Source organism: Acomys russatus, chromosome 26 (assembly GCF_903995435.1).
Source record: "Acomys russatus chromosome 26, mAcoRus1.1, whole genome shotgun sequence".
Lineage (NCBI taxonomy): Eukaryota > Metazoa > Chordata > Mammalia > Rodentia > Muridae > Acomys > Acomys russatus.
This window is the reverse complement of record NC_067162.1, coordinates 48,843,991-48,986,856: the sequence shown is the minus strand read 5'-3', so window position 1 is coordinate 48,986,856 and position 142,866 is coordinate 48,843,991. Positions and strand designations below refer to the sequence as shown.

The window sequence follows — 142,866 nt, the reverse complement described above, 5'->3', positions numbered from 1 at the left end:
GAATTCTACCACCTGGGGGTGAATGGAGGAGGATCGCAAGTTCAAAGTCATCTTCAGCTACATGGGGAGTTCAAGGCCAGTCTAGGCTACATGAAACCCTGTTTAAAAATATAATAATAAACCAAAATAAAACTGCAGAGCTGTAAGTACACATAGCAATACATGCTGTCCATGTTGAATGTACATCCAATATGTGGGCTAGGAATTTGCACATGTAAGAACTTGTCTGTTTCCAGAAGCCACCAGGAGCCCATAAGCACCAAATGAATAGATAAGAGTGACAGGAGCCAGGGCACAGAGACCAGAGTGCTGTACCCAGTGGGGCCGGGTCTGCTACGGGTCTGTTAGAGGAGGGTCGCTCAGATGGAACAATGGGGATGGGGAAGGTGTTGCCTAGTGTCTAGCCCGGGGTCAACACAGCATCCACAGGCCATGGGCAGCTGTGACTGAACAGGTAGCTGGGAGTCTGCAAAACATCTTAGGGCCTGAAGGTGCCGGGGCCAAGTAAACTGGGACCTGCCATCGGTCACAAGCTGTAGCCTCATTTCCAAGATATTGGAATATGGAGAGGAAATGTGTGGCTGGTACCCAGGAGAACCTCAGAGGTTGTGTGCCCTCGTAGCAGTGCCTGGCACGATGCCGTCCACGTTGGGTGTGGCAGACAATAGGTCACTTCAAGTTCAAGACTCTGCTTAAAGGACAGTGTGCTGCTGCCTTCTCAGTCCCTCCCCAGTGTGTGTGTGTGTGTGTGTGTGTGTGCGCGTGCGTGTGCGTGTGCGTGTGTGTGTGTGATGCCTTTAATTCCAGCCTTAGGGAGGCAGAGGCCAGCCTGGTCTACAGAGCTAGTTCCAGGACAGCCAAGGCTACACAAGAAACTCTGTCCAAACAACAAAACCTTTTTACTATAAAAGAGTATGTGTAGACCAATGTGTACTTCCAGGATTGTAGCAGTTCTAAGTGGGATGTGGCCCCGGAGCCCTGCCAGACACTAAGATCAATTAGCTTTATTGACAAACAGAAGGTAACCATGGTGACTTGGGACCCAGGGGTTAGGCGATCATCATGGGTGATCACCCATCCCAAGGAGGCTTTAACTCCCATGAGTTTGTTTCCTGAGTCCTCAATTGACATTTACCCAGTAAAGACACTATGTTCCACATGTGGGTCATGAGTATATGTGTTACCTACAGCGGTGTAACAAATTACCTTAGAGCTTAGGGACTTAAAGTCATGAACTATTCTCACTGTTTGTAAAGGTTGCACACCAGCAGGAAGCAGGGGTACCCAACCTTCTGACGTCATGACACGGTCTTGTCATGGACAAGTGTGTGGCCTGCATTTTGTGGCTCCCCTGAGACTCACAGATCGGAGACATCTGCAACGTCGGCCTCACCATGCGAGTGGGAGGCTGAGTAGAACCTGTGAGGGACGTGGTTCACTTCCAATGCAGGAATGTCGTTGGACAAAGCAGATCTCATCCTGTCTTCCGGCTGCTCTCCCAGCTCAGGGTGGGCACGGTCTCGCCTCACCTCACGCAGTGTCTGCGTCATCTCGTTTCTTCCCATCAGCCCTGCTCTCTTGTAAGAGTTTCTATGACAGCACTCTAGAATCTTCGTGGGCCAGTACAAAGGGAACTGAGATGAGAGTTAAGAGGGCTGGGCTGAAGGACGGGTGAGGACGAGGCAAAGACATTTGAGGAAGGAGTTTGGGCCTCTGCCAGAGCACTGAGCAGCTATGGATCTGTTTGGGCAAACAGCGCCCTTGCTGTCTGTGTGGTGTGCAGGGCCCTCATCATGGTCTGGCTCAGTCTTGCTAACAACAGGCAGCCTGTGAAAAAGGCCTGGTCTCCATCTTGGCTGCCCGGGCCTGGCTAGTGGAACCTGGTATTTACCTCTTTGCTTCTCTTGAAGGATGGAGCCTGGGGTGGGGGTGGGAGTGTGGGGGTGGGGGGGGGGGTGGGGTGGGGTAGTGGAGGGAGTGTGGATTACCTCATGACTCTTTGGAAAAAGAGATTCTCAGTGAAGTGCTTTGTTCCCTTTTAGATAAAGGAATTTTGTCTTTTCACCTGTACTGAACTACCTTGTGACGTGTGCACACGTGAGGACCAAAGGCCAGCCTTAGGTGCCTCAGACTCTCCTTCTTTTACCTGAATCTCAGTCTTTACCCTAGGCCATCAGGCTAGCAAGCTTCAGAGGTCCTCCGTGCCTCTGCTTCCCCGAGCTGTAAGAGCAGGTGGATCTCTGTGAGTTCGAAGCCAGCCTGGTCTACAAAGGGAGGATTGTTACACAGAGAAACTGTGTCTCAAAAAAACAAACAAAACTAAACCAAACCAACCAAACAAGCAAGCACTCACCACTGTGCCCAGCTCTTCTGTGTAGGTTCTGGGTTTTCAAACTGATGCTCTGTAGCAAACCCTTTACCGCCCTCCCCTCAAAAAATACCCAGTTGGAGAGAAGGGAACCCCTGCTCAATTTAGCCCACTTCAGATGTATATAGTTGGGAGCTGGCGGGCGGGCGAGCGCTCTATTTTTATGAGGCTGAGGCGGGGTGTGGAGGACGGGAGCTGTTTATTCAGGGTTGTTTGTTCCTGCGCCTGTTTGACAGGCGTGACTGCCTTTTCCCTGGGCTGCCCCAGTTCTAAGCGGGAGAGCCCTTCCGCCATCCGCATCCTTCTTCCCTGACTCCTTCAGAAAGTCACATCAGTGACCTGCGACCTGCCACATTCCGCACCTCCTGAGAAGAAAGCAAAACCCCTTTGGGGCATATGGACATAAAGTGATTGACGGACCTGTTTATGAGATGAATTGCAGACTGCTATTTACCAACCTGTGCGTTTTATTAATATCATTTTCTTCCCTTTATGTTTTGCAAAAACAAGCCCTGCAGGGTTTGCTTCCTGGCAATATGGCAATCTAATTACCCAGATCCCTCTTCCTGGTGAAAATAACTGAAAGGCTGAAAAATCAAAGCCGCCTTAAGGCTTCAGTGAGCAGGCAAGAAACCAAGAAACACACAGGGGAAAGCCAGGGGCAAAGGGGCTGAGGGAAGTGAGCAGTCAGCTTACCGCCTGGGGAACATGCCAAATCCTGTGCTCTGGTTCTCACTTCCCTGAGAGCTCTGGCTATGAAACAAAGCTGGAATACATACCCAGTCAGATGTGCCCATGAGGATCATGGGTATGTGCAGGATAGCTCTGAGGGATGTCCAGGAGACAAGGCACAGCGGAGTCAAGGAAAATGTGCGGAAACTCAGTGCCTCTGCCACTGAGTCGCCACACTAGCAAACCTCCCCTAGAGCAAGCATAGCCTGGAGATACACCCAGTGTCACCCACCACCGCACCACACCGCACCACACCACACCGCACTGTACCGCACTGCACCACACCACATTGCACCGCACCGCACCGCACCGCACCGCTCCGCACCGCACCGCACCGCACCGCACCGCACCGCACCGCACCGCTCTGCACCGCACCGCACCGCTCCGCACCGTACTGCACCACATTGCACCGCATCGCACCGCATCGCTCCGCACCGCACCGCATCTCACCGCTCCGCTCCGCACCGCACCGTACTGCACCACACCGCACCGCACCGCACCGCACCGCACCGCACCACACCACATCGCACCGCACCGCTCCGCACCGCACCACACCACACCGCACCGCACCGCACTGCACTGCTTCGCACCGCACTGCACCACACCACACCACATCGCACCGCACTGCTCCGCACCGCACCCCACCATACCGCACCACAGTACTGCAGGGGAAATAGCGGAGCTCCTTAGAGGGGACCGAAAGGCAAACTCACCCACATCAAGCTGGCACCACAGCCAGTCCTTATATACAGACTCACAAATGTGTGAAACAGGGCGATTGGTGAGTTTCACCGACACCAGACTAGACATGACATTTCACGCCCCCTACACCAGACTGGACATGACATTTCACGCCCCCGACACCAGACTAGACATGACATTTCACGCCCCCTACACCAGACTGGACATGACATTTCACGCCCCCCAGTAGAAGTGAGGGTGGGTCTTCTAGGAAGGAATGTGCCTTGACTTCAGAAATTGATTTCATTCAATAAGCTTTTTAGGCAAACAATTAACTCACAGGATGACATAACACAAGTTACAGGAAACATTTTTTGTTTTTTAATACCACGAGTGAGAGACAATGGGAACAGCAAACCACAGAGAAGGCCTTGTGGGGCCCTTAGTGTCGGAATTACACATTAAAAGATTTTGTGTTAAAATGTTGAGAAACTTTAATTAACGAGGAGTTCTGAAAAAGGATGGAGTTGGATGTGTAAAAATAAATGTAATAAATCTCAGACATGGTATGGATGGTTTTCATGGCCTGTTTTAGACACAGCTGAAGAGAGGCTTGGTTAGGAGGAAGACAGCTCTTATATAAAATCTTGCTTAGACAGAGGAAAGAAGAAAGTTGAAAGCAAAGTTATGAGGCCAGGGAAGCACAGGAAGAGCATTTACCCTGGAAGCAAAGGCGTGGCTCGGGGCTTGTTTAGCTTGTGTGGGGCTTTGGGTTTGATACCCAGCCCCTCATGCTCTACCAAGGAGTGGACAGCTAACTCGGGCCAAACAAGACTCTGGGGAGCGAGGAAGAGGATGTGAGGAAGCAGAGCTACAACCGACAAGACAGTGGCTGGCATTTTGGAGCTCTCAAGATGCAAACCTTTATATTACAAAGTCCCCCAGCAGACCCAAGGACAGAACAGCGAAGGCATCAGAAGGAATGAGAGAGAGAGAAGTGTCGGTGCTTTGAAGGAGCAGGGTTAGGCCTGTGAGCCTCAGCAGAGGCCCTTGGCTGCCGTGTGCCTAGTGTTCCATCCACCAAAGACAAAATTCTCAGCAACAATAGAAGTTAAGTGACAATGAATGACTTTCAGATGAGCTAAGGAAAATAGGTGCATCTATGCACTCTACCCCAGCTTTTAAAAAGCGCAATACTGTGAGTCATAGTAAAAAGCAGATATTTTGGTCTTTGCTTCTAGTTCCCGGAACAAATCTTCGTGATTCTTTGAGTGCTCAGCACACCAGGAGCATCCTTTATTGTATTTGATCCTGAGAACTGAGCTGGATGCAACAAGCCCAGGCAGGTGGTGGTGGATCATAGAACAGAATGCACTGTGGGTTATACTGCCAGGGGCTGGGGGCCTCTCGTAGATCCTTCGCTTGACCTGTAGCTGTTGCACTAAACACTATCCAACATCTTCTCTGTGTAGCCTTGGCTGTCCTGGACTCGCTTTGTAGACCAGGCTGGTCTTGAACTCACAACGATCCACCTGCCTCTGCCTCCTGCTGAGTGCTAGGATTAAAGGTGTGCACCACCATGCCTGGCTACTGTCCAACATCTTTAATGAGAAGGCTTTATTTTATTTTATTTAGCAGTTAATCTTTCCATTTATATACATTCCTGTTCTCTGCTCTCAGCCTTCTAAAGCTAGAGAGACAGTTCAACAGCCCTGCGAGTCCCTGGCCAGCTTGGTACCCTGCTTTGTCTACTACAATTCTTACCTCCACTTATCATTTTCCTCCAAATTACATCATGGAACATCATGGAATACTTGATGTCTTCAAAGCACATATGTATAGTAGCACATTGTAGATGCTGCATTTGAGAAACACGGGATGTATTGGGGGTACAAACAAGGTCACATGCAAATTTCTTAAACAGCGCCATCATCTGGGTGTGGGGGCGCACACTTGTAATCCAGCCCCGAGGAAGTAGAGGCAGGAGAGTCAGCAGCTCAAAGTTGTCCTAAGCTTCCTGGTGAGTCTGAGAGTGCCCTGGGCCACATGAGACCCTGACTCAAAACAAACGAAAGTTGTGAATCACGTAAGTTATTCATTCATTAAAGAGATTTGGGAGTAGTACCTGTCTTGGTTACTTTTCTCCTGCTGTGAAGAGACACCGTGACCAAAGCAACTTATAAAAGGAAGCACTTGATTTGAGAGCGCTCGGGTTCCAGAGAGTTCATGCCCGTGACCACCATAGCGAGGAGCAGGGCTGTAGCCAGGCAGGCTCAATACTGCAGCTGTAGCCGAGAGCTCGCGTCTGATCTGTAAGCAGGAGGCAGAATAAAGGGCTGACTGGGAAACAGACAGTGGCACGGGCTTTTGAAATCTCAAAGCCCACTCCCAGGGACACACTTGTCCCAACAAGGCCACACCTCCTCGTCCTCTCAAACGGTTCCACCAGAGGGGACCAAGCATTCGAATATATGAGTCTACTGGGCCTGTTCTCATCCAAACTCCTGCAGTGCTGAAAAAGAATTCCTACTAATGTAAGCAGCATTAAAAAAAAATCACTAGGAAGTTTTAAAATACATGTAAAAGTATTTTAGCTTCCTTTTAACTGCTGTGGGTAGGATGTGGTTTGCCTACCACAGAGGAACATGCACTGAAAACATGGAGAGGTGGTGGGAACCATTAAGGAGAGGAACTTAGGCAAAGGTGATTAAGTCCTGGGGGGATAGTGAGCAGGCTGTCAGGAAGGGGTGGGTGTCACCCCTGAATCTCTCTGACCTCTGACTTTGCATGTGATCTCTCTCTCTCTCTCTCTCTCTCTCTCTCTCTCTCTCTCTCTCTCTCTCTCATATGCTCCTACCATGACACCTCAGGTGTGAGCCCCTCAATGGGACTGCCCGATGTTCAACATTGCATAGCAGCCATATTATTTTCCAGGCGTAAATTGATTTAGCCTCCACGTTATGAGTTAAATAACCTCTTTCTTTTTATCTTAAAATCTCCACAAGGTCTCTCGTAATTCAAAGCAGAATAACTCACTACCTCATTCACATCCAGCTCTTAGAAACAGCCTCTACTATTAGCAAAGATTTTAAAAAAGATTCATTTAAAAATTTATGTATGTTATCTGTGTCTGTGTGAGTATATGCCATCTGTGTGCAGGTGCCTGTGGAGTCCAGGAGAGGGCGTCATATGGCCGCATAGATCAGAAAGCTGCTAAGTCTCTGGGTAGAGTGTCTAGGCAGTGGGGGTTAGTGACAGAAAAACTCTCTTGTCTGTCCACCTTCACTCACTGGCCTGCAGCGCTAGCCAGCCCGCAGTGGTCAAGCTGAAACCCCTGCAGTTCTGGCCAAGTGAAGATTCTAAAGCATCTGCTTGCCCTGGGTAAAAGGCAAGTTATAAATAACCTCATTGTGTAGGCAAATTGTATAATTGGCATGGTATTGAAATGACTAGTGGGTGTTTTCAGAACGAGAAGCACAATCATGCACTGTGGTGCCTGAGCGAGGGACCTGAGGTCCTGAGGTCTGCAGAGGGGAGGAGCCTGGGCCGTGAGCCTGCCCATCCATCCAGGAACTCGCTGCTCTGGGGACGCTGCCTTTATTGGCCTGCACCAATTTCAAGGCTCGGGAGTTGTAATGAGTTCTAGGATATCAGAACAAAATAATCCTACTTGACAATTTTATTACTAATTAAATCTACAAGAGTAGCACAGGAGTTCTATTATAAGGAGCAGGGCTAGGAGGCTGGGGGCAGGAGGCACGGCACGGCACGGGGCTAAAATCCACCAGTGAGGGGCTGAGGGCGTGGAACAATAGTAAAGCACGTGAGTGGCAGTTACAAGACCCTAATTTCCATCCGCAGCACTGCCAAAAAGGGCGGGGGAGGCATGGTGGAGAGATGGCTGCGGGCCTAAGACTACTTGCTGCTCTTGTAGAGTTCAAGTTCCGGCACCTATTCTGGGCAGCTCACAGTCACCTGTGACTCTAGCTCCAGGGAATCTGGTACCCTCTTCTGGCCCCGACAGACAGACAGACAGACACACACACACACACACACACACACACACACACACACACACACATTAATACATACATGATAATAGCCATGTTATTATAGACTCATAAAAAATTATTAAAAAATTACTTAGAGTGGCCAGACATTGTGATACATGACTTTAATCCTAGCACTTGGATGGCAGAGGCAGGTGGATCTTTGTGAGTTCAAGCCAGTCTGGTCTATGTAATAAGTTCCAGGATAGTCAGGCTATGTAATAGGACCCTCTTAGGAAAAAAAAAAAAAGTGGCTTTCAGGTGCTTTCTTACAGGTAAAAAGAGTCACCAGGATTGGCACTGGACACCAGCAGGAAGGATGTGGGTGACTCCATGCTCATGCAGCTGGGTAGGGCTGGCTGGAACCCCAGGTCCTGGCAGGCAAAGCAAGCAGGGTGAGCCTGGGAGGCAGCAAGGGGGAAAGTCTGGCTGCAGACTGGAAGACGCCCCTGAGAGCAGAACCTAGGATACAGGTGCGTGTTTTCCATGAGAGATTCTGATGGGAAGCAGCCAGGCTGGGCTGTCGTGCGCTGGGAGTCACCTGGGTGTAGAAACTGAATTGAAAAAGAAAAAGAAAAAAAAGAAAAGAAAAGAAAGCAAATAACATTTACTGGACATATCTTACAGGCACCTGACACCACGGGAAACAAGAACACGGGAAACAATGCACACATGTGGAGTTACACGCTGCCCAGTGAAACTGTAAGATCCACAGAGCTTTGAGACAGGCCCTGCAGCAAACTTGACCTGACATGAAGCTACTATGGCTTCTTGCTGGTGGAGTGTCTGCATTTTGTAGCTTTTAAATAAAAAATGAGAGGCCCATTGGCTGGAAAGGAAATTAGGAACTGTTCCTCGGAGCAGAAATGGAAAGCCACCTATGTCCGGCTACCCAGCTGCGAACCTACTGGTGCGTAGCGCCTGCCTGCCTCGGTATCTATATCTCTGCCTTTGCATGTGGCTGCCATCCTCCTGCCTGCGATACTGGACATGTATGCACACTGACATAATACAGGCCTATCTCCTTTATAAGGGGGAGATTATATTATATTGTACTTTCCCTTCTGTATATGTGTATGTGTGTGTGCAAAAGTACATATGTGTATCTGTGTGTATGTGTGCATATATTCATGCGTGTGCATTCACGTGTGTATGTGTGATAATCTGTATGTGTGTGAGTGTGTGTATGTGCGTACATTCCTGTGTGTGTGTTGTCTGTGAATGTGTAAGTGTATGTGTGTGAGTGTGTGTTCATGTTCACATGTGAGTGTTCATAGGCGTGAATGTGGGGGCCAGAGGTTGACGTTAGAAACCGTCCTCAACCACCCCTTCACCATCTTCTTTTTGAGACTCAGAACTCACCAACGCAGTTAGCCTCACCAGCCAGTTTGCTCCAAGGATTCCCCGTCTTCCCCTCTGAGGCTGGACTTACAGGCAGGCTACCATGGGTACCCAGCCACCTTGTGGGCTCTGGGATCCACACTGTGGTCCTTGCCTTTCAAGTCAAGAGTTTTAACATCTGGGCCACATCCTCAGACCCTGGATTGTATTTTGTAGGCAGCATTTTCTGTCTTTAGTTGATCACAACAGCTCTTTAACAACTGTACTATATGCTTTCTCATTTTAATGTGAGTATATTTGTAAGACTATGCCTTATTTATGCATCCAATACTAATTTGTGTCGTTTAATTTTTTCAGACACCTCACTGTCAAAACACCCCTGGGACGAGTATGCTAATAGCTAAATCTGTGCAGATGAGTGTAATTGTTTTCTTAGTATTAGTTTCCAAGTAGCTCTCTAAAAAGTTTGAACCAATATGTGATCACCTGCCAGCATGTCACCAACAATATGACAAAGTGCTCATTTCCCATACTCGTGACACCAAACAACAAAGCTAAACATTGTTGTCACCCAGCCAGGTGCAAGATGGTAGCTGATTTTTTTATTTTAAGATTTATTTATTACGTATACAATGTATAGACTGCATGTATGCCTGCCTGCCAGAAGAGGGCACCAGATCTCATCGTAGATGGTCCTGAGCCACCATATAGTTGCTGGGAATTGAACTCAGGACCTCTGGAAGAACAGATAGTGCTCTTAACCTCTGAGCCATCTGTCCAGCCCCAGTAGCTGATCATTTCTACATCACTGGTTAGTAGTGAGGTTAAACACTTTCTCATAAATTATCAAGTTGTAGTTCTTCAAAGTTTTTAAATTTTATTTATGTGCATGTGCGTGTGCCTGTGTGAGTTTAGGTACACCATGTTCACACAGGTGCTGGAAAAGACCAGAAAGTATTGGGTCCTCTGAAATTAGAGTTTATAGGTGCTTGTAAACCACCTGACGTGGGTGCTGGGGCCCAAACCTCGGCCCCTCTGCAAGAGCATCAACTCCTCTTAACCGCTGAGCCAGCTGTCTAGCCCCAGCAAGCTTTATTTTTAATAAGCTCATTTATTAGAAAAGACACAGGTTAAAGGAAAACAAGCAACATTCGGAAGAGATTTGGAAGGAGAAGATGTGCAGGAAAGCAAGCACACCTGGTGATACAGGAGACAGCAGAAAATGGCTGGCTTCCTGGAAGTCATCTCTGTGCTCCTTTCAGGCTGTGGTACCCAAATAGGAGGGTGGAATTTCTGCATAAAAGACCCTTCACTTATCAAGTCTTGACTTCCAGCTTCTCAACTTTAGAATGAAAGTGACGCCACGTTCTGATAGACGGTGTCCTTCGAATCTTGAGTGTGAAGCTCTTTCTGAGCCAGCAGTGTGAAATGTGACCCTTTCTCGCTATTCTGGGCAGTGCACTGCCTCCCCTGTCTGCCCCACAATCACTGGAGGACCGACTGATGTGACGCTGTGTGGTATGCCTGCTAGACTGGCTGGTCAGTGAGCTCCAGAACTTCCTGTCCCCACTGTTTGGGCGCTGGGGTTTCAGACTCAGGCTGCCATTGGTTTGGAGAATCTGAACTTAGCTCCCTCTGCTCACACAACAGGTATTTCCTCCACTGAGCCATTTCCCCAGCCACCCCGACTTAGGTCTTAAGTCTTTTGCTCGTTTTAAAGATTGATTTATTTATTACGTATACAGCGCACACTAGATCACATTATAGATGGTTGTGAGCCACCATGTGGTTGCTGGGAATTGAACTCAGGACCTCTGGAAGATCAGACAGTGCTTTTAACCGTTGAGCCATCTCTCCAGCCTGCTTGTTATTTTTTGTATTGAATTATTTGAGCTTTACTTTTGATATTCTAGAATTTGGAGTGTGGGTGCAGGTGCGGGTGTGTGTGCGGGTGTGTGCGTGTGCGGGTGTGCGTGCGGGTGTGTGCGTGTGCGGGTGTGCGTGTGGGTGTGTGTGTGTGCGGGTGTGTGTGTGTGCGGGTGTGTGTGCGGGTGTGTGTGCGGGTGTGTGTGCGGGTGTGTGTGTGGGTGTGTGTGCGTGCGGGTGTGTGTGCGGGTGTGTGTGTGTGCGGGTGTGTGTGCGGGTGTGTGTGTGTGTACGGGTGTGTGTGCGGGTGTGTGTGCGGGTGTGTGTGCGGGTGTGTGTGCGGGTGTGGGCGCATCCTCTACCTAAGCATTTTTATCAAATACAAATATCAAAATTTTCTCTACGTTGTGTCTTATGTTTTTTATCCTTTTCATTATCTTCCATCAGCATATGTTCATCTTAATGTGATGTGACTGTCAATCTTTCTCTTCATGATGGCACTTAGTAGTAGACCTCACTTAACTCGTCTTTCTGAGCTCCTCTCCTGTGTTATCATGTGGACGTCTTTTCTTACTTTTCAAACCTACGCTCTACATGGGCTTGGTTTTTGCACACAGCACAGTTTGTTTATTTATTTATTTATTTTACCGTGTACATATATATGCTAGGTGTCTTAGTTTGAGTCTCTATTGCTGAGAAGTGACACCGTGACCGCAGCAACTCTTAAAAGGAAAGCATTTAATTCAGGCTGGCTTACAGGTTCAGACGCTGAGTCTGTTGTCATCATAGCAGGAAGCAATGGCTTCACACAGGCAGACATGGCGCTGGAGAAGGAGGCGAGAGTTCTAGATCTGGATCAGCAAGCAGGAGGAAGAGAGACACACTAGGCCCGGCTTGAGCATTTAAAACTTCAAAGCCCACCCTTAGTGACACAGTTCCTCCAACAAGGCCACACCTTCTGATGGCACCATTCCCTGTGAGCCTGTGGGGGCCATTGTCATGCACACGGATGATTAGAGAAGCCACTCCTCCCCCCGTTTAGAAACTTTTACACAGGGCTAGAGAGATGGCTCAGCAGTTAAAAGCACCGGCTGCTCTTCCAGAGGAACTTTGATTCCCAGCACCCTCATGGGAGCTCACAACCATCTGCATCTCCAGTCCCAGGGTAATCCAACGCCCTCTTCTGGCCTCCAAGAGCACTGTACACACATGATGCACACACACGTACATGCATGCGGGCAAAACGCCCATACACATACATTAAGAGAAATGCTTCAGAGTGTTTGTGTGAATGCATGCATGCACACACGCTTGAATAAATGTAGGTGTGAGGGAGCACCTGTAGAGGACAGACTGCATGCATCAGCTTTCTTTTTGTGCTGTGTGGCTTCCAAAGATCAAAGCTAGATGATCAGACTTGGCAGGAAATAAATACCCTTACCCACTGAGCGGCCTTGCCTGCCACCTTGCTTCAGTCTTTTCCTCCTTGTTTTTGTTTGTTTTGCTTTACAGCCCAAACTAGCCTCGAACTGATGGTCATAATTCCTGCTTCCATCTCTTGGATTTCAGGCACGCACCATTCCACCTGCCTTTCTTGTATCATTGTTTGTGTACAAGACACTGAGTATTAATATATATAGTGAGAGGCAGGGCTTGAAAGATGCCTCATCAGTTAAGGGCACTTCTCAAAGTGGGTGGAGCAGATGACACTGCTGCGGGGGCAGAGCTGAGCGGAAGCCAGGCACTTCGAGCCCCTGTGTGAGGAGCTTATATTATCAGTTTGTCCTTCTGTCAAATGCTTTTTGGGTCCCAAACACATGCCTGGGGGCCCATTGTGCCTTCTCTCCTTGGAGGGTTCTAGCATGTTCCTATCTTTAGCCTCTTCCCCCAGTCTGAACCAGGCTGTCTTACTTTCCACCTCTCAGCCTTTTGCTGCTTTTCCTTTGGCTTCTCGGCCCGGTAGGTACAGCGCTGGCCTCAGCAGATGGCTCCTGGGAGAAGCGGTGCCAAATGACGTCTCTCACAGTGCAGCCCTGTAGTCCTCCTCACAGCAGAGGCCAGGGGACAGCAAGGGGAGCCTCACTCCACCTCTGTTGCTGTGTTAGAACCAAAAGCAACTCAGGAGGGGGTGCCTCCGGTCACTGAGGGAAGGTCAAGCGGGAACTGTAACTGCTGGTCCTGGGTCCTGTCCACGGTCGCAGAGACAGACCAGCCGCCCCGCCCCCCACCCCCTGCCCCATCCCCACCCCCACCCCCCACCCCCGCTTCGATTGCCTACTTGCTCATGCGCAGGACACTTTGTTCATTCTCAGGCAAGTTTAGGGCCTTGCTGAGAAACTGTGCCTTCCACATTCGTGGTGGCAGGTGGGGCTTGTAGTCTCCATTAACAATCGAGGCAACCGTCACAGACACACCTGTAGGCCAACAGTCTAGACAATTCCTCAGCTGAGAGGCTCTTCCTAGGTAATTCTGGTTGTGTCAAGCTGAGAGTTAAAACTAAGAGAAGGCTGGGGTCTTGTTGTTGTGTGGTTCTGGACTGAGTGAGTCTGCAAGGGAGCGAGATTCTGTATTCTTGACCGTTTGGATGGAGCTGATGGAATGGCCTGTGTCGTTCTCTGAGTGGCAAGCATCCAAGTCACTGTAGCTTATGCTATTTGAGCCATACCATCCACCACTTAAAAAAAAAAAAAAAAAAAAAAAAAAAAAAAAAAAAAACCATGATGCTTTGGCTAGCACTGGCAAGGACCAAGATCCCCTCTGCCTGGCCTGTTGCTTTGAAAGGCTGCCGACTGAGTAAGCAGTAAGCCCTCTAACCCTCGCCCCCTCCTCTTATGACAGGAGAGGCATCTGGAGGGAGCTTATGACCCCATGGCATCTTCACAAAGGCCATCCATCAAGGAGAAAGCAGAAGGGTGTGTGGGAACCCCACAGTTGTGTCAGAAGTGAGAGCTGGCTGGCTGGCTAAGACCTACAACTTACAAGGATCTCTTACTGGGATGGGGTTGCCGGATGGGTAGGTCTGGAAAACCTGGGACCTGACAATTCCCTTTGCCTGGTTACAGACTGGATAATAAGATATGTATTAGACGCTGTTTACAATTAAGTGGTCGCCGGTTTAATCAATACCCGAACGGTATTGATTGTGGAAGGTGTCCAGGCCGCGTGTGCCACTGTTGCCTGCTCAGCCCTGGATTGGAATGAACTCAGATGTCAGCGCTCTCCACCAAGTAGCCGAAGGAGCCACCCTCAGAAAAGCAGAACGTCCAGAGTCAAGTGGTCCAGGCAGCTTCTCAAACTGACCTCTGTCCCCTTCCACTATCAAAGCCTCGGTGACAACAAGGTGTTAGAAAATTATGTACTGGGACGACAAGGGGACCAAAGGAGTTCCATCCACATGATAGGAAAAACTTCACAGCCAAGTCTTGACTGTGACTTGGGACGTGGTGACATCTCCATATCAGGGGTTCAGTGTAGACACTGAGAGTGGGCCTACTGGAGCCAGAATACCCCAGGTCCAACCAAGTATGGCTCCACTTAGGGCTGAGTGGCCCCGTGTTTCTTATGTCTCTGGCTGAGGCCTTGGTTGCCATGGTAGGCTGGTCACTAGCGTCTACCCTAGCACCCAGTACACTGTGTGTCTAGTTTTGTTTCTAGTACAGTGATAGAATTCCACGAGACATGCAGCTTTAAAGGGGAGAGTTTATTTGGCTTACTGTTAAGGGCCAGGCTGGGCTGGAGCTTTGTCCTGAGGCCCAGATATTTAGAGATGGAACATAGTTCTTTGTTTACCAGGAACTTGCTTGGCAGGGCTAATGATAATCGGTGGCCAGGCTCTTGGGCTGGGCGTTGGGGGCGGGGCTGCAGCTTCAATCCTGCGAGTACACTCCCCCCCCACGTGAAGGTGCGGGATCACATGACTGTGATGGGGATCACATGACTGTAGTGGGGAGTCAGGTGTCTGTGGTGGGGTCACGTGACTGTGGTTATCACTCCCTAGGCTGCTTAAGCACTTGATCACATTGGAGCTACCCCGTGTCTCCTCTGTACAGCATTGCCCTGCTGTATGACAGTTGTCTGTCTGTCCAGTCTCCCCCTGCCAATTGTACATGACGCTGTGAATACTAGAGTTGCCTGAGAGAAGCTGCCCTGGCCTGAACGGCTTGTCTTCTTTATTTTCTCATCCCCAGCCGCTCCTCCCACTCACGACCCTGTCACTGAAGAACAACCTGCTGGTCTAGGTCAGCTTGCAATTCCTGCCTACTGTCCATCTCTACAGGGAAGTCCAGACAGGAGCTTAAAGCGGCTAGTCACACACTCAGCAGGTGCCGCCCATTTAGTCTTCTTCTTCTTCTTCTTCTTCTTCTTTCTTCTTCTTCTTCTTCTTCTTCTTCTTCTTCTTCTTCTTTTCTTCTTCTTTCTTCTTCTTCTTCTTCTTCTTCTTCTTCTTCTTCTTCCTCTTCCTCTTCCTCGTCTTCCTCTTCTTCCTCTTCTTCTTCTTCTTATTGGTTTTTTGAGACAGGGTTTCTCTGTGTAGCCCTGGCTGTCCTGGACTCACTTTGTAGACCAGGCTGGCCTCAAACTTGCAGTGATCCTCCTGCCTCTGCCTCCCGAGTGCTGGGATTAAAGGCGTGCGCCATCACTTCTTGGCCCCATTTAGTCTTCTGAAGTGAGCAGGCTCCTCCCATCACCATAGCCTGGAGTGCTTTTCTCCTTATGGCCTTAAAGATGGGAAAGCAGACCCGTGGGTGTGCCTGAGTGTTGACTTGAGTCTGAGTGGCTGCTCTTCCTTGGGATTCTGCATCAGAACAGAGCACATAGGCCCCTCCTTCTCATGTCTGTGTGGACGCCTGTGATTTACCTCAGAGTTTGAATGTCTTCCTCTTCTTCCCCTACACCCGGAAGCCTGAGAATCTGTAATAATTTATTCGATGTAAGTTTTACAGGGCAGGAGACCTTTCCTAATGACAGGGTGCGTGGAGTTACAAGTCACAGCAGTAATGATGAAAGAACCAAGGGGACTGGCGGAGTCTGAGGAGGAGGCACAGTGTCTGTCTAGGGTCCTAAAGGAGAGTGTGAGCTGATTGGGGAAATCGTGAGGTATCTTGAAGCAGTAAGAGCATCAAGGTTCTGAGTGGGAGTGGCTCAGGATGGGACCAGCTCCACAGGACCTCTGAGGACAAGTTGAATTTTGTCATAAGGCCATGGGAAGCCACTGAGGATCTTGAGTTGGGGGAAACACTGAGCACCTTTTGGGCTCCCTGAAACATGAAGACCAGGGACATGCATGAATGTGGTATTCAGTTCAGCCTGGGTGACTTATAAAGAAAACAGGTTTTTGTTTGTTTGTTTGTTTGTTTGTTTGTTTTTTGGTTTTTCGAGACAGGGTTTCTCTGTGTAGCCTTGGCCATTCTGGACTCACTTTGTAGAACAGATGGCCTCGAATTCACAGCGATCTGCCTGCCTCTGCCTCCCGAGTGCTGGGATTAAAGGTGTGTGCCACCACGCCCGGCAAGAAAACAGGTTTATTCTTGCTTGTACCCAGAGGTCAAAGCCAAGGGAGGGGCTGCACCTGGCGGTGGCTTCTTGCTGGCAGAGGTGGCACAAGGTGTGGTCACGTGATGGGACATAATCAACATCCCCGTGAAAAGAGAAGCAGTTGAATAAATAATGGAGCCCAATGTGTCATGACTGTTTAAGAAAAGGATCAGGCTAAGTATCCTGCAAAGACGTACGTTGGATATGTTCTTCGGCCAGGAAGCAGGGTGGAAGATACTGCACATGGCAGGACCCACTGAGGCAGTCCTGTGCTGTTAGTTAGCGTGTTCTCTGTCGCTTTGTGCTTTGCCCTCTGTTCTTTGTTCATCTTGTTCCCCACGAGACCCAGGTCTATAATTTTCCTGTGAGAGATGGTTGCTGCAGCACTTAATTGCTTCTCTAATTTCTCTCCAAGTTTGAGCAGATGACCAAATCAGAAGGCAAGAGAACACGGGGACAGAAAATGCGCGTGTGGAAGGAACACTATGACAGTGTGACAAACACAGAGTGGCTCTGGGGTGGGTCCCTGCAGTTCTGCAGCTCCTGGCGTGCTCTCAGCAGCCTGAGTTCCATATGCCTCACACTTAGCTCAGGAACAAGTTTTACAGTGGGCACTGTGGTGCAAACCAGTGATCCCAGCATTTGGGGATCTGGGGCATGTGGGACCACAAGTTCCAGATCAGCCTGTCTCAGAAAAAAAAAAAAAAGCTAGAAAACACAAAAGCCCACCAAAATATTCTAGAGAGAGGGGAGAGGAAAAAGAAAGAGAAAAGAGAGAGAAGGAGGGGGTGAGAGAGAGAAAAGCAGAAAGAAGAGAGAGAGGAAGAGGAGACAGAAGGGGAAGAAAGAGAAGGAAAGGAAAAGGGGGCAGGGAGGAGAGGGGGAGGGGAGGCAGAGGGCATTCAAGGTTGAGTCCCTTACAATGTGTCAGGTGCAGGGCTGGGTCCCAAGATGCAGTGAGAACACGGGCAGTGGGGTCCCAGGGTGCAGTGTGAGCACTGGCAGTGAGTCCCAGGGTGCAGTGTGAGAACTGGCAGTGGGTCACAGGATGCAGTGTGAGCACTGGCAGTGGGTCCCAGGATACAGTGTGAGCGCTGGCAGTGGGTCCCAGGATGCAGTGTGAGTGCTGGTAGTGGGTCCCAGGATGCAGTGTGAGCACTGGCAGTGGGTCACAGGATGCAGTGTGAGCACTGGCAGTGGGTCACAGGATGCAGTGTGAGCGCTAGCAGTGGGTCCCAGGATGCAGTGTGAGTGCTGGCAGTGGGTCCCAGGATACAGTGTGAGTGCTGGTAGTGGGTCCCAGGATGCAGTCTGAGTGCTGGCAGTGTATCCCAGGATGCAGTGTGAGCACTGGCAGTGGGTCCCAGGATGCAGTGCCCAGGATGCAGTGTGAGCACTGGCAGTGGGTAACAGGATGCAGTGTGAGCACTGGCAGTGGGTCCCAGGATGCAGTGCGAGCACTGGCAGTGGGTCACAGGATGCAGTGTGAGCACTGGCAGTGGGTCACAGGATGCAGTGCGAGCACTGGCAGTGGGTCACAGGATGCAGTGTGAGCACTGGCAGTGGGTCACAGGATGCAGTGTGAGCACTGGCAGTGGGTCACAGGATGCAGTGCGAGCACTGGCAGTGGGTCACAGGATGTAGTGTGAGCACTGGCAGTGGGTCCCAGGGCACGGCATGAGCACTGGCAGTGGATCCCAGGGCACGGCATGAGCACTGGCAGTGGGTCCCAGGATGCAGTGTGAGCACTGGCAGTGGGTCCCAGGGTGCAATGGGAGCACTGGCACTGTGCCACATGTGAGGTCACAATCTGTAGGCACAGATGAGGCTCTAGAGCACTGGCCATTTAAGTGTAGAGTGCGTGCATGGATGGTCTCTGCCCTTAGTCTCCAGTCTCCTCAAAGGTCGCACTTGGATGGCATGGCCTAAGGCAGCACCAAAACACACGGTTAACACAAACTCCTTGTTGTAGCCTGAAGCGCCAGAACACAAGCCTCTGCTCTGTGGGTGGCTATTCCAAGGCCTTGGAGCCTGTCTGTCTTCCTAGAACTGTCTCAGAATACATAGGGTCCACGCAACGCAGGCCTACAGCCCTGCCCCACATATGCTGTGGACGCCACTGTTGGCCAGGGTCCAGATATCTAACAGAAACAGCAGTCAGAAAAACAAGGAATTTTTTTTTATACCATCCTTTTCAAAGTTCTGCTTTGCCTGACGTCTTAATCCTGGCTTTTTGCAGCCTCTGGAAATTCTCCCACATCTGGAGAGGCAGGGGCAGTGGCGTTGTCACCTTCTGTGTCATGGATCACCTCCCAGAACTTGAGGGAAGGGACAGTCCAGCCTCTTTGATCAGTTCTGCTGCCTTCTCATTGTATTATGGTGTCACCGGGGGCTGGGCCAGCTCTGAAGGGACACATATGGCCATCTGTGGGCCGCCTCCAGGGCTCATCTCGGCACTCGCTGTTTAGTGCACAGATGGCGCTCCAGATTCTGCCCCTCCCCCCTTGCAGTTACTGCAGAATGAGGCGCCTCTCTTCCTGTCCCACAGTGTCCTCTCCCTCCCCAGTACCCCCGTCACCATCAAACAACTCTTATTTTAGCAATGTCTAGGGTTTCTTCATTAGCTCATGGGCCTCAGAGTTCTACCAAGCTGCTTCTTGATGGACCATCCTAAAGACACCCCGGGAGCGGGGGAGGAGGGCTGGAGAGATGCTGCAGAGGTAGCAAGGTGTGCTGGTCTCGCAGAGGACCTGAGCTTGGTTACCAGATGGCAATAACTCCAGCTCCAGGGGATTCAACACCTCTGGTGTTTTCACTCACCACATGTTCTCACACAAACACACACGCACACGTGCATACACATACACACAACTGAGAACAAAATTAAAACTAATCTGTTTGTTTATTTGTTTTTTGTTTTTCGAGACAGGGTTTCTCTGTGTAGCCTTGGCTGTCCTGGACTCACTTTGTAGACCAGGCTGGCCTCGAACTCACAGTGATCCACCTGCCTCTGCCTCTCGAGTGCTGGAATTAAAGGAGTGCGCCACCACGCCCGCCCAAAATAAATCTTAAAAAGATAACATGGCAGGGAATTTGAGTACTTTCTCTGTGAGTCTTTTAAATACATTTGAACAAACCAAATGGTTATTTGTCTGTCTATCTGCTTGCTGGCTTTGGGACAGGGTCTCAAGTAGCTCAGGCTGGCCTTCAGCTAGAGCAGCCACTGAAGCTGGCTCTCTCTGGGAGTCTTAGGGGACCCCAAGTAAGCCCCTTCACTCTGCTGACTCAGAATCTAGCACAGAATGGCTCAGGGGATGACTCGAAGGATGACCTTGAACTCCTGATATCCTCCTGCCTCCACTTCCTGAGCACTGGGACCACAGGCATGGGCCATCACATCCAACGTCAATGCATAGGGTTAACCGGAATCAAACTCAATGTCCACCAGTTGCCATAGCAACGAGCTGTCCAACCCGCCTCTCCTGCTGCAGGGGTCCACTTTGGGATGAGATCATTTTTTGGTCACCCCCAACATGCCAATAGCAACTACTCACTGCCTCAGCTCTTTTAGGGGAGATGGAGTACGGGTTCTGGAGACAGCTTCAGGTGGCAGTGGCTCTTGGTGAGGGCCTTTAGTCTCTGTGGCCTTCAGCAAGGCCACAGTGTCCTACGCTTGTGTTCTAACACTCACGTTGGTGCCGTGAACTATTTAACACCTTTTGGGCCCTTCCCATGCTGACTTGTCACTAAGAGCTTTGAAAGTGACAAAGCACTCCCGGTTATAGGCGCTCACCGGGAGGCCCTGAGCCATCCTGCGCTCAGTGGACAGATGCTAAGGTTCCAGGCTCAAAGTCAGCATGACGGAGGGCGTTCACTGGGGTGCCCTCAAACTCCCAGAGACAGCCAGGCTCAGGGGTCCCTGCAGTGTCTCTCATTCCTGACAGTCAACGCCATAGAGCTTTGCTTTGAGCCTGTGTTTACTGTACGTGAAGACAGGATACCCCGGGGCCCAGCAAGGTCCTCAAGCGTCTTCATGTGTGTGGGTCACTGCTTGTCAAGCTTGCCATCTCCGCTAAATTTCTTCCCACCAGGACTTTATATTTGGAGAGACAGGACTCACAGGGACCTATATATACTTCTGAGGGGCGGGGGCGGGGGGAGGCGGGGCGGGAATGGCCTCATGGCAGCCCTCCAACTCACTGTGCAGCACAGGGCATGGGGATCCACTCCCAAGGCTCTGGGATGTGATGGGTCAATAGACCTTTTGAGGAAGGCTTTCAGGGAGCTGGGAAAGCTAACACATCTCGTGACTGTGCCAGAGACCAGTGGTTTGCAGAACTACTCAATGTGATTGGCCTGAAAAACACACTCTGTGTGGTATGTAATGGATGTGTGTATGTGGCGTCGTATATGGTGTATCGTGTATGTATGAAAAAGAAACATGTGTGTCTTACGGGTCTGTGTGTAGTTTGTGCGTGGTATGCAAGGCATGTGACTGGTGTTGTAGGAGGGATGTGGTGGCCGTGTGTGTGCATACAGTGGCATATCTGGTGTGGCGTTGGTGTGTGTATTGTATGTAGCATGTGTGTATGAAGGAGAGAGTGTGTGTGTGTGAGTGTGGAGGGGTGGCGGGGAGGTCTAGCTCCTGGCCCTGCCCTTCGTTGTTGTTATAAAGTATGCAGCTAGATGAATTTCATCCTTGGTATGACCTATCTTAAAAACAGATCAAGATGTGGAACCGTCTGTTGCCTCAGAAAGCACCCTGCTGCACTCCCCGTGCACACTGGTCGATTGTCATCACAGACCAGTGTGCTGTTAGCGTCACACAGAGGACTCACACCCTTGAGATGGTGGGTCTGGCTTCCCTTGTTAACAAGCTCTGAGCATCACCCATGTTAAGAAGGCAATAGCGTTGAAACCATCTCTTGACCCCTCCTCATTACAGCCTCAACAGCAGGAAAGAGGTGCTGGGCAGATGGCTCGGTGGGTAAAGTGCTTGCTGTGCAAGCCTGAGGACCTGAGTTCAATGCCCAGCATATGCATTAAAAAGCCAGGTACACCTGTACTCTCCTGTAACTGGGGAGGAGAAGGCTTCCCCGAGATTCACCGACCTGCCAGTCTAACGGAAACACAGCAAGCTCTAGGTTTAGTGAGAGAACGTATCTCAAGGGAATAAATTGGAGAGTGACAGGGGAGGACACGTTACCTCCTGTGGCCTCTGCATGGGTATAGATGTCCCCACCCAAATGCACACCATGCATGTGCTGCTCCCCAAATGTACAGCGCATGTACGTCCCATGTAAATGCACTCTGCTCCCCACAAGTGCACTCTGCACATGCACACTGCACACACACAAATGCGCACTACACATGTACACCACCCCCACAAATGCACATTGCACACGCCCCCCACATAAATGCACACTGTGCATGCACCCCCCACAAATGCATATGCACACGCCCACACATACAAATGCACACTCACATGAACACACACACACACACACACACACACACACATTCACCATGTGCATGCACCCTCCCAACAAATGCACACTGCACATGAACATCTCCCACACACAAATGAGTATCTCACATGCACACCCACCCACACACTTCTACACAGAGCAGGATGGAGACAACGTTAGGAGCAGCTCTGTCAACATGTTCCTGCTCAGATGTAGCTTTCAGGATACATTTGTCTGTAAACAGCCACCAGGCTTTAGCGAGCTCGGTTCTGAGACAGACGAATCCAGTCCAGCCTCACCAACTTTGAAGCAAAGCTGGAGCCCTTTTCCATAAATATTTTAACACTTTTATTAGGTGTTTATTTTGGCATGTTCTTTCTTTGGAAGTCACTGTAACTGTGAAATCTTTGGGGTGTCTTTATAAAACTTGGAAAGTGCGCAGTCCTTGATCTCTCCACTGTGCTGGGGATCGGTGGGTGTGAGGCAGAGAGGCAAGCTCAAGGTCACTCACCACTTCTTGAACTACAAATTCTCCTCAGACATTGACTAACTGCTCGGTGGCTACTTGGTTAATTCTAGAGACAAATGGGACAGTGTGTGCTGAGCACTCTCCATGGGCTCAGGGGCAAAAGCACTCAGCCACCCCTTAACAGTGACGATACACTCTGAGGAACGTGTCCGAGGCTGTTTTTTATGATGTACTAAACGAAGCACTCTTACCCAAACCTAGGCGGTGCAGCTGACGCAACCCTTCCGCTCCATCACGCAGCCCATTGCAGCCCCTTGGCCACACGGTCCAGCCTTCCAGCCTCCTTGGTCCCGTGCTGCAGCTGTCAGCCCCTCAGGCCCACAGTGCAGCCTCTGGTTCGTTGGGTACAACCCTAGACAGCCTGTTGCTGTATGGAATCCTGCACCAACCTTATTACAGTGGCATGTGCAGGCGACAGACAGTAGAAATGCAGATCACAGGACTCTCTCAGCTCCATCATCCTTAGCAGAAACATCACTGTGTGGCACGGGGAGCAGTTTATACTGCCATCCTGTCCAGCGCTGTGTCTCACTCTGGGTTGTTCATAAGTAGCCCTGACTCCACAGTGCCTGTGCCTGGCCTCCAACAAGACCTGGGACAGTAGGGTCTGGGAGGGGCCGTAAAGAAGCTGCTAGCCAACATGTCTTTGTCAGCACAGTCCAAAATGCCTGCTTTTTCCAAAGAAGGAATTCTGCCAAAATTTGCTGAACTGATGAGTAATAGAAAAGACAGTAGAGTCCCAGTGCTGCTAGCTCAGTGAGGAGAGGCAGAATCTGGGACCTGCCTCTTTCCTCTCCTTCTTTTTCCTCCCTCTATCCCCTCCCCTTCGTCCACACAGCCTCTCCTCCCCTGTTTCCTGTGGTGCTGAGACAAAACCCATGGTGTGCTGTGTTCATCCTGTCTTCTTAGTAAATAGATGCAGCAGTCCCTTTGGGGACCAGGCTCTACGACTCGCAGTAGATGCCAAACCCATGGGTGCTGCATTGGCCAGTGAAGAGACTCCATGACCATGGCAACCCTTAGAAAAGGAAGCATTTCATTGAGTCTGGCTTACCGTCTAGAGGTTCAGGCCATCCTGCCCTTGGTCTGCTACATTCAGCCCGGGCTGTTTATAGCCGCTCTGAAAGGCTGCCATCACCTCATTGCCCAGGAAAGTGGAGCAGAAACATTAAAGAATATTTTCAAAGGAAAAGGTCCCCTCACATGATCATGAGGTCAATTCCTTCCTACGGGTCTGCCAAAAATAAGCCTCCCGAGTCCCCCGAGAAGCCCATCTCGCCTCTGCCTATATGCCACCCGCCAGGCTGAAGAGAGAAATCCACACGCCACTTTGTCAAGGACACAACAAGGCCAGTCCTAATTCTCCAATCCATGAAGACCCCAATATTGTTCACTGGAAAATGCTTCTGATAGAAGCAGACAGAACCAAGGGGGGTAGCTAGATGAAAAACAGACCCTCTTCAAGTGCCCACACTTAGTGGCCCTGGATACTCTAGGCAGCGACAAAGCCTTTCTTAGCGTTCTTCTACCTCTTTAACTAGACATGAAATTTGCCAGAAATTTCTCACAGAACACTGTGAGCACCACTGGGCCCCCGGGCCAGAGCTGAGGGGTGCAGTGGGCACATGCAGAGCAGAGCTGAGGGGTGCAGTCTGCAGGACTTCTGCTGGGTAACCGGGGTTCTTTTCCTCTGGGATCTGTGATGTTAGTCCCCAGTCCCTTCGCAAGGAATGGCTGCTGATTGTCATTTACCACTGGCATTGAGTACCGCAAGACGTGGCTCCGCAACCTACCAGATGCTGACTGGATCTGAGTCTGCAACCTCTATGTCACCTCTTCCTGAGGACCAGGCTCTACAGTCCCCATCTGGGCCACAAGTCTTTTCCATACCTTCTGTGTTAGTCCTAATTTAGTTTTTTGTTATGATAATGAAACAGTTGAGGTGTTTGTGCAGATCTATGCACAGATGAGGTTTATGTAGCTCTCCGTTCTGGGGGTTTTAAGGTGTGGTGCTGACGTGGTGGGGCTCTGCTGAGGAGCTCTTGGCAGATGGTGTCACATGGTGGGAGCGTGGGAAGCGGAGATCACACATGGAAAGAGGAAGCCTGAGAAAGACTCAAGGGTCACTCTCACTCTGGCCAGAGCTCAGGAGTCTCAGGCAGCTTTGCTAATCCCTGAGGACAGGCCCCAATGATCTGAAGACCTTCGCCCAGGCTCTGCCTCTTGCAGTTCTGCCACCTCTGGCTGCCTCTTGAACCCATGGGAGAAGCTACATCCAACTGAAGTGTCCATAGAGCTGATGCACTAGGGATGAGAAGCCTAACCTTGCAGAGTGACCTGTAGATGCCCTGGTAGGTAGGCCACACCCATTCGGATGATGAACACACGGGCCACGCCCATTCGGATGATGGACACACCTCTATAGAGTTGATGTAGGCAGCACAGGCTTCCTGGAAGAAGATGGCTACTTATGGTCTAAGATTCTTCACAAGGAACAATGTTGGGGCGCTAGCGACCCACAGGGGCTTATAATGCTCAGCTTCTTTGAGAAGCTGGTTCCTGGCTCTGCATATCTGCCACCTGCCAGGCAAAAGTGTAAAAGCTTTATGCCACTTTGTCACGGACCCAAAAAGATCAGCACTAATACTCCAAGCCTAGGAAATTCCAATATTGTTAGGTGGAAAATGTCCTGACAGAGGCGAGGGAAATGTCTAAATGACAAGTAATAAGGCCTTCTAGTGCCCGCAGCCACAGGACCTGTGGATGCCTGTGACTAAGGTCACGTGTCCTTTCCTACCCGGTGGCTTCCTGGGGTCCTAGTGACGTGTAATCTGCAGCCTCTACACGCAAGCGCCTCCTTCCGCTGTGCACGACTCTTCTGTGGGGCATCTTCACTGGGCATCGCGTTTCTGAGAGATGGTGCGTGTGGACGTAGCTCTTTCCTCAGGCATGTGAGAGGCCATTGTGGAAGCTCACTCGTCTGTCCATTAGCTCTCCCAGCCCTGCTCACACTTAACTGTGACCAGATGAGGGATCTCAAGAGAGCCTCTCAGGTGACGTGCCATTGAACGCCTGGGCAGCTCACCGCAGAGCCTTGGATAGGCAGAGCGGTGGTGGGGTTTCCCTACTGACCCTTTGCTTTCTCTGTGACACTCGGGGATAATGTACACTTTTAATTACCAACACAGTACATTCAAGAAAATCCCATTATGGCTTGTCTTATTTCTTGGGGCTGCTGTGAGAATTCAGTCTCTGCACTGTCATAATCACACCTCCCCCACGCCCACTCAGAATCGTCAGCGCAGGCGAGTCCTGCTGTGGTACAACTCTGAGGCTTTGTTCCCTGCTCTCTCCCCATCCCAGTCCCTCCCCTCCTCCCTTTTCCTGCCTGATGCTGAGGGTCCCAGACTTCCCTCCTCCTGCCGTTCAGTTCCCTTCCCCACACCTGCTTTTCCTTTTCTTAGTAAAAAGGGAGGGTGTCAGGGGTGGCAATGTGTGGCTTCCGAATAAAGTCACATTTCCTTCAAACACCTAAATTGGGTTGGCACAAGCCTTCTTTGTTCGTGTGGCAACAGCCACCTGCTCGAGATCCTGGGCGCGTATGTGTGGTTTGTTCAGTTGGAGCAAGTCCTGTGTTCTTCCTCTGAGATCTTCTCGTGCGGAACCTGTCACCCTGCAACATGTTCCTCTGGGAGACAGTACAGCCGAGGCAAGGCTACGCCTCCAGACTCCAGTGGCTTCAGAGCTGTGTGTGACACTGTCATCTCCCCTAGGGACCTGTATTTGTCACCCCAAAGAGGACTTGGGGAAGTGTGGCAGGCTCTGTGTTACCAAGCCTAATTGGTCTATATATATAAGCATTGACAAGGGCGACCCTACTACACCTTAGCTGAACTGCCTCTATAGCTAAATATGGCTGACTGGGTTTTCTTATTTATTTTTCCTGAGGGTTTAAGAACATTATGTGAGGGTATGGTGGTACACACCTTTAGTTGCAGCACTCAGGAGGCAGAGAGCTCTGAGAGTTTAAGGCCAGCCTTTTCAACATAACAAATTCCAGTCCACCCACAGCTGTATAGTAAACCCCTGCTTTAAATAAATTAAAGGAAAAAAAAAAAAAAGTCAACAAATACAGATTTGTGCATGTAAGTGCAGTAACTCATGCAGCCACAAGAGGGCATCATATTTTCCAGTAGCTAAAGGTCAGGGGCTTGTGAGCAGCCCAACATAGGTGCTAGGAACTAAATCAGGTCCTTTCAAAGATCTGTTTGCATTCTTAATTGCAGAGCCACCGCTCCAATTACTTTTTGTTTTATTTTGGTTTTTGGTTTTTGGTTTTTGGAGACAGGGTTTCTCTGTGTGGCCTGGGTTGTCCTGGACTAACTTTTTGTAGACCAGCCTGGCCTCAAACTCACAGTGATCCGCCTGCCTCTGCCTCCCGAGTACTGGGGTTAAAGGCGTGCGCCACCACGCCCGGCTTCCAACCACCTTTCTTAGTTTTTAAACCGTGTCTTTTAAAAGACTTTTTTTTTTTTTTTTTTAAATACCTATGTCTGGTTGAGAGTTTGCTTGACAAACACTAGGAGCCCTGGATGTGATCCCAGCACTACACAAACTAAACATAATAGCACAGATCTGAAAGCCGGTGTTCAGGATGTGCAGACAGGAATATCAGAAATTTACAGTCATCTTCAGCTATGAAGCAAGGCTAAGGGCATCCTGGGCTACATGACGCCTTGTCTCAAAAAATAGCTACTGAATTGTAATAGGTTTAGCGTGACGCGCACAAAACATTGTGCACAGCCAGACGTGATGGCGCACGCCTTTAATCCCAGCACTCAGGAGGCAGAGGCAGGCGGATCTCTGTGAGTTCGAGGCCAGCCCGGTCTACAAAGCGAGTCAGGACAGCCGAGGCTACACAGAGAGACCCTGTCTCGAAAAACCAAACCAAACAAAACATTGTACACAGTTTGACAAGTTTTATGGGCAGGTCCACTGGGGTAACCAAGTGCCCACATTGACAGTCAGATGCCGGCTGGCCCGGCCTTGTCAGTGGCTAGCAAGTGTGGCCTCTTGTGTGCCTGCTTCTCACACACAGGCGCTCACCTTTTTGGATTCTTCATGCAATCCCTGTGCGGCTTCTCACTCCCCATCACGATGTGCGATCAGCCATGCAGTGTCTGACAAAACCTTGCTTCTCACACTAGGTTTCTCCCACTGTGAGATCCAGTGTTGATGTACAGCTGAGCGGTTTCCAGGTCTTGGGTATGGTGGACACATTGCTCTGAGCTCTCTCACACACACGCATCTTGATGCACTTGGTTTGCATTTCTGTTGGGCCCACATCTGTAATGCAAACATTGCCAGTGTTCTGCTGTGGCCGTGCCAGTGCACTCATCAGCCAGCTTTGGGGGAGGGCCCTTACTCCCACCCTCACCGGGGGGCGGGGTCTGCCTGTGTTCCATCTGTCTCCAGATAGCCAACGACAGTTCTCTTTCACTGATCACAGACCCCACTAAGTGTCCCGTGATCTTGGCAAATCTGTGGGTCAGATTAGTAAATTAAGGATTGAACCCAAGGGAGGTCCTGGGAGCCCCAGACTTATAGCTGTTGGTGGGGTAAAGGTAGATTCCGAGGCTGGACCTGGGGTGGGAATGGTCTTACAGCAGAGGTCAGAGGAACCAATGGTATGGTCAGCACGCCTTTCCAAAGTCTTAGCAAGTGGGAGAGCTCCCTGGGAAAGGCTTCCTGAGTCTGACAGGAAGTGACTAGCCAGCATAGGGACCAGGAGTCTGGAAGCGTCTCAGAGCTTCTCCCCTTGGGTTTTGGACAGATGTCCTTTGTGTATTCCATTCACATTTCGCTGTGAGGTAGACCCAGTGGGTAGGAGGTCCTCAGGATTGCTGTTTGCTCCATCACCCTTTGCACCATGGTCACACAGGAAACTGGTGCTTTCAGAGCCTAAGCCCCAGTATAGAAAGGAAGGTAAGAGTGAGTGGGAGGAGTCCATTAATGGGTTTTTAAGTTTGTGTGCGCATGTGCACGTGCCATTCTTAAGCCCGCTGCCTGCCACCTTTGAGACAGGGTCTCTCATTGGCCTGGAGCTCACCTGCTAAGCTAGACTGGCTGGCCAGTGTGCCCCAGGGATCTTCCTGCCTCCATTTTTCTAGGGCTGGAATTACCTCGCCTGGCTTTTTACATGGCTTCTGGGCTTGGTCTCAAGTACTCAAGCTCCCAAGACAAGCACCTTACCAGTAGAGCCGTCTCCCAGCCCGGAGTCACTGCATCACACATAGAGAGGCCATGGGGAGCTACGGAAGAGAAGGAAGGGGCACACCAGGCAGGGCTGTGTGAAGATGGCCCCACCCCCAGCTCGGGGAGAGCAGCTGAGCATTTGGGAACAAAGGCACCCTAAATAGAGACAAAACTTCACACCTATGTGCTACAAATATAGAAGAAGTTCTAGAAAGAACTAGTCACCCTGTGTAGTCTTTCTGGAAGTGTTTTTCAAAGCCTGTTGGCTTGAACCCTGGGGCCTCTGATCTCTCAGCAGCTAGGTTCTCCCCAATCAAGAGGCATACGCCCCCGCCCCTGCATAGGAAGGCTGGGGCTTTGAGGAGTCCTAATGCTAACTCTGCCAACCGAGAATAAAACCACGACCACAATTTTTGAGCCAAATCTGGAGCAAGCTTTACTTAAATACTGACCAGGATGACGGGCTCTGGCCAGGACCATTCCGGGGTTCCCAGAAGATGGTGACAAGGCACGCTTTGCAGAGGCTTACAAAGGCAAGCACTTATGCATTTCCCGCCAGGTCCAATTAGGGGCAGTCAGTATTCTGACACACTTCCTGCCTGCATACTTCCCGCCGACATCCAATCAGGAGCAAGCATCCATCCTGACTTATTTTTTGCCTATGCACTTCTGCCTACATGTGATCCAGGACATCCGTGCACTTGGGTTGAATGAACTCTTTTAGAGGAGTGAAATATGTGGCTTTTTATCTTACATAAAGAGCCGCCAACATCTCAAGAAGTTTCTGTCCTTGGGCAAGGAGCTTCCAGGTTAGAGGCATTTTTGTTTCATGGACCTCTTGGGCACAGTAATTAAACTTAAAACAGCTTTGGCTTTCCTGCCTACTGCTGCTAATCACGGAAACAATTCTAAGCCTGTGATATATGGATGCCACCACACCTTGGAAAGCTGCAGCCAAACACCAAGTCATAAACAGGTTTTGCTTTGATAGATTGGGAGCTGGACACCTGGTTTTGTTTCTTACAAATACAGTCAGACACCATCATCATCTTAGACTTGAGTGTCACTATCTATATACTGAGGGATTGAGACACATGAGCCTTAAAGTCCACTTGACTTTAGAAGTCTAAGACTTCGTCAAGTGCTGGGCCTTGCGCTGGGTGAAGACCCTTTGCAATTCCAGCTTCCTAAACCGTGCTTCATGATCATACGGGGTCATGTACTTGAACATGGGCATCGTTGGCAACAGTGCAGCAAATTAAAATTAGCTCCAAATCAAACACACAATCCTAGCCGTGCTCTTCCGAGGCGCTCACCCGTGTCCTGCCACACAAATTCACTGCAGCTTTGGTTCTGAGCACAACACATGCGCACTGTGCGCCTTAGTTCTGAACATGGAAGTGCACTGTGCACCTTAGTGCGCCACACACATGGGCACTATGTATTGCATGCGCCATTGCACCACAAGGCAATAATGAGCACTTCTGGAAACACTCTGGCTCAGATTCAAGAATACTGTGTTTTTCGTGTGCATACATGTTTTCTGCTCCAATATAGAACGTGATGGTTTGGTTACAGACAACAAAACACCTTTAATACTTTTTCTACCGTCATTCCTCAGCATATGAGTTTCAAATTAGAGCACTGTCAGATTGTGCTGCACCAGGCTGCTTGCTGTTTAGAAGTGCAGATTCCCTGGTAGGCAGGCAAACAGCGAGAGGGGCCATGGATAGGTAATAAAGGTGGAAATTTTACGAGATGGCTGGCTTCTTCCTTGCTATCTCGACCAGAGGCAAAAGCTTGGCAGCTTAAAACACAGGCACTGAGGGTTTTTGTTTTGTTTTGCTTTGTTTTCTCCCACTAGCATGCTCCTGCGGCTGGACGGCTCAACAAGCTAGGCCAGATCAGGACATTGCACAGGACTGTGCACATAGCTTTCTTCAAACCGACCAGCCCTAAGCTAGGGGAGGAAAACTCTTTAGACATTTAGAAAACGCAGCCCACGAGAACAGACTTGAGTTTTCGGCTTCCCCGTCTTTGATTTTCGGAGGGTCTTTTCCTCTGGCATCTGCCGCCTGTGAGTGTTCGTGCCAGTAAACACCTTTCTTTAGCCAGGTCTGTCCACAGCTGTCCGCGGTGCTGAAATTTCTCTGCTGCCACCTGTTGTGCTGGGGATTTTTCCTGCCTTTTAACTCTTCAACTGGCAGAGAAAACGAACCCCACCAAGGCCACTAGCTGCTTTCATTTCAGGATTGGGGCAGAAATTCCAGTGATTTCTAAAATAGCCCCAAACATACATCTACCGCTTTGAATCATGTATTCCCACGAAATGGCATTGTCAGCACTGACGATTATAAAATCGAAATATTGGTCCACTGTGAAAAACACTGATAATGTTTCTCTGTCTTGTACATCAAATATTCAACCAAGACTTATGCAGGAATAAACAAGCACATACATCTCATAGGTGTAGCCTTCATCTTTAATAAATGGCAGAATTATATGTATTACCAAATATTATTTAAAATAACCATATGAGTTATTATATCAATAAATGTTTGGCTTGTATACTTGTTTTATGAACCTATATATCCAGGATCTTTAAAAAAGAAAACCTCTGGCAAGAGTGAGTCACTTGTAGAACAGTTTCAGAAGCCCTGCTCTAGAACATTCCTCATGCCTACCTAAACTCGAGCTTTATGCTTGACCCTCAGCCTTCCCAGCCTGAAGTGCAGCATTGGCAGAGTCGGCTCTACAACACAAACACGCACCCTCCTGCCACCCACCTCGCACCTTCTGGTCGTTGCTCATTCTGGGCGTGTAGCTAGGTGGGGGGGCCCAGCCTAGCACATGGTTCCAAATCCAGCACCAGGTGGGGGAGGTGTGGGGAAAGAGTGAGGGGGGGACACACAACAACAACAACAACAACAGAAACTCATAATGCTAAATGAAGGACACAGAGAAGAGAGCCCAGGGTATGATGCCATCTGTGCAAAATATAGCAGCTCAGGCAAATACAGAGATAGCTGAGCACAGCTGGGGGCGTGGAGGAGGCCAGGGCAAGAGGTGCAGGGCTTCTCTGTGGACAACAGAAACTCTCTTGGACTGGTTTTCTGACAGTCCTTCAACCCTGTAAACACACTAAAAGCCACTGAATTATAGACTTACTAAAAAGCTGTCCCGGAGCCTTCATTTGTGTCAAGCTCCCTGCCCCACCCCCACCCCTGCAAGTTTCCTGGAGGCAAGTGCAAAATAGGTCAGAGGGAGTGGCGTGCAACAGCCCTGCAGTTCTGTTCCTCCCTCTAGTCTCTTGTGGTGGCCCTTTCTGGTGACAAGTAGCAGGTGCCACACACAGGAGAAAAGAGAGGCAATTGGTGTGCACATTAAAGGACCCAGGGAGTTTGATTTTCCTCCATTGCTGGTGACCTAGAACACACAGATTCATAACCTGTTTGATCGTTGGTTCCAGTCAGATTTTATAGGTTTATATCATTCCAACCAAACATAGGCCTCTAAATTCAATCTGGCAAGGTCATTCTGAGAACGAAATTCCAGAAAATGGTTCCTCACTGAAGTGGCCCCGCCACAGGGCACAGGCATCGTCACACATGTGCCAGCATCATCACACATGTGCTGGCATCTCTGAGAGCAGCCTAGCAGCAGACTGTGCTCCTTTCCTCTCTGGCAGCATTGCCCACTCCTCTCTCCCTCCCTCAGCATCTTCTTCCTGGATGGGACGGGTGGAAGAGAGTTGAATGGTGCTGTGTCCATCCTCTCCTCATGGGATCTGAGTCTGGGTCCCCGCTCGCCACCTCTCCCTCTCTGCCCTCTGTTCTAACCAGCCCCACATGATCTCGCCCCCCTGGATCTGGAGATGCGAAGGGTCATCTAAGGTCCTAACCCTGGGCTGCTCCTCCAGGAAGTCCTGGGCCACTCACCTGACACCCTGAGCTGTGCCTTGCTGCTGTCTCGGGACTCCCTGCTTTCTGGCTGCTCCTGTTTGTCAAGATAACACAGACAAACAACCCTCTTCTGCACAGGAGTTCAACCCAGTCACGATAGTTCATCCATCACCTGCATTTTGAGTAAATATATTCTTCCAGGGCAAAAGCTTTATTAATATCCAGGCTTGTAGTCCATTCTGCTTTGATAACCACCTGGCTTATCATTTCATTTGGTTTATTTCCCTGAGACGTGGCACCACGAGCCTCCGCTTCACTCACATCCAGACCAAAGGTGATCAAGAACTTGGAGGAGGACTGAGTCTACCAGTTTCTCCAGTTCGTTCTTTCCAGATCTTGCTCCTCATCACCAGGAAGAGGCAACCTAGAAAGAAGAGACTATCAGAGCGAAACACAAGAGAACACAAACATGTACTCTGAACACCCCTGAGGGAAGCTATCCTAGACCCATAAAGTCAAGTTTACTGTGCTCTGGGCTAGTCCCTGTACTGGGGGCCTTGGCAACCAGGCCAGTAGGTTCACCATAACAAGCTTTCCAGGAGAGATGGTGAGAGTGACATGAGTGACAATGAAAGAAGATGATGATGATGGTGGTGGTGATGGTGATGATGGTGATGGTGATGATGGTGATGGTGATGACGATGATGATGGTGATGAAGATGATGGTGGTGATGATGATGGGGATGATGATGGTGATGATGATGATGATGGTGATGATGATGGTGGTGGTGATGGTGATGATGATGGTGATGGTGATGATGATGATGGTGATGATGATGATGGTGGTGATGATGATGGTGATGATGATGGGGATGGGGATGATGATGGTGATGATGATGATGATGGTGATGATGATGATGGTGGTGATGGTGATGATGATGGTGGTGGTGATGGTGATGATGATGGTGATGATGATGATGGTGGTGATGATGGTGGTGGTGATAGTGATGATAATGATGGTGATGATGATGGTAGTAGTGGTGACGATGATGATGATGGGGATGGGGATGATGATGGTGGTGATGATGATGGTGGTAGTAGTGGTGGTGATGATGATGATGGTGGTGATCAAGATGGAGATGGAGATGATGAGGGATAAGAGTGGTAGTAAAAGTGATGGCAGTGAGAGTGATGAAGTGTTAGTGATGGTGGTGACAGTGGTGGTGGTGACAGTGGTGGTGGTGGTGACAGTGGTGGTGGTGGTAGTGATGGTGGCAAAGATGATGGTGGTGGTGATGAGGATGAAGGTGGTTGATGGTGACAGTGCTGGTGCTGGTGCTGGCAGTGATGGTGATGGTAGAGGTGGTGATGGAGGTAGTGTTAGCGGCAGGAGTGATGGTAATGAGCATCATACACCTATTCTATTTAAATTAAAGAAATTATCTTTCCACATTCACCTTGACCAGAGTGGCACATCTTTCTCCCGGGCCCTGGGTGTGTCAACTTGAACTTTCTGAAGAATGTCCCTACACTGGCTGCTACCAGTGGGCAGTATAAAATCTTATGTTTCATATTCCACAGGAATACAGAGAGGTCACCATGGAGTCACCCTTTCCAGTCCCATTTAGGAGCAATAGGGGGAGAGCGCTGTTTCTGTTAAATGTGACACTCAGCTCCTCTCTCACTCCTAGAACATTCTGTCTCCCTCCATACGGGACATATCTGCCTCCCATCCAGTCTCCTCAGGAAATGGCTGCTGTTGGCGGCTGCTCAGCGAGAGCCATGCCTACTTTTTAGGTAAGTGTAGACAGGTGCAGGACTAGAGGTGCTGTGCTGATGGGCCTCAGCTCCGCCTTATCCCTGATGCTTGCAAGACCTGTAAGACCATGCACAGGACACGGACATCTGTCTGCCTTGCTGGACACTAAATGCCTCTCATTCAGAATATATGAAGGGCCATGAAGATGGAGAACTCTCTCTCCTGCATGTCACTGTCACACAGGCATTGTTGGTGCCCATCTCCATGCCTTTCAACAGTGAAAGATGGTTTTGTGGAAGCTGAGGGCACAGAGGGAAACTAAGAGGGGCCACAGGGACAGAAAGCAGAGCTGGGGCATGGGGGCCACAGGGCTCTGTGGACCTGGTGGCATCTCAGCCACAAGTGAGGTCTGAAGGATGCTCAGTGTGGCAAAATGAATCTGATCTCACTGGTTGGTACTGCAGGGTCACCTGTGTTTAAACCATAACCCAAGTGGGAGTAACTGGACTGGGCGTGGCAGAGCCTGAGGCTCCGCCCCACTGAGGTGTCTGCTTACCTGAGGACAGCATCTTCCACACCACACTGAGGAGCCCACCTAAGGGCAGTGTCTTCATCCTCTTGGCTGTGTCCTCATTACAGTATACCCGAGTCCTGTCCAATGTATGGGCTTTGTCTCTTGTGTGTGATCGGACACCAAAGACATGGGGGGTTGACAGGTCTAAACAACTGTCAAAGGCTCAGCTGGGCTAGCCTTGGCTTCCCTCTGCCCTACCCAGGAGGGGAAAGGCTAGACTAGCTTTGACCCCTGCAAAATGCACCCGGGTCAGTAGGGAATTGGAGATGCTGTTGGCCCCTCTGCCTTACAGTAAGAGATATTTCGGCTAACCTTGGAATGTGGTGGAGAAAGATGGATGTGTTTGCCTGGCAGTGCCATTTACTCCACCAGGTAGAAGGCAGAAGCGAAGGGAAGCCTCATCCTTCCTTCGCCCTCTGCTTCCAGAAAACCCTGAGAAGTGGCCAAAGGTGCCCTTCTGGTCACGAGGTGGGAAGTGGAACCTGGGTCTGAAGTGGGTCAGGGTGCAGCGGTACATCCCTGCCCTGGGTGTGAAGTGGGTCAGGGTGCAGCGGTTCATCCCTGCCCTGGGTGTGAAGTGGGTCAGGGTGCAGCGGTTCATCCCTGCCCTGGGTGTGAAGTGGGTCAGGGTGCAGCGGTTCATCCCTGCCCTGGGTGTGAAGTGGGTCAGGGTGCAGCGGTTCATCCCTGCCCTGGGTGTGAAGTGGGTCAGGGTGCAGCGGTTCATCCCTGCCCTGGGTGTGAAGTGGGTCAGGGTGCAGCGGTTCATCCCTGCCCTGCACTGGACCTGAGTGGGAAGCTGAGTTTAACAGCATCAGATTTAGGTCAAGGCCACTGAACAGAGAAGGTGGGGGTCGGGGAGCCTCAGCCCCAGCTATACCTCAGCTTGGCCAGCTGTACCCAGGCCTGCCTCCAAAGCTGAGGGAAATTTGGGACTCTTAGTGCCCCAAGGGAGGAAGCACATGGACCCGCCCAAGCTGGGGGACACAGAGATTTGCCAGACCTTGGTGATGTGCCTTGGGAAACCAGTGTCCCAGGTCTGTCCACACCACTCTCTGGCCCCTGGCACTTCCACTGTCTCCAGGGTGTCCCACCTGTCCCAGTGCACTCCTGCAGGCCCACTTGGCCTGCTGGTCTGCCTGCTAAGGCAGCAGGACCTCCCCCGCACACCCCCGTGGCAGGGCAGGGACACTGCAAAGGCACTATTTGTGCACAGAGAGAAAATGGCCCTGGGCTCTCAAGTGGACAGACCAGGTACAAAAGCCAGAGTGGCTTGTAAACTTTCCTGAACCCCCTACTCCCCACAACACACACAGACTTTCAAAAGTAGCAACCGACATTTAGCTGCCCAGAATGCAATTTCCCTGGCAACCGGAGTAAAGCTCTTCTCTCCTGTGGGGATGTTAAAAATAACGCAGCACGCTTGGACCACGCTTACTAACTCACATCTCCAATTACCTCCTTCACTGTCCCCTGGCTGCAGCAGACACCCAGCTCCCTTGTATCTCATCCATCACCAAGGCAGCCTTGTCAAGACTTGGGACACTCACCTGCATACATACCCTTGCTGAGACCATCTCACTGCCTGCAAGAAAAAAAAGCTGGAGTTTGGTCATTAATGGAGGGCCTGGCACACATTTGCATGTGTGTGTGTGTACATGTGCGCTTGTGTGTGTGCATGTGTGTGCGTGCATGTGCCTGTGTGTGTGCATGTGTGAGTGCATGTGCATGTGTGCCTCTGTGTGTATGTGAGCATGAGTGCACTTGTGCCTGTGTGTGCCTGTGTGTGTGAGCGAGCGTGTGTGTGTGTGTGTGTGTGTGTGTGTGTGTGTGTGTGTGTGTGTGTGTGTACTTCTTGAGTTCACATATCATCCCTGGCTTCAATCCAGCCTGTAGTAATCTTCCTTGCCTTTGCCTGTTTCATATTGGGACCTCCCTTCCATCATGAAAATCTCAGCTCCTTAAACAACACATTTCTGTTTTCCTGGGTCACACAAGCGCAAACTTGGGGCAGAACCCGGGCCCTCTCACATGCAAAGCATCTGCCGTGCCAGTCAGTTCCACTCAGGCCTCTCTCACCCCTTCCCCGTGTAGCACCATCTTCTTCCTCCCTTCATCCCTCCCTCTGTCCTGTCCCCTTTTCCTCTACTATGATTTTAAACAGTCAGCTCAGTGAGCTTTGACACTTGTATAAGCAGGGAAGAATATAGAACATGTACCATTCTCTCTAGAACATTCTCTCGTGCACTTTCCACCTTTCTTGAGGCAGATGCATTCCACATGGTGATGTCCTCAAACATCAAATTTCAAGTGTCTATGGGGCAAATCAAGGAGGTGAAAAATGACAGCCAGGCATGGTGACATGTGTCTATGATTCCAGAGTCTGGGAAGCTGAGGGAGGAGATGGGGAGTCCCTGGCCAGCCTGGGTACAGGGTAAGACCTGCCTCAAAAAGCAATAAGCCACCACCAACAACTAAGGCATTCATGGAACTAGAGAGATGGCTCAGGACTTGTTGATGGCTAAGAGCACTTGCTGCTCTTGCTCAGGACCTGGGTTCAATTCTCAGCGCCCACATGGTGGCTCAGAGACACCAATAACTCCCGTTTCAGGAAATCTAATGCACTCTTCTGACCTCTTTAAACACCAGAAACACGTGTGGTCCACAGACATATATTTACACAAAACACTCAGACACATAAAATAAAATACATCTTTTGTTAAAAAAAAAAAAGACCTTCATGGATAAGCCTTACTTTTCTGTTATTGTAAGCCACTTATTTAGTGGTTTAGAGCGTATTATCCTCTATTTTAATATTGTTAAAGACTACATCCTTCAGTGGTAACATTACAGCTTTTATACTAATAACAAACAAACGCATACCAAAGGTTTTATTTTGCACACTCTTTAATCTGAGAAACAATAAAAGGTCACAACTAATTAAAAGGAAAACTCCCGAGAGCAGACACATACAGGGGCAACCAGCAATGTCAGCACAAATTGCTTAATAAATGAAAAACGGGCTCCTTTTGTGCTGGCAAAGGAATCAATTATCCATCCCCTGGGGAAAATTCCACTGTCATGGTTAAACCTGTGTGTTTTAGATGTGGCAAGGGAGCTGCTCAGCTCACACCTGTGACCCCAGCACTGGGACGGCTGCGAGACACTGACGATTACCCTGAGTTCCAGATCAGCCCGGAAATGGCGTTTGATCTAGTGGCAACAAACCAGAGAACTTGAGGTAGGGCTGTGAGGTTTTTCTGATCCTGTGTCTTTGTTCAGATGAAGGTAATCCCTTTCTGGGGTACAGGGAAGGTGTCTCTTTAAGGGGACTATTATTCAGGGTTCTCTAGAAGTACAGAACTGAGAATGACCCTATGTTATAAGGGGATTTACCAGACTGGCTCACACAGTATGGGCTCGGTAGTTCAGTGATGGCTGGCTGCACGCAAGAAAGGCTGAGAAATCAGTTTGCTGCTCAGTCCACAGTGCTGGAGGCTTTAGCAGTTCCAATCTGTCCGTGGAGGCCTGGGGGAGAGGCTCTGGCAGAGCCACTGTCTGCAGCCCACGTTGGAGGGCCGAGAAGGCTGTGTTCTGACGTCAGGGAAAGAATCCATCAGGGAGATTCACCTGCAAGCAAGCGGAAAAGGTAGGCAAGCTTTTCCCACGTGATGGAAGGTGCTGCTTGCTCGGGGACCGGTCTTCCCGTTCCATTTCCTCCTGTCTGGAAACTGCCCCCAGGCCCGCACAGCACGCCTCTAGGTTTCTTCCAGATCCTATGAGCCTGACGGTGAACATGGTAACCGTTAACCATCTGGCCCTTCAAGGCCTCGATGCTCCGGTGTGGGCGTGGGTGGCAGGAAAGTGGCCATGACCTGCTTCTGCCTCCCCTCAGGTGCCCCTGTGCCATGTATTGGGGAAATGTATCTTAAAACACACTTCTTTTGTTGCTAATATCTTACATTAGTACAGTAATTTGCTACAACGGGTCAACCAATACCAATATATTATTATGGGCTAAAGCCTATAATGTATCCTGGTCTCCTGAGATTCTCCCTAAGGCCCTTTAACTGCTGAGGGAGCACCCTCCCTCCCGCCCCCCAGCCCAGGTAGGCCTCCTATCATCAAGGCGCTTATGTCGGCTTATTTCTACCATCAAGCAGTGTCCCTTTGTATCGTGGTCGGTTTTGCTTTACTTTGAGATTTATTTATTTTATTTTATGTACGTGGGTGTTTTGCCTACATGTATGTCTGTGCACCATGTTCGTACCTGGTGACCATGGAGACCAGAACAGTGCATCAATTACCCTGGAGCTGGGGTTACAGAGTGCTGTGAGCCACCACGTGTGTGCTGGGAATCGAACCCAGGTTCTTTGGAAGAGCAGTCAGCGCTCTTAACCGCTGAGCACTTTTGATTGGTTTTAACCTGCCGCAAATTAGAATCACGTGAATACGGAGCGTCACCTGAAGAAGAGTCCTGGTTGCCTAGATGGAGTGGGAAACCCCACCCTGGACGTGGGCGGTACCTTCTGCTAGCAGTCCTGATGAAAAGGAAGACCGCCTGGCTTCTGTGCCTGGCCTTCCCTTGGTCGGAGTCAATTTGCCCCGGTTGAAGCTGAGGCTGCTGTGGATTCCTTTGCTGACACCAGACGAAGTGTTTCCGCGCTTTCATAGCAGATGAGAGACACCAGCACTCCGGGAAACTTCTGAGCTTCCACACCAGATTGGGACTACTGGACAGCCATCCTCAAGGACCGTGTAACTAGTGAGGTATCCAGATGCTTTTCTGCTGTGTTGCGGGTCAATACGCAGACGTCACAATCAATTGTGTATTGTCAATGTCAAAAATCATTGCGCACGATGATTTTTATAACTAGGCGCGTTTGTTTCCCCCCCCCCCCCCCAACTCCCGATTGCTTGTTTACTGTGCTGGGGACTGAAGCCAGGGCCTCACGTGCTGAGCGAGCTCTGGGTGAGCTGCAGTCCCCGTCCTGGCTGCAACTGCTAATATGAGAAAGCCTTTTAGTTTCTCCTTTTCCACAGTCAGCCCTGTGACTTTCAGCCGGAAACGCCAGGCAAATCTTCCTGAAGATGTCAAGTTCAGTGTCTTTCCAGATCCATGAGTCAGTTGCCACCATTTGCAATAATGCACACACTGATATCACATTTCCTTCATGCTCAAAATTTCAGTCTTTCACAATACATTGGCAGAGCTCCTAGGGAGACTGGATTTCTGTGGCTGTATGTGAAAGGGGACACACAGGGAGACAGAATACGGAGGGAGCCAAGGATAGAACTCCACTCTAATAATGATGATGATGATGATAACAACAACTCTTCTTTCTAAAAAATAATAGTAATAATAATAATTCTACCTGCACTAGCAGTGGACTGAGGCCGTGTGACACTCTCAAGGTTGATATCCTGCTTGGTATCCACAATGGCCTCCGTGTCTCACCAGCAGGGCTGGCCATCCTCCTGCCCTCATTTCTAACTCTTTCCGCCGCTCATGCTGTCTTGTGTCCCAAACCTCAAGAGAGATTGTGACGGCTTTGATGGCCGCCATCTGCCAAGCTGGATGGAGGTGCTGGAGACCCCTGAATTGACAAAGCACAGGCCAGCCTATATCATGACAAGCACTGGGCACTGTGGAGACAATAGGCACATGTGCTCTATGCACCAAACAGGCCAGCTTGGGTGTTAGGATTCTGCTGCAGTCTGCCTACCTGTGATGTCATTGCTTACCTGTACAGAGGCGTGGCCCAGCCCAGGGCCAAGTATGGTGGGTGTGGTGGCGCACGCCTTTAATCCCAGCACTCAGGAGGCAGAGGCAGGTGGATCACTATGAGTTCGAGGCCAGCCTGGTCTACAAAAGCAAGTCCAGGACAGCCAAGGCTACACAGAGAGACCCTGTCTCAAAAAACCAAAAGCCAAAAGCCAAAAACAAAACAAAACAAAACAAAAGACAAACTGTCCAGGTGGTCTCTCTCTCTCTCTCTCTCTCTCTCTCTTTCTTCTTCTTCTTCTTCTTCTTCTTCTTCTTCTTCTTCTTCTTCTTCTTCCTCTTCCTCTTCCTGTCTCTCTCTCTGGGGTACCCCTCCCTCATGCTCATTTAATAAACTCCTCTACAACATAATATCTATCTATCATTATCCTATATAAATATATAAAATTGGGTTTCTCCTTGGCGCAGTGATCAGAGGCTTCTCCGCCTCCCGCCCCCGCCGCCCACTCCACAGGAGCACAGTAACGACTGAGTGGAGAGTGGAGGAGCATCTCAGTTAGAGCAAGTGTCTAGCCGAGAGCTTGCTCCTGCCTTAAGTGCCGCCACGCATTCCAGGGCCCACAACTCTGACCGCAGAGCAGACAGTCCGTGCTGCCTTCCCACCCTTTGCCATGGCGAGCATGGGTACAACCCACAGGAGCCCCCCAGTAGGATCAAGAGTGACAGAGGGAGACGGGGACATGGAGGGAGGGGGGACTGTGTTTCTTGGGGCCCATACACTCCAGGTGTGGACGTTCCACAATCCTACTTCCCATTGTAGGGTACACTTAATCATGGCAGATGGATGGAAAAGTATGCTGTATATGATAGATAATAGATGGATAGATCAAATATATGCGCAGTACATTGATAGCCATAGACAAGATGGGTGACAATATAGATGACAACTATAAAGACATGGTGGGGTGTGATGTGTATAGGTGACAGATATGTAGATCTTGCTGCACTCTGCTGCAGTCTGCCTGCCTGTGATGCCATTGCTTGCCTGCCTGCCACGGGGGCGTGGCCCTACCCGGGCCATATAAAAGGACAGTCCTATCTCGCCCCTCTCTTCCTCTCCCTCTCTCTCTCTCTCTCTCCCCCGCCTCTCCTCTCCTCCCTCTCTCCTCCCCCTCCTCTCTGTCTCTCCCTCTCCTTCCTCTCCTCTCTCCCTCTCATCTCTCGCTCGCTCTCTCTCTCTCCTCTCCCTCTCCTCTCCCCTCTCTTCCCCTCTCCTCTCTCTCCCGCCTCTCCTCTCCCTCCTCTCTCCCTCCCTCTCTCTCTCTCGTCTCTCTCCTCTCCTCTCCTCTTCTCTCTCTCTCCCTCCCCTCCTCTCTCTCCTCTCTCCTTCTCCCTCTCCCTCCCGCCCTCCCCTCTCCTCTCTCCCCTCTCGCCCTCTCTCCCCTCTCTCTTCTCCTCTCCTCTCTCTCCCTCTCCCCCTCTCTCTCTCCCCCCTCTCTTTCTCTCCCTCCTCTCTCCTCTCTCTCTCTCTCTCCTCTCTCCCCCTCTCTCTCTCTCCCTCTCCCCCCTCTCTCTCCGTCTCTCCCCTCTCTTCCTCCCCCCCTCTCCCCCCCCTCTCTCCCCTCCCTCTCTCCCCTCTCTTCTTCTCTCTCTTCTCTCTCTCTCTCCCTCTCTCCCTCCCTCTGTCCTTCCCTCTCTAGGGTACCCCTCCTCCCTTTCCATCTCCCCCCATGCTCACTTAATAAACCTCATATAATATAGTATCTGTTGCCTGGCATCTTACTATCTTATAATGTTATTTTTTAAATCATAACAGATTTATACACGGATGATAGATAAATTGATTCAGATAGACGATTGATTACATAAATAAATGATAGATGAGTGGCTGCTATGTAGATATACAACAGCTGCAGGTAGGCGACAGGTAGGGTAGATAGATGGGGAGTAGACGCCAGTGGAGCCTGATGCCTCGTGACCAAACAGCATCCATCCAGAGTCATTTTCACATGCACCTACTACTGCAGAGTGCAGGAAACTGACCAGAAAGGAAATCAGTGGTTTCTAAAATTTAAACTCCACGATTTGCACTGAGCCTTTCTACTGTGGTAAGAGATGTCGGGAGGGGGTCTCACTTCCTCTTTCCACATTGCCAGCAGCTGTTTTGTGAGTGAGAGACAAATAACCCCGGAGAAGCATGCAGTATGGCTGACAGTGTTTATGGCCTAATGATGGGATGGGGTGGGATGGTACTACATCACCCCCTGGGCACCCCCACATCACACCCTGGGTACCCCCACATCACACCCTGGGCGCCCCCACATCACACCCTGGGCACCCCCACATCACACCCTGGGCACCCCCACATCACACCCTGGGTGCCCCCACATCACACCCTGGGCACCCCCACATCACACCCTGGGCACCCCCACATCACACCCTGGGCACCCCCACATCACACCCTGGGCACCCCCACATCACACCCTGGGTACCCCCACATCACACCCTGGGCACCCCCACATCACACCCTGGGCACCCCCACATCACACCCTGGGCACCCCCACATCACACCCTGGGCACCCCCACATCACACTCTGGGCACCCCCACATCACACCCTGGGCACCCCCACATCACACCCTGGGTACCCCCACATCACACCCTGGGCACCCCCACATCACACCCTGGGTACCACCTTTGGATACATTATCTTTCCCAGCTGGGAGATGTTGCTGTGTTGCTGGGTAAATGTTTTTTTCTTGAGCAGAGCTGCGCCCGTGCCCTTCAGGGGCACTCAGCAGTGTCCTGTCATCTTTTGAAGGAGACGCTGTGTCCAAATGGCTTTCATCTCCTGTCACCCCTCCATCTGCAGGACGATGAATGGACCTTGGCATCTCTCAAAGGGGAGAAGAAAGCAAATGTGATGTCAGGGAAAGCTCTGTCTCTGTCTCTCTCAGATATGTAGGTGTCAAAACTCACCCCACTGTGCTATTTCACTGCCGTTGTGACCCAGGTATTTCTGGGCTCCTTTTGATGCTGGGGCCTTCATGGCCTGATTCACATGTATGTGGGACATTGTGACTTGGTGACACGCACTTCCCATGAGCTGGGCCTGAGGGTTCTCAGTCTAAGGCATGAATAGCTGCAGTACGGGGCCTCAGGAGGCAGGTGATGCTGCCCTCAGATGCCTGGAGCTATTCTTGGCAGCCTCTCTGTTGCAGAGAGCTCATTATAACCCTGGATGCTATTCTCTCTGGGAAGGTTTGAAAATGGCCCTGCGAAGTTCCTCTGGCAGCCAGAGGAGCTTCATCCAGCTATCATACCTCCACACGAGAGCCATCTGATCTGACCTTAGGAGAATCACTTAGAAATATCTGTCCTCTAGGACGCCTGGGGGCTCCTGGTGAGAGCCAGTTTAGCTTATGGGCGACCTTCAGGCTCCAGATCCTGTCTCAAAAAGTAAGAGAGAGACTTGTTTGAGGAAGACACTTGACATCAATGCTGATCTCTGGCTTACACACACACACACACACACACACACACACACACACACTGGCAACTTAAAAAATGTTCCATCCCTGTCCTCTCTGTACCTGCTATCACAGAAATTCCACTGTCTTAGTAAGGGTTTCTATTGCTATGAAGAGACGCGATGACCATGGCAACTCTTATAAAGGAAAACATTTAAATTGGAGGCTGGCTTACAGTTCAGAGGTTTAGTCCATCACCGTCATGGTGAAAAACATGGCAGTGTGTGGGCAGACGTGGTGCTGAAGAGACAGCTGAGAGTTCTCCACCTCGGTCCTCAGGCAGCAAGAAGGAAGAGTGAGCCACTGGGCTGAGGTTGAGCTTATGAGGCCTCAAAGCCTACCCTGAGGGAGACACACTTCTTCCAACAAGGCCACACTTTCTAATAGTGCCTCTCCCTGAGCCTACGGAGGCTGTGTTCATTCAAACCACCACAGCCACCACCGTAACTCAGGACATTTGGCCTGTTTGCTAGTTTGGTTTAGTCTAATAACCTGTCACAGAGCAGAGTCCTGGTTTGCAGAGCTTCTGTGGCTGCTGTGGGGCTAAGTTTTATCATTGAATCCCCAAAGCCTGTAACAGGCCCCCAAACCTTAGCACAACTGACTCCATGATGGAAGTGCCATGCAGGCTGTGAAACTCAGCACGTAGACAGTACCACCTGCCAAAACTAAAACAAAGGCCTAATCCATCAACATCCACAGCTCTGGGAAAACCTCTTGATGCGCTAACCTTGCTTTTTAGCTTCTATAGTTCTGTGGTTCTGCTTCCGGCTAACTGTTCATGTTGACTGAAGTGTGTCAGCCCAGAGCATGGTAGTCGCCGGCCAGCTAAGAAAGACTTTCCATTGGCTTAAACCCACATCCCAGCAGTCTTCGCTGGATGACACCCATAGCAAGCCCTTCTGTCAAATTCAGAGCTGAACTCTTGTTGTTGGGACAAAGTCCCCTGTGTGGACAAGGAACCTGCAGTCCTCCTGGTTCAGCCTTCCTAGTGCTGGGGTCACAGGCACACATCACCCCGGCCAGCAGAGCAGCTCTTGTTCCAGTCTGTAGGAGGCCAGCACACCCTGAGCAGCCATAGTAACGGGAAAAGCTACACAGCCGAGTAAATACTAGATGCTTCCTTTTCGCCCAGAAGGGAACCAACGCAGAGCCCATAGCTGTCAAGATGTAGTTGTGAAATGTTCCCCAGAAGCTCTTGTTTTGTACTTTGTCTCCAGTTGGCTGGGGTGGCCGGGGGCCTGCCTAGCTGGGATAGACAACCAAGTAGAAGGGTAGGCCTTTGAGGCTATAGCATCATGCTGCTTTGGAGCCCATTTCCTCTGCTTCCTGCTCTGCCTTCCAAGCGAGAGGCATCAGCTGTGAGCACGTGCCTTCATCCCTTCCCCTCCATGACGGAGCGGTACAGTGAGTCAAGTTAAACTGTCTCTTACTTAAGTCGCTTCTGCCAGGCATTTTTGTCGCAGTGACAGGAAAAGCGATGAGTCCAGGAGCCTTAGAGGTGGGCATATGTGAGGGCCTCTGCTAGGCTAAGAACAGTGGTGTGGGAGTCTGCACTGGAACTCCAGTCCTTCCAGGGAGGACTCCGAGACAAAACATACTGCCCAAGGAAAGACCCGGAAACACTACAGCTTCAGGGTCAGAGTGAAGTGAGTGAGCCTCAGGCACACCAGGTAAGCATTCTTACCTAGCTAAGTGTGGCGCTGCAGGAAGGGAAGACATGACCACAGGAGGATGTGATACAAGTTTTTGGTCCAAATCCACAGGACCTCTCCAGCCACCAGATATGGCAGGAAGGTGTTTTATTCAAGGTGATCCCAGGCTGGTAGCATCCTCAGGAGACTCAAAAACCAATCCTCTTTGTGACTATCAGCTGGGCCACGGGATCTTTCCTTAGACAACGGTAGCTCAAGGGTCGGGGGCTCAAGGCGAGTTTGAGCTACACAGAAACATTATATCAGAAAAAAGTGAAAGAAGGAAGGAAGGGAAGATAGTAAGAGACGTAAATGAGTGTGTGAGCATTTGTCTTGAGCGTCAGAAGAATAGGCCATAGTTTAAAAGATCAGGCGAGCTGGGCTGGCCCTGGGTTCAGTGGTGGTGAGCCTCTGAAAGCCCAGTACTCAGGGGCCGGAGGCAAGATGACCAGGGCTGTACAGGTCAACCTCTGTTACAGTGAGTTTGGGGACCAGCCTGGCTTATGTAACACCCATTCTCTAAAAACCAAAAAATTAGGGGGGGAAAGCCTTTTGTGAAGGACACCAAATTCAGATCCAAGGAGCCCAGTGCATCCCAAGAGATAAGCAGATGGACGGGAGGCCCATTATGAAGGAGAGGACAGTGCCGTCTCCTGAAGTGTCAGTGCCGAGCAGGATGCTGCCTCGCTTCGGTCTTCACAGGCTGCGTGTGGATCCAGGACGGGCTAGGATGAGTCATGCGCCTGAAAAGCACCCTGGTAGGGCTAAAACAGCACAGGCCCTTTTAGAGCAGGAGAGCACGCATCAGCAAATGTTGAGAACAAGCCCCGTGTTCATCAGGAGGCAGGAAGCCATCCAAACAAACCTAAACAGCCACACAATGGAGGCCTTTAGGAAGAATGGAGATGTGATTTCCCAACGCAGAAGAGAGCAAAATCCAAATGGTGGGGGCTGGGGCGCTTAGTCAGCCCAAAGGAAGGGGTGGAGGCTGGGGCACTTAGTCAGCCCAAAGGAAGGGTTGGGGGGCAGAGCAAGGAAAAGATACAAGTTAAAAATGAAAACGAAGAGAGACACGTTGAGAGCTCTCACCATTAAAGCAAATGCTATACCTTTCTTTTCAGACATGTCACATTTACTTTACATGTTTTAAAGTTAAGCACCATGTTCCCACTCAAATTTGTGTCCATTTGTGCTGCCCAGATACTCTTCTCAAATTTGTTTTCTTTTATTGGTTTTTCGAGACAGGGTTTCTCTGTGTAGCCTTAGCTGTCCTGGACTCACTTTGTAGACCAGGCTGTTTTGTTTCATTTTGTTTTGAGACAGGGTCTCACTATGTAACCCTCGCTGGCCTGGAGCAGACTGTGCAGACCAAGCTGGCCTCCACCTGCCTCTGTCTCCCTGCATGTATCCTCTGGAGTATGGCCTTTCACTGGAGCAGAGCTGACTTATTACACTTTATGCTCTTGGAGAAACCTGGCCCTTCTTTTCCCGGCAGCTATTGCCAATAGCTGCTCAGCTAGGGGTGGAACTTCATGGCCAACTCCACTCCATGTTGACCTCACTGGGGCCTCTACAGGCCAGAAGCATGATGTCACCACCACTGTAGCTCACACGTGCGGCTGCTCCGGTGTGTCTGGGAGTCCTCTCACACTGGGGGGTGCCAGTTGGGAAGTTGTCCTCTCATTCAGCATTGCGTTGGCTAGTCTGTGCCTTTCACCTTTCCAAATGAATATATGGATGGGTTTGTCCTTCCGCAATCGTTTTTGGGGTTTTGATGGAGACTACACTAAAGCTACGCATCTCCCCTTCCATGAACATGAGATGTTAGTCACTTACTTAGTTCTTTGCTTTTGCTCATCAGATCTTTGTGGGTTTTTCCAACATAGTCTTTGTATTGATAATTGTTCTTTTTTTTTTTTTTTAGATGTATTTATTATTTATACAGTACTCTGCCCGCATACCAGAAGAGGGCCCAGATACATTATAATGGTTATGAGCCACCATGTGGTTGCTGGGAATTGAACTCAGGACCTTTGGAAGAACAGCCAGTGCTCTTAACCTCTGAGCCACCTCTCCAGCCCCTTGATAACTGTTCTTATAGCTGTAACTCAACAGTTAACAAAAGCCGCTGGAGGGGGGCAAGCACTTATTTGGGCTTGCAGCTTGAGGGTGCGATCCAGATCCAGGCATTGACATGGGGAGTGAGAGGCAGCTGGTCACACTGCAGCTGCACGCAGGAAGCAGAGAGAGCTGAGCTCAGCTCTTCTCCTGTCTGGGACTGCAGCCCATCAGATGGTGCAGTCTGCACCTCAGAGTGTGTTATCTCGCCTCAGTCACCTCAGTTTAGGTAGCCTCTCACATGCTTACTCAGGAGTTTGTCTCCTAGGCCGTTCTAAGTTGGCAATCAGCACCAACCATCACAGCCTTGTACACACTGTGTTAGACTCATGCCCAAGCGCTTTGATCTTTTCCCTGTGTGTGTGTGTGTGTGTGCGTGTGTGTGTGCGTGTGTGTGCGCGCGTGTGTGCGTGTGTGTGTGCGTGTGTGCGCGTGTGTGCGTGTGTGTATGCGTGTGTGCATGTGCGTGCGTGTGCACGTGTGCGCGCGCGCGTGTGTGTGCGTGTGCGTGTGTGTGCGTGTGTGCGCGTGTGTGCGTGTGCGTGTGCATGTGCGTGCGTATGCATGTGCGTGCGCACGTGTGTGTGTGCGCGCATGTGTGTGCGCGCGCGTGTGTGTGTGCATGTGCGTGCGTATGCGTGTGTGTGCGCGTGTGTGTGTGCGCGCGCGTGTGTGTGCGCATGTGTGTGTGCGTGTGCGTGCGTGTGCGTGTGTGTGCACGCGCGTGTGTGTGTGCGCGCATGTGTGCGTGTGTGTGTGCGCGCGTGTGTGTGTGCTAAGAGAATTTTTAGAAAAATGAAATTAGAAAGCTTAGCAATTACAAAGAGGCAAAGTAAAAGGAGAACATTAAGGCGCACAATTGACAGCGTAATTCCAAGGCAGAACAGCGCAGGGACACAGTGTAGTTTGTTAAGAAGGCGTAAAGAAAACCCACAGGCTTCTCTAGTGGAGCACACATGAGGGAACAATGTGAGCCTCACAAGAAGAGCCTGCGAGCACAGCCCAGAGGCAGAGCTGATTCTCCACAGAGCCGACCTCACCAGGCTGCCTCAGTCCTGGCCACCGCACTGCGCCATATGCCAGGGGGAGGGGGAGAGAGGAGGAGGGGGAGGGGAGGGAAAAGGGGAGGGGGAGAGAGGAGGATGGGGAGGGGGACAGAGGGGGAGGGGAGGGAAGGGGGAGGGAGGAGGGAGGGGGAGGGGAGGGACCAGGAAGCAAGATGAGGAGATAGGAAAAGCCGAGCTCAGAACATTTTGTGTCTTCTCTGTGGTCCCGAAGCCACGATGAGGAGCGGAGATGCCTCTGTTCTGAGAAGGCCGTCAGACAGACCCAGGGAGATACCAATCAGAGGAGTCGTCTTGACTGCTAAGCTGCTTGTTAGCCAAGGTTGAACTCTGAGAGCAAGGGTTTCAGAAACTGTGAAAACAGCAGGAGTTATGCCGCAGTTTGGTAAAAAGATGAGAGATCCCAGGTGGCAAATGCTGAGAACAGTGGGGAGAAAAATCAGAGCAAGGTTGTCAGCGTGGCGTGGCTCAGGCGGGGCAGACTCCATCCCAGGGGCCCGTGTAGTGCTGTTGAGGGCCGGTGTGACCCAAGCTATAGCCTTATGTCTTACCTGACTGCTTCATGAGAAATCAAAGTACGGGCTGCCTTCCATACCCGTGCCAGCCCCGGGAAAAGAGGAAGCCGTCATAGCAGAGTGGTCTCAGGTGTTCCTGCAGAAGTGAAGGCTCAAACAGGCCTAACCGGGAGGTTACACAGCAAGAGGAACGCAAGACCTCTGTGCACCAACTGTGCACAGTAATCAAGTACTGAAATGGGTCATAAAAGAATAAAAAAAAAAAGTTTCTTTTTTGTCCTCTGTGTGTATGTGTGTGTGTGTGTGCGCGCGCATATGTGTGTGCAAGTGTGTATGCACATGTGTGTGCGTATGGAGGTCAGGGGTTAATGATAGTTGTCATTCATCAGAAAGTGTCCACCTCCGCTCATAACACAAGGTCTTTCACTGGCCTGGGACTCGCCAACTAGGATGGCCACTAAGCAAGCCCTCGGCACCCTCTGGTGGTCCGCATCTCCAGTGCTGGGACTACCAGCCTGCAAGACTGGGACTGCTGCGTGTGTAGGTACTGAGTGAGTCTTGAACTCAGGTCCTTACGCTTGTGTGACAACCACTCCACTGACGGAACCCTCCTCCAGTGCCAGGCTTGGGCTCTTACCTCTGCTGTTTCTCACTTCTGTGGAAACGAGGAAAATTGAGACTTAGAGCGCAAAACAACTTTCCAAAGGCTCAGGGGACATAGTGACAACAGGATATAGCACAGGCTACTGGAGGGGAGACCCCACAGAAGCCTGTGCTAGCCCAGGGCCCCTTTGTGTGTCGGCTGGTACCTGGTACGAGCAGCTCACAGGCAGCTAGGGGGCCTCCTGTCGAGATCACCAGTTCCCCTCCAGGAAGTCTGGTGAGCTGACTTCTGAAGACAGAGCGGCAGAGGGAGGGAGGGCGCTAACATACACAGCAATGCTCGCCACGCTCTGCTCTCCGACCTCGGAACCTCGCTTTTCTCTGCAGCACTTACCACTCGTCTCATTCTGGACTTAGGCAGCTCACTTATCTACGATGTCTTCCCAACCAGCCGTCTCCACCAGCAGAGGTTCTGCTCTTTATGCAAAGCTTCTTGATAGACACTTGTCAGCTGAGCCTCCATGGTTAACCTAGGGGGGACAGAACCTCAGAGATGTTCTCAGGAGTTCCCTTAAAGCTGAACGTCAGGCTGGTCAGATACAACCGTTCACCTGGTGAAGAGGAGCTGTGTTTGGTCTCCAGAGCCTATGAATAAACAGACAAAGTCAGGCTTTGTGGCAGCTGTGATCCCAGCACCGAGGAGATGGAGACAGGCAGATCCTGGGCTTGCTGGCCAGCCTGTTCCTCCTCATGGTGAGCTCCAGGCCAGGGGGAGAACGTGCCTCAAAAAAGAAAAGGAGGGAAGATACAAGTGATGGGATAACAATTTAGTTGTAATCTGAATAAATTAATAAAGTTAAAATTTAAAAAAAAGAAAAGAAAAAGGAACGTGGAGCTGGAGAGATGGCTTGGTGATTAAGAGCACTCGCTGCTCTTGGAGAGGACAGAAGTTCAGGTCCCAGCACTCGCATGGGATGGCTCGCACCTCCAGGAGATCTGACATCATCGCTGGCCTCTGTGGGCACTGGTGTGGGCGTACAAGCACACACACACACACATACACACACACACACAGACACACACACACACACACACACACACACACACAGAAGCACTTAGCTTATGATCTACCCTCCTTGGGCACTGGTGTGGGCGTGCAAGCTCACACACACACACAGACACACACACACACACAGAAGCACTTAGCTTATGACCTATCCTCTGTGCCTGTGTTTGTGTCGTGTACACCAGGAAAGGCCCTGTACGATGTGTGAGTAACAACCTTGTTCCTGATAATCCAAATGCCTGTCATTAGAAAAATGGGAAAACAAACAGTCCCTTCAACGCAAGTGAAATACAACAGTGAAAAAGAGCAAGCAAATGCATAAAAGCAGCACGTGTCAATCAAAAGCTCCATTCTGTGGAGGAAGCTGGACTCGCACATTACAGGATTGCAGCATTCCATTGCAGAGGGATTCACAGCACCAGAGAGCTGAGCCACAGCGACAGAAGCAGACAAGCTCCCGCGTGGTGCTCTTCACCACAGAGTTGTGGGGCTTCTCGGGTGTGAAAATTCCTTATCTAGTTTTAGATTTCAGCCCAGAAATGTGACTAATGTTTAAACTTACCAAATGGGCCATTCAAGATGTGAGCATCTTATGGCGCAAAAATGATAGTTCAACTTAAAAAAAAAAAAAAAAGACATTAACCATGGACTAGGGAAGTGGCTCAGTGGTTAATAGCATGCTCTGTTCTTCCAGAGGACCCGGGTTCGGTTCCCAGCTCCACTCTAGGTGCTCACAAACTGCCTGTAACTCCAGCTCCCGGAGGATTCTCTTCTGGCTTCTGAGGGCACTGCACTCACATACCCACATACATACAATCATATACACATGTATACATAACTTAAAATGTAAGTAATTATTTTTTTAAAAGAAAATATTAGCAACATGAGGCAGAGGAATTCTCTCTTGGAAAGCTATGCTATGTAAGCCAATCAGATCCCTTTCTCTTTTTCTTTTTTCTTTCTTTCTTTTTTTTTTTTTTTTTTTTTTTTCTTCCCTGAGACAGGGTTTCTCTGTGTAGCCTTGGCTGTCTTGGACTTGCTTTGTAGACCAGGCTGGCCTAAAACTCCCAGTGATCCACCTGCCTCTGCCTCCCGAGTGCTGGAATTAAAGGCATGCGCCACCACGCCCGGCTCTTGGGTCCCTTTTCTAGTGGGAGATCTTGATGTTCCCATTTCCTTGTGTGTGGTCTGAGAAACAGGATGTGTCCCTGGTGGGGTTTCTGTCCGGATGAAGTTAGTCAAGGTAGGAAATTCAGCCAGCCTCCTACGACCTAGCACCCAGTGTTCCCTAAGGTTGCCATCGTATCTTGCAATTAAAAATAAAAGACAGCCGGGCGTGGTGGCGCACGCCTTTAATCCCAGCACTCGGGAGGCAGAGGCAGGCGGATCGCTGTGAGTTCGAGGCCAGCTGGTCTACAAAGTGAGTCCAGGATGGCCAAGGCTACACACAGAGAAACCCTGTCTCGAAAAAACCAAAAAAAAAAAAAAAAATAAAAATAAAAGACAGTTCTCCATCGGCCTCTCTTTGCTTCTCCTCAGGTTGAGGCTCTCGGAGCAAACTTCTGATCTGTGGGTGTGGAGAATGTCGCTCCGGGAGACCACAGTGCTTCTGACCTTGAAGCAAAGCAAAATTGGGTCAAGCTGAATCCATTTTGATAATGGTAAAGACAGCTCTGAAGCCTGTTCCCTGAACCTCAGATCTGTCTTTTCTTTCACGCGGAGACTTAACGGGAGCCACTCATTGGCAAAGCGCTTTAAAACCAGGCTTTTGATTCTCAAAGTAAATGTCTGCTAAAGGTTACAGATATGGTTGGTGCTGTCATTTTATTATTTCAGAAAATGAAGGTCATTATTTCTTGATTTTTGCATTATTGACCTGGATAATGATTTCTGTCACTTTAGACAGCTGGGCTTGCTCTGGGGAGCCTGTGATTCTTGGCTTCGTGCTGTGTGTCTCTTCATTCATCCCTCCCTGGACTCTGTGACACAGAAAGGTCAGGATGTCAGGGCTGGCTCAGGCTGTGAGAACAAGTTGCTGTCCCCTATGGAATCATAGCAGCTGAGGTAGGGCTCTGGGAGGTTCTGGCTGGTAGCCCATAAGTTGATACCGAGAACCCAAGACACAGGCGGTAGGCGAGGTAGGAGAACCTGGGACAAGTTAGAATCCTCAGGGGCTGCCCTACTGTGTGCTGAGTCCTGGCTGTGGAGGGCAGGTGGTAAAAGAGACAGATACAGCTTCACCCCTAAACTCTGAACCTGCCTGCTGTTCAAGAGCCCCCCGCTATGGTGGCACCGGTGCAGGGGTTCTGGCCAAAGACTCCTTGGAGGGTGAATGCTCTTGTGAGTTACAGCAGGACACTCATGCCCACACCGCGGTCATCCGTGGACAGCACAGAGTGGTCCTGTGCCATGATAATAAAGCTGAGAAACACTGACGACCAGCAGTACTGTTGCCAGGACAATGTTACAGCAAACCTACCACACTGCTCCAGCCAACACACACGGGGTACAGTTTGGCTACTGTATTAGAAGGTGAGGTCTCCGTGGGAGGAAGCGGGTCACTGTGGGTGGACCTTGACATCTGATTGCTAGGTCCCACTTCCAGCTCAGTGTCCATCTCTACTGTGGACACAATGTGATCAGCTGGCCTCACGTTCCCGGCACCATGTTTTTTACTGCAAAGGACCGTATCTCCCGAAGTTGAGCCAAAATAAAGCTGTCCTTCAAGTTGCTTCTTATCAGATAACTTGGTCACGGCAATGAGAAAGGTGGTTAATTTACTAGCCTCCATTCTAGTCTGCGTTTTCTTTCCATTGCTTTTTTAGTGCAAGTTCAGCCGGGTGTGTTGCGCGCCTTTAATCCCAGCACTCGGGAGGCAGAGGCAGGTGGATCGCTGTGAGTTCGAGGACAGCCTGGAAACCCTGTCTCCAAAAAAAAAGCTCTTCCATTTGATGAGTTTTAGATTCTGAATGGAGCTTGTCTTTTATGTGTAAAAATAACAGAAGCACTAGCAATAATGAAAGAGACACACAGTGGCCAGTGCCATGTAATTAACCTCATCCCTGCTCTGTGTAGCCGGCAGCTAATTAGGTTTGGACGACAGCATGCAAGCAGGATTGAAAACAAACTCCACGGAGATGCCCAAATGCTCTGTTCCTCTCCCTGTTAATAAAGGAAAATCCCCAGGCAGGTGTTTTCTGTCACTGAACAGAAGGTGGCCAGATCCCAGATTAGGGTTTGTTTTGATTGTGTACATGTGGAAGCATATTCGACACTCTTTGTTCACTAGGAAGCTACAGCTATGCATTGGTATAGACCGAGGAGCACAAAAGTGCGGTATTAGTTTCTTGAAAGGCCCATCATTAGCCTGTTGTAAGTAGCTGAATTGTGACTGCACGTGCCACAATGCATGCACCGAGGTCAGAGCTCGACACCGCAGAAAGTGCTTGGTTGGAGACAAGGACTGTACAGAAGGCATTCGGTAAAAGGGGCGTGGTGATGTGGGTCAGTTGGTGGCGTGCCTGTCTAACGTACATGGTGAGTTAAAGGCAGAGGCAGGAGGATCAGAAGTGCAAAGTCACCCCTAGATATCCCTAAATTAGGGAGAGTAATTAAGTTAATGAGTCAGGGTGCGCTAGAGAAACAAAACTTATAGAATAAATCGCTCTCTCTCGCTCTCTCTCTTTTTTTTTTTTAAGTTTTTTTATTTATTTATTGTGTGAGTGTTTTATCTGCATGTACTCCTGTACACCAGAAGAGGGCACCAGATCTCACTACAGATGGTTCTGAGCCACCATGTGGTTGCTGGGAATTGAACTCAGGTCCTCTGGAAGAGCAGACAGTGCTCTTAACCACTGAGCCATCGCTCCAGCCCATCTCTCTCTATTTAAAAGGGGGACTCACCAGACAATGGCTTGCAGGTTGTGGTCCAGCTAATCTGACAACATCCTTGGTTCCAAAGATGGACGACTTATCGTGGAGGTGTGTGCTTGTGTTTTAACTTAGCGTCAGTAATACTTCAGCTTAGGAATGGTGGGGGGTTGATGAGGAGGAGGTCAGAGTCATGTGACCTTTAGGAGATGAGGCCCTGCCACCGGCACCTTCCATGGCGCTTTTCTCCAGAGAGGCTTCATACGCTAAAGGGACCGGAGTCGATTACTTATGCTGCTGAGGAGTGTCCCTGTCTCCACTGCAGTGGGAAAATACTGTCCTCTGGGCATCCTGTGGCCTGCAGGTCTCCCAAGGCATCGAACGGCCCACCCTGGGTTGCTGCATGGAGCCAAGTGCCTAATCCCTCTTCAAGACTCCTGGAGTTGGTGCTGGAGAGATGGCTCAGAGCACTGGCTGCTCTTCCAGAGGTCTTGAGTTCAATTCCCAGCAACCACATGGTGGCTCACAGCCATCTATAATGAGATCTGGTGCCCTCTTCTGGCGTGCAGGTGTACATGCAGCCAGAATACTATATACATAAAGAAATCTTAAAAAAGAAAAAAGAAAAAAGAAAAAAGACTCCAGGAGGTAAAGTGATACTGGAAAGTGGTGGAGAATGAATAGAAACTGAGCATAATATGTTATAAAAGTCCTAATCTGAGTGTTTCTTTTCTTTATCTTCTTCCATGAGGGTGCAGGTAGAGGTGAAGGCTCACCAGGATTTGGTGTACGGGTTTGTAGGTGTCTGGGTTTTCACCACAAGTGAATGTGAAAGACAGCTGAGCAATCAGCAGGCTGCCCAGCATTATGGTCTGGAAAACCCACCTGGGATTTCTTCCTACCGTCCCTCGTCCTCCCTCCTCATCTCTGGGAGAAGGCTGTGCTCCTTAGCAGTTCTCAAGGAAAACACTGGTCTTGGGATTCTTCACCTCCCCAGTTACTAGAAAATCCTAATTATGTCCCTAGTCTATGTTTACTACCTTAGTATGACCCCTGCAGCTTGGTTGGTTCCTGAACAAAAATTAATAGTGATGGCTTGAAGGAACGTTCTTTTCCTGGACAGAGCCAAGCTCTGAAGCAGAATGCAAGAGGCAGCCCTAACACTCAGAGCATAAATAATGACTATCAGCTGTCCCCTCTCCTGCATGACCCCATGGCTAAGGTACTGAGAAGTGTCACTAAGTGGGAGTGGGTTGAGATACAAATGACAATTAAATAAATTCTAGATAGCTGCCATTAAGAGTATGCTATGACAAGCCAGCAACCTGGGATTCGGGAGGTCCCAGGAAGTCTTTGGGAGGGGTGACCCTAACTGAGACTCCTAGCAGTAGTGGGGGACATAGAGTCTGAAGTCACCACCTCCTGTAGCCAGGCAGGACTTCCAGAGGCGGTATGGGGACACAAACCCACCCACAAAAACTTCAACTCAAAATTTGTCCTGCCTGTAAGAAGTGCAGGGATAAAGGATGGAGCAGAGGTTGAGGGAATGGCCAACCGATGCCTGGCCCAACTCGAAACCCACCCCATGGGAGAGAGCCAACCCCCGACACTATTAATTATACTCTGCTAAGCTTACAGACAGGAGCCTAGAATAACTGCCTTCTCAGAGGCTTCATCCAGCAGCTGATGGAAACAGATGCAGAGACCCACAGCTAAACACGAGACGGAGGAAGGGTTGAGGTTGCCAGATGTGTCAAAGACACCACAGGAAACGCCTATAGAGCTAACTAACCTGGGCCCATGGGGGCTCACAGAGACTGAACCACCAGCCAAAGAGCACACATGGGCTGGGACCTAGATCCCCTACACATAATAGCAGATGTGCAGCTTGGTCTTCGTGTGGGTCCCCAACAACTGGAGCTGGGCCTGTCTCTGCCTCTGTTTCCTGCCTTTGGATCCATTTACTGTAGCTGGGCTGCCTTGCCTGTCCTCAGTGGGAGAGGGTGAGCCTAGTCCTGCTGTGACATAATGTGCCAGGGTGGATTGGTACCCCTGAGGAGGCTTCCCCTGAGGAGGCCTGGTGAAAAGGAGTAGAGGGAATGGGGAGAGGGTGTGTGTGAAGGGAGAGCTTGACAGAGAGGGGGGCTACGATCAGGGTATAGAGTGAATAAATAAATTAATGAAAAACTTTTACGAACGATCCCTTGATATAATTCTTTCATTTTCTTTCAGTAAACATTAACCATCACTACATAAAGTAACATGAGACTGTCTAATAGTACAAAAACAATGTACCATAATGATATATTAAATTTTCTTAACATCCCACCAAAGGGTATACTACAAAGAGATGGCTTACGCAAAGCTACTGGGACTTCTAGGTTCTTGTGCCCAGGAATAATGAATTGGACAGCAGAGGACAAAGTGAGAGGGGCCCCTTTTAAACTTTTAAAATTTCATGCACATGTATAACGTGGTTTGACCAAAACCCACCCTTTATTCTCTACCCTCCAACCCCTCCTCTATCCCCTCACTACCACTTTTCCATCCAAACCTCATCTTGTATTTATTTTTAAAACCTCACTGTGTCCACTTATAGGTGCCTGTGTGTGCATGCATATAGAGCCACTAAAGCACGGGCAAAATGGAGCCCTTTAGGGGCCTCATCCCCACTGAGGGAACTTTTTTTTTTTCCTGAGACAAGATTTCTCTATGTAGCTCCTGTCTTGGAACGTACTATTAGACCAGGCTGGCCTCGAACTCACAGAGATCCACCTGCCTCCTCTTCCTGCCTGCTGTCATTAAGGGTGTGAGCACAGCTGATGGCTTTTGCTCTGTGTGTGTGTAAGGACTCAGTTATCTTTCAGGGGATGGCCACTGGGAGTTTGACCATGCTCCAGTGAGTATGTGGGCAACACTAATTGGACTTGATATTTCCTTTTCTTTTGTGGGGAGGGCACAAGGAAGGGCGGGAGGGTCGACCTGGGAAGAACGGAAAGTGAGTGTGATTGGGGTGCATTGTGTGAAATTCCCAAACAATCAATGAAAACATGATGTTGGGGGGAAAAGTTGTGAGCCACCATATCCAGCCCATGAGAGAACTTTTTAAGGGAAAAAAAAAAAAACCCCACAAAAACAATACAAAATGCTTCCAAGGGCAGCCAGAGAAGTGAGAAAGCTTAGCAGCTCAGATAGGCATTCTGTGCAAAGAGCTGGATTTAGACAGGATAATTTGCTCCTTTACATAATAATATAGGCTTTGAGTTATAATAATACAACATAGCATATTAAATATATAAATATAATACCCAATTGCATATTATAAGTATATATCAATATTATAATATGTAATATATAATATAATAATAATACAAGCATGCTCCACTATGTAAATCTAGATATTTAATTTTTATTTGTATGTGTGTTTGCATGTGCATGCACACATGAGCTCATGGACACCCACACACCGCATATGTACAGGTGCCTGTGGAGTACAGAAAAATGTGTCTGATCTCATGGAGCTGGAGTTCATACATACAGTTATGAGCCACTGGACATGGGTTCTGAAAACTCAGTTCATCTATGTCCTCTGGAAGAGCAGAAAATGCTCATAACTGCTGAGCTGTCTCTCCAGCCCTCCAGTCATCTTCAGCTTCCTGCATCAGATGCCTAAATTAGATGCTTGAATCTCTACCCAGTGTTGCTACCACAGTGAGGCAGAGATTGCATTCAGCGCCTGTCATGTGCCTCTGTGCCTAGGCCAGCAGCTCCACTCAACACACGGGCGTTTCCAGCTTTCCTCTTTTGCAACTTGTGTTCTCTCAAGTGCCAATTCCGTAAGGCTTCATGCAAGGCCTTCTGGACCTGGCTCTTCACCTTGTTTTTCTGCTGTAGGAAGATTACTAAGGAGTTCAAAGCCAGCATGGGCTACATAGGGAAACTGCAGTTCAGGGGGAGCAAAGGACGAAAGGAAGTGGAGGAGGAAGTGGAGGAAGAGAGAAAGATTGACTGGCCCACTGCTAGAATCCACCATGGACAACATAGACAAGTCTGTCTGGAAAAAACAAAAACAAAATCTGTGGGAAGAGAGCTTTGGAAGCAGCACAGATCTTTTAAATTGCCCTGTTATCCAAGAATATAAAAACCTGACTTGCAATATGCATTTTTCTTCACTCTAAACATTTCATATTATTCGCTTGAAAAAAAATTATTTCAAACCCTGGAAAAGGAAAGGTAGATTGCAACACTAATCAGAGTCATTTGTGCTGCCTCGCAGGGGTCTAGCTGCCCTAGATTACCACAGGGAAATGTAAATTAGCTAAACAACTCAAGGAGGAAAAAAAAAATCTTCCTGATGAGAAGCCACTTCCCCACCTTCTTTCTCATGCCCTTCCCTGGATTCTTGCTTGCCAACCTCACTGGCTCACTGGTGTCAACTAATCTCCCAGGCCTGGGGTTGGGGGCTATTTCTATCTCTGTAGTCTGGGGTTAGAGTTATTGATTGGTTTTAGCCATTGGTCAGAAAGGGACCCGGTTCTGGGACAGGCCTCCTCAAGCCCTAGCAGCTGAACGGGGCTGTGGTTGACCAGCTGGTGAAGTGCTTATGTTACAAGCAGGAAGCCTTGTTTTGCTCCCCAGAAACCACAATCAAGGGCTGGGCCTGGTGGTACATACCATGTGCTGTATGTACCCTTAAGCTGCCAGCCAGAATAAACCTGTTCCTCCCCCTAAACTGCTCCTGTCAGACTATTTTATCATGTCAACAGGAAACAAACCAACCTAAGGCGCTACACTGTAAAAAGAGTCTCAGGGGCTCAGAACACAGCCCAGGAGCATGCTAGACCCCAGTTCAAGAACTGCAACCCATCAATCAAGTATATAAAAAAACAAACAAAAGGAAGGCTCAGACACAATTAAAATGACAACAGTGTTTAATTTCTTTTTTTAAAAAAAGATTTATTTATTTTGTGTTATGCTTGAGTCTTTTGCCTGTGTGTGCGCATGTGCACTGTGTGCACCCCGTTACATCAGAGGCCACCAAATCCCCTGCAGCTGGAGTCACAGACAGCTGTGAGCCACCATGTGGGTCTGGGCACCAGGCCTAGTCTTCTGCACTGGCAGCCAGTGCTCTTCAGCATAAAGCCATCTCCCCAGCCCCTCCAATAGTTTTGACATAAAAATATGCACCTTTGGTTTAGCAAGATCTATGACATCGACTATAGGTTGATGAATTGCTTTCACTGCCCGGAACTTCTTGAGAAACCTGAAAACTGGAAACTCAGTGTTAATCTGAGATTATTTTTTAAGTTAAATTATTTGGGGGAAATGTTTTCCTATGACTTGTAGGCAAACTACCTCAGTGTAATAGCCATTCTGCAGCTAAGCTCACAGCTGTGTTCCAAGTAAAGGTGATGCTGAGGGCTCAATGGTGGGTGGCATCCAGTAGAGAACACCAGACAGGTGACAACTGTTCCCTTAATTGTTTGCTTGTTTTTTTTTTAAGTATTTTATTTAATTTTAATTTATGTGCATTGGTGTGAAGGTGTCAGATCTTGGAGTTACAGACAGTTGTGACCTGCCATGTGGGTGCTGGGAATTGAACCTGGGTCCTTTGGAAGAGCAGGCAGTACTCTTAACCACAGAACCATCACTCCAGCCTCTCCCTTAATTATACTCTTTCCTCTCTCTCTCCTATATTTTGACAAGAAGCAGTCACCTGCCTTCAAAGGCTGACACGTTTTTACTTTTTCTTGTTGGGAGAACTTGCTTATACAATGTAACATGTTAAGGGCCTGAGTATAAAGCAAAGCAGTCCTCTCCCTTTAATTTTTGAAATGTATCTTTTTAATGTTATGAGTGTGCAGCAGTTTAAATGAGAGTGGCCCACACATGCTCACACATTTGATTACCTGGTCTCCAGGTAGTAAAACTGCTGGGGACCGATTAGGAAGTTTGGCTTTGTTGGAGGAGGGTGTCACTGGGGTAGGCTTTGAGGTATAAAAATACAAAACCATTTCAAGCTGGTTCTCGCTACCTTGTGCCTGTGGTCTGAGATGAGGCCTGTCAGCTGTTTCTGCTCTGACGCCTTGTTCATGATATGGACTTTAAGCATCTGGGACCCTGAGTCCAGTTAAATACTATCTTCTGTAAGTTGCCTTGGCCATGAAGCTTTGTAACAGCAATGAAAAATGTAACTAACCCAGGCTGTTTTTTGTTTTTTTCCCCTGCAAGTTGGAGGCCAGCCTGGGCACAATGGATGCTGTCTCGAAATGAAAATATAAAGAGGAGGAAGAGAAGGAAGGACAGGAAGAGACGAGAGAACAAAGTTTATTGAACAAAAACTAGATTAAGGGAGCTGGCATGATTGCCCAGCAGTTAAGAGCGGTGGATGCTCTCCCACAGACGTGTGAGTGCCTGGCGCTTGCAGGAGCTAGAGGAGGGCATTGGACCCCCCTAGGACCGGAGTTAGCCAGTTGTGTGAGCTGTCATGGAGGTGCTGGCACTGGCTGTCCTAGAACTTGCTCTGTAGACCAGGCTGGCCTTGAACTCAGAGAGCCACATGCGCCACCGGGCCTGGCTCCTTTATCTAATCTCTATTCGATAAACGTTTGCTCCCTAGTCTCTTGCTTCTTTTCTTCCTCTCTTTTTTCCTTTTCCAGACAGTGTCTGCTGTACCCAGTCTGGCCTCCAACTTGCTGTCTCACTTTGTAGCTGAGAATGACCTTGGACTTCTGTTTTTATTGCCTCCATCTCCCAAGTCCTTGGATGACAGACCTGCACCACCCACAGCCAGTTTGTGCTTTCCTGGGGATCAAACCAAGAGATTCTGGCATGCTTAGTAACTGTGTGCTTGCTGAACTAAATCCCCAGCCGCCCCCACCCCTACTGCCCCCCCCCCATCATGTGATTCTCTTCCCTCCCTTGCTCCCCATGCGAACTACTGGGGGAGGAGGCGGGAAAGCATGAAGGCCCTGTAGTTTCTTGGCATGAGCACCACGTTGGGGGGGGGGGGGAAAGCTGTGCTGTCACAGTGATTATTTTGTCAGATGCTCCCATGCTGACAAAGTGACCAGGATGACACTCCTGCCAGCTGCTGGGAAGGAAGGACTCCTTCCTGTGGACTGGACCTTCAGATGCTACTCACCTCTCGTCACTTCACTCTTTTTAATAGGTAACACAAAACCCTTACAGGAGTCTCACCCAGGCTTTAGGTTTGATCTATGAGGCCTTATTCTGTTCCTTTAACCTATGATCCCCCGCAGCCCTTGCTGATTAAGTCCGCTTACAAGCAGCTGCTTCACAGCCTTTGGCGGTTCCGTGTGCACGGGGATGCTGAAGACCTCCCTTTCCTAGGCATACTTGTCCAAGAGAGTTGCAGTGCTTTGCAAATACTTTCTTTCTTTCTTTCTTTTTATCAGGTAATACACACGGAGGGGAATGATCAAGTTTTATCCAGCCTGTCTGTTTGTTATCATGGATTCACGCCTGCTTTGGAGGTCCCGGGGACAGACTCGAGTGAAGACCGGTTCCAGCATCTTCACTCCATATGCACACTTAGAAATAGCAGCCCATCGTCTGTCTTCTGTTTGTGTAATTATCATTTAGTGCGCCCAGTAGGGTTTTCCGAGCCCTTCACATCTACATGGATTTATTTTATTTTGGAGTGAAAGTGACTTTATGGCCCAATTACCATTGATGCAACTTATTGCATTATGTTACAGAGGAGGAGCGGGGGAAGACATTCCGATGAGGGGAGGCCTTCCAGCCTCACGCTCCTACCCCAGAAGAGGAGAGACCACCGACTCTACTCCATTGTTAGACACTGAAGCCCTGGCGACCAGCTGGTTTCTTTCCTGGTCATATAATGTTCTCTTCCAGATGTGCGTGTCCAAGGCCTGCCCAGGCAATACCAGAGCACAGTTGGTGATAGCTCTCCTGAAAGCAATTTTGAGTTTCAGAAGGTGTCAGCCTCAAGGATCGTGAGAGATGACGAGCCACCTCAGTCCAGGGTTGCCGCCCTTACATGACAGTTGTCGAAGGAGATTGTTTTAGTGTCTGACCCAGCTTCTGAACAGAACAAGATTCGGGAAGCTAGGAGGGCAGCCTGAAATCCTCAGGAGCCCGCGGCGGTCCGTCCGCCTGGAGCGCGTCCGCAGCGTGAATTTCAGAACCGCTAAGCGGACAGCTCCCCGACGCCGGGCGCGGCTGCGCAAGGGGCGGGCCAGAGAGCACGGAGCGCGAGGACCCGCCTCCCTCCCCACGCCGGCCGGCCGCTGGGAGCCAGTGGGAGGTGAGCCCCGCGACAGACAGGCCTCGCGCCACGCCCCAAGGAGGTGGGGCGCCCAGCTATCCCCGCCCCCGCGAGGCCCGAGCTCTCCATTGGCCAGCGGCTGGAGGTGTTGGAGGCGGGCCCGGTCCACGGCTCGCGCCCGGGAAGGTCGGCGGCGCAACGCGGCTGCCGCGGGGAGGGCGCGCGGGGACGCGACGGGGCCGGGCGCGGCGGAGACGCAGCGGGTGGGGGCAGCGGCGGCGGCGGCGGCGCCGGGCAGCGGCTGAGTCTCTTCCCGCCGCGGCCGCAGCCAGCGGCGCCCGAGCTCCAAGGCGCATCCCGGGCGCGCGGCCCGAGCGGCCAAGACGGCGGGCCGGCCGGGCGCGGGGCGGCGCGCGCTGTGCTGCGGGCTGCGCTGGTGGGGAGCCGCGGGCCGCGGCGGGAGTCCCGGGCCCGGCGCCTGCGGCTGGGAGGCGTTGTGGGGTGTAGGCGCACGGGCGGCGGCCGGGGCCATGGCCGAGGGCGGCGGGGGCGCGCGGAGGAAGGCTCCGGCGCTTCTGGAGGCGGCCCGAGCACGCTACGAGAGCCTGCACATCTCGGACGACGTGTTCGGCGAGTCGGGCCCGGACAGCGGCGGGAATCCCTTCTACAGCACCTCCGCAGCCTCGCGCTCCTCCTCGGCCGCCTCCTCGGACGATGAGCGTGAGCGCCCCGCGCCCCCGGGGACCGCCCCGCCACCCCACGCCGAGGATTCTTTGGAGCTGGAGGAGGACGAGGCCGGTGGGGGCTGGAGCGCCGTGCTGAGGGATCGCCCGCCCCCACGCTTCGAGGACACCGGAGGTGAGGATCGACCGGGGACACTGGGATGCAGGGGCGCAGGGTGCGGCCTGAAGGCTAGCGCACTGGCCGGGCGAGTTCCAGACACTCTCGACCGGCACCTGTGTGTTTGTGGAAGCAGATGGTTTTGAGAGCAGGGGTTTAAGGTTGGTCCTGTTGCCTCGGGGCCGGGGGTCCTAGGTTTCTCGTGGGTGGAGACCACACCAGCACTTGCCAGAGGCTTTCCGTCATCTGGCAGTGTCACACCTGTGGGGTCAGTAAAGTATGGCCTTCTTTGTGGAGGGGATCCAAACGCCTGCCACTGCTGAGGCAGGGTCATTCGCAGTACACAGGATCTAGGTGCCAGGGGTGAGGCGCCGGTCGCAGCCGAAGCGCAGGGAGAGGCCACCCCAGCCTCTTCACTGATTCTGTTTTTCTGAGAAACTTCCAGCAGTGCCAGTCTATCGCGAACACTGGGAGGAGGAGCGAAGGGCAGTTCCACCGCGGTAGGGCAAGAGTTCTCAGTCCGAGTTACTTTCAAGGTGTGTAGACCAGACCTAGATTATCTGGAGAAGGTGACTGGAGTTGAGCGCCACTCTGGGGCCTCAGGGTGTTGTTGGCTTCTGCAGAGTCGAATCCTAAAATACCGCTTTGCAGCAGCTCAGCCTTCTGCTTTGTGAGAGGTGGAGGCTGCATTCCCGTTTGACCCCCAACCCCATCCTGGCAGGCAGATGTTACACCATATTCTTCTGTGAAGTGCACACAACCAGTGTGGAAGGGTACTAGGATGTGCCCTTTACATGACCCCCCCCCACTACACACACACACACACACACACACACACACACACTTTGGGTAGTGCATGGTTAGTGACACTCTAGTTATTGTTCAACGGGTCTAGAATGCAGCTCCCACGGACTAGGAAAGTTGCTGCAGGGAGCTGGAGATGGGAAAGGCTGGCCCGGCCCTGGAGGGAGTGGTATGCAACCTTGCCAGACTGCGGTGTGGATGGGCAAAGTTGCAGCCGGGTTGGAGGCTTAGCATCACCGTGCAAGGTTCTAAGTGGGCATTTTTTTTTTTAAAGCATTTGGCTGTGGTTAACAGTACTCTAAATGGTCCTTCTGTCCCATCCTACATTTCCATTAGGGGCCTCCTGCCCTGCACAGCTGTTTTCCATCTTGGCTCGTGGCACTGTACCAGCCGAGTGCCCTGGTTTGGCAGTCTGTGGGCTTTTGTGATCCTGTGTTGATCTTGCACCACTTAAGATAGAAAAACGGTCTACAGAGGAGAAGTCAACAAAGCTCGTAGGTCTCAGGCCGAAAGAGGGACATGGTGCCGGCTTAGGCCTAGGCTAACAATGACGAAGGTGCTGGTGTTGAGAAGGGTAGAGGCACCAAGCTGACTTTTTAAACAGTTCTTTGCTTCTTAGTAACCTGTAAGTCAAGATGTCCACTGTGCACTCCCCAGCACAAAGACCAGGATGGCCTGTCACTGGCATTAGGCTCAGATCCTGCTTCCTGCCCGTGGTTTCCACCTGTGCCTGAGAGTCCCCGTGAGGTTCCTTAGGCAAAGGCATTAGCAGCTATTTGCCGGTGTTTGTGGCCAGCGACGCTTTTCTGCTCTAGGAGTGGTCTTCTCTTTTAAATTTAGATCTAATTTAGAACTTCCTCTTTGTGGTACCACTGCCCCAAGGGAGACACAGGGAAAGGATAGAGGGTCAAAGCTGATGGCTTGTTGAGCACAAGGAGTGTGACTTATCAGAGCTTAAAATAGATTCCGATCCCCAGGTTGGTCAGAAAAGATCCTCCAGCCCCCGGGAGAGCGTGGAGAGCGATGGATGTGTTTGTTAGGAGGCCAGTCGCTGCAGCACTTAGCCAGGAGTTTCAGCGTGCCAAGCTACCCACCTACAGCATCAGGGGCACCCCAAGAACCGCTGCTCTACACCGCCACGAATGCAGCCTGCATCCCTCTCCCTTCTGCGTGCCCGGGGTTATAACAGATAACAACTGGGGTGGGGAGGGGGAGAGGAGGAGGGGAGTATCTCGCTCTGTTATCAGGTTTCATAACAGAACGCTTGTGATTGCTGTGGCTGCTGCAGTCTAGTGTGGGCTGCATAGGACTCTGGGTTGCTATGGAACTTAACAGACTTGCCCTACTGTAAGCAACTGTCTCTGTGCACAGCCATGAGTATGCAGACAGGCCTGTGGAACGGCTCCATTGTTGCTGGTTGAACTGGGAGAGCGACTTCTTCTGCGGAGAATGCAGCAGCTTCCTTCTTCTCTTGACTCCTTTGATGACCCAGAGACCTTTGCTGAGTGTTTGGGCAGGAAATAGTTGCACAGTGAGGACTGTTATGCATTGAATTTCTATCAAAGTGGTTCCGTAGCTCCGTGGAAAATTCGCGTATAGTAGAGACATTGGTGCCGAACCGAGAAGAGGGAGGAGAGATTCTTGTGGTTACTGGTTCGAATCCTAGCTCTTCAGGCTGTTCAGGTCTTTCCAGCCTCATCCCTGTTTTCCATGGCTTCAGCCTGCTGGATGGAGCATGCGTGAGGAGGCACAGCCGGCAGTGGCAGGGGAGTGGCTCTCTCACCTCTCTTAGGCTAGGCTCTGAGGTGTGGGTCCCCTTGGGAAGACTTACTTATAAACACTGGCAGGCTGGTTGGCATGCTTTAACTCTTGGGGAGATGGGAGAGTCTTCCTGGGAACTGAGCTGCTTTCTGGGAGCACAGGGTTCAGACTTGCAATCGAAACCCCTGAAATAGCCCAGTGAACTGTCGGCCTCACTTGCCTAACCACAGTGTGTGCGAGTCACCAGCAGTGTGCCACGCTCTCCTGGGAGCAGTGTGAAATTCAGGCAGGCTGTGTTTGAGGCCTCTGACCTTTAGGTTCCCCTCTCCAAGCGTGCCTTGACCACCTGTTGAGGAGGTAGAGGAGCGAGCAGGCAGCAGCACAGTCTCGGGTCTGGTGTTCTAGCTTGCCTGGGTTTCTGTGGTAACTGACAGGCCCTCTCCCATTCATGCTGATGTGACAACAGCCATCTAAGACTCCCGTGGGAGCCTGACCTTGGGAACATGAGAGGAGCATATGGGGTTGGAAATTAACACTGTTGAATTTTTTTTCCTTAGAGCTTACTGCTATGTTTTTTTTTTTTTTTTTTTGCTGCTGCTGTTGTTGTTGTTGTTATTGTTATTTTAGGGACAAGGTTTCTCTATGTAGCCCTAAACTTACTCTATAGACCAGGCTGGCCTCAAACCCACAAAGATCCACCTGCCTCTGCCTCACGAGTGCTGGGATTACAAGCATGCACCACCACAGCTAGTTTACTGCTGGTTTATTATAGTTTTTTTTTTTTTCATTTTTTTAAAGACTTATTTATTTATTATCTATACAGTGTTCTGCCTGCAGGCCAGAAGAGGGAACTAGATCACATTACAGATGGTTGTGAGCCACCATGTGGTTGCTGGGAACTGAACTCAGGACCTTTGGAAGAGCAGGCAGTGCTCTCTTCACCTCTGAGCCATCTCTCCAGCCCTATTTTTAACTTTTGTAATAATTATTTATTATATATGTTTATTCTTTGAGAGTTTCATGAATGCTTGTAATGTATTTTGATCTCTTCCACCCTCCGCCCCTTCTCAGACCCTCCCCTCACATCTGCCTCCCAACTTTGTGTGTCTCCCCCTCCCCCTCCCCCTCTCCTTCTCCCTTTCCTCCCCTCCCCTCCCCCTTTACTTCCTACCCTCTTTCTTTCATAACCTACCCAGTCTAATTTATGCTGCCCCTATGTGCAGGAATGTGGAGCTATCCACTGGAGCATTGTCAACCTAGCAGGTACCACGTCCCCAAAGAATGCTGACTCTCCTTTCTGGCAATAGCTCTTTTGCTAGGGCAGAGGCCGCTGTGACCCGCTCCCACCCATGCTGGAACATAGACTGGCTTGATCTTGTTCTTATGAATGCCTGAGTGTGCCCAGAAGACACTGCGCCTCCCTAGCCCTCCCCAATGTGGCTCTTACATCTTTCCACCTCCTGTTCTGCAATGTTCCCTAAGCCTCTCCGCAGGGGGGTGATATAAATGTCCCATTTATGGCTGAGCAGTTGTGAATCTCTCTAATACCATCTACTGAGGCCTTTTCAATCCCGAGTAAGAAGAGAGAAATGTTCCTTTTTACTGCCTGAGTTAAGTGGGGTCCATGACCTGTGGAATCGGAGAAGCAGCGCCTTCTGTCTCGGCTCTGTGCCAGGCTGGATGGCAGTGGGAGGACCACGGGCCTGCAATCCCAGGGGGGTGCTTCCTAACTGCTGAGCAGCTACACCCCTCGGTCAGTGCTGCTGGCTTCCTGGCAGCTCTGTATCCCTGGCAGCTGCCCAAGGTGGGGAACCTGAGCTCCTGGTGTAATTCACATCGCTAGTTGCTCATCTGTGCATTGTCACACTGTGCTCACACAGACCCAGTGGTAGAGAAGTTATCATTTCTATAGAGGAAGACAGTCTTAGCTTCCTGGCCGTAGGGGCAGGCGGCTCACCTGGCCAGGTGGATGCCGTCCTCTTAGTCACACCTGACAGCTCAGGACTGGCAATTCCACCTAGTTCTGTTACCAGAACTCTTTCAGCTCTGCCACTATCCATGGCTTGTCTCCATGTTAGTCATAGACTTGCCTTTCACTAGGTCGGGTTCTGTGAATCTTAACACCTGAGTGTACCAACCAACCCTTGCACAGTGGTGCAAGAAGAACCAGAATTTCTACTCTTCTTAGGAACATAGTGCTGCTCCCAGGGAGGTGGGACTTCCTTGCCAGGGAGTGTGGCTAAGCGTGCTGGCAGGACCTGTGTAAGGCCTGCCTCGGTTCTAGAGTGTCAACTTACCTTTATTTCTGTATGTTTTTCTTATTTTTTTAGGTTTATTTGTTTATACATTTTATGTATAAGGGTACTTTGTCTGCATATACATCTGCACACCAGAAGATAGCATCAGACAGTTGTGAGGCAGCCGTGTGGTTGCTGGGAACTGAACTCAGGAACTTTGGAAGAGCAGCAAGTGCTCTGAACCGTCTCTCCAGCCGCTGTATGTTTTTCTTAACAGCGTAATGAACATCTTCATTTTAGAAAAATAATGTTATTAAAATTATTTTAGTCCCATAATTTTCTGTTATCTGAAGAAAGCCAACCATGATATGAAATATGTAAGTCGTGTGTATAAGAAAGTATCATGGTGGGTGAGCTGATTTTTACATATACTAAATATGTAAGTCGTGTGTATAAGAGAGTATCATGGTGGGTGAGCTGATTTTTAATTGCAGTTAATTATTTATGGACATTTTCCATTAAAATTTTAAATTGTTAAGTTTTAATGAGTCCATAATACTCTGCTGACCCCTCTGGTTAGCCCTGAGCCTGTGGCCTTAAACTTTAGTCCTGTGTATCTGATGTGTGGGGCATGTGTGCCACGGAGGTCAGAGGACAGTTTTGTGGAGTCGCTTCTTGCCTTCTGCAGTATGTGGGTCACGGGATGCATGGAACTCAGGTCTTCTGGCTTGCATGGCAAACACCCTAACATACTGAGCCATCTCACTGGTCCCTTTTGCCCTTTATAGTTTCACTGTTAAGCTGTTCTCAAAGCTTAGATTGTGGACACATCCTTGATTTGACCCTTAACATAAAACCAGCATAGGAGTGTCACGGGGAAGGATCTCTCTCTATTTTTAGAGTTTCGGTAACTGTTGTAAAAGAATCTTCTAGAAGCATACCTGTTTGCACTCTTGCCAACACTGAGTGCGCTGGCACATCCACCGGAAGTTTTGGTCCCATGACAGACACCTGCTTGTGGTTTCAGAGGCTCCACTGCCAGAGCCTGAGGTGAGACAGGACATGCCTGAGGTGAGACAGGGCATCACGGCAGAAGCGATGGTGGAATAAAGAACTTTACCTCAGTAGCAGCCGGGACGCAGAGAGGGGGCAGAGATGGAGGGGTGGGGGGGGCACAAGAAACATCCCTCAGTGGCACACCTCCAGTGACTGCCCCCTCCCCCCGCCCCCCTCCCCCCCAACACCGGTCAGGCTCACCTTCTAGAGCTCACCTCCACAGAATGCCAGTGACTTGTGCTTCATTGGCAGATGAAGGCTGTTGCCTCGGGGACCAAGCCTTTTTGGGGGGTTCATTCTGTTGTAGATTCACTCTGTAGCAGTAATTAAACCCTGACTAGAAGGTACTTGGGGGAGGAAAGTGTCTGTTCCATCTCACACTTCAAGTTCTAATCGATCAGTAAGGGAAGACAGAAGGAGTTCAAGGCAGAAACGGACGTACTCTGGTGCCTCACATTTGACCATGTCCCCTGGAGGGGGAGACCTGGTGGCACTCAGAGGAAGGACAGCAAGTAGCCAAGAAGAGACTTGATACCCTATGAGAATATATAGGGGGACGTAATCCCCCTCAAGAACAGTCATAGGGGAGGGGAATAATGGGAAAATGGGGGGGGGGGAATGGGAGGATACAAGGGATGGGATAAACATTGAGATGTAACAAGAATAAATTAATAAAAAAAATAAAAAATTAAAAAAAAAAAAAGGCAGAGAAACGGAGAGTGAAGGCTATCCAGGCGGTGCTCACACAGACATGCGCACACAGACATGCTCACACATACATGCTCACCAGACATGCTCACACAGACATGCTAACACATACATACTTACAGACATGCTCACACAGACATGCTCACACAGACATGCGCACATAGACATGCTCACCAGACATGCGCACACACGGACATGCTCACGCGGACATGCGCACACGGACATGCTCACGGTAGGCCAGCCTGATGTAGGCAGTGCCTCAGGTGAGCGCCCTCCTCGGGTGACTCTGGGGTATGTCCGTTGAAGACTAAGCAGAAGAGAAGCTGCAAAATGATGATTAACATCTTCCTTTCAGGAGGGCAGACCAGTGTGTGATTTTAGGCGTGTGCCTAGACTTGTGGGGGAGTCTTGCACTCAATGAAGTGTAGGAGTGAAGCAGATGTGGGCTACCTGTGTTCCGAATCCCCAGCATGGCTGCCTTGTACATAGTGCATTCACACACCCACACAGACACAAGTGAAGGAGGTCTCCACACCACCGTTACATTTTACCACCCAGGGTAACGTCGCTTATATTGCGCTCGCAAGACTCGCTCATATTATTGCATGTCTCATATTTTTAAAACATTTCTTGGAAGTTTTAAAGATTTACTAAATTATGCGTAAGTGTGTGCCTGCGTGTGGGTGTGTGCACGTATGTGCAGGTTCTCAAGGAAGCCAGAGGCATCAGGGTCTGTGGATCTGGAGTTAGAGACGGTTGTGAATTTCCTGATGTGGGTGCTGGGAGCTGAACTCTGCTCCTCCGGAAGAGCAGCAAGTGCTCCTAAGCACTGGGCCGTCTCTCCATCCACCTGCGTGCATTTTTATGGACCTACAGTCCTCCATTTCCCTTGGGCACACACACCTGAAAGTGACTGCGGGCCGTAGTTCCGATGTCTGCTGGGATTTTAGATCGTTTTGCCGACAGGGGTCTGCCTTGTGCCTCACCCCGCATTAAGCAGCGTGTCCGTCGGGCCTGCTTGCTTTTGCCCTTCTGCTCGGTGGTAACCAGGCATGTTCCTGGACATTGCTCTGTGTCTCCTGGGGGACAGATTTGCTGCGGGCTGAGGACCTCTGCTGCAGTGGGCGGCAACTGTTTCCCCACTTGCCCTCTGTCAGCAGGGAGTGATGGGTATTAATTCCCACACGTTGATCCTCTGGGATAAGGAGAAGCATAAAAGTTCCGTCTCCTGGGACCTGGGAGGGTGAGGGGAGGGTGACAAATGGAGGAGAAAGAGGTGTGTGGCGATCAGGGGAAAGTGATTTACACAGGATTTCAGAGCAAGAACAAGTGAAAATTAATCAGGGATAAAAACTGTCTCAAGAGACGTGGCTCAGCAGTTAAGATCCTTGCAGGGGAATCCAGGTTTGCTGCCAGCCCCCTATATGACGACTCAGAATTGTCTGTAACTCCAGCTCCAGGGGCGTCCGAAACCCTCTTCTGGCCTCTGTGGGCACTGCGTGCACGTGGTGTACTTACATACAAGCAAGCAAAGCACACAAAACATAAAATACACATAAGAAAATGTTTTGGAAAAGAGAAGGAGAAAAAAAAAAAAAAGAAAAAAAGAAAAAGAGAAGGAGAAGCCCACAGTGGTGGCGCCCACCTTTAACCGCAGCACTCGGGAGGCAGAGGCAGGCGCATCTCTGTGAGTTCAAGGTCAGCCCGGTTTGCAGAGTAAGTTCCAGGACAGTCGTGGCTACACAGAGAGATCCTGTCTTGGGGGAAAAAAGGGGGATGGGGTGAGGGGGGATTCCGTCTTGCTGTGATTAGCCTCCTTCAAACAAAACTGAGCTTCCTTGTGTGAAGTGAGTCAGGATTTCTCTGGATGCTTTGAAACCCTGAGTTGTTGTATCTCAAGTAACCTCGAGGAGCTAAACTCCAACTTGACCTTGAGGCACACAGGACCCCCCCACACACACACTGGGGGGGGGGGGTTCCAAGGTTTGTGGGAGTGAGAGTTTGGAGAGGGTGGGAGGGGGCCTTCCAGGAAGATGGCTAGGAACAGGCAGTGTGGTGGTCATAGTAGCCTGGCAGCACCCGGGTCTCTGCAGAGGGACGCCGCCTTGTGCTGTAAGCTGTAGTGTGCTGCGCTGGCCTTTGACTTGGTGCTTTGCTGGGGCCCCTCCTCCTCTGCTTCCCCTTAGATCTAAGAGTTTGTTTCTTGTCTGGAGGTTTTTGTTTTTGTTTTTTGGTTTTTGGTTTTTTTTTTTTTTTTGCTTATTTTTGTTTTAGTTTTGGAGACCGGATCTTACTCTGTACCTCAGGCTGATGTGGATCTTTACATGTCCCCCAAGCTGGACTTTCTGTCCCCAGTGTGACCTAGGAGGACCTTATACATTAGTAGACTGCCTGCCTACCATGTCCAAGGATCCAGCTTTGATCCCCAGAGCTGAGAGTTAAACTTTTAACTTTCTATTATACAGTTTCAGGGGTTGTGACTTTCAGTCTTTCCATGTCATACATTCATGGATGTGATCTCTCTCTCTCTCTCTCTCTCTCTCTCTCTCTCTCACACACACACACACACACACACACACACACACACACACACGAGCAAACACACATTTGCCCAAATGTTTGCTTAAGTCATGACTGAAGCTGAGTGTAGCGTGAACCTCTAAGATAAAAAGATGCCTTCTGAAGCTTTGTTTAAAAGCATTTACATTAAGATCTGTGAGTTGAGTGTTGGAAGGATCAAGGGCACAGCTCAAAAATATGATTTCTCACACTGTCAGAGCCTGGATTTTGCCTGCAGCTGCTCCACTGGGAAGGGGCTCATGAAAAGAGAGAGAGGTGTTCACTTTCCTCAGGGTTCAGGGAGGTCCCCTCATCTGGGGCGTGCGTCCCTTCCTCTGCCGGCTGCTCTAGGGGGGTTGAGTCTGTCTGACGTGAGGGTTTGCTCAGCGAGATGATGCTGTCAGTTCACCAAAGCCGGAGTGATGGACCTTGCTCACTGTCTCAGGTGTTCTTTGGGCATTTTAGGAGGAAGTTTCAGGAGTTGCCCAGCTTGTGGGATTTTGTTTGTTTGTTTGTTTGTTTGTTTGTTTGTTAACTCATGTTTCTGCCTGTAGCTGCTGTTCCTAAGATCACCTGGAAAAGCCAGGAATGTGGCAGTGGACCAATATGCTTTTCTTTCAAGCTAACAAAATCACTGGTTTTTGCATCTTCCTGCAGTGATAAGTGGTGTGCAGTGAGGAGCTCCTGCCCTCCTGCAGCTGGTCTCTTGGCTCCCAGGGTTCCACAAAGCAGAAACTAGGCTGGAGGACTCCTTAATCTAGCAGGCTGTTGACCACAGAGACCTGTGTGCTGGCATTTCCAAGCGTCTGCTATTCAAGAACGGGGGGGAAAAAGGCACTTTAACTTAGGGAAAAATTTGTTTCAGTACCACATTTTCCAAGAAGACCGTAGCAGGTAGAGTCACAGAGCAGGTCCCAGTGACATTTTGTCTTCTTGTGAATAAGGTTGGTGGCCTGGTGGCGTGGAGTGCACACGCCAGCTCTCTAGAAATGAAAGTTACAAGGACTTACTCCCAGCCCCCTTCTTAGACATGGGCTCAGAGTGTGGTATAGGCTGGCCTTGAACTCCTGCTCCTGCCTCAACCTCAGCTGCTATCATAGATGTGAGTCCTAGGGAAATGACTTTGTTCAGTATTCCTGTAGGATTTGGGTAACTTTCATGAGTGAAGACAGTTTTTCTCTAAAACTATCTTCCTTTCTTCCTCCCTTTCTTCCTTTCTTTGTTTGTTTCTTTCTTTCTTTCTTCCTCTTTCTCCTCCTTCTTTTTAGGTCTAGACTAAGTATTTGCCATGAGTTAGGTAATAAAGAATGCTGGATATTTGACCTGTTCCTGAATTTTCAACTTCTCCTTTTTCTGCCTTTACCACATACTCACTAGATGAATTCCCGAATAGGACATTTCTTTGAAATAGTTACATCACAAATGAAATTAAATGGCTATAAAATTACATTACATTCTTAAGGGCTGTTTAGCTCAGTGTTATGTGTTTTAAAACACAGAACAGTTCTATAAAGATTATTATACAGTCTAAACTGCTTTTCTGCCTTGTATCACATCGACTCTGAAAGAATGTTCTTTTTAAAAATGTGTGTATGAGAGTGGTGTGTGTGTGTGTGTGTGTGTGTGTGTGTGTGTGTGTGTGTGTGTGTATATGTGTTTCTTTCAAGCTTGCCCCAAGGATAAATATTCTCTATAAAATTTATTTAGGCACTGGGGATAGAGAGATGGCTTGGCAGTTAAAAGCACTTCTGCTCAGCTGGGCATGGTGGCGCACGCCTTTAATCCCAGCACTCGGGAGGCAGAGGCAGGTGGATTGATGTGAGTTTGAGGCCAGCCTGGTCTACAAAGTGAGTCCAGGACAGCCAAGGCTACACAGAGAAACCCTGTCTCAAAAAACAAACAAACAAACAAACAAAACGCACTTCTGCTCTTCCAGGTCTCTGGGATGGATCCCCACACCCACATGGTAGACCTGACTGACCCCCTCTTCTGGATGCTGGGGGCATCAGGCACACTCATGGTTCACAGTCAAAACACCCATACACATGAAATAGTAAACAAATTTTTAAAAAGTTACCTGGGCAAAAGTTACTTGTTATATTTATGTTGACTCTATTTTTCAGGTATAAAACGCTTTTTGCATTTTTATTTCGTTTTTGTTTTGTTGTTTGTGGATGTGTGGTGGATACAGATGCTAGGAAATTGGTAAGCTCTTATTTTCATTCTCAATTTAACAATAATAAAAACCTTTAATTATTGAAAAACTCCCCCTTGTCATTGAGTATATTTATTCTTTAAAATATACTCAATTCAGCCATTCAGTGATCACGGTGATCACCTTTGCTGGAAGAGTTTGGGGAGATCAGGTGTCATCGTGGTGCCTCTGTCATGGACCCCCCGCCTCCACCCCACCCCAGCTCCCACCCCACCCCCGCCCCTGCCGCCCCTGCATGTATTGTAGTGGGAATCCTTTGGGAGCTGTGTTTTTTGTTTTTTGTTTTTAAGATTTACTTATTATTGTGTATACCTGTACACCTGCAGGCCAGAAGAGGGCACCAGCTCACATTTTAGATGGTTGTGAGCAACCATGTGGTTGCTGGGAATTGAACTCAAGACCTCCAGAGGAGCAATCAGTGTGCCTAACCTCTGAGCCGTCTCTCCAGCCCATAGGAGCTGTGATTATTTCAGTTAAAATTCAAGCAACACCTGCACCCTCCTGCTGCTCTTGCTTGCTGGGCCTGTGGTCTGCTTCTTCTGAGCAGGGTTCCTGCCTCTGTTCCGGAGACTCTTAAAAGGGACAGTGAGTACTTCCTACAGGCTGCTGGGGTCTAGGTCCACTAAGGAACTGGCGTCCTACTCCCATGAGACTTTGTTTCTGGCAGCGGCTTCGGAGTCAGGGTCCTGCTGCAGTTGCTGAGGCAGACGGGAACCCACGCCAACTCCAGTACCCGCCCAGAGTCCACGCACCTCTAAGGCCGCAGCAAAGTAACTTATCCAGACATGGCTCTGGCAGGCCTAGCCCTTCTCCCCGATCCCCTCTGCCTTGCTAAAAACCATTAGATTACATTCCTAAAGCTGACCCCCAAGGTCTTTTCCTGTATTTGGCCACTTCCTCCTCCTGTGGCTGACCACCAAGGTCCAGCTATCAATGTATTAAAGCCCAGCAACCAAAAGCCCCCTTGGGTCACCTAATTACCATGCCCAATTAAAATATACCACCACATCCTAGCCCATTATAACACAGACCGCTCTCCCCTTTGTCCTCTTAAAAATTACACCTGCAAGGTCATTTGCTGCTGATTTTTTGCCCGAGTCAGAAATAAACCTCTCTAGCTTTTTTTCCATGCTTAATAAAGGAGCTCCCTGTGAAAACAGATGTTTGGGCATGGTTTGTGCCTCATCCGCAGTCCAGGAGGGAGCCCCCACTGTGTAGGGGTTTCTTTTAGTGGGTACCCCTGAGATGACTATAGGCATCTTATATGTTTCCTTTAAAGAAAGATACTGAGTGTGTCTGCACACATATGTGCAAGTGTAGATTTGCACACACTGAGGCATGGATGTGGCGGGTCAGAGGGTAACTTGTAGGTTTGGGTTTTTTCCCTGACATGGATTTCAGGGATGGAACTGAGGTCATCAGTTTAGGCAGAAGTCACTTGTGCCTGCTGAGCCATCTCCGTGGCCCCTACTCTGGGTGTTTCTCAGGGCGGTGAGGGGTTCTTACAGGCATGGACACTGGTCATAGACACTGCCTGCTGCTGTATGGCAGGCCTCTCTGCTCCTCTCAGTGGTAAAGCCGAACACGCCAGAGCCACCCTTCCCAGGGGGCTGTGGGCACTGTAGGGCCACCCTTCCCAGGGGGCTGTGGGCACTGTAGGGCCACCCTTCCCAGGGGGCTGTGGGCACTGTAGGGCCACCCTTCCCAGGGGGCTGTGGGCACTGTAGGGCCACCCTTCCCAGGGGGCTGTGGGCACTGTAGGGCCACCCTTCCCAGGGGGCTGTGGGCACTGTAGGGCCACCTTCCAGGGGGCTGTGGGCACTGTAGGGCCACCCTTACCAGGGGCTGTGGGCACTGTAGGGCCACCCTTCCCAGGGGGCTGTGGGCACTGTAGGGCCACCCTTCCCAGGGGGCTGTGGGCACTGTAGGGCCACCCTTCCCAGGGGGCTGTGGGCACTGTAGGGCCACCCTTCCCAGGGGGCTGTGGGCACTGTAGAGCCACACTTCCCAGGGGGCTGTGGGCGCTATAGTGCAGCATCACTAAGCCTGGCACTTGGGTACCCCGGAAGCAGCTGGCTCCCTCCTCCACTCCCCTGCACCTGTGTGGTGTGGGGGGAAGCACCGGAGGGTCTCAGTTCTGAGCACATTACAACTCAAGCACTGATCCTGGGTGAGGCGTGTGCTCCACAGTGGACCGTCTAGCAGGAAGCACGACAGGTCGGCGGATGTTGGGGGAAGAAGTGTTACAGAGAGAAGCAGTGGGCAGGATTCAGGGCCTCGGAAGTGACCTCAGAGAAAGGGTGCGGAGTTCAGAAAAACTGGCAGGGGCCGTAGAAGAGTGAGGCCGGGGCGTTAAGGAAGGCAAGATTTGAAGGGGTCTTGCAGGACATGGTTTATGCTATAAGATGTGGGTCTCTGGTGCCCTTTAGCAAAGGACATGGGCCCCGGCATGGGCCTTGAAGAAATGCACACAGGGCACACGTGGTTGGACCCTTGTTACCCGGCCAGAGATGGTGTGGGTCGGAGTGTCTGTTTCTGGGTATGATTTGGTTTCCGGTGCCTTGATGGGTTGAGAAATCGACCTTGAAAACCGAGTAAAGGGAAGATCTGCAGCACTGTGGGCAAAGAAGTGGAACCATCTTGGCGAGATTCGGATTTAGCAGGATTTAGTAAGAATGCCATCGAGAACATCTTCTCGAGACTGTCCAGTCGCCCGGCCCTTTGCTCGTCGAGTCATTGTGGACGGTGCCCAAGGACCAGAAGCTTGGCACGTGTGGCCCGCGATGGCTGAGTGCATGGATATTGAGGAGTGGGATGTCATGGCATCCCCTTGTGGAGTGAGTAGGCGTGGCCCTGCATTGGGTTCTTTCCTATTGAGTGGCAAACATTGATAAAAAGCAGCTTAAGGAAAGGAGAGCTGGGCATACTTTGAAGACACCGTCCATCACGGCAGGGAAATGCTGGCGGCAGGACTATCAAGGGTCACGTTGTATCTGTGTTAGGAGGCAGAGAGGGATGAGCACTGGCTTTCTCCTGTCAGTTCAGTCCAGGAGCCCACAGAATCCTGGTGTCCACATTAACAACATCAGCTAACCCAGCCTAGAAACTCCCTCATAGGCACGCCTCGAGGGTGAGGTCGCACGCTTACCCCCAAACCTGATGAGCTGAGTTCAGTCCCCAGAACCTCAGGCTGTGGGCACCAAAGAAAGCAGTAGCTATAAAATGCTTTTTTTAATGCCCAGGGGATTGTCTTCTGGGTGGTTTAGAACTTGTCGGTTTGACGGTATTAACCATCACAGGCTCCGTGAGAACACCGGAAGGAGCCAGGTCTGGCTAAGAATGCATCTAGAGTCTGGGCAGCACTAGGGTGGCTCTCCCCAGGGCATCTGGGGCTCACGTTAACAGCCTGTTAGTGTTAAGTTTGCCCCAGATCCTCCTCGGGGGCAGACTTACACAGGAAAACGTACACTGTTTATCTGATATTTACGCTAAACGGGGCACTCTGCACTTCAGTTTGCTAAATCTGGTCGCTCTTCCCGGCAAGTTCTTGCTCATGACACATGCCGCCCTAGTAACCTGTCAGGTTGCTAAGTAACAGGACTTGACTTTGAAAGAGCCAGTTGATTTCTGTTGCTTGCTCTGGGCTCCTGGTTCAGCCTTTCCCCCCACTGACTGAGCTGCACATCATAGCATGGGAGTGCTCCACACGCCCTGCCGCCTTTAGCTTCCGTTTCCTTTCCATGGGCGGGCTGTTTTGGGGCCCCAAACTGCATCTAGAACACTGCTGGCTCTGACAGCACAGGCCACAGTGAGGAGGTGCAGGTGGATGCACGGAAGTGCCGAGCTCTCTCGGTTCCTGGAGACTCCGACATCCTGGGGTCAGTGCTGGAGTGCTGAGGCTAGGGTAGGCTCTGCTCGGGGAGACGGCTCTGTCCAAGAGAGGTTCATATTGGGTCCTCAGCATTTGGTGTGCTGTTGGTCACCTCTTATCCTTTCATGGCTGAGCTGTTCCCCCCCCGCCCCCAATTCATGCATTGAAATCTTAATTTCCGCTGCCTCAGAAAGGGACCTTATTTGGACACAGGGTCTTGAGAGACGTGAAGTTTAAGTTGAGGGTCATTAAAATGGGCCCTGGTCTGATGTGACCGGTGTCCTTGAAAGAAGAGGGGATTAGTCTACAGGCACCCACAAAGGGCTGAGGTCGTGTGGCCACTACAAGTCCAGGGCAGCGGTCTCAGGAGGAGCCTGGCCTTGACCAGATGGTTGACTGACTCTAGGGGTTCAGAGGAGACAGGCCCTAGCCATAACCTGCTGGGGCCACAGTGTCAGGAACAAGAGGTGCTAATATAGAGACTTGTGGGTGATATGCTGAGCCCTGGGGCACAGCTCCTGAACTGATGTCACACGCCTGTGTGTTTGTGTGTGTCTGTGGGTGGGTGGGTGTTTGTCTGTGTGTCTTTGTGGGCGTACTTGTGAGTGTGCCACCCAGAATGACCCTACTGTACGTGTTCATTGCCTTGGGTGTGGAAGGCAGAGGTTGGATCACATGAGAATGTCACCCTAACCCATAAGCCAATGACAGTCTGTAGGTTTTACCTAGGGTGGCTAAGGGAGAGTGCGTAGTCTGAGGTCACAGCCCTCGCTGGATTCCATGTATATCATCCATGGTGTCCTTGAGGGGGTTGGGAAAATGCCCCAGAGCGGTCCCTATGGCAGTGACACTGCTGGGTAATTAAAGTATCGCTTTTATGCCATTGTTCTCAGGAGTCAACTTGATAAATATTCTTAATTCCCTGGAGTTGCTTGGATTGGCATGCCATTTAAAGATGTGCCTTTCTCTGTAAAGCTGTCACCTCAGATTCAGAAACAGAAGTTAGAAGGCAGGGTTAGTTGGAGAGGACAGTGTGGAAGCTGGGTTCTGGATTTCTGGGTCACTGATGACACCAGATGACTGGTCATTCTGGTGACCAGAATGCTACGGTGGGGGCTTGCTTTAGATTGTCATTTTAGGGACTTGGGCTGAGAGACTTGGCCAGCGAGGTTTGAGTGCCACAAAGGGGGTCTTGCCAGGTAGCCTGCCCTCCCAGGAGTCAAGCTTGGATCACAGTTGGGACTCCATCTAGAGTGCACAGTTGAAGGCTCAGGGTGAGTGTGTAGGTGTGTGTGCTCACACAGGCGTATGTGAGCATTCAGGTTTGGGTGTGCTCATTCTGGTGTGTGATTATGCAGACATGTGCTTGCACATGTGCATGTTGTTGCAGCCATGTACCCCTGCAACCGTGTTCCTGGATAGGCTGGTGTGGACCATGGCAGGGTATGATTCCTGGCTCCTGGGACCACAACTGATGGCTGGATTTTTGTTTTGTTTTGTTTTTTGCATAAGAAGTCTGAAACTGTGTCCTCAGCTGTGCCAACATGCCTCCCAGCTATGCCTGGAAAGGCTCAAGTGTGGCTCCTAGCTTCTAAGGAGGACTACAGGTATGTGAAGTTGGATGGAACCACTGGGTTTACAGAAGGATGCTAAAAAAAAAAATTAGGGACCATTTTACTTGGCCGGCATAAACAGGCTTGCGACGCTATGACCCACACCTGAGGACAGACTATCTCCTTTGTGTTTTATGTGGGAAGATGGGACTCTGGGAGGGCAGCAACTTGTTTGGCCTCTCGGGTCAGTATAGGGTTAAGGGTAGAGTTTATTCTGAGAGCGCTTAGTGGATCATGCGGGAGGTGATGAGGCAGGGCTTGCTCCTGGTGGTCGCTGCTGCTGCTGCTGCGAGGGATGCCTTCCATCCGTGCCTGAGTGTGGAATGGCTCTGACCAAGCCTTGGGTTTCCAAGTAACCGGGAAGGCAGAAAGCTTGTAGTCTTGTGAGGGGCATTTGTTGAGGAGGAGCTGTGGGCGGAGTGTGGGTGAGAGAATCTGGTTTTCTGCAAAGTTCTCAGCCCACGCAGAGGGACAATGAGAGAGTAGGAGGCAGCCCAGAGACCCACCCACCCTAAGGGGCCTGTGACAGATTAGGGCTTGAGTTGTTGCCTTGGGATGGAAGTGTGTCCTAAGAGGGACAGATCCTTCCCTGTCCCACGAGAACTTCTGGTCCTTAAAGGTCTGTGGTGGAAGGTCTCAGATGATTCCCCATTGTGTGTCACCCTTCCTCATACCCTTCTGTACCCTCCCATTCCCAGGTCTGCAGCAAAATCTTCCCTCCTTCCCTACCAAGCTGCCCACCTCCTGTTGTTGCAGGTGCTTGCCTGGGTGGACCACAAAGGTATTGGTACCATCAGCCCCTGACTTGGCCTGCCTCGTGCCAGCCAGTACTGCTCCCTGTAGCTGTGTCTTGACCTGCAGGCTTTGTTTGGCATGCCCCTGCATCAACTTCCAAGCTTCAGCAGGAGCCGGCGGGGGCTGAGGGGGGGTGGGCAGGAGCTGCTAAGAGCTGCTAAGGGAGCATGTGGGCTTCACCTGGATGTATGGACCAGTAGGAGCGGGGCCATGGAGCCAAGGTTTCGGAGGTAGGAAATATAGACAGTTTTGTGGCCAAGGATGTGTTTCCATGGACCTCGGGATGAAGCCATATGAACAGATGCAAGGGTGGGGCAGAGCCACAGTCCCACGGGACCTCCCAGCTCCTGCAAGCAGACCTAAGTGAAAGCTTTGTAACTGGGCTTTGGCGGCGGCGGAAGGAGCCACCTCTAGCTCAGTGACATTCGAAGGCTTTGTGACTGCAGCTTGGATGGTGGCCTGCTTTATAAACCGACATCAGGGCTTTGCCTTTCAGAGTTTTTGATCCTACACAGTGGGGCACAGGGAGGGGGTGAGGTCAGAGACAGGCTGCAGCTGGAGGCTTCCCAGCCACACACAGGTCCCCTCACCCAGTCAGCACAGGCCAGGTGTGGGGTGGAGCCCGAGCCAGCTGAGGATCAATGTCTGTAGCTCAGAGAGGCCTGGAAACGGGGGAGCAGGAATCAAGAGAAGTTAGGTTTCCATTTGCACATCTGCTAGGGAAGCCTTGCAACCCAGAAAGCCCCGAGCCAGCTTTCCCCTGTGAGAAATTCATTCCATCTCCCGTCCCTTTCTAACCTTATCTATCTGTGAACCGAGCGAGCGCGTGCCCACCAGGATGCAGGTCTGGCTCCCTGTGCAGAGGGAGGGCACCTGGGCCCTCTCAGCTTCCTCTCACTGCCACCTAGCACCAAGGGAGGACACACAGTGGGGAGTCATTTAATCTGACAGTGTCAGGGAAACAAGTATTTTGAGCATCTGTGTTGAGAAGCCTCTTACATTTATCGATACTGGAAACAGCACAGGTGGGATTTATTTTCGGAAACAGTGCATTCTCCTGATTGTACCCTGAATACCACAGCCGTGGAATTTGTGCGTGACTAGGTACTGTTCTGTGTGCCTCTGGGGTCCTGCAGCATAGAAAGTGTCAAGTGTCCCACTTTTCACTGGCACCAGCATTGGTTAAGGTGTACTGTTGTGTGCAATGCATCCTGGGACATGGTTGAAGTGCACTGTTGTGTGCAATGCATCCTGGGACAGTCCCTATCTACACAGACTCCATCGCATTCTTGTGGATGAGGATGAAGCAAATTCATGTTTCCTCTGGGACAAAATAAGGCGTGGCGGGGGCGGGGGTGTGTGGGGAGGGGGTGATAGGAAAATTGCGAGATTGTCATCGTCCCGTGAGCAACGTCTGATTCCTTCCCAAGCGGTTCAGTGACTACACAAGAGTCAGTCAGGGCCCACCCTGTGCCTGCACTTCCAGGAGTTTACCTCGGCACACCCACCCGCATGACACTCGGGCACACAGTCTTTGGCTACGTCCTTTGCCAGCCTTGGCACTGTGGCTAGTCAGTGAGAAATGAGATGGACCAGCAAGCAGCCCGTACGCCTCTGGAGTGGGGCCCGTCAGGGTGCTGCAGGTAAGTGAGCACCCTCCAGCTGTGAGATGGATTAATTTTATTTGATTGATTGGTTGAGACACAATCTCGTGTAGCCGGAGCTGTCCACAAACTTGCTATCCAGCCGAGGATAACCTTGAACTTCCGATCCTGCTGCCTCTGCTTCCCAGTGCTGGGATTTTCCGTGTGCACCACTGTGCCTGGTTTAAGCGGTGCTGGCGGATGCTACAGCTGAGCTACATCCTCAGCCCAAGCCCCGCAGGGAAGGGTGGGTGCAGTCCAAGAACACCACTCGGTGACCTTGACATCACACATATGCTCCGGGTTAGAGGCCTGGCTGGAGACTTGGGCCTGTGCTTGATCTCTCTCTCTCTCTCTCTTTCTCCCCCTCCCTCTTCCCCTCCCCTGCCCCTCCCTACTTCCTCCCCCCTTCTCCCTCCCTCTCTCTCCCCATCCCCCACTCTGTTTCTCAAATTTATGTATCTTGTGTGTGTGACTGTTTGCCTGCATGTGTGTTTGTGAACCACATATGTGCTTATGTGTTTGGTGCCCACAGAGGTCAAGACGGTGCCAGTTTCCCCAGGACTGGAGTTACAGACAGTCGTGAGCCTCCATGTGGGTGCTGGGAATCGAACCCAGATTCTCTGTAAGAACAAATGCTCTTAACCACCGAGCCAAGTCTCCGGTTCCTGCCCTCATTCTCTCTGAGGCCTTCTGAGGCACCGCTGGGAATGCGGCATCGCGAACACTCCTGGGTCAGTTTTGTTTGCTGTGGTCCGAAAAGATGTTCCCTGGACGAGAGGAGGGGCAGGTGAGAGCCGGAGCTTTTGCTGGGCGGCATCAGGGCCTGTGAGGCAGCTGAGGCCAGTGATGATGGATCCATCCATGTGTACGCATGCAGGTGTGTGGTGGGTTGTGCCACGTCTGGACCTCTTTGCTCTGGGGAGGTAGAGGGAGCGTGGACCCGTCAGCTGTGGTAAAGAGTAGCGGTCACTTGGCTGTGGGCACGGATGAAGGTGTCATGGCTCTTCCTTGCTCTCTGGCTAATGCTGTCCTGTGGCAGAGCGGCCTTGGGGGTGACTTGCTCAGCTTGGCTGTCTGCTGTTGGCCCAGGCAGCTCTCCTTGCTAACTCTCCACCTCCCTGCTGTGTGATGTGCAGAAGCTACTCTTTCTCTGCGTGTCAGCTTCTCCATTTACGTGTTTACTGTTTACTTATGGACATGCTTATTTGTGTGTGTGTATGTGTGTGTACATGTGTGCACGTATGTGTGGAGGCCAGAGAACAACCTTGGGTGTTATTTTTCAGGAGCCATCTGTCTTGTCTCACTGGCCTGGAATTCACTGGTCAGGCTAGGCCAGCCAGTCACTGGGCCCCAGGGAGCCACTTGTCCCCACCTCTCTGTCACTAGAATTATAACCATGAGGCTTCGGCTGGTCTGTTTTGTTTTGTCTTTGTTTTGTTTTTGTTTTTTGAGACAGGGTTTCTCTGTGTAGCCTTGGTGGTCCTGGACTCACTTTGTAGACCAGGCTGGCCTCGAACTCACAGCGATCCGCCTGCCTCTGCCTAGCAAGTGCTGGGATTAAAGGCGTGCCCACCACGCCTGGCCACCTGGTCTTTTTTGAACCTAGGCTGTGGGGGTTGGATGCAGGTCCTCATGTTTGTACAGCAGGCACTTGACCAACTGAACTCCTCCTCTTTCCTTAGAGGACAGGGTAAGGATAGCTCCTTTCTCACTGTAGGCACTCCCGCTGTGAGGCAGGGTAATGTCCTGTATCATTGCGTTTTCCCAGGTCCCAGGTCCCAGGTGAATTCTAACCCACGGGTGGAGTTGCTCTTGACTTGCCTGAAATTAGTAACTATAACAAAATACCCAGGGCAAATAACCTGTGAGGAAGGAAGGGTTATCTTGGCTCACGGTTTCCATTAATGGTTGGCTGGCCCCATTGCTTTGGGCCTGTGGTGAGGAAGAGCATCACAGGGCGCATATGTGGTAGAACAAAGCCACTCACTCCATAGCAGCCAGGGAACAGAGAGACAGGGGTGGGGGTGGGTCATGGGGGGGCAGGAACCCCTCCACCACTAACATAACTTCCACTGGACCCCACATCCTAGAGGCAATGACCTTGCCCTGAGCACCCAGCCTTACACACCAGCCTTAGTGAGACACTCTGGATCCAAACTGTAGTGTGTCTTAAAGACTGAGTTTTGCATGTTGTAGCTAAGCTTAGCTTATATGCCTTTTCAGTCCTTTTGCAGAACAGGCCCATTTCCACAGGTCCTTCTAAAACTCCCGTTCTGGGCTCCATGCCCCAAGCCTGCTGGATGAGCAGCCTACACACACACACACACACACACACACACACAGACACACACACACACACACACACACACACACACACACACACACACACACTCACTTGCTCCAGACACAGGACTGCGGTTCTTCTAGGTGGAGGTACCCAGCTGGGGGAGTCTGGGCAACACGTTACCAGTCCTGGAGACGGTACCCAGGAGCACACCTGTGCGTTTCTTTGCACATGTGTATGTGTCTCACATGGGTATGATCATGTGAGTGTAACACAGGCTGGCTGAATGCAGCAGAGGATAAGCTTGAACCTCTGACCCTCCTCCTCGTACTCCCAAGTGCCACCGTTGTGCCCAGTTTATGCAGTGCTGGGACTGAGCCCAGGGCTCTGTACACACTACACGGGACTCTGAACAGCTGAGCCCTGAGTCCCATCACCAGCATATATATTTAACATGAGGAAAATTCCATTTTACTTCATAGAGCGACCTAAGGTTTGGAACCATCGTGACAGCTTTAGTGAAGGAATTTGCTCAGCAGGGGCTCGCCTCAGCTTCCTTAGCACCCTCCCGGCCTTTGCAGGGAACAGGAAGATGGATAGAGAGACTAGTGCCTGCATCAGAGCACCTCCTTCCTTCTCAGGCTCATTTCACAAAAGCCTGAGGCCTAGCGCCCCTCTGCCGCCTTCACCCCCAGAACAGTGACAGGTGGCTGGCTCCTCAGGAGGCCTTGTGGCCTGCTCACTCTGCAGTTTATTCCTGGGCTGGCATGGGTAATAAAACCAGAGGAGCCTAGGGTGCACGTGTGAATGAGAGAGCAAAACTGGGCTCACTCAACCCTGCCACAGCTGGGCGGACCACTGGATGCCAGAGTCCTGCGCTCAGCTGCATTGAGATGCTCCTCACAGACCGTGCCACGGTGTGTCTGCCTCAGTGTCCCAGCCAAGCTCTGTGCTGGTTTTTCTCATCAGTGACTGACAGGTTTGGACCATCTCTCATGGTTGGGCAGGGATACCGGAGTTTGGTTCTTGGCAACAGGCACCAGCTGGCGGAAGAGCAGGCTTGGAAAGTAACCCAATGGTAAAATTCTTAGCTCAGAGCTCCTGGTTACAACCCATCACTGTAGGGAAGTCCGAGTGGCAGAAGTCTGGGGTCGGTTACACTGCATGCAGAGGTGAGCAGCAGGGTGCATGGATGCATGCATTCCACTGGTCACACTGCATGTAGAGGTGAGCAGCGGGGTACAGTAGGTGCATGCATTCTGCTGGTCACACTGCATGCAGAGATGAACAGCAGGGTGCAGTGGGTGCATGCATTCCACTGGTCAGCTCCCTCTCCACTTACACAGTCTGGGATCCTGGGAAAGTCTGGTCCTACTCCCCATGGACCTCAGTGCAGTCAGCTCGTCCTCCCTAGACCCACATCCCAGGTGGCTTTAGACTCTGTCAAGTTGACAGCATGACCCATCACACCCTGAAAGCTCTCTTTGGACCTCGGTGGTGTTAGGGACGCTTGTGGGCCTCAGTGATCCTGGGGCTTGCCACGACTTTGAAAAGGAGGCAAGACCATTGCACAGATCTTCTCATAAGCAGCCTTTGGGGGTGGGGCCTGTCCCTGTGACCTTTCCTTCCTTCCCCGAGGCTGCAGACCCTCTGAACCCTGATTATCCCCACTGTGCCTCAGTTTCCTCACAGTTTCTGATAGGCAGAAAATCAGGCTAAGGGCCAACCCTGGCCAAGAGCCCTGGAGAAGCAAGGGGGCCTCTGTCTTCCTACCAGCCTGACCAGCAACCTGCTCTCAGGGCCTCAGGCTCACTAATGGTAAAGAAAATGTTTCTTCCCTCAGGACCAAAAGACAAGCTCCATTTTGTCCTTTAATTCCCATCCTGAACCACACAGATGACACCTTCACAAGGAATCGAATCAGGGTCGCGAAAGAGAGAGAGAGAGAGAGATGTTCTTAGTTAACCCTCATTTTCTGTTGGCTCAGAAACACTGGGTCTGGAAATGAGGTCACAGAGAGGCCGTGCGGTGGAGAGCTTACACTGGGGCTCCTATCTGGGTCTCTGCTCACCTTTTAGAAAATTTAAAATTTCATATAAATGGCCCTCTCCATTACGGCTGCCGCTCTGCCAGGCTGCAGGGTTATTAAAAAATAAGGAGTGCTTCTAGTGCCTGAACGCGACGGCCGAGCGGTCCTGCAGCAGGCCTACGTGAAACCAAGCTCGCCTTGGTTGTTTCGTTTTGTGACTGTGGGGCTCGAGCTCACGAGCTCACGTTTGCTGGGCAAGTGCTCCACCACTGAGCTACATCCCCCAGCTTTTACTTCTGTTGTGGAACTGGTCCTCGGTGTTGCTGGCCTTGAACTCTCCATGGAGCCCATGCAGGCTGTGAGTTCTAATCCTCCTGCCTCAGCCTCCTGAGTAGCTAGGTGTACAGGCCTACACACCAGGCTCAACTTCACCTTGACTTGTATATGTGAGTGTTTTTCCTGGGCGTTTGTCTGGTCAACATGTAAATGCCTGATGGCCACAGAGGCCAGAAGAGGGTGAAGTACACACACACACACACACACACACACACACACAGCACACACATGCACACATGCACCACACACACACACACCACATACCACACACAACATGCACACATATACGCACACACACATACATTCTCTCACACACACTCTCTCTCTCTCTCACACACACACACATACACACACACACACACACAGTCACATGGGGTGGGGGATGGTGGTAAGAACAGCAGTGCCTAGCACAAAGCTTTGGCAAAGCCATTTTTTAACTTTTCAGCTCCTATCTTTGCCAGCTCTGCCCTGGGTGCCCACTGCTCTTGCTATCACAGGAAGAGTGGCCAGTGTTTGTACGTGCTGAGCCATCTATCCAGCCACTTCCACGTGATTCTGATGTCATTTTCAGGGAAAAAGGCTCGGGAATGAGGTGAACAGGGTCTCCGAACTCAGTCTTTCTTAAGAAGATCCTTTCCTGATTTGGGGATATAGTTCAGTGCTGGGCAAAATGCCACATTTGAAATTTGGACTGTATTTGTAACATTTCAAATATATATGTTCTAAATATATGAAAGCCTCTCACTGACTCAAAGGTCAGTGGTGGCCATCTAAAGAGGAGCCAGGGCCAGGCCTGGAAACACAGCGTGACTGAATGGACTTGGGTATGGCCACACTGGGAATTCTGAGGTTAAACATCCCTGAGGAAGTGTCCTTCAGTCTACCAACTGAGACTTAAGAAGAAGATGGCTCCGCATGGCATTGGACAGGCAGTGGCATCCCCCTGCCTTTTCTCCTCCTACCACCATGTCCCTAGAATCTCGGGCTTGTGATTCTGAGCCTCCGGACCCCGCATAGGAAGTGGGAGCACCCACTCTGTTTTTCTTGTTGCCTACAAGTGTCTTGCCTGACTCTTTTTACTGCTCAAAATTTCCCCTTCAAAGCAAGGCAATGACTCGCCAGTTCTCCCGTGGTCAGGAGGGAGCCTGGTAATTACCAGGCATCTGTCGCTTTATTCAAAGTCAAGGCCCTGCAGCCAGAGGCACCATGATTCAGCAAGCAAGGGGACACAGCAAGGGGAGAGTTCTGGAGGTGGGGGGACAGGGGGCAGGGTGGAAATGGGAGGCTGAAACTCTAGCCCCAAAGCTGGGTGAATTTGGGATTGGAAAAGGAGCTGTCTGTACGCTGGGCTGACTGGCAGAAAGAATCAAAGGCTTCCACCCTCAGCTTTGCCAAAGGCAGAACTATGCCCAGTGGCTGAAAACATTTATATAAAAGTCAGTCCTTCGCTAAGGCTCAGTCCAAAGAAGAGTGGAGAAGGCAGCAGCCCAGGGCTGATAGGGCGTTCCTGGTGGCAGTGTTTTGAAGCAGCCAGTAGGCAGACAGGGGCGGGGAAGAGAGGAAGGGCTGATACTCAGCCAGGCACCAGTTCTGTGGGAGCACTGTGGCTGCGCATTTCCACATTAGGAGCCCCACTCTGCCCCTCTGCCTGAGGAGCCTTGAACAAGTTACTCCTAGGAGACCAAGAGAGGACACACAGGGATGTCCAGTGGAGGGCCCAGCATGTGATGGACACTCAGCAGAGGGAGGGCTGTTAGAGTGGAGCGCAGCTTGCAAAGGGCTCCAGCTGGGTTTAATCGGGATGCATCAGCCCCAAAGTCTCCGTGCACCACACTGTGCCACTGAGCCAAAGCCCCGGAAACATCCCGCGAGCTCCCAGTCTCGCTGCCGCCCCCCATACCTTGTCAGAACCCAAGACCCCAGATCAGAATATCCGAGAGTCTGTGTGCATTCTTTTCCTCTACTTCGCCCTGGCATCTTTTCCTGACACGACACTCAATAAGCTTATACTGAACCATCCACCCTGAAAACCAGCTCGCTTGACGCGAGGGCTTTCTGCTGTGCATAGGTGCGGCGGGCAGGCATGCTGCTGTGTGTCTCAGTCCACCCACTTTGCTTATCTCTGATGTCATGGGAATTGGCCTGATATGCTTGCTCTGCCCATCTCTATCTTGGCTTCTCACCATCTGGCCTCTGTCCCTTTCTCTGCTTGCCTGGCCAGTCCACGTAGCCTTCTGTCCACAAAGTCTGAGACCAGAGAGTTTAGGGAGCTGGCTATGGAGGTAGGAAAAGCCAGCTAAGGGCCAGGCTAGACACAGCAAGTACAGGCTCCTTCAAAGGCCCTCTGATCCCAGGCACCTTATCTGCTGCCCCAGGCACAGGCATTGTGAGCCTTTGAGCTGGCACTGAACTACTGGCATATGGCTGCCCCAGCAATTCCAGCCAGAGGGCGTTGTGAAGATGGGACAGCGCCCTTGCCACAGTGACCAATATCATCTGACACTTGACAGAGACCTGGATGCCTGAGACACGCCTTCACACCAGGCTAATCACCTCACCCTGAGCATCTGGATTCACTCTTTGATTGTCAGGGTCTCAGAGCTAAAGTCCTGGCTCCAGGGATTATTTCTCGGTCCTTTGCAAACCTGGATGGGTGTTCATCCTGTGACTCTCCCCACAGTATGACCCAACGCCATGCCATCATGACCGTGCAGAATAGAGAGGCTGCAGTCCCTGCCCAGCGTCAGCGAGACTGTAGTGCTGTGCTGCCTCAGGAGTGGCCAGCTCTGGATGTCTCTTACCTGACCATGGGAAAACATCAAGAGCCACATGTTGCTGACTGGTTCACGCTGGCCTGGGACCCTCAACAGAAAGTAACCATCCAGTCACAAGGAGCAGAGTCTTGCACACAGTACCATGGTAATGGGTGGAAGTCAGACTTTGGAAAGGATGCAAAAGGTATGGCCTTTTAAAGATGAGGATAACTTTGAAGTTTTCACAAGAAGATGGTGGCCGAGCGAGGTCTCCAAGCTGTGCAGATGGCGAAAGAGTGGGTTAGGATGATGTGGACGAGGAAGCATTAGATTAAGGCAGAGTGTGGCCACGGGGTGGGGGTGGGGGCATTGGGGGGGACGTTAGGCGTGAAAGGCAGGTTGGTCAATGAGAGGAAGAGGTCAGCTCCACTCAGTCCTGTGTGCCGACTGCAGTGTCCAAAGGAAGGGGCAGTGGGTGGCTCTGCCGAGGACTCAGAAGCAGGGGGCTGGCCAGGCTACAGAGGGCGCCCTGCCCACACAGCTGGGACTCGGATCAGTAACCGGTGAGGACTCTTGGCAGCCAAGAGAACCTCCACAGAACAGACGGAGCTCTGCTGGGTGGGCGGGGTAACTCCTCTCCTGTCAGTCTGCCTCTGGCTTCAGACCCTGGGCTGTGGGAGGCGCAGCTTCTGTCACGGGGTTCCTGGAAATGGCTGGGATTGGAGTGCCTCCAGGATCCAGTCGGGAGCGGTAGGCAGCTTCCTTCTCCCAACAGCCCGCCGGCCTCCTGTGCGCCATCAGGGTCTGGCTGTGGCCAGGTACGTCCACTGCCTCACTCACGGGCACTCTGCCTTGGCAGAACACACACGGGCTGGTATGGGTGAATTCTGCAGCCTGGCTTGGCCTTCTGCTTCTTTACCTACTACTAGCTGGCAGAAGAACACACATTTTAAAGGCTGTTAATGTGACTGTAAACTGTAAGGTTCTGTGAGGAAGGAAGAAGGCACCTGCCTCGCTCTCCCCCATGTGGCAGCTGGCACCCACCTGCCCCAACCTGCTGCAGCAGCTCTACCCTCTGTGACCAAAGGCTGTGCCACATTCTTTGTTCTTGTGGTCTTGAAATGGGCCTTGCTATGTAGCTTAGGCTCACCTTGAACTTGTAGTGATCCCCCTGCCTCTGCCTCTGCCTCTGCCTTCCTGATGCCAGGAAAATATAGTGTTTATCACAATGCCCGGTTTCGGTTCCCGCTCTGATTCTCCCTCCTGTTTCTGCTGACTTGGCCCTTGCCTCTATTGTGTCCCTCGTGTTTGGGACAGCTCAGCTCTTTGGTGGTTGACACCTCCGCGCATCCATCCCCTTGGAACCAAGATGTTAGTCTGGGGACAGGAACTGAGCTCCTGGGTCTCCATGCAGATGTGGCCCGGCTCTGGCCAGTGCCTTCTCTGCTTGTAAGGCATTCCTGGAGTTCTCACCCTCCCATGCCCACCTCAGCAGGGGCCACACACAGCTCCTTCCTCTTCTGCAAGGGCACAAGTGGGCAGTAAAGCTCCTATCAGCTTAGCCAGCAAACCAGACACTAGTGGGCTTCTACCCAAGAGAGAGGCATGGCACTCTGGCCTTGAATGTCCAGCCCTTAGGGTGGCCACGATAGTCTCACTGTTCAGTACAGGCCAAACCAGGATGTTTCCTTCCCAGAGCTCCATATCAGGAGGCAGAGCACTGAGAGGCCATGTGACACCAACTTGGCAGCTAAGTTAACAACCTCAAACGGGGTTCATGTCTCTACACAATTAAGTGAGGAGAGCTGACATGAAAATACTGCTTGTGTCTTCTGATGTGGGGTTCTGCTCTCTGTTTTGCCATTTGCCTTAATTATCCTGGAAATTATCCTGCAGTGTCCAAAGAAAAGGGCAATGGGTGGCTCTGCCATGGGCTCAGAGAGAAGCAGGGGCTGCCCAGGCTGCAGAGGGTGCGCTGCCCAGGCTGCAGAGGGTGCGCTGCCCAGGCTGCAGAGGGTGCGCTGCCCAGGCTGCAGAGGGTGCGCTGCCCGGGCTGCGGAGGGTGCGCTGCCCGGGCTGCGGAGGGTGCGCTGCCCGGGCTGCGGAGGGTGCGCTGCCCGGGCTGCGGAGGGTGCGCTGCCCGGGCTGCGGAGGGTGCGCTGCCCGGGCTGCGGAGGGTGCGCTGCCCGGGCTGCGGAGGGTGCGCTGCCCGGGCTGCGGAGGGTGCGCTGCCCAGGTGAGAGGGTGCGCTGCCCAGGCTGCAGAGGGTGCACTGCCCAGGCTGCAGAGGGTGCGCTGCCCAGGCTGCGGAGGGTGCGCTGCCCGGGCTGCGGAGGGTGCGCTGCCCGGGCTGCGGAGGGTGTGCTGCCCAGGCTGCTTTTGGTATGTGGCCCGGGGTCTTGGGTCTGCAGCAGAGGTAGATAGTGTCCTGCCCTGCACATCCGTTAAGTAGACCCTGGGTAACTTAACCGTAGGCCACACTGATGTGGTGACTCAGAATTATTGGGCAGCCTAGTGTGATGGTGTGTATCTTTAATACCAACACTCAGGGAGGCAGAGGCGCGAACTCTGTGAGTAGTTCGAGGCCAGCCTGGTCTATAAAGTGAGTTCAGGACAGCCAGGGTTACACAGAGAAACCCTATCTAAAAAAAAAAAAAAAAAAAAAAAAAAGACTTGTTGGGCGAGGATGGAGAGACATGGCTCAGTAGGTAAGAGTACTTGCTTGTAGAAAGGGGCTTGGGGGCTGGAGAGGTGGCTCAGTGGTTAAGAGCACTGACTGCTCTTCCAGAGGTCATGAGTTCAGTTCCCACCAACCACATGGTGGCTCAGAACCTCTGTAATAGAATCTGATTTCCCTCTTCTGGTGTGTGTGAAGACAGAGCATTCATAATAAATAAGCAAATAAATAAATAAATATTTTAAGAAAAGAAAAGAGAGGGGTTCTCTGTAACCCGTGTTTTTCACCCATGCCCTTGTTCCTAGAAATAATGACGCTCAAATATATTTACAGAAGCCCAGACCCGTATAGCTAGGCACGTTCCCCGACCTGCTCATGACTAGCATTCTGTTTACTCTATTCTACGTTCTGCCGCGCGGCTGGCCACCTCTGCTCAGGTTTCATGTGTCTGTCCTCCTCAGTGCCCTGCGTGAGTCCCTGCCTGCTTCACTCTGTCCCAGCATTCCCTCTCTCTACTGGAATTCCTGCCTCAGCAACAGGCCAACCAGCTGTTTATTAACAGGTGAAGAATCCATACAGTACATAAGAGATTATACCTGCAGTTGCTGCTCTTCTGGAGAAGCCAGCTTTGGTTCCCAGCACCCACGTGACAGCTCGCAACCTTCTATAACTCCAGTTCTAGGGGATCTGATGCCTTCTGTCCTGTTGAGGCACCAGGATGCCCAGGGTGCACATACAGATGTGCAGGTAAAGCATTCATACATGTTAAATAAATAAATCTTAAATATATATTTTATATTATATTTATAATAAATATATATTATATATTTTTATTATATTTTTACATATTATATATATTATATATATATTGTCAGGCAGAATCAGCTCCAGGCACTGGGAAAGCTGCTAGCTTCAGTTTGCTTTATCTGTGACGTGGGGACAGTAATGTCTCACAGGGAGCTGGGGGGTAAATAAGCCCACAAGATGGCACCTGACACTGGAGGACATGATACCTGGCTGCAGGTACTCTGTGTCTCTTTGGAGTGGGTAGGAAGGCTGGTTGAGCTGGTCATGGAGTGGGAACGGGCTTCTGGGAGGCGGGAGGTTAAGCAACGAGAGCAAAGCCATCCACCGTGCTGGCGAGTAGGTCCCTTTGGTGTGCCTAGTACCATGAAATGGCATGTGGCAGTGGGATAGGGTAGAACTGTCGCTCAAGACTCGGAAGACGGAAGATGTCTGCAGAACTTGATATAGGAGAGTGGCTGGAAAGGGTTGTGCTTTGAAACTAACTCTGGGGACTGGGTGTGTGGACCAGGTGGCTCGGGGCCCTGTGTTCAACACTTGGAAACTGGAGGCAAGAGGACCAGAAATTGAAGGTCACCCTTGGCTATACATCACGTTTGAAGCCAGCCTGGATAACATAAGATGTTGTCATTTAAAAAAAAAAAGTAAGCAACAAAAAGCATGGCGTTGGGGATGTGGCTCAGTCGGTAATGTGCTTCTCCGGCATGCACAGGCCCCGGGTTTGACCCCCACCCCGACCCCAGCAGCACTTCCTGTGGTGGTGAACACCTGTAGTCCTGGCATTCAGAGCGGGAGGCAGGAGGATCAGAAATTTCATTTCTCAGCTACAAAATGAGTTTGAGGCCATCCTGGGATACAGGAAACCCTGTCTGAAAAAACAAACATGGGGCCAGAGAAATGGCTTAGCCATCAAGAGTGCTTCTCCTGCGGAGGACCCAGTTCAGTTCCCAGGGTCCAAATAGCTCACAACCGCCCAGGTCCAGAGAGTCAGACACCCTCCTCTGGTCCCCACAGGTACCAGGCATACATGTGGTGCACAGGCATATATGCAGACAAAACACTAATACTCGTGAAACAAATCGGTCTTTAAAGACAGACCCAAACAGCTGGTAATCCTGCGGATGCAAACTGCAATCCCAGCAGCCACAGAGGTTTTTATACAGGCGCTGCGGACTCACTGAGAGCAGGAGCTCAGGAGAGGCAGGCGAGCCCTGTGGACAGCAGCTAGAACACAGAAAACACTGTGGAGGAAGAACCGTGGACGCCGTGCAAGGCTAGCGCTTGGCAGGCAGCCCAAGCTGGAGGGCCAGGAATGGCGCCCTTCCTCTCGGCTGTGCGGGTCAGGGTCAGCACAGGACGGGCTCGAGTGGGCATCAAATGAGTCGAGGCCATGGTTGCTGAGTTCCTGGTCTTTTTACTCTGGCCACGTGGAACAGAAAAAGTCCCCTCGGTGGTGCCGCAGGCCTGCGGGCAAGTGGTACCATCTTGCTTATGCAGGATGTTGGACAGCCGCTCTTCCCGCCGGGCTGACTTACGTAACGGAGGACGATTTCATCTGCTGTGGAGATGTGCTGTCTGTCATTCCAGCACACGGGAGAACTGAGTGTTGGAGGGCAGCCTGGGCTATTAAATGAAAGCCAGGACTCAAAAAAAAAAAAAGGGTAGAAGAGAAAGAAAGGAGTGAGGTGAAGAGGAGAATGTCCCTGTGCACACTGGTGTTCACAAGATGCATAGCCAAAGGCCTCGGAAGGATACCACTTCCTCTTTGGGGCACTGCAGGCCACACCCACTTCTGGCAGGTGGCGCTGCCACGCCCAGTGCTGCTGTGTTGGGCTCCGAGGCTGCATGGGACAAGAATATCTTCCCCTTGTAGGGTGGCATGGAGTGTTGTGTGGTTCACGGAGCTGGCGACAGGTGACGCTTCCTGTACATAAGGAGAACCCCAACTCCAGGCCATGTACCTTGCTTGTCTCCCTGCCTGAGTTCCGACCTGCTTGGGGTTGTGTGGGCGGGACACAGGAGCCAGCCACGAGTGCTGAGAACCTGATGCAGAGAGGGGAGCAGCCAGAGGTCTTAACTCTGTGCTCGGCAGCACTTGGCCACGGAGGTTTCATGGAAGTGCCTCCTGCCCACCATCTCATCAACCTGCACGCGGTTGCTCCTCGGTGCTGGGGAGGTCGTCCTAATAGACGGAGAGCAGGAAGTGGAGCACAGGCAGAGGCTGTGCCCATGAAGAGCACCTGTCACCGTTGATTTCACAAAGTGTGCTTGGCGTCTGTCAGCCCGTGGCGCTCTGTCCTGCTGAGCCCTAAGCTTGAACTTGGCGCATTTGCCAAGAGACCTGAAGCCGGTACATCTCGTTGCTGGTTGGGAAAATCGCATCCCTTCTCAGATCCGGAGTCAGGCCCGAGGTGGATGCCTCGTTTCTCCTTTGAGGAAGCCTTAGATGGAGCCGCTGTCTGTGCTGAGGGGCGTGACTGTGAGACCAGCATTTTGGGAGATGACTTTCATAGCGGGTGCTTATTCCATATCCAGTGTAAACCTCACGCCACACTCTGCTTCCTGCAAAATGTTTTGTTTTATTCAAGGTTGCTCTTTGTGCTGAAAACTTTATTGTGCAGACAGAGAGTCGCCCTGTCCAGAGAACCTTATGTGTCTACAAGGTGATCCTGAGCCGCTGTGGCCAGCCCGGTGCTCCATCAGCTTCTGTGGGCGGCGGGATCCACTCTAGGCAGTGCTGTCTTGGCAGAGCTCCTGGCTCTGCGGCCCAGGGCATCTTGTGGGAGCGCCTCGTGCCCCTTGCAGCTTCTCTGTGAGGTATTCGTGCGTGCGCCTGGCACTGTGGGACCCAGCACTTCACCCCAGTGGCCATTTCTTCTCTGCCTCTGTGGTCTTCAAATTCAGCTGCACACAGTATTGAATCGGGAAGCAGCTTCAAGGGAGCCAGAGATCAGCACCCATGTTTCTCTAGTCTCAGCTTCTGGGGGCCGCTGTACTGGAATTTGGGGGTGCCCTCCAGGCATTGTGTATATCTGGAGTGGTGGGGAAGGATCTGAAGACTTTGAGGAACTGGAGTCGGCGGGGGGTCCTCCAGGGACTGTGTGGGCTTGAAGTCAGGAGAGCCTACAGGTGCTTGAACTTGGAGTCAGGCGGCTCTGGGCTCAGCGGGCCCTCCATCCTAGCAGGGCCGCCAGGCTCTCTGTGGATAAGAAGCTGTGCCGCGGTTGGCGTCTGCCTGCTTCCTAGCCATGTTTGTGACTTCTTTAAGAACGTTCTGTACCCTCACTATCCTAACAACTTCCTGACAGACTCCAGCCAGCCTCTCTCCTGTGTCCTGTGGGCGAGGCGGTTTCCCTTTCCCACAGTGGGAGCAGCGGTGGCTGCCTGGAGAAGCCATTGTTCAAAGAGCCAGAAAGGGCACATTTTCAGCTTTTATTCTGTAGAGGAAGAGCCTAAGCCATTTGCATGGGCTCAAACCTGTCTGTCCTGGCTCCAGCCTGCTCTGCCTGTCTGTCTGCCATCCACGCTCTTTGCCCAGCCCCAGGCTTTGGCACGCTGCCTTCGCATGCAATCCCTGGGGTCAGAGTGAGAACTCTGAGCCATAGAGATGGAAACAGGTCACTAGGTGGTGGGCGTGGCAGCCGAGGAGCAGCTCTGGGGGGCAGGGAGAACTCAGAGGCCAGGCCCTCAGCTCGCTCAGGGTAGATGAGGTTGCTGGATGACTCTGTATTCTGTGTTCAATTCTAGACTCAGCGTGCAGGGGTCCTGCATCCTGAAAAGGCAACAGAATCTAGCTGGCAAGGCGGGCTAGCCTGGAAGGCAGGGCTGCTCCACGGATCGTTAGACAAGTTCGGGGTCTAGCCTGGGATCCTCCCCTTAGCAAGATTCCCTGTCTCTTGACTTGTCTTGGAAATGTGCCTTCAAAGAAAGGTAGGAAGGACACGACACACTCAGTATGGCCGCACTCTGCTCTCGGCTGACTCTGGAGGAAATGAGACTAGTAACACTGGTAGGCATGGCCTGCGTTTCCTGTACGCCAGGTGGTGCTCACGCCATCCTGCAGCACTTCTGCAGGGCAGGTGGACCAAGACAAACACAGTGGGCCCCTGGGCTGCTGGTGCGGGGAGCTGTACTCACCGCCTCTCTAGCTGTTGGGAAAAAAGAAAGGGATGGAACATGGAGGCTGCTGAGGCAGCGCAGCAGGAGAAGGCGCTTAGCCCCAAGGCGGAGACCTGAGTCTGATCCTGGGGACAGCATGGTGACTTGACTCCCACAAGCTATCTTCTGATCCACAACATGCTCGTGGCGTGCTTGTGCCCACACACGTACATGTGTACGTGCACACTCATACATACACAAATATAAGTGCATGCTCACACATACACAAATAAACATAAAAGAGAAGATACAACACGGTACGTAGGAGCTGTTGGACCTCCAGGAGACTGCGGAGGGAGAGAGCTGCCCCATCGGTGGCCTGCTGCCTCGGTGTAAATTTCTTCCATCTACAAAGAGATCCGGGTGTGACGGCTCACGTGTGTAGTCACCAGCACCTAGGAGGCTGAGGCAGGAGGGTCACCATGAGTCTGAGGTCACCCCGAGCCTATGGGGTGAGTTCCCGGCCAGTCTGGGCCACGGAATGAGACCTTGTCTCACAAAAAGATAAAATAAGAATAAAATAAAACAAATAGCAACAACGATGCAAAAGGTCCATAGGCTGAGCTGGAGTCTTAGAGAGCGCAGGTACAGCCTGGCCTTAATAGGCATCTGCATTATGGTCCAGGATGGTAGAGTCAGGTGTCTCCCTTGGGACATCTGAAGCATCCATGTAGAGGTTTCCGCTGGACTTTGGGTGTGGGACCAACTCACAATCATCTGGAAGAGGGTGTATGTGAGGTGTGTCTGTCCTTGGCTGTCCGTCCCTCTCTCACTTGCCCACCCATGTGCAGCCCTGTTATCCTTGCTTGCGTTTCTCCAGCGTCTGCTAACAGCTGTCTTTTGTTCCCCAAGCTTGACAAACAATACCCTTGGTTATAAAGAGGACTATTTATAACCAGCAGAAAGCATAAACAACGATTTGACTGTTATAGTAACATTTTTGGAATTCATTTATTATTTTTTTTTTACGGCCTCATTAAATATGCATTCTTTGAGGTTTGTTGCTTTCAGCCTGCGCACACACATTTGGGTGGTTTTACTTTCCTTGTCTGCTTTCTTGTTCCTTTTTGGAAACGGTGCCGGAGAGAGAAGCCAAAGGCATTCTGGAATCCTTGGGAAGTTTCTCTGTGTAGCCTTAGCTGTCCTGGATTTGCTTTGTAGACCAGGCTGGCCTTGAACTCACAGCAATCCCCATGTCTTTGCATTACAGCTGTGCACCACCACACCTGGTGCCCCATGGGGCTCTTAGAGCTCCTTTTTAGGGACTGAAAAGTGACCCAGAGACAGACTAGCAGCAACCCAGAGTGCCTAGTGTAGAAAGTATGGAGACCACGCCATCCAGCTCAGCTTTTGCAGATGGAACCGCTTGGAGGGACAGGCGGAGTGTCAGGATGCAGGACTGCCTGAGCGCTTAGACTACGTCCCTGAGGTGTGTGCATCGCCTGCTTTTTCTCATTACTGTGACAAGATCCCTCACAAAAGCAACCCAAGGCTTTGTCTTGGCTCACAGTTTAAGGGTACCATTCATGGTGGGGAGGTCACATGAGGCGGCGGGTCGCGTTATATCCGTGGTCAGGAAGCAGAGGAGAGCAGTGTGTGTTGCTACCCAGCTCACACCCTCTTGCCCTAGGGCTTGAGACCCTAACCCTAGGGATGGTTCTGCCCGGGGTCAGGGTCGCTCTTCCCACTTCAGTTCATCAAATGTAGAAGCTCCCTCACAGACATGCCTAGAAGCCTGTCTCTTGGGCGGTTCTGGATACGTGAAGCTGGCAGTATCAGCTGCTGTACTGTGGCTTAGGGTTCTATTTGCAGCAAGCTGCTCCCCCACCCCCCACAGTCCACTGGGACTCCATCGCTACCTTTACCGGCCATATATTTATTTAGCTGTGTCAATGATTTCCAGAAATCATAATTCAAAAATGTATAAAGAACAAGTTGGAGATCCCCCAGGATCCTTCCAGGCTGAGGCCTGTGTGGCTCTCCCTCAGCCTTACATGTCTGCAAATCCATCTTGTGAGCTTTTTAGGTTAAGGTTCGGCTATTTTGTTCATATTACTTTATATCCTTTTTTTAACTTTTTTTATGTGTGTTTTTGCATATATGTGTGTGTGTATATATATGTATGCACACACATACATGTGTGTGTGTGTGTGTGTGTATCTCACATGTGTGCAGTGCCCGGGAAGCCAGAAGAGGCCATTGAATCTCCCTGAACCTGGAGTTACAGTTATAAGCTGCCATGTAGGTGCCTGTAGCCATCTGTAATTCTAGTTCCTGAGACCTGGTGCCGTCCTCTGGCCTCTGAGGTCACTGCAGTACATGGTATACTTAACACACATACACACAATAAAAATACACTTAAAAATCCTGAGGTATTTGGGAAAAAACTGCCCCCCTGGCTGCCCTCCTACAGAGAGCATGGCAAGGGTGTGGTCCCGCACCCTGGTCCTCATCACCTGAAGCACACTTGGAGCTTCGGTCGCAGTACCAGATGGGGCTGTAGACTCCTGTAGACTTGCATGTGCCACCTCCACAAAGAGGTCACCTATTCCACCTTGCTGTGCCCAGTCCCATCGTGCCCATCCCTGGAGTGTGGGTCTGGAGGCGGGAGGCAGGGCTGGTCTGGGAGACAGCTGTGGGGACATGTCCACAGGTAGGTGTGCAAGCTCCCATCACAGCACCGTGCACTGGCATCTTTACCTCATACCCAGTATGTTGTCATCCGGCCTCCAGACGACGTCTTTGATTACCTGCAAGTCATTATCAAAATAAGTCCCTCCCTCTAGTCTTCATCTGCTGAGCTTTATTATCAGCCAGCAACTTGGCAGAATTTCAGTTGGAGCAATGGAGTACTGTAGGGGAGGGGGGCTGCAACAGGAGAAGGCTGAGTTGAGGATTGGGGCAGGCAAGGCTACCTGCTGCAGGGTCTTAGAGTGCCACTGCTGGCACCTCAGCTGGCATGGTGAAAATCTGTAAGATCAGCTCCCGTCAGGTGAATCCACCTGCGCTGGGGCGCAATGGGCCATGAAGACTGAGCCCTGTCATCTCCATGGCCATTGGCTGTCAGGCTGTTGACAGGCATCTCTAGAGAGCATGCTGGTGACTGGGACGGGACAGAAGTGCTGCCTTCCCTTAGCAGGGCTTTCCTCTCAGACACATGTCCTGCACCCTTTGTTGTGCAGGAGGACCCTCAGGGAGTGAGGGCCTCAGGGTGGGAGGGGTTGTGATGTCACTAGGAGAAGCAACACAGTGCCATGCCACAGCAGCCACAGCAGCCCTAGGAGCTCTTAGAGATCTCCACCCGGGCAAAACTGGAATTCATGGCTGCAACAAGGAAATAAACCTCAGTGTGAGCCAAATATGAAGCAAAGCTGAAGAAAAGTGCTCTGAGAGGGAAACCACCTGATTTGACAAGCGTGCCCTCCAGAGAGTCCGGTTCCTCTCTGCAGAGGAATGGGATCTGTGGCTCTCCGGTTAGACCTCTGCAGCTGCTAAGAAACCACCTTGGGTTGGTTTGTTTGTTTGGTTTTTTGTTTGTATGTTTGTTTATTTTTCGAGACAGGGTTTCTCTGTGTAGCCTTGGCTGTCCTGGACCCGCTTTGTAGACCAGGCTGGCCTCGAACTCACAGACATCCACCTGCCTCTGCCTCCCGAGTGCTGGGATTGTAGGCATGCGCCACCACGCCCGGCTTGGTTTTTGTTTTTGTTTCCCCCTAACATTGCCCAGAGTGTAATATGTAGCAAATATGTAGTAAATAAAATTGTGAGATAGATTTGTAAGGTCTCTTCTTCATCTAAGAGGCTGGCATGCTAGCAACACTGTATCCATAAGTAAGCATGCCTTGATTGGAGCGGCTTGGGGAAGCTTCATCTGGCCCCTGAGTGAGCACAATTTATTGTCTTTGGTAAGTTGCTTTTCAGAAAATACCCATGGCCTCAGCAAGTCTCTGTCAGTAGAGTCTGAAGATTGCTGTTTCTCATCAGCAAAAGCAGATGAAGTGCCAGAGCCTGCCTTCTCTCCCAGCCTTCTCCCTCCCTATGTCTTTCCGTCCTGCCTCAGTGGGAAAGACATCTTGGTTTTGCCATGGCTGGCCTGTGCTCTTGCTTGTCTCCAGTGCCTTCCTTTTTGGTCACAGACTAGATGTTTGTGTGTTTGTGTATGAGGCCGACAGGAGGCACTATGCGTTCTACTGGGGTCTTTTTAGTGGAGTGGAATGCAGGCAAACCCAACAGCTGGGAAACTGCCTCTACCACACCCCACAACATCTGGCCTGGGGGCAGACTCACAGAGGCTGAATGCCGACCGAACAAGGCTTACTTTTCCATCACTCGCCTCCAGTTGCTTGTTTCCTGGCCTCACCAGGAGTGCAGCTGTCCTGAGACATGCTCTGGAGGGCTCTGCTGCTCTCACGCACTGTACTGGAGCACAGACCACTCAGCACTCTCCTGTCCGTGGGAGCTGTTGTCCGCAGCCTCTCTTCCCGCATGCCTCTGCAGCCTCTGCAGGCTGGAATAGCTTGTTACATACAGGTTTTACCAGCAGCAGAATGGGAGGACAGTGTCACTGGGAAAAGAGTTAGCCTGGGCACAGACTCCAGCCCTGTCCCTCAGAGGGTGCCATGGGACAGTGTGTCCAAGCCATTTGTCTAGTCGCCATCTGTAAAGTTTCCCCAGGAATGTGGCAATGAGCTCCGAACAGTCACTAGCTGTGCTCCGGGCACACAGTCGGCTGAATTAAGGCTCGTGTCCAACCAGTAACCTGAAGTTAAGAGCCTCTGGAGTCGAGGGGAGCACCTGGCAGCTTTCTTCCTAAAGGGGAGGGAAGTTAAACACGTTTCCTCCAGCAAAGTGTTTGCCCTGCGTCTGTGATGCTAGTCTTTGAAGCCTCGGCGTGCATGTAGAGTGGGCAGGTAGCGGTCACTTTTGCACCTTTGGTTCTGAATTGTGTTGAGTTTAGGTCACGGCTGGCTGTCCTTCCACTGGTCTGAGTTTGTTCCCAAGTCTGGCTGGGTCCCAGATGAAAGCCCCAGGGGAGGAGCAGGGGGTAATGGTGGGGTGGGGGCTGTCCTCACCAGGGCCTTTGTCCCATCTTCCCTCTTGTCTTTGTAAGAGCTCATAATTTGAAGCTTAGAAAAGAATGGCTGTTGCCTCACGAAGGGGCAATTAGAGGAGCCGGAAAGCTCTAACTGCGGTTTAAAAATACTCCTGCCGACTTGGGGTGTAGCTCAGTTGGCAGAGCGCTCGCCACACGTGCATGAATCCCTTGGGTTTAACTCCCAGCACCATAGGAACCAGGCAGGGTGGGGCATGCCTGTAATCTCAGCCCTTAGGAAGCAGAGGCAAGAAGTTCAAGGTCAGCTTCAGCTACACAGTGAGTTCAAGGCCCGGCTGGGGTTTATGAGATTCTGTCTCAAAACACATATAAATTCCGTTGTAGTTAGACCGTATCAGTCTCCCTTTTGAGGTATGTGGGGACTGTGCCCCGGGTAGTTCTGGGAGTGCCTAGCTCTATCCACACTCAGAAGGAAAGAGGAGCGGGTTGTGGACATGTCGCTCAGCCATCCGTATTCACTGGGCACTTTTGTCTCAGGCCTGTGGGTTACAGTGGTGAGACGTGGGCCTGGCCGCAGGAGACGGAGCTCAGAGAGCTTGTCTTTCTACATCTAGCTGTGAGCCTAGTTGGGGTTGTGGGGTTGTGTCCTCTGGTACAGGGGACTCTTCTGATAAAACAGACCCAGCTGGAGAAGTGAGCAGTGCGTGGCTTGGGGTGAACCTGCTGAGCTCATTCTGTGTCTTACACTGTATTATTAGTCAGTTTTCTTGATGCCATGACCAGACACTTGACAGGAAGCAGCTTTAGTCGGAACAGTCTGTCTGGGATCACAGTTCTAAGGGACACAGTCCACTGGGGGCTGGGGGGGGGGGGGGGGGGGAGGGAGGGCGAGGCTCGGAGGCAGGAGCATGAGGCTGGTGGTCACATTGTGTCCACGGAAAGGAAGTGGGGCGAGCCGAATGTCGATGCTCACTTTCTCCTTTTTTATTCAGTCTGGTGCCCTAGACTATGGGATGATGCAACCCACATCCTGGGGATGAGCCCCCCCCCCCTCAGTTAAATCTCTCTGGAAATAGCCTCCCCGGAGCATTCCCTGATAATGTAAAACCCAGTCAAGTTGACAGTGGCCGCTAACCACCGCAGCCACTCCCAGATGCATGGCCTTGGAAATAACCCTTTAACCAACAACAAGCTCCCTCTGCGGCTTAGTTTCCCCCTTGGGTAAATGGGGTTAATAACAGAACAGATTGCCTGGAGATGGTATCCATGCAGGGAACAAATAAATCGAGATATCATTCAGGAAGCGGACAGAGCACACGCCTACGTGTGAACTCATGCTAAATGCTGTGTGTGTGTTAAGTGAAGCAGATTCCACATGCTTATAATTATGGGTAAATAAGCAAAGTGTTCCCTTGGTGGTGCTTTCGGACCTAATAGTCTTGAGGTGTGGCCCAAACTGTGGACAGGAGGCTGCAGGCTGAGTCCCCACAATCCTGCAGCTCCTGCCCTGGGGAGAGGGGAGATAGGACTACCCAGCGTGCACATCTCTTCTGACCTTTGCCCTTTCAGCTCCTGGGTCTCCTGCTCCTTGCTCTGTCGCAGCCCAGTGCTCACTGTCAAACAAGAACACTGAGGCTTGTGCTTTGTCACTCTTGTGCTTCTGAGCAATGCCATCCTCTCGGGATCGGTTTCTGTACCCGCCCCCCCAACTCCCCTTTCTCATTTTCTCCTTTCTCTTCTCTCCCAGCAGGGCGTGGGTGGGTGCACACAGGGGATGGGAGGGATATAATTAGCATCCAGGGAGAAGCAGCTCCAGCCTGCATGCTTTTCTGGGACAGCAGTGTAATGAGGAGGACATGGGTATCCAGGGACCAAGCTCTCCCTGCTGCCAGGGGCTCCAGCTGACCGGCAACCTCTTCTCCCCCAGTGCAAACCCAAAGTCAAAGCAAGTAGTGGGCCTGGTGGTGGGGCGGGGATCTCTGTGGCCCCCATGAGCCTGGCTGTGTGTCCAGAGGACCTATATGAGCTGTGCCAGGCTGTGCCTTCGGGCCTTCTAGCTGGATGTGTTTAGGTACGTGGGAGACAGCCACGTGTCCGTGTCCAAGTGGATCCGTCTGGGAAGGAAGCCTGGTGCTGCCCTTCCTGCATACATGCTGGCCAGACAGAGCCAGGTCCCGTGTGGGTAGCGAACATAGAATTAGGTCCATGCCAGGGGTCAGAGGTCAGGCAGAGGACCAGTTACACCCACACCCATCTATTGTCCCGTGTGGGTCTCAGTGACATCATTTCACCATCACCCTATCTCCCTTAGTCTTGCTGTTGCTAAGGAGCTATGTTTGACCAGGGATCTGGCCCTGTCTTAACTTTACCCTTTTGTTTGGGTTGGAAGAACCAGACCTGTTCACTGGGCCCTGTAAAGCCTCTGGCTTCTCCAGAGTCAAGACCTGCCTGGGCCATTATCTTTTTGATCACTTCTTTGGGATCCTAGTTATTTTTTAAGTGCTGGGGCAGGGTTATGAGGATAGAAATGTGTTTTCTGTGTCCAGCCTGTACTCCTGTGTTTCAGCTGCTCCTGGCCCCAGACTGAACCGCGGCACCTCTGACTGCCCTGTCTCTTCCTCCATCCCCCATTTCCTGAGAACCCTTGACAGGGTTTAACTCTGTATAGCACCAGCTGGGCCTATACCTTGCTATGTAAATCAGGCTAGCCTTGAACTCACAACAGTCCAGTTTCCAAGTGCTGGGATGACAGGCACATGCTGCACTGCAGGCCTTTCTCCACACCACCCTTCACCCAGTGAGATTCCTAGTGTTTCCAGAGAGAGAGAGGCAGTTTGTGGTAATATGGGACACACCCTACTTATGGTTTTAAACTTACTTGATTTAACCCGGAGAGAAGTGAGTCCAGTGTTTTAAACTCTGCATCTAAATTACAAGTCGGTCTTTAGCTGTGCCACCACAACTGCTGACAGCATCTCCCTCCAAAACATATTCACATAGCTGCCTTTACCGCAGGCAGCATGGCTGCTCCCAGATGCAAGGAGACACTCTTCTGTTCCAGTAAGTGGAGCTGGGGACTCGTACTGCCTTGGCAGGTGTTTATTGACACACACATGAATAGCCATGAAGTATGTGATGCCTGAATGAAGAGTGAGCAACAGAGCATGTCACCTGCAGCCCAGATTAGCCCCTGCCCAGGTGAGACTGTGTGGTTCGTGCTCCTCTTTGGAGACTGTAAAGGTTGAGATGAAGGAAGGCAGAGGGAAGTGAGGGAGGGCCAGGAGTGGTCCCCCAGGGGCTACAGGAAAGAGGGAGAGAGGAAGGAAAACAGGGCTGGACTAGGAGTTGCCTCCAGGCAGGCTCTGCGTTTGCTACTTCCTGTCTAGCACCCAAAGCACCCTGACTTTTCAGTGGGCTCTGGACATATACATGCAGTGAACCCCTATTTATCCTGTCAGTCCTTCATGGCACCACTGACAGTATGGTGGACGTGGCTGACCCATACCTGTCACTGAGCAGTGACACAGGCACCTCACTTTTCCCACTGAACTCATCAAAGATGCCCTTTGCGTCTCATGGAGTGTGTCCACTACCCCGCCCCCCTGTGATAGCCTCCACCCTTGCTACCTATAGATTATAAGTGTTGAGCACACCACACCCTGAGCTCGAAGAAAAGGAAAAACAGGACAGCCATGACTTTGGTCTACTTGCTTCAGTGGGTGTCAGAGAGCAGATGGCGCAGGCAGCCACATCTGAGCAGGATCCGGGACCTATGCAAAGAGGGCAGGCTGTGGAGTTGGATGAAAGAGGCTCCAGTGGGGGTTCTGAGCTCAGTAGGCTACCCCGAGAGTCAGGGGAAGGAAGCCACGTTAGGGGACTCAGCAGTGAAGGCAGGATCTCAACACGGCGGCCTGTGGCGTGGTACTGTGGCTGTGAACATAGACCTTCCACTGTTACCAGATCCTAAATACAAGTGGCACCTCTTCCGTCTCCCCCACCACCGTGCCCCAGGCCTCCCTGTGGTTATGACATAGGTCTCTGCTCCCTTTAGTTCCCCCCACTGGGTCCCTTTATCTTTTTCACCCCACAGCAGGAGGCTGTCTTGGAGGAGAGAGACACATGGTTGCTGTTCCCACGGGGCGTGTAGCATTCTTAGTAATCTCCACAGGCAGCAGGCGAACTCCCATACAGGGCTCCAAAGCCAGTCAGCTATACGTCACTGAGAGAGCACAGGCTATGCCCTACTTCTGCCATTCTCTCTGAATCGGGGTAGTGTCCCCTGGGGCTGAGGTCAGATTCTATAGGCTATGCTAGAAAGCTAAGTGGGGCTGTGGTGAGGAGCTGGATCAGCCACTTACCTCCTTCCTCATGACAACCAACCTTCCAAGTGGCAGGAATCATAGCAACCAAGAAAGACCAACAGTGGAGCGTGTCAATCTGAGCAGGTGGTGGGGCAGGAGCCAGCCACTGTGCAGTGTGTTCGCGAAGCAAGCTGGAGTAGGCCTTGTATTACCTAAGACATAACTTTAGGAAGAGAAGCTCCCGGGCTTCTCAGTCAGCATGATGCAGCAGTGACAACTCTAGTAGTCCTCCTCCCCGAACACTGTTCTGAATAATTTATGGCTCTACCCACAGGAGGCTGCCCAGCCTACTGAAATGCAGAGATGCTCACCGGGGCAGTTTGGCACACCAGTAAGCATGGCCCTGTATTTCAGCATCCCCATGCCAATTGGACCGCCTCCTGGGTCACGTTGGTGCACTGGTGCCAGCTAGGCTGCCTTTCACTGTGGCTGGGGACAGTGAATGCCGTGGCTGCCCTCCTGTCTAAGTGAACTGAAAACAGAGTTTGCTTTGCAAAACCATTAGTGAGTTCATATAGGTGCAGACCCAGGAATAGCTGTCGAGCCTTAGGCGTGTCTCCTTGTACCAGTGCTGTGCTGGGCATCTGATGTATGGCCTCAGCCATTTTACTCTGCAGACAGACTTTCAAAATTGACTTCACTCAGTCCATTCGACAAAGAGAAAACAAGAGCTGGGAGCAGCTAGCAAGCCTGATGGCCAGTGAACTGAACTGTAAGGAGCTGGGCCGTGGAGGTAGCACAGTGGATAAAGTGCTTACCATGCAAGAGTGAGGACTGAGGTTTGGATCTGTATCGGTGAGCTCTGGGTTTGATTGAGAAACCTTGTCTCCATGAACCAGATGGAAATGAGTGATTGAAGTCCATGCCTGATTCCAACCTTGGGCTCCCATATGCATGTGCACCCACATACACGCGCGCACACACACACACACACACACACACACACACACACACACACGCATGTAAAATGGAAACAGAAAAAAAGGTAGCTGCATTCCTGGGTCTGGCCACTGCTCAAAACCCTGGCTCTCTCACTGGCTTTATCTGTGAGCAGGTTGGTTTTCTACAGACCATACAAGCTGAATAGTACACACAGTTTTTATTTAAAAGTTGCCACACAGATGCAAAAGAAAGCTTGTCTTCCACAAATCAGAGCATGCTGCTTTAAGCCTGTTTGATAGAATTGCAAACAGTAGCACCTAGGAATCATAGCAAGTGCACATGTGTGCACACGCACATGCGTGCACACGTTCCCTGAGGAGGAGAGACCGAGCCCTCGGATTAAGAGTTCTTGACTTCAGGGTAACACAAAAGCAGCAGTGGGTTTAAGTAGGAGCCATACTTGCGTTTTAAACCCGGATCTTTTCTCTGGCTAACAGTATGATAAATCTCCCGGGGTTTGCAACAGTGATGCTGAGCTATGGCTCCCCGCCTCCCTTGTCAGTTGCCCTTGTGAGGAGACCAGCTACGCACTTCCCATGTAAGATGTTTTTGGTTCATGGTGCGAGTGTAACAGTAAATTGAATGTGTGCGCAACATGTGGAAAGAGGCTGTGTCAGTCCAAATTTGAGGCCTGTCTCCATTGGTGAAACTGTCTTACACAACTCCCTCTGAATTAGTTTACAATTATGTGAGGATGCTTGGTAAAGCTCGCTCTCTAGTGGCTGCAACTGAAGCGCTGGACTTACGGAGTCCTCTGACTGCCACTGATGCTGGAGAGTGACAGCCGAGCTGGGTGTGCCTCCTCCTCTCCATAGGTGTCCTCAGATCAGTCCTCACTGGGCGGGCTGCATTTGGCAGGACTCTTGTTTGCCTAGATTCCAGAAAAGATGTTGCCACTGATATCCTCTGGGGTGCGCGAGGGGAAAGCCTAGGAGTGATGGGTCTGGCAGCACAAGGACCAGGGGACAGGAGGACAGGGGTGGAGGGAACAGAACAACAGCTTGGGCTATGGGAGGGCAGGAGGTGAAGTTGATGGGTATGTTCTGGGAGACAGAGGCATGGGGGCAAGGCAGGAGCATCTGAGTGACAGGAGGAGCATCTGAGTGACAGGAGGAGCATCTGAGTGACAGGAAGCCCAGGGGATGGGAGAGCTGGGCCGTGCCCTCCATATGGGCAAGGTATCAGATGCAGGGGGCAGGGAGGCTAGACAGGGCTGCCGGCCTAAGGTAAGAGGACCCAGTCCCTGTCGGGTGGTGATGGCTTTGGGATTGAGCACTTCTGCCTGTCTTCGGGTTTCAGGTCCAACCAGAAAGATGCCCCCCAGCGCTAGCGCAGTGGACTTCTTCCAGCTCTTTGTTCCGGACAACGTGCTCAGGAACATGGTGGTGCAGACCAACATGTACGCCAGGAAGTTCCAGGAGCGCTTTGGCAGTGACGGCGCCTGGGTGGAGGTGACCTTGGCTGAGATGAAGGCCTTCCTGGGCTACGTGATCTCCACCAGCGTCTCACACTGTGAGTCGGTACTTAGCATTTGGAGTGGAGGCTTCTATAGCAACCGGAGCCTCGCCCTCGTCATGAGCCAGGCCCGTTTCGAGAAGATCCTCAAGTACTTCCATGTTGTGGCCTTCCGGTCCAGCCAGACCACACATGGGCTCTACAAGGTCCAGCCCTTCCTCGACTCCCTGCAGAGCGGCTTTGATGCTGCTTTCAGGCCATCTCAGACCCAGGTGAGGCCAGTGTGCACTCGGGTGTGTGCACTTGCATGTACGTGTCTCCACATGTGGGTCTACACATGCATATATGTGTGTGTGTGTGTGTGAACTTGCAGGTGCGTGTCTCCACATGTGGGTCTAGGCATGCATATGTGTTTGTATGCGTGCATGCATGTGTATGTACACTTGTGTGTGTTTCTCCACACATGCACCTATGCATATGTGTGCATGTATGTGTGTGTCACTTGCATGTGTGTGTCTCCTCCACATGTGGGTCTATACATGCATATGTGTTTATGTGTGCATGATGCATGTGTGCATACTTGCATGTGTGTGTCTCCACACGTGCTTATGGGTGTGTGTGTGTGTGTGTGTGTGTGTGTGTGTGTGTGTGTGTGTGTATGTACCACTGAATGTCCCAAGACTCTTCTTGGCTAGGGACAGGATTTAGGATGTCCTTTCTCCTTGTAGAGCCTTACTTTCTCCAGTGACTTGAACAAGTCACTTCAGGGTCACCAGCCATACTGCTGACCTTACGATCCAAACATGTTTATAAGGGAGGGCGGGGGCTTGAACTCCAATCCCCAGACAGTTGGAATTCAACCCTTTGCTCAGAGTTATTTTTCCACATCCTTCCCTTCCATGGCTCCTGCTGCTAGCATTTACCCAGACTAGCCTCAGGGTCACATTCCTAGTGTGTAGAAGAGACTCAGGTCACCTCTTTCCTGATGGTGAAGGAATGAGAGGACATAGAGGTTCTTTGGGTTGTTGGCATTTCCTGCATGAGACATCGGCCTGGCCACTTGGGGCGGAACCCATGGCCTCTCACAGGGTCTGGTGGCCAGCACCCCTGCCACAGCCACAGCCCCACCCGCCTGCTCCTCCCAGATATACTTAACCTGCTTAGAAGGCAGAGGCCCTGGTGGCTTCCAGCTCCCGCCCCACACTGCCTTTCATGTCCACCTGTACTCGGTGCTGTCACACCTGGTCTAGTGTCAGAGTCCCAGAATTGCTCTGTTGATGTAGCGCATGGAGGCGGGGCTGACACCTGTAAAGCTTGGCGCCTAGGGAAGTGAGCTGAGCTCCCTCTGTGGAGAGAATCCAGTTGCACCATCGCACTATGTTTTATGCTCATAACTATTGGCTTTGGTGGCCCCCCACTCCCAGTGGTCTCTTCTGCACAACCGGAAAGTTCAGGGCTTTTGCGGGGATGTCACTATGTCTCGGGTCCGTGGGTTTCCCTACTGTTCTAGAACCTTCCAGGTGCCTTGTGAGAGGCAGAGGTGGGGTTGTGGGAGGGGGTGGCAAGCTGCGTTCTTGCCTGGGAATGTCTCTTTCCTTCTTCCTCAAGGTTTGCCTTTGCCTGTTGAGGCGATGCTCTTCCCCACACCCTTGTTAGACTTTCTCTGGTTCTCCGGAGTGAGCCAGGGCCTACTCCCTTGTACCCCCATCCTGACTCTGCCCTCAACACACAGCTGCTCACGCACATGCACACACACACACGCACTCAGGTGCACGAACTCTCGCGTGCAACCTTGGCAGCTAGCATTCCAGCAAGTGTTACCCTTTGCGGAAGGTTTCACAGAGACCCCAGAAGACCCCAGAATCTGACAGCAAGCAAAACAGCCGTTTTTGTGTGCGATGTCCACACACAAGTAACTCCCATCAAAACCAGAGCCAGACTAATCAGAAAAATATCCCTGGAGAGGGATTATGCAAATAAGTAAGAGATGTCTCATCTACCGTGTGCTGCCTGGCATGCCCCAGTGTGGCTTGTCGCACAGAGGGGACTCAGGGATGGCACTGGTTGCTGACTGTTTTCCCAGAGGAGGAGGAGTGAGACTCAGAGATGCTTGCTGGTCCTGCTGTGACATGTTATAAATGTGCTTGAAGATCATGCAGAGACAGACTCCCTCTCTCGCTCGCTCGCTCGCTCCCTCGCTGAGGAGAGCACTGTTCTTGGATGGCAGAGAAACAACAGACTCATGGTCTAGGCAAGGAGGCGGGGAGTGGGTGAGCAGGGAGCTGGGGACACCTCCATGCCATCTTCTCTGGTCCTATGACCTGCTTAGATCGTCCATTTTGCTAGATGGTTCCGCATGGGGCTTTTTATGTTTCATAAGCTGCAAGGAGCCAGGAATGTGAGCGTCCGGACTGTGGCACAGAAAGGGCCACCATGCCTGTTCCCAGCCGAGGCTGGGCTCATACTGAAGTCACTTGGGGCTGTGTGTGTGCAGTAAAGTAAGGTGTGGCTGTTGATTTTTTTTAAAAGGTGTACTTTTCTTTATCTTGTGTATTTTGAGTGTTTTGCCTGCATGTATGTAAGTGTGTGTGCACATGTGGGGGGTGTGCATACATGTGTGCATTGCCCACAGATCAGAAGAGGGCATCGGATCACCTAGAACTGGAGTTCACAATGTGGGTGCCGCCAGGTGGGTGCTGCAAACCAAACATGGATCCTCTGCAAGAGGATCATCTCTAATGCCCTGAGGCTGATACTTTTAAAAAATAGAACCGGGCCTGGAGAGATGGCTCAGCGGTTAAGAGCACTGACTGCTCTTCTGGAGGTCATGAGTTCAAGTCCCAGCAACCACATGGTGGCTCACAACCATCTATAATGAGATCTGATGCCCTCTTCTGGCCTGAAGGTGTAATGCAGGTAGAGCACTGTATACATAATAATAAATAAATAAATCTTAACAAAATACAATAAATAAATAAATAAATAAAAATAGAACCAAAGGCAGTGTTGCTCCTCCCACAAAAAAAAGTGCTGGGTCATATGTGCTAAGACCACCCTCCAGCACCCAGGCCAGGCTATGGGCTGATGTTCTAGTGTCCCCAATGCAAGCCACGGACTGATGTGGCTTTTGGGGAAGACCCCATGTCCTGGGCTAGTTCAAACCTGCTGGGAAAGCCACAGTTGACCACCATCTCCAGGAGCTTAGCTCGTTGAAACTTTTCCTGCACATGGTCAAGCACAGTTTTAGATTTTATGTGGTCTCTGTTGGGTCTTGTCCCTTCTTTCATGTGGCCACAGAGCTGCAGTAGGTGGGAACAGAGGAGTATTCTGGTAAGTTTTGTCTACAAAAGTAGGCAGTGACGTGATGACCCTGAGTCTAGAACATCCTGCAGCGTTGCAGTCGGTGTGTACACACTTCTTGTTAGAGTGCAGAGATGCACTCTGGTTCATAACTGTGGCACAGAGCAGGTGAGGGAATTGCAGCATAATGCCGCAATGTTCCTGAAAGCCCCCCCCCAAGAGCTTTAGTTTGAAAAATCAACTTAGAGCATTGTTGTTGTTGTTGTTGTTTAACTTTATTGTCCTGCCTTTGAAAAGGTCATAGATTCAGGTTATCAAGAAGTTGACATGCCTGGTGGTGGTGGTGGTGGTGGTGGTGGTGGTGGTGGTGGTGCACGCCTTTAATCCCAGCACTCAGGAGGCAGAGGCAGGTGGACTCCTATGAGTTCAAGGCCAGCTTGACCTACAGAGCAAGTTCCAGGACAGCCAGGGCTACACAGAGAAACCCTGTCTTAAAACAAAACAAAAAACAAGCAAGCAAACAAACAAAAAAGTTGGCATAGGTAAAGCACAGCTAATAAGTGCTTAGGGGTGAGGGAGCTGGAGAGATGGCTCGCTGGCTAAGAGTGCTTGCTTTCCTTGCAGAGGAGCCAGGTTCACTTCAGAGCACCCATATGGGACAGCTCACAACCATTGTACTTCCAGGCCAGGGTATCAGATACCTCTGTAGACACCTTCACTGGTGTGCACATACCCCCATACACACCTCCGTACACACTGACATGAGTTGGGCCTGAAGACCCCAGGCCAATGATATAGATCACTAATACAGTGGGTCCGCTCACTCCTGGCTCCGTCTCTGTGATGCCGGGTTTTTGACATGACCCAAGGACCTAGAGTGCCAAACAAGATTGCGTCTCGGACAGCGGCTCTGAGTGTGTTGTCTCACGCCAGTGAAGATGAAAGGCCCAGCCAGTGTGGGGCCATGTAAGGTGGCTAGTAAGAACCACGTTCCGCGCCCGTGCTCCCCTGCTGAGCCTCCCCAGAGCAGCAGTGCAGACGAGGAGACTCCGGGTCAGAGAAGTCAGGTGACATGGTCACGGTCACAGCCTGCTGAAGGTGTTGCTGGGAGTCAAGCTCACACAGCCCCGTGAGGACATCCGTTTCCTTCCCCCCTTTCCTGCAGGTGCTACACGAACCCCTGATCGACGAGGACCCTGTGTTCATTGCCACGTGCACAGAGCGAGAGCTGCGGAAGAGGAAAAAGCGGAAATTCAGCCTGTGGGTGCGGCAGTGCTCGTCCACCGGCTTCATCATCCAGGTGAGCCGCGGCACTGTGGAGCGGACGGGAAGTGTCACAAGTGGGGTGCTCTGGGGCGGTATGCACATGTTGGGGAGAAGGATGAGGTGCAACGCCAGGAGCCCAGGCTCTCAGAGAGTCAGTCAGTTCGCTGTCTTCCAGTGTCTGTCCCACGCAGCCCCAGCACTCCAGCAGCGGCCAGTCTAGTCTCCCTTTGCCTCCTGTTGGGGTAGCTAGTGCTCGGAGAGGACACAGCCATACCTGGCTCCACCCCTGTGATGGAGGGGTTTTGACATGACCCCAGGACCTAGGGTGCCAGACACTCAGAGGCACCAAAGATGGACCTGGGACAGTGGCTCTGAGTTTGTCTTGGGCCAGTGAAGATTAAAGGTCACAGACAGCTGGAGGTTGTAAAGTGGAAGCAAACCCTATTAAGAAAAATTAGGAAAAGATGAGGGATTGAGGAACGGGAAAATAGCTCCTGAGAGCTAGAGGGGGTTCCAGGAGGAAAAAGACACCAGGCTTCCTTAACTAGGGTTCTCAGTGCACCATGGTAAGACTGGTCGACGGCTGCAGTAATTGCCTTGAGATTAGCTAGTTCTCTGACTATCATGGGCCTAGCCAGTGTCGTGTCCACGTATTGCATGCATGTCATCCCCACCCCCAAATATGGAGATGAACATGTGTTGTTCAGGCCATTAGGGATGCTTGGAGCCCCACTCTGTCCATCTCTGGGTTGTGTTTGCTAGCAAAGTGCCTACCTTGACTGTCTGATCGTCCATGGTATGTTGCTACCTCCAACCCTGCCTAAAAAGATAAATTAAAAAAAAAACAAAGCCAGACATGGTGGCGCACGCTTTTAATCCCAGCACTTGGGAGGCCGAGGCGGGTGGATTGATGTGAGTTCGAGGCCAGCCTGCTCTACAAAGTGAGTCTAGGACAGCCGAGGCTACACAAAGAAACCTGTCTCGAAAAACAAAACAAAACAAAAAACAAACAAACAAAAAACCCACTTCTGGGTGCCTGACTTCACAGTGGGCTTGTAGGCTGCATACAGCAAATCATCCTTGCAGAGCAGGAAAGCAGGGCTCCAAGCGTGTAGCTGGCTTGCTCACAATTGCACAAGCAGTGAGCGATGGAAGCAAGCCTCCACTCTAGCACTCACACCCCTGTGTCTTCAGAATCTCTTATGAGGGGATGTACGGAAGCCTCCTTCGAGCACCGGTTATGCAGAAGTCCGTGGTATGCCGTGTCCACACCTTGAGAAGGAAGTTGCTAGAATGCCTGCACTTGCCCATGTGGGCAAAGTGCCGAGCAATTTCAGATGGTCATGCAAATGTGCCCCCCAAGCCACGGCAAACTCAGCCAGTCCCTGGAGAGCCAGAGTCTGGCAATCTGCAAACCTGCACAGAAGGCAGTCCGCAGTGACAACCGCACAGTTGTGTCTAAAACACACCAGTCTCGAGCTGCACATGTCAGTGATGGTGACAAAGGTCTTTTGTTTGTTTCTTTGTTTTGTTTTGTTAAGACAGGGTTTGTCTGTGTAGCCTTCACTGTCCTAGGCTCACTCTATGGACCAGGCAGACCTTGAACTCACAGAGATCCTCCTGCCTCTGCCTCCCCTTCCCCAAGTGTGTGCACCATTGTGCCTGGCTGAAAAGGTCTTTTATAATTCATGCCTCTTCCTAATTTTGGCACCCAAGCCCCCAAATCCCAGCGTATCTATAATTCAGTAAATGCTTTATTATTTTTAAGATGTATTTACTTTCATTTTGCCTGTTTGAGTGTATGCCTATGCCTGGTGCCTGTGCAGGCCAGAAGAGGGCATCAGATCTCTAGGAAGTGGATTACGGACCATTGTGAGCCACCATGTGAGTGCTGGGACCAAACGTAAGAGCAGTCGCTGCTCTCAACCACTGAGCCAGCTCCCCTGCCCCAGTAAATGCTTACTGTCTCTGTAGTTACTTTTCCTGTCACTAAGACCAAATACAGGAAAAGTTCCTACCAGTTCAAGAGTAGGCAGACACAGTGGTGGCAGGAGCAGTTCAGGCCTGTGGCACTAGTGAGGTGGATGGTTGCATCGTGGTGACAGTCAGGAAGCCAAGAGCTCAACAGGGAAGAGAGACCAGGGTGTGACCCTCAAGGCCGGCATAGCACTTCCCTCAGGAAGGCCCCACAGCCTCTCCAAACAGAGCCACCAGTGGGAACCGAATGTCCAGACACACCACTGCACAGACTATTTCCCATCCTAACCGCAGCCTGCAGAAACAGCCCTCTGAGTATGTCTCTATAAAGCATGCTGGCCTAAGCTAGAGGGACAGCGACATAGACGACCCTCACGGCTCCCAGGGAGTGGCGGATACTCCATGTCCTACAACCTAATCGGCAGGAGGTTCTTGAGAACCAGGTAGAAACACACCAGCTGATGTTTTGACTTCAGCCTTGTGGGCCCTGAACACAAAAGCCACTTGCGCCATGGACAGGCTCCCATCCTGTAGTGTGGGGGGTCAGCAGGGACGTCCGTGGTACCTGCAGTAATTTTTCAAATCCGTGGAGCACAGTGTTTCTCAAGCCGAGTGTGGATGTGTACAGAGTTAAAAAGCGTGTTCAGCCGCATGTACAGAAGTCTGTGGCAGGCCAGGGCCCAGCTTCTTGACCGTTCCTGAGCCCAGTGGCTCTGTTGTTCGGCGCCACTTCTTAGTGAAGTATCGCTCCTTCTACTGAAGACTTTGTTGCTAAGTTACATCCCCGTGCACTGACCGAAGCTCAGACTTGGGCCCTCATGTTCTCTGTTCTCACGGTCACCTGTGCTTGGTGGGTGGCCTCCCAAACTCATCAGCCCCAGACATGGGAACCGGGTCTTCCACGTGTTCCTTCTGGGCGCTTCTCAGAGAGCCTTGTTGGAATCCCAGCTCCTGGCAGCTCTGGCATGGTCGGATTGCTCCAATGTCAGCATGAGGCTGATGACATAATGGGGCGGTTTCCCCACGTTCTCTGACCCCATGGTTCCTGCAGCCTCGGGCTGTGGTCCACGTCTCCCTTGGCACTCTGACCTCTCTGTGCATTTCTGTTGAAGATCTATGTCCACCTGAGGGAAGGCGGTGGCCCAGACAGCCTGGATGCTCTGAAGAACAAGACACAGCTCCACAGTGTGGTAGCCCGGAGCCTGTGCCGCAACGCGGCCGGAAGGAACTACATCATCTTCACGGGGCCCAGCATTACCAGCCTCACCCTGTTTGAAGAATTTGAGAAGCAAGGTTTGTCCAGTGGCCATCCCAGCATGGCCAGCTTCTTGGGGAAGTGATGAGAGGCTGAGGGGGACAGAAGGCGTGGCTAGCACAGGCCGCTCGCACGACTCGCGTCTGGGTTCTCGTGCTCTCCAGGTGTGGGAGCCCTGGGCACACCTTCTAGACACAGCATTGGCACAGAGCTCTGCCAGGCTTCTGGGCACTCCTGTGTGTGTCTGGTGCCGTGTGGTCCTGGCCATCAGAGCCCCTCGTCAGAAAGTTTGGAAAGTACAATCGCCCAGCATCGCTGCTAAGTCCCCTCCCCTCTGTGTGGTCAAGAACAACTCCACAGCTCTCAGAAAGGTCCTAAGCTCCTCAGGGTGGGAGGCTCTGTTTGTTCCTCACAGACTGGATAAGCCCTCTCCCTCTGGATCGCCGCCTTCTTTTGTGACATACATGTCACAACCTAGCAAATGCAGGTTCCCGGAAGCAGATGGGATATTGTGACCCACACTGCCAAGAAGAGCCCTGTTGCCAAGGGCCACACTGTTGCCACTAATCCATGGCTTTATGTTCAATGTGGCCTTAATGAACTTTGGGTGCGCTGTCATAGAGGAGAGGGGGGAGGGGGAGGGGAAAGGCCTCTGCAGCTGCTTCTGAGGGGTTGTTCTCTCACGGTCTCTGCTGCCCTAGGCTGTGGGTTGGGGCACCCTGACGATGCCCATGTGAGATTTCACATCTCTCCTGCCAGGGATCTACTGCTGCGGCCTTCTCAGCTCCAGGAAAAGTGACTGCACGGGCCTCCCTCCATCCATGCTCACCAACCCTGCCACCCCACTTGCCCGGGGCCAGCACCAGATCAGGACGAAGGGGAACATGTCTCTGATCTGCTGGTACAACAAGGGTCACTTCCGCTTCCTGACCAACGCCTACTCCCCCGTGCAGCAAGGTGAGTAGGCAGTGTGAGCGTGGGTGGAGGAAGCAGGACAAATCGGGCACAGGTCTGGAGGACCCCTCATGCTCTCTGTGCTGTCCCCGGGACCGAGTGCCTTGACAAACTGGGAGGATTTGACTGGCAGGTGGTTATGGCCTCACCTGCTCGTTACGGTGAGACGACTTCGTCGTTTAGGGCACTGTGATGGGCGACATCTTGGGCAGAGTTTGTGCACCATTTTATCACCACAGACCCCTGGCAGCAAAGCGCCCGTGCGATCCTGCCTGCCAGGCGGCCTGCTGTTTTCCTCACTGTTTCTCTGGGGATCTAAAATTGATTCAGAGCAGAAGGACTTAATTAGCCCAGAGTCTGTATTTAAAGAAACTGACAGTCAAGGCAGTGTGAAACTGCTGAGGGGAAAAAAAAAATGAGAGGCTTGCAGAGGAATCTGCCAGTGTGGTTTGCACACGAGCAGCTTGCATTCCTGTGTGCATGCCGGGCATGTGACACGCACGTTTCTGTGGTGTGTGGCGTGTATTTCGTGGTACAGCGTGCGTGCGGTCATGTTGCATGTGTGGTCTGCATGCACTTCTGTGGCAGCGTGTTTGTACTTACGTTCTCGGTATAGCGAGTGACTCTATGTGACATGAAACTAACCGGCACAGCGGGAAACCCTCACCACGCCTGGTGCACACAGTGCCGGGAAGGACACCTCCATCTTTGTCCCCATGGCCTGCAGAGGGTCAGCAGAGGACAGACATCACACAGCAGCAATTGACGCAATTAAATGGCCAGATCCCACGGGTTCCCTTTCGGCCCCCAGGCTCTGCTGGCTGTTGCTGTCGCCACTACCCTGGAGGTGCCTTGGCTGTGTTGCCTTTGAATGTGTAGGGAAAGCATTCTGGGATGGATGAGAACTCAGGGGGGCAAGGTAGGGGACTTTCCATTCCTGGTCCCAAGGCCTCAGGAGAGGCCCCCCTGAGAAATGTGCGGGGGTTGGTGCACGCCTGCTGGCCTCCTTGTTCTTCTGTAACATGGGTGCTCTGTTCCCACCCACACTGGGAGGAGCACAGAGAAACTGCCACCATATTCCTTGACCAATCCAACCAGGATGGGGGGGGATAGAGAAGTCTGCTTCCTCTCAGTTGCCTGTGGGTATATGTCACTGTACTGAGGAACTCTTGGTGGCAGATAGATGGCTTTGCTGTTGTCCGCCTTCAGCACCTCTTCACACGCACCTGGTGGACGGTGCTGGTCCGGTCACCCCTTTCCCCCCACAAGAGGACCTGGGCGGCCGGGGTAGGTAGGGACTGAGCTCCTGTCTCCCTCACCCTCTAGGTGTCATCATCAAGCGCAGAAGTGGGGAAATCCCTTGCCCTCTGGCTGTGGAGGCCTTTGCTGCTCACCTCAGCTACATCTGTAGATACGATGACAAGTACAGCAGGTGAGTGTGTGGGTGGCAGGTGTACAGCAGGTGAGTGTGTGGGCGGCAGGTGTACAGCAGGTGAGTGTGTGGGCGGCAAATGTACAGCAGGTGAGTGTGTGGGTGGCAGGTGTACAGCAGGTGAGTGTGTGGGCAGCAGGTGTGCATGCAGGTGAGTGTGTGGGTGGCAGGTGTGCATGCAGGTGAGTGTGTGGGTGGCAGGTGTACAGCAGGTGAGTGTGTGGGCAGCAGGTGTGCATGCAGGTGAGTGTGTGGGTGGCAGGTGTACAGCAGATGAGTGTGTGGGCGGCAGGTGTACAGCAGGTGAGTGTGTGGGTGGCAGGTGTACAGCAGGTGAGTGTGTGGGCGGCAGGTGTGCATCAGGTGAGTGTGTGGGTGGCAGGTGTGCATGCAGGTGAGTGTGTGGGTGGCAGGTGTACAGCAGGTGAGTGTGTGGGTGGCAGGTGTACAGCAGGTGAGTGTGTGGGTGGCAGGTGTACAGCAGATGAGTGTGTGGGCGGCAGGTGTACAGCAGGTGAGTGTGTGGGCGGCAGGTGTGCATCAGGTGAGTGTGTGGGTGGCAGGTGTGCATGCAGGTGAGTGTGTGGGTGGCAGGTGTACAGCAGGTGAGTGTGTGGGCGGCAGGTGTGCATCAGGTGAGTGTGTGGGTGGCAGGTGTGCATGCAGGTGAGTGTGTGGGTGGCAGGTGTACAGCAGGTGAGTGTGTGGGTGGCAGGTGTACAGCAGGTGAGTGTGTGGGTGGCAGGTGTACAGCAGGTGAGTGTGTGGGCGGCAAATGTACAGCAGGTGAGTGTGTGGGCGGTAGGTGTACAGCAGGTGAGTGTGTGGGCGGCAAATGTACAGCAGGTGAGTGTGTGGGTGGCAGGTGTACAGCAGGTGAGTGTGTGGGTGGCAGGTGTACAGCAGGTAAGTGTGTGGGCGACAGGTGTGCATGCAGGTGAGTGTGTGGGTGGCAGGTGTACAGCAGGTGAGTGTGTGGGCGGCAGGTGTACATCAGGTGAGTGTGTGGGTGGCAGGTGTACAGCAGGTGAGTGTGTGGGCAGCAGGTGTACAGCAGGTGAGTGTGTGGGCGGCAGGTGTACAGCAGGTGAATGTGTGGGCGGCAGGTGTACAGCAGGTGAGTGTGTGGGCGGCAGGTGTACAGCAGGTGAGTGTGTGGGTGGCAGGTGTACAGCAGGTGAGTGTGTGGGCGGCAGGAGTGCATGCAGGTGAGTGTGTGGGCGGCAGGTGTGCATGCAGGTGGCATTAGGTGTATGAGGGGTGACACACAACAGCACAGGCACAGTGGTGTGTAGGGAGGGTAGTGTCAGCCCTGACACGGTGAAGAGCACACATATGGAGCGTGAGGACCTATAACATAGTTCCTGGTTCTCATGCTGGCCCCAGGGAGGCCTATACACTCCACTCACATGCCAGGGCTCCAGCCCACCTGAGGTACCTTCGTTGCTCATGCCCCAGTGGTGGTAGGTGCCTTGGCACACAGTTCAGCCTTTATCCTCTATGGCCTTTGTCGACCCTGCCCACCTCCCATCTGTCCACAATGCCAGGAGTCAGCGCAAGGCCTTTTTCTGAGTCCATAGTTCCTTTACACAGGAATGCCTGTGACCAGGTGTGGGCTTGTGCACACACAGCATACCCAAGGCACATGCAGTGTATACAGTAGATATGTGTAGTTTATGTGTACCACAAAGCCACCTGCCAGGTGTCCTGATGAGCTCAGAGGAGGCTGTCGAGTGTGTCGATGCCTGCACCCCAGGCTCCCCACCTAGTGCTAAGCTAGTGCAGCTAGCCAGGTAGCTGAACACCTGCTCAGCTGCCTTAGGGGAACCTCTGGTGTTTGGCCTCTGGCATGAGTGGGAGGGGAGAGAAAAGCTGTGTGTGTCCTCTCTAGTACGTCCATCCTTCCTGTGAGGAGGCCCCTCTTCTGCTGTGACAGCTCGCCACATCACTGTCACCATGTTGGTGGACATAGAGGGATGATGTCGTGTGCTGGACACTCTGGTGTCTCCAGACATGACGCGGCTAAGATGCGGAGACAGTAAGCATGACAAGACAATCCTAAACTAAGGCTCTGGGCAGAATAGTGTCCTCAGGGCCAGTCCCAGGGTCCTGCACCTTCCCCGAGGAGGGACAGATGGGTAACAGGACCGCATCTGGGAGCAAGGGAGCACACTGCAAGGCTGGAACTGAGCACTTAGGCGTGGATGGGCCTAGAGAAAGGCTTTGAGCAGAGAGGCGCTGGGGATAGCGTAGGGCCTGTCACAGCCCCACCTCCCCTCCCATCCCGAAACAGCTGTTTTCTTTGTCCTTGTTTTCCCTGAGAAGTTCACTGTGGTGGCGCCCTTCCCACAGCTGGTTCCCACTGCTCCTTCCCGCCACGTGGGAGTCCGCGGACACTGTGGCCAGGTGCGGAGTTTCTGGGTTCTCTTCCCTGCAAGCTGTGGCCAGCGTACCTGTTGTGTGACTTCTCTGAGGAGATGTGGGCAAACGCCTGTTCACCCCAGATCGGACACTAGTGGCAGACTAGAGAGCTATTTCCACTCAGGTCTTATCCTAGGGAGCCACGGAGTTTGCCACAGTCAGTTGCAGGATCGTGGGTGACGGCTCACAAAAGCTGCTTCCCTGGGGCTCCCTCAGCTGGGTGGAGAGTCTCCTCTTCCAGCATTTGCTAGGGCTGACGCTGACGTAGACTTGGGGTGGGGCCTTGTGAACCTCCCAAGTTTCAAGAGTTCCCTCAGTCTTGTGGGTTTCATTTACCGCCTGAGTCTTAAAGAGCTTCCCTCTATGAGGGGATGTTTCAAGCTCAGGAAATAGCTACACCATGCTGTGCCTTCCTTCTCTTCCCAGATATTTCATCTCCCACAAACCAAACAAGACGTGGCAGCAGGTGTTCTGGTTTGCCATCAGCATTGCCGTCAACAATGCCTACATCCTTTACAAAATGTCAGACGCCTACCACGTGAAGAGATACAGCCGCGCACAATTTGGAGAGAGACTCGTCAGGGAGTTGCTGGGCCTGGAGGACACATCACCAGCCCACTGAGTCCGTGCTGGCCCAGGGGTGGCAGGAACAAGGAAGGAGCCTGTCACCTGCCTGCCCACCGGAGGGCCCAGTGTGGTCAAAGGTCTGCTTTCGGCGTCACCCCTCCGAAGGGTGGCTCCCCGGAGCCTGATGCAGGTGACTGGCGGGGCTGTGACCTTGGAAGGTGCCAGCAATAGGACCCATGGACCATGCTCTGCTTTCACAGAGCTTGAAAGATTATGACGGCTCATGTGTGGACCAGGCAAGCTTACAAAATGGACCGCCCTGTGCCAGCACTCTGCACATAGGGGCATGGGTTTCCGGCACTCCCCCCACATGATCAGCTTAGATGGCTCCATTGAAAGAAGAAACGCAATGTGGTGCCATTAAAACTCAGAGTCAATGGGACAGGACAGTTGCCGCTTGCTGGCTATAAACAGGGTGTTCCGGTTACATCTCCTCCTCCGTGGGGCTGGTGGTGGAGCAGGGCAGAGCGGGAACTGCGAAGGGGGCAGAGCGATGCTGTTTTTTTATTTTTCAATATATCTTCAGGTTATTTTCCTACTGTTGCTTAAGGTCTACCGTAAATGGGGCGTGTCCCCTCCTCTCCCACACCACACCCCCCTCACAGTTCCCTGCATGATCACAGTTCTGTGTCTGGCCTGTGGTGGGACAGGAAGGGCCTCTGGCTTCCAGGACAAATGTGACTATAGCTACCAAGGCCGGGGAGACTTCACTTGGCCACCGTGTCATTGCTGGCAGAATTACCTGTTTTGAGAACTATGTAGCATTGTGAGAACAAAACCCCCACTGCCCTTTCTCTGTGTGTGGTGGTCCTCCAGAAAGGTACAGCTGGCCTAGGAGGTCCTGGCTGGGGAACCACCTGGTGATCTGACCTGGGTCTGGGGACTGGCCACAGCAGGGGCAGGCAGCAGCTGGCAGGAAGACGTGTGGGACCTCCCCAGGCCCTTCCTTCCAGAGGTTGACATGTCTCCTGGAGCCTTGGCCCCAAGGTTGGTCCACTCTCCCCACAGATGGAAAAGAAGAAATTTCCGCACCTTGCACCCCTTCTGCCTGACCTCTCAGCCACATGACTTCCTCAGATGCAGAATGTCCTCAGCAGGGGCTTTGGGACACTGTCCCATTCGTTTCAGTGAGCTGAGGTGTGGCTGGCAGTATGTGTCCTCCACACCTTGTCACTTCCGTGGGCACCCACACTTGTGGTGGGACCTGCGATGCCACAGATCATAGGCCCAGTATTCAGATTGTGTTTAAGATGAGCCTTGCTGTACCCTTAATCGGATTGAGAGCACTTTTACCACATGGAGAAATATATTTTTAATTTCTGATGCTTTTCTACAAGGTCCACTCTTTCTGAGTTCAGGTGTTCCCAACACTTAGGGAGTCTAATGAAGGCCAATGACTTTTTCTTTTTCTGTCCAAACAAGAAAAATAAAAATAAAAATCTATTTAGATGTCGGCTTGTTAGTATGTGGCTTTGTTTCAAAGGTCAGAGTTAGAAAGCTACTCCTTTGAACTCGCATTCCCATTGTGTGGCCAGATACGTGTGGGATGAACTGTTCTGGGAACCTTGAACCATGGGAGTTTTTTTTTTTAAAGAGAATTCAGTTGGGAGTTGATGTGTGACTGTGAATGAATGGCAGTACTTCTGAGTGTAGTTGACCCCCACCCATTATTTTTAGTCTTGGTTGCCTGAGGTCAACTGTGATCCAAAAATACTAAATGGAAAGTTCCAGAAAGAAATAATCCATACGTTGTAAACTTTTATTATAGCACATTGCTAAAGTTGTTGTATTTTATTGTTAAATTCTTACTGTGCCTAATTAAACTTTATCACAAGAGTGTGAGTAAAAGAAAGAAAGATAGTGTGTGATTCCGGCACCCACGGAGGGTCTTGGGTTCCCAGAAATATATTTCCAGCTGAGGGATGGACAGCAACTGTACCACCCCCCCCCAGACTGTGGTGTGCACCTGAGGCCAGCAGGTGGCGATGTTCCACAGGGTGTCTGCTCCAGTCAACAGCTGACACCATCTCTGAGTGGAGGTACTGTTTGGGGCTCTCTTGCCACCTGTTTTCTGTCAAAGGCGGGAAGGTGGCAGCCTGCCAGTGGGGGGCACTGCAGCCCATGAGGCGTGTGTAAGTTGAAGAGCTTATCTTTTTTTTTTTCCCCCCGTGAAGGTCAGAATGGCATGTGATGTATGGGGTCAGAAAGCCTTAATGCCTGGGCCTTGCCTCTGCAGACTTGGTGTGGCTTCAGGCACTGCTGTTTGTAAACTCAAGGCTGTCTCTCGGTCTTCAAACAGACACTGGCTTTTCAGCAACGTGACATTCCTGGTGGCTAGGGAGAGACCCCCGTGTCAGCTTCCTGCCACCCAGACAAAAGGCTACTCGCTAGATGACAAGGACGATGTTTGGTTGGCTCACACTGCGACGGTCCTAGAACGTGGGGAGTGTGGGCGGCTGTCTCTTCTGCCTTGGGATGGGGAGTGTGGGCTGCTGTCTCTTCTGCTTTGGGTTAAGGCAGACGTTCTTGACTAGAGGATGTGGAAGAACAAAGCTGCCGATGTGCCAGTAAGTAGAGCCTGAGAGATGAGGAGGCCAAGATGCCAGGACCCTCCTCAGGGGAACACTGATAACACTGACAGCCCAACCTCCTTCCACCAGACTCCCTCCTCCTGGTTCTGTTGCTCCCGCAGTGCCGTAAATGGATGAGGGTGTCTTCAGATCAGCGAGGATCCATGTCCCAGTGGCCCAGAGAAGGCCCAAATCCTTCCTGCATATCCCACAAGCCACCTCTTCCCCAGGAATTGGCCTGGTAGAATACATGGGGCTGGTGACACCTCCACATCCCATGGCCAGTGAGGCCTCTCGCCACTTAAACATGTTCCCCTGGGGATTTCCTTGTTACCAGGCACAGAAATGAAAGAGCCCCGAGCTCCAGACCCTCGTGTGAAATGAAACCGCAGGGTCCCTCCAAGGCAAACAGTTCCCAAGGCGCCTGAGCAGTTCATGCTGCTGCCCAGTCAGTGTGTGGTCACAACAGCGGCCTGCAGTGAACTCAGCTTGCATCATAAACAGCTATATAATTGCTCCTTTCCAGATTTAATATTTGGCTGACAAGAGCCTCCGATGGGGACCTTGTCCTCTATGGCCATTGGGTCATCTTTGAAAGCTTGGGTGGGTCATTCAAGGCAAAGCCTCTCTGGCTGCTGACTAACCAGGGAGGCCACCATGATGGAATGACCTGGGTGCAGGACTCGAGATGAACACTCCCCTGACACAAGGCCCGAAGGTTCCGACCCTGTCATCTATGCCAGTCCATAGGCGTCAGAACCTGACAGTGTGCACATGGGACAGGGTATGGGAGCAGTCACCACAAGGGTGGCACCATGGTCACTTCCTGTGTGGCAGGTGGGACAGATCCCACTGCTTGTGGGATCATCGAGGGTACATGTAATATTCAGTCAGTGTGTGGCCTGTTATGGGTTAACACAAACAGCTGGTTGACCATGAACAGGTCCTATGTACACATAAAGGCCAACTGTGTACACACAGGTCAGAAAGTCATTAAGGCAGTAAAATATTAGGGTTTTTAAACTCTTAAGTTTCCATTTATTTACAAGTTTCATAGACCACGAGCTAAGTTTGGGATCTTCTGTGTGACATATGACCCCTGTTGTGATAACTCAGATATCCAGTTGTGATTGTTTCTTCAACAGAGTTGTCTTAAATCCCAAAACTTGAAGATGCAGTCATATACGTTTTGTTTCCCACTCTGCTGGTTTCCCCTGGGGTGATAGGCTGTGAGGAGAATGCCCACACAAGGCACCAAGTTTCCTGGTGAGTGCAGCTGCTGTTCCAGTCTGAGTATAAAATGTCCCTGGGAACGGATGCACTGAAGGCTGCTCCCCAGGAGGTGGTGCTATTGGGGTGCCCAAACCATGAAGACACTAAACTGAGCCAGGACTTAGGCTGTTGATAGGTTCACAGCTGAGTGAGCTAACAGACAGTGGGCCTGGTTAGAGGAAGTGGTCACTGGGAACTTGCCTTGAAAAGCTGTACCCTGTTCCTGGTCGCTTTGGCCTTCTCCCGCTGCCTCCTGGCCATCATAGTGAACATCTTAGTCACTTGATGTTTCTGCTGTGCCACAGGCCTGAAAGCAGTGGACACAAAAGCCACATAAGCCTCTCTGCCTTTAGGTGGGTTTCTTAAATATTTAGTTGCAAAAATCAGAAACTGGCCAATGTATCTGGGACTAGGCCAAGCTTAGGAACCCCACCCATGGCTGTGGGCGATGAAGAAAGGGCAGGGCAGGGACCCTTGCTGCCCATCCTGCTGATGTCCTGTAGTTTCCTTGGCTCCACATGCAGGAGCTCCCCCATCACCCACCAGCTGGCCTTTGCACCCTCTGCCTCTCCGGAAGCTGGGAGCTGGGTGAATACCAGTCAGAAGTGCAGAGACTGAAAAGGTGGTGTGTGAGCAAAGGAGACATAGGGGTGAGGTCCGTGCAAAGGGCTGTGCCCAGTGTCGGGGCTCCTGAGGGGCTTGGCCAACAGCCTATGATCTAGAGACCTAGGGAATTGCGTAATAGCCTTTCTGAGGGAAATCCTGCTTACAAAGTCTGCCCAGGGGAGTCCTTCCTGGCTGGAGTTTGAATAAGTGAACGGAATGTGGCTTTGGCCTTGCTGGACATCCTAGAAGGTTGCTGTTAATGATGGATAATGAAAATGATTTTTATACTTTATTACAAGAGAAGATAAATATTTTAAGGTGGCTGGACAGATAGCTTCACGGTTAAGAGCTCTTGCTGCTGTTGGCGAAGGCTGGGCTTGGTTCCCAGCACCCACCATCTGTGACTCCAGTTCCAGGGGAACCTCTGTCGGCACCCAGCACACATGTGGTACACATAACACACATGCAGGGAAATTCCCCGTGCCTCTTGCACACACACCTAAAAAGGGTTCTGAGCAGCACATGTCTTCCAACATAAAATAGGACATGAAAATATTTTTTTTTTTTAGGACATGAAAATATTTAATAATTCTGTGTGTGTGTGTGTGTGTGTGTGTGTGCGTGTTTGTGCCACTGTGCCAGTACACACTGATGCCAGAAGACATTGATTCCCTCTCCCCTGATGATGGAATTACAAGTAGTTGTGAGCCGCTCAGTGTGGTGCTGGGAACTGAACTCCAGTTCTCCGCAAGAGCAGGAGGTGCACTTAACCACTGAGCACTCTCTGGAGTTCCAGCATTAAATACTTTTGCAGCACACTGTAACAGTGCTTGAGGGTTTGCTTTGTTTTGTTTCGGTTGTTTTTAGACTGGCCAAGACAGTTTTTTAAACACCTTTTAAATGTTTCAGTGATTTCAAATCAACCTCCCAGTAAGCACAGAATTTACCTTCACCTCTTCCTGTGTGCCCTGACACGATGGCGATTTTCTCTCCAGCTCCTGCTTTCACTCTCTTCTCTCTCTAGCCCTGCTCACGTCCCTGCTCACTTCCCTATTCACCTCCCTGTTCACTTCCCTGCTCACATCCCTGCTCACTTCCTCTTTTGCTCTCCCCACCTTTACTATCCTTCCCAGAATTCCTCTGGTTGAAGGAGAGTTAGAGGGACATGGGTGGACGAAGGAAGGGAAGTGGGGCTTTCTGAATTGGCAGTCTCTTGCTCCCAGAAGACATTGCGAGGCGTGGGAGGCGGGTACCTAATTAGGACCAATAGGGGCAAGAGGAAGATCAGGGGTTTTATAAAATACCCAGGTTGGCCTGGGCTCCAGTGAGGTTCCTCCTGGCCTGAAGGAGTGCAGCTGTTACTTTTTTTTTTTCTTTCTTTCTTTCTTCATGGTTTGGTCTTGAGTCTTTCCCGGCTGTTCGGTCCTTTTTCCATGCCAGAGAATGAGTTCAGTGACCCCAGCCCCAGCCCCCACCGCCACAAATGACCATCAGCGCCCCCAACACATTTCCGGGCTTCTGTTCAGATGTGAGACGTCTGCTTAAGGCTGTACAGCTGACTAAAACTCGAGATGGACTCGGAAGTGGCCGTGACAATCTGGTAAGGGCTCCTTCTGAGCAAGGGGACAGCCCCACCACGGGCATGGTCGAACCCAGTCAGCCCACCTCCGTTGTAAGGAGAGTAAGGCAGCGGGCTCCAATCAGGCACTTTGACTTCATATGGATGGATGGAGGTGGCTGGCGGGCCTATTTCTCCTGAGGGAGCCAGGAGGGAGTGGGGCTTATGCCAGGACTCCTAGGTCAAGAGATACAGCAAACCGGATCTCAAGGAACTGATTGTTTTCCCAAGGAGGAAAGGAGGGAGAGGGCAGACTCCCCACTTGATGCCCTGGGAAGGGGCCTTGGGAATGCCACCCTTTTGTTCAACTGCTTCCCTGCCTACACTGCGCTGCTGGGTCCTTGAGCTGTAAATAGCAAAGTGTGGGCACCTGAGGCCAACAAGGAAGCCGGGCTCAGTTTTCTCTTGAGACTCTAGCACGAAGGCAAAACTCAAGGCAGGCTTGAAGTTTACTGATGTAGAGGAAAGAAGAAAAACAGTGACACCAAAGCAGGGAGCCTGTTCTGCGCTCAGAGTGGGGAGCACCTGGGGCTCGGATGCACGAGGTTCCCAGTGCGCAAGCGCAGAGCAGCTGGCGCGTGTTGAAACTTTGTCGGGGCGGGGGGGGGCGGTTGGTACCTCTGAGAGGCTCTAGCTGTCCAGAACCCACACGGATCCTGCTGGAGCTGCAGGGCAAATGCCTCCTCCACACATACGCCCGTCCCTTAGCCTAGGCTCCTCACAACCCCGTCCCTGTTGTATATGCAATACTCTGCAGGCCTTGAAAAACAAACGGTAGGCTCTGGGGGTCCCCAAGCTGATGGGGCAGGGTGTGTGGCTATGGGGCTGCCCTGGGTCCCAGCCCTAGCCCTGTGACAGTCAGTCCACGCAGCTACAGGAGACATCAAGAGTTTTCCCAGCCTCACCCCTGAAGCCCTAAACTGGCTACACCTTGGCAGCTCATGTGAATTTGCAGCAGCCCAGGGCCAGGTGCTAGAGACAAGCTGCGGCCGTAACAGGTGGAGACCAGGAAGGGTCAACCTGCTTGAGTGCGAGGCTTGAAATGAGGGCTGCACCGAGTCTCAGTGTCAGCTCCTTCTGCCTGGCATCTAGCCTGTTTGTCTCCGAACGAGATAGAATATTCCTTCCCTCCTAGCTGCCTGTTTTTCCTCTGTCCTCCCATGCCCTGGGTACCCCTCCCATCCCGTCTCAGATTTACTTCTCAGTTGGTATAACAGAAGCGGGCAGAGGAAAGGGAGCATTCAGTGCTCTCCAGATGACAGGTGCCTGTGGCAAATCCCTCACGCTGCGCCCAGATTATAAATGTGAGAGAAGGGGTCAAAGGGAGTGCTGACTCTGGGCTTTATGTGGTGGTGGGTGTCGTGAGAGTAGGAGTTCATTAAGGTCACAGGATGTTACAGGCCCACATCTGTAAGAGTAAGTAGTCCGAACAGGTGCCTGTGCCCACGCCCACAAAGGACACTCTGATGAGGGAGGCAAAGACTGGAAGATGCTTCACTGTATCTTGTGTCTTCTAGATGGGTAGTCTAGGGCAGCTGCCCCAGATGTGTCCTTACCCACTGGGGTCTATAATATGTGGGCCTCCGGAAGGAACACCTGATATTTTTATGCACATGAGCCTGGCCTGGAGGTTAAGGAAATTGGCCTTTGGTGGGACATATCAGAGCATGTAAAAACCAACAGGATAGAAAGCCTCCACAGCTGGGCACCCAGCCTGGAGTGGGTTCAGAGCTAAACGGACTCATTGCTTGCCAGTGAGGCTTAACAGAATTGCGGGCCCATGTGTTTCCTGCACTTTTCTTTCTTGGCCGAGTGTTGTCGATAAAGGTAGTGCCTTCCTGAAAGCCCCCAGAGGCAGCAGAAGGATGCCAGGGGCACTGAGCTGTCAGTACAGCAGAGCATCATTAGGAGTCATTTCTTTTCTTTTCCAGTCCTGTTCTATACCCTAGGCCTCTGTCCCTCCAGCATCCTGTGCCTGGCCGTCCAGGCAGTATCAGGCATGATAGGATGCCTCAAATTAGACCGGTCCTTGGCTGGCCACTCTGCAATGTCTGTGTGTCCACTGTTGCAGCACATCGTGCCAGCAGGACAGATTGTATGTGGATCAAAGCGCTTGTGGCAGGGTTGGTGTCCCAGTCCCACCACCGGGAGCCTTGCCTGGTTACAGAGGATGGCCAGTGCAGGCTACAGAGGATGGCCAGTGTAGGCTACAGAGGATGGCCAGTGTAGGATACAGAGGATGGCTAGTGCAGGTTACAGAGGATGGCCAGTGCAGGCTACAGAGGATGGCCAGCGCAGGCTACAGAGGATGGCCAGTGCAGGTTACAGAGGATGGCCAGCACAGGCTACAGAGGATGGCCAGCGCAGGCTACAGAGGATGGCCAGCGCAGGCTACAGAGGATGGCCAGTGCAGGTTACAGAGGATGGCCAGCGCAGGCTACAGAGGATGGCCAGTGCAGGCTACAGAGGATGGCCAGCGCAGGCTACAGAGGATGGCCAGTGCAGGCTACAGAGGATGGCCAGTGTAGGCTACAGAGGATGGCCAGCGCAGGCTACAGAGGATGGCCAGCGCAGGCTACAGAGGATGGCCAGTGCAGGCTACAGAGGATGGCCAGTGCAGGCTACAGAGGATGGCCAGCGCAGGCTACAGAGGATGGCCAGTGCAGGCTACAGAGGATGGCCAGTGCAGGCTACAGAGGATGGTCAGCGCAGGCTACAGAGGATGGCCAGTGCAGGCTACAGAGGATGGCCAGCGCAGGCTACAGAGGATGGCCAGTGCAGGCTACAGAGGATGGCCAGTGCAGGCTACAGAGGATGGCCAGTGCAGGCTACAGAGGATGGTCAGTGCAGGCTACAGAGGATGGCCAGTGCAGGCTACAGAGGATGGCCAGTGCAGGCTACAGAGGATGGCCAGTGCAGGCTACAGAGGATGGTCAGTGCAGGCTACAGAGGATGGCCAGTGCAGGCTACAGAGGATGGTCAGTGCAGGCTACAGAGGATGGCCAGTGCAGGTTACAGCAGATGGCCAGCGCAGGCTACAGAGGATGGCCAGTGCAGGCTACAGAGGATGGCCAGTGCAGGCTACAGAGGATGGTCAGTGCAGGCTACAGAGGATGGCCAGTGCAGGTTACAGAGGATGGCCAGTGCAGGCTACAGAGGATGGCCAGTGTAGGCTACAGAGGATGGCCAGTGCAGGCTACAGAGGATGGCCAGTGCAGGCTACAGAGGATGGCAAGCGCAGGCTACAGAGGATGGCCAGTGTAGGCTACAGAGGATGGCCAGTGCAGGCTACAGAGGATGGCCAGTGTAGGCTACAGAGGATGGCAAGCACAGGCTACAGAGGATGGCCAGTGCAGGCTACAGAGGATGGCAAGCACAGGCTACAGAGGATGGCCAGTGCAGGCTACAGAGGATGGCCAGTGCAGGCTACAGAGGATGGCCAGTGCAGGCTACAGAGGATGGCCAGTGCAGGCTACAGAGGATGGCCAGTGCAGGCTACAGAGGATGGCCAGTGCAGGCTACAGAGGATGGCCAGTGCAGGCTACAGAGGATGGTCAGTGCAGGTTACAGAGGATGGCCAGCGCAGGCTACAGAGGATGGTCAGTGCAGGTTACAGAGGATGGCCAGTGCAGGCTACAGAGGATGGCCAGTGCAGGCTACAGAGGATGGCCAGTGCAGGCTACAGAGGATGGCCAGCGCAGGCTACAGAGGATGGCCAGTGCAGGCTACAGAGGATGGCCAGTGCAGGCTACAGAGGATGGCCAGTGCAGGCTACAGAGGATGGCCAGCGCAGGCTACAGAGGATGGCCAGTGCAGGCTACAGAGGATAGCCAGTGCAGGTTACAGAGGATGGCCAGTGCAGGCTACAGAGGATGGCCAGCACAGGCTACAGAGGATGGCCAGTGCAGGCTACAGAGGATGGTCAGTGCAGGTTACAGAGGATGGCCAGCGCAGGCTACAGAGGATGGCCAGTGCAGGCTACAGAGGATGGCCAGCACAGGCTACAGAGGATGGCCCGTGCAGGTTACAGAGGATGGTCAGTGCAGGCTACAGAGGATGGCAAGTGTAAGGCTACAGAGGATCGGTCCAGTGCTAGGTTACAGAGGATGGCCACGTGCTAGGCTACAGACGGATGGCCAGTGCACAGGCTACAGAGGATGGCCAGTGTTAGGCTACAGAGGATGGCCAGTGCAGGCTACAGAGGATGGCCAGGGCAGGCTACAGAGGATGGCCAGTGTCAGGTACAGAGGATGGCCAGGTCAGGCTACAGAGGATGGCCAGCGCAGGTACTAAGAGGATGGCCAGTGCAGGCTACCGAGGATGGCAGTGCAGGCTACAGAGGATGGCCAGTGCAGGCTACAGCAGGATGGCCAGTGCTAGGCTACAGAGGATGGCCAGTGCAGGCTACAGAGGATGGCAAGTGCAGGCTACAGAGGATGGCCAGGCAGGCTACAGAGGATGGCAGTGCAGGCTACAGAGGATGGCCAGTGTAGGCTACAGAGGATGGCCCGTGCTAGGCTACAGAGGATGGCCAGTGCAGGCTACAGAGGATGGCCAGTGCAGGCTACAGAGGATGGTAGCGCAGGCTACAGAGGATGGCCCAGTGCAGGCTACAGAGGATGGCCAGTGTAGGCTACAGAGGATGGCCAGTGCAGGCTACAGAGGATGGTCAGTGCAGGCTACAGAGGATGGCCAGTGCAGGCTACAGAGGATGGCCAGTGCAGGCTACAGAGGATGGCCAGTGCAGGCTACAGAGGATGGCCAGTGCAGGCTACAGAGGATGGCCAGTGTAGGCTACAGAGGATGGCCAGTGCAGGCTACAGAGGATGGCCAGTGCAGGCTACAGAGGATGGTCAGTGCAGGCTACAGAGGATGGCCAGTGCAGGCTACAGAGGATGGTCAGTGCAGGCTACAGAGGATGGCCAGTGCAGGCTACAGAGGATGGTCAGTGCAGGCTACAGAGGATGGCCAGTGCAGGTTACAGCAGATGGCCAGCGCAGCTACAGAGGATGGCCAGTGCGGCTACAGAGGATGGCCAGTGCAGGCTACAGAGGATGGTCAGTGCAGGCTACAGAGGATGGCCAGTGCAGGTTACAGCAGATGGCCAGTGTCAGGCTACAGAGGATGGCCAGTGTAGGCTACAGAGGATGGCCAGTGCAGGCTACAGAGGATGGCCAGTGAAGGCTACAGAGGATGGCAATTGCAGGCTACCGAGGATGGCCAGCAAAGGCTACAGGAGGATGGCCAGTGCAGGCTACAGAGGATGGCCAGTGCAGGCTACAGAGGATGGCCAGTGCAGGCTACAGAGGATGGCCAGTGTAGGCTACAGAGGATGGCCAGCGCAGGCTACAGAGGATGGCCAGTGCAGGCTACAGAGGATGGCCAGCGCAGGCTACAGAGGATAGCCAGTGCAGGCTACAGAGGATGGCCAGTGCAGGCTACAGAGGATGGCCAGCACAGGCTACAGAGGATGGCCAGTGCAGGCTACAGAGAAATGGTCCAGTGCAGGTTACAGAGGATGGCCAGTGCAGGCTACACGAGGATGGCCAGCACAGGCTACAGAGGTATGGCCAGTGCAGGTTACAGAGGATGCCAGTGCAGGCTACAGAGGATCAGGGCAAGTGCAGACTACAGAGGATGGCCAGTGTAGGCTACAGAGGATGGCCAGCACAGGCTACAGAGGATGGCCAGTGCAGGCTACAGAGGATGGCCAGTGCAGGTTACAGAGGATGGCCAGTGTAGGCTACAGAGGATGGCCAGTGCAGGCTACAGAGGATGGCCAGTGCAGGCTACAGAGGATGGCCAGTGTAGGCTACAGAGGATGGCCAGCGCAGGCTACAGAGGATGGCCAGTGCAGGCTACAGAGGATGGCCAGTGCAGGCTACAGAGGATGGCCAGCGCAGGCTACAGAGGGTGGCCAGCGCAGGCTACAGAGGATGGTCAGTGCAGGCTACAGAGGATGGCCAGTGCAGGTTACAGAAGATGGCCAGTGCAGGCTACAGAGGATGGTCAGTGCAGGTTACAGAGGATGGCCAGTGCAGGCTACAGAGGATGGTCAGTGCAGGCTACAGAAGATGGCCAGTGTAGGCTACAGAGGATGGCCCGTGCAGGTTACAGAGGATGGTCAGTGCAGGCTACAGAGGATGGCCAATGCAGGCTACAGAAGACGGCCAGTGCAAGCTCCATCTTCTCCATTACTGGGATTCCTCCCTAGAGTCACCCTCATAGTTTTCAGGGAGTTCCCACTGCACCGGGTTTCCGCATCCTCCCTCAAATGCCCAGTTCCAATACTCTCTTTCTATACCTCTTCCCCCATTCTTTCCCCATCACCTGATTCCTCCTGTTCCTGCAGAATCTATTCAGTTTTCTCTTCCCAGGGAGATCCACGTGTCCCCACTACAGCCCTCCTGGTTGTTTAAGCCTCTCTGGGTCTGTGGAATGTAGCGTGCCTAACGTTCACTCTACAGCTAATATCGACATATACGTGAGCACATACCATGTGTGTCTTTCTGGGTCTGGGTTACCTCACTCAGGGTGATGTTTTCTGGTTCCATCCATTTGCCTGCAAATTTCACGATGCCATTGTTTCTAACAGCTGGGTCCACATTTTCTTTATCCATTCTTCCGTTGAGGGACGTCTAGGTTGTTTCCAGTGTCTGGCTATTATGAAGAAAGCACTCTATGAACATAGTTGAGCAAGTGTCCTTGTGGTATAGTGGAGCGTCCTTTGGGTGTATGCCCAGGAGTGGTACAGCTGGGTCCTGAGGTAGCTGCACTCCCATTTCTTTTGAGGAACTGCCATATTGGTTTCCATAGTAACTGTACAAGTTGGCACTCCCACCAGCAAGGGAAGGGTTTTATTGATCTTAGCCATTCTGGCAGGTATAAGATGGAATCTCAAACTAGTTTTGATTTGTGTCCCCGTGCTGGCTAAGGGTGTTGAACATTTCTTTAAGTGTTTCTCAGCTATTTCGAGATTCCTCTGTTGAAAATTCTCTGTTTAGCTCTGAACCCAATTTTTCATCGAATTGTTTGTTTTGCTGATGTCTAGTTTCTCAGGTTCTTTATATACTTTGGATGTAGGGTTGGTGAAAATCGTCCCATTCCGTAGGCTGCCGCTTTGTCCTGCTGATGGCGACCTTCGCCTTCCAGGAGTTTGTCAGGCTCATGATGTTCCAGTTGTAATTGTTGGTCTTAGAGCCTGAGCTGCTGGGGTTCTGTTCAGGAAGTTGTCTCCTGTGCCAGTGAGCTCGAGGCCCTTCCCCACTTTCTCCTTCATCAGGTTCGGTGTATCTACTCTTACCTTGAGGTCTTTGATCTATTTGGACTTGAATTTTGTGTGGACTGATAAATATGGATGGATTTGCACTCTTCTACATGTCTTTTTCCCCTCCCACTCTGTATTCCTGGCTGCTTTCTTTTGTTTGGTTGGTTTTCTTTTTTCTTTTTCTTTTTTCTTTCTTCCTTCTTTATCAAAAAGCAGGTGTTTTTTGATTTATGTCAGGGCCCTTGTTTTGATTCCATTGATCAACATGTCTGAGTTTTATGCCAATACCATGCAGTTTTAATTACTATAACTCAGTAGGTTAGTTTAAAACCAGGGGTGGTGATACCTCTGAAAGTTCTATTACTGTTCAGAATAGTTTTAGCTATCCTAGGTTTTTTGTTTTTCCATGTGAAGTTGAGACCTTTTAAAGTCTATAAAGAATTGTGTAGGAATTTTGATGGGGATTTCATTGAGTCTGTAGATTGCTTTTGGTGGGATGGTCATTTTTACTATTTACTTCTACTGACCCATGAGTATGGAAGATCTTTCCATCTTCTGGTAGCTTCTTTAATTTCTTTCTTCAGATCTCTGATGTTTTTGTCACAGAAAGTCTTTCACTCGCTTGGTTAGAGCTACTGTCCAGATATTTTATATTATTTGTGGCTGTTGTGAAGGGACTGTTCCCTGATTTCTTTCTCAGTTTGTCATTTGTATAGAGGAGGGTATTGATTGATTGATTGTTGTTGATGATGATGATGGTCTTGTATCCAGCCACTTTGCTGAAGGTGTTTGTCAGTTGTAGGAGTTCCCAGGTAGAATTTTGGGGGTCAGTTATATGTATAATTGTATCATCTGCAAATAATGATACTATGACTTCTTCCTTTCTAATTTCCATCCCCTTGATCTCCTTCGGTTGCTTTAATTGCTCTAGACAGATGTTCAAGGGCTACAGTGAAGTGAATAGATGTGGAGAGCGTGGGCCTTGTGGAATTAGTTGGATGTTGGCCATGGACTTGCTGTAAGTTGCCTTTATTATGTTTAGGTGTGATCCTTGTAGCCCTGATCTCTCCAAGATTTTTATTCTGAAGGGGTGTTGGATTTTGTCAAAGGCTTTTTTGCCATCTAATGAGATGATCGTGTGTTTCATTTTCTCTTGGTGTGTTTATATGGTGGATTACATTGACTGGTTTTCATATGTTGAACCATCTCTGTATCTCTGGGAGGAAGCCTACTTTGTCATGGTGGATGACCTTTTTGATGTGTTCTTGGATTTGGTTTGCGAGTATTTTATTGAGTATTTTTTTGTATCTATGTTCATAAAGGAAATTGTTCTGAAATTGTCTATGTATGTTGAATCATTGTGTGGTTTGGGTATTAGGGTGACTATGGCCTCATAAAATGAATTTGGCAAAGTTCCTTCTGTTTATATTTGTGAGATCATTTGAAGAGTATTGGCATTAACTCTTCTTAGAAGTCTGGTAGAATTTTGCACCAAAACCATTTGGCCTACAGGCCAGTCTTAGGGAGCATTTTCCCCACTGAGGTTCCTTTCTCTCAGATGAGTTTAGCTGTGTCAAGTTCACATAACCCTACACAGGGCAGTCACCATGAGTCTGTCGAAGGAGGGTCTCTCCTCCTTAAACATTGGTAACGGCAGATACTTCTGTCGTCTAAACCCTCCTTGATCTTGGGAGCTCACTGAACTCATTTATAACTTTATTGCCAGTGGTTTTGTTTTTGAACAGTTTGACACAAGACGGTCATTTGGGAAGAAGGACTCTTAATTAAGCAAATGCCTCCGTAAGATTGGTCAGCAGGCAGTCTGTGCGGTATGACTTAGTGACTGATGTGGGAAGTGAGGGGCAGTGCCACCCCTCAGCAGGTGGACTTGGACAGTGTAAGCAAGCAAGCTGAGCAAAGAATGGGAGCAAGCCAACAAGCAGCCCTCCTCTGTGGCCTCTGCTTCAGGTCCTGTCTGCCTAGACTTCCTGCCCAGCTCCCTTCGTGATAGATCAGCCTGTGATCAGGACAAGGCAACTGAAATCAGCTCTTTCCTCACCAACCTGGTGGTGGTCATGGCGTTTTACCACAGCACCAGAAAACCTAACTGAGACAGCTTATATAGTTTAAAGGTTTTTGCAGAACATAAAGAATATCACAGGGGGATGGGTGGCTGGAGAGATGGCTCAGAGGTTAAGAGCACTGGCTGCTCTTCCAGAGGTCCTGAATTCAATTCCCAGCAACCACATGGTGGCTCACAACCATCTATAATGAGATCTGGGGCTTTCTTCTGGCCTGCAGGTGTACATGCAGGCAAAGTGCTGTATACATAACAAACAAACAAACAAACAAACAAATAAACCTAAAAAAAGAAAAACAGAAGGTATTGCATTTTTCATGAAATCTTGTCAGTCCCTGTTTCTAATATATAACCCAATAGATAAGCCATCTGGACACTTGTAAGTGCAGATGCTGTGTGGGTCCAGCCAGTTGTCATCAGACTCATAGCAAGTTTCCAGTCCAGTGTCAACCACTGGGTTCAGTTTTTTGTGTTTTTTTTTTTTTTTTTTAACTTTTTCTTGATTCTTTGTGAATTTTACATCATTCATCCCAGTCCTGCTCATCTTCCCATCTGTTCATATCCACCCTCCCTACCCCACCCCCACAACCTCCCTACCCACAACCCCGCAACCTCCCCACCCCACCCTCTGCAACCTCCCCACCCCCCCACAACTTCCCCCCCACAACCTCCCTCCCCACACCCCCGCAACCTCCCCACCCCCCGCAACCTCCCCACCCCTCGCATCCTCCCCACCCCCCCAACCTCCCCCCGCAACCTCCCCACCCCACCCCTGCAACCTCCCCACCCCACCCCTGCCACCTCCCCACCCCTGCAACCTCCCCACCAAAAGACAGCAAACAGAAAAAAAAAGGGGGAAATCTTGCTATCTCACAGTGTGTCCCACAGGATACCTATCCTTTTGCCCAGACAGCTTTTCTTGAAAATGTTCATTGCAGAGGCCTTAGCCTGTTTCGAGGCCTCTGGCGTCTGCTACACCATCAGTACTGGGTCCTCCCTGGGACTCCTCTAGGATACCCTGTTGTTGCCCTGTGTCCTGGAGATTGTGCAGCTTTGACTCTGGAGGACCGGCTCCTTCATGCATGGGGTAGATGTCGGGGTGCGCCAACCCAAAGCCCTGGATCTGGGCCTGGCTGGTGGCTGAGTTGGTCAGCCTGCCAACTCTCCCATGCTCATACTGTGCTGCCCAGGTGGGGTGTGGGACAGCTCTCCTGAGTGCTGCAGCAGGCAAGGAGTGGGGCCTGCACAGCCCTCAGACAGTGACATGGCCCCAGGCAGCAGCCTAGATCAGCTACGTAAGCATGACCTTACGTGTAACACCACCACCCCACCCCCCCCCCCCCCCCCCCCACTGCTGCTGAGCCACGAACCCAGACGTGGCCCTCCGTGGCAGCACAGGCCAGGACCTCACCATGGCCTCAGCTGTTCTTTGCTACCCCCGAGTCCAGCTCCACCTCGCTTCATTGTGCGCACACAGTTCTGCTTTCTTTCTCTTCCATCTCTCCACCACTAACTTGTTCATCTTAGTGGTGCCTGGGGCCTCTGGGTGTCTGAGGTCACCTCAGGAGTGCTAGGCCCCACCCATGCAGCGTGGCACTGGATGAGAGTTGCTACAGGCCCCCGAGTTCAGTTTTTTAAAATATTTATTTATTTATTACTATGTATACAGTACTCTGGCTGCAAGTATACCTGCAGGCCAGAAGAGGGCAGCAGATCTCATTATAGATGGTTGTGAGTCACCATGTTGTTGCTGGGAATTGAACTCAAGACCTTTGGAAGAACAGTCAGTGCTTTTAACCTCTGAGCCATCTCTCCAGCCCCCTGAGTTCAGTTTTATAGAGAAATAAATGCCTTTTTTTAATATACATATAAAGTGTCCTGTGCTGTTTGAGCTCACAGAGGCGCTGGCTTTGGAGGTAGGATTTGGCTCCCCGAGATCAGACTCAAGCATTTGCTATAAAATGTCTCCCAAAGTCCTCATTGCTGAATCAGGCTGTCCCTGTGACTGCGACAGCAAGAAAGGAGGTGAGAGAAGGAGACAGTCCAAGGGGACGATACCCATCACCGCATGGTTTTGTCTGCCTGCCCTTGCTCTAAATAATGACACGGAGACCTTTATATTTATTAAAAGCTGCAGACACTATAGCTGGGCAGATACTCAGCTATTCCAACCCGCCAATGCTGGCTGGCCCATCTCTCCATGTGGCCTGTTACCTGCCATCTTAGTCTCATTCTGACACCTGCTTCTTCATCTGTGTCCAGTGGCAACTCCTCTCTCTGGTCCTCAGCTGAGACCCTCTCACTGGGCTTGGAAGTCTCATCTTCCTCTCCTGCCCAGCTATTGGCTGTTTAGCTCTCTATCTGACCAATCAGAAGGTGATTAGAGGTGCAGAACAATGTTTACAAAATGCTGAAATGGGAGATGCTTCATGATGGCGACAACACCAGCTGGGGCGGGTGGTGGTAACACAGCCTTTAATCCCAGCACTGGGAGGCAGAGGCAGGTGGATCACTGTGAGTTCAAGGCCAGCCTGGTCTACAAAGTGAGTCCAGGACAGCCAAGGCTACACAGAGAGACCCTATCTCAGAAAAACAACAATAACAACAAACCAAAAAACAAAAAAAACAAAATAATGTCAATACCAACGTCCGGCCTGGAGTCAGATCTCTGCTAGCACAGACGTCATTTGGATCACAGTGCACAGAGGCATCGCTCCAGCAATGCTCCGCGACAGTAGGCTTATCGGAGTATGAGATGATATTTAGACAATTACTTCTCCATAATGATTGGAAAGGAAAATGCTGCCCAGGTGTGGGATAGCATGACCTCACCTCACTTTGGTACTGTAGCACCCACATGCCAAAGAGCATTGTAGCTGTTACTTATCTCATTGCCCTTTGGGCTCTGCTTCCCCTGCCCTTGACTGTGGCTGGCAGATCCTGAGGGGAGGAAGGGAAATGCAAGAATGGCAGGAGGGCCGGGCACAGTGGCGCACGCCTTTAATCCCGGCACTCGGGAGGCAGAGGCAGGTGGATCGCTGTGAGTTCGAGGCCAGCCTGGTCTACAAAGCAAGTCCAGGATGGCCAAGGCTACACAGAGAAACCCTGTCTCGAAAAACCAAAAAAAAAAAAAAAAAAAAAAAAAAGAGTGGCAGGAGGGGGTGGTGATGGTGTGTGTGTGCAGAGGGACTGGAAACCTCAGGTGGCAGGCGACCCTGCAAGAACAGGCTCTGGGAGAGGGGCAGGCTCCATTGAGCAGCTTGTTTAATTAGAGGAACAAAGGCTAATTAAGCTTCTGGGGAGAGGGGAGAGGCTTTCAGGGTGAGGGAACATCACTGGCTGGGGCTAAGGTGCTGGGAGTGCCGTATTTTGCATGAGGAGGAATTCCAGCTGCTTGTTGGGCATGACCTTATAAGGGGGGAGAAAGTGTGACCTGTAATCTGGTCACCACGCTAGGTGACCACTCAAGGGTGACAGAGGTTGGTGCCAAAAGGCTACGTACGCTGAGACATGGAGGCCCAGGGCAGAGGCAGGGGTGGTCCTCACTCCTACTGCTCTCAATGAGATTCTGGGGTTGGACATGACATGACTTGTCTGCCCCCCTCCTGCTCTGGACCGACTCCTCCTGGTTCCATGGCACTCCGGCCCCACATCTCATGACATAAACCCCTATGGCTGCTTTCATCCATCATCTGTGTGAGGGTGTTAGACCTAAGGGAACAGGAGTTACAGACAGTTATAATTTGCCTTGTGGGTCCTGGGAATTGAACC

General features: G+C 51.5%; 1 protein-coding gene across 1 annotated transcript; it reads left to right on the top strand.

The window, feature by feature from the left end:
- Positions 1 to 63,992: 63,992 nt before the first annotated feature.
- Pgbd5 (piggyBac transposable element derived 5) lies at positions 63,993 to 124,721 on the top strand. Its single transcript, XM_051169246.1, has 7 exons — positions 63,993 to 64,351; positions 110,295 to 110,722; positions 114,916 to 115,050; positions 118,106 to 118,286; positions 119,008 to 119,205; positions 120,529 to 120,634; positions 123,482 to 124,721. Exons 1-7 carry the CDS (start codon positions 64,024 to 64,026, stop codon positions 123,675 to 123,677), a joined length of 1,572 nt encoding a protein of 523 aa, XP_051025203.1. The 5' UTR covers positions 63,993 to 64,023; the 3' UTR covers positions 123,678 to 124,721.
- Positions 124,722 to 142,866: the final 18,145 nt, after the last annotated feature.

Excerpts from the sequence above, each read along its gene's own strand:
- Pgbd5 (XM_051169246.1), top strand. The coding sequence starts at position 64,024 with ATGGCCGAGGGCGGCGGGGGCGCGCGGAGGAAGGCTCCGGCGCTTCTG. Across the intron at positions 110,723-114,915 it reads TCAGGCCATCTCAGACCCAG|GTGCTACACGAACCCCTGAT; the intron begins GTGAGGCCAGTG and ends CCTTTCCTGCAG. Across the intron at positions 120,635-123,481 it reads TACGATGACAAGTACAGCAG|ATATTTCATCTCCCACAAAC; the intron begins GTGAGTGTGTGG and ends TTCTCTTCCCAG.